The sequence below is a fragment of the Mesoplodon densirostris genome, chromosome 2 (assembly GCF_025265405.1).
Source record: "Mesoplodon densirostris isolate mMesDen1 chromosome 2, mMesDen1 primary haplotype, whole genome shotgun sequence".
Lineage (NCBI taxonomy): Eukaryota > Metazoa > Chordata > Mammalia > Artiodactyla > Ziphiidae > Mesoplodon > Mesoplodon densirostris.
Window position 1 is genome coordinate 145,110,581 of NC_082662.1, and position 143,326 is coordinate 145,253,906.

General features: G+C 46.1%; 4 protein-coding genes and 1 pseudogene across 4 annotated transcripts in view; 3 read left to right on the forward strand and 2 right to left on the reverse strand.

The window, feature by feature from the left end:
• CHIT1 (chitinase 1) overlaps positions 1-5,030 on the forward strand; it is a 6,893-nt gene extending 1,863 nt beyond the window's left edge. The window contains 6 exon segments of the mRNA XM_060078434.1: positions 1,493-1,662; positions 1,664-1,698; positions 2,275-2,331; positions 3,702-3,867; positions 4,078-4,202; positions 4,850-5,030. Of these exon segments, the coding sequence (XP_059934417.1) occupies positions 1,493-1,662; positions 1,664-1,698; positions 2,275-2,331; positions 3,702-3,867; positions 4,078-4,202; positions 4,850-5,030 (734 nt within the window).
• Positions 5,031-36,479: 31,449 nt separating this feature from the next.
• On the forward strand, positions 36,480-46,830 carry CHI3L1 (chitinase 3 like 1). Its single transcript, XM_060078445.1, has 12 exons — positions 36,480-36,522; positions 36,722-36,751; positions 37,687-37,888; positions 38,409-38,465; positions 39,221-39,371; positions 40,108-40,229; positions 41,299-41,421; positions 42,012-42,195; positions 42,753-42,869; positions 43,068-43,229; positions 46,262-46,284; positions 46,644-46,830. Exons 1-12 carry the CDS (start codon positions 36,498-36,500, stop codon positions 46,828-46,830), a joined length of 1,383 nt encoding a protein of 460 aa, XP_059934428.1. The 5' UTR covers positions 36,480-36,497.
• A 19-nt stretch (positions 46,831-46,849) lies between these two features.
• On the forward strand, positions 46,850-54,836 carry MYBPH (myosin binding protein H). The gene is made up of 10 exons (XM_060078454.1): positions 46,850-47,051; positions 47,159-47,293; positions 48,045-48,212; positions 50,622-50,710; positions 51,090-51,285; positions 51,469-51,608; positions 52,224-52,383; positions 53,621-53,757; positions 53,906-54,092; positions 54,814-54,836. The coding sequence occupies exons 1-10, from the start codon at positions 46,850-46,852 to the stop codon at positions 54,834-54,836; spliced, it is 1,437 nt and encodes a 478-aa protein (XP_059934437.1).
• A 1,138-nt stretch (positions 54,837-55,974) lies between these two features.
• Positions 55,975-88,695, reverse strand: ADORA1 (adenosine A1 receptor). The gene is made up of 2 exons (XM_060088466.1): positions 88,355-88,695; positions 55,975-57,595 (listed from the first exon to the last, which is right to left on the reverse strand). Exons 1-2 carry the CDS (start codon positions 88,693-88,695, stop codon positions 56,956-56,958), a joined length of 981 nt encoding a protein of 326 aa, XP_059944449.1. The 3' UTR covers positions 55,975-56,955.
• A 39,521-nt stretch (positions 88,696-128,216) lies between these two features.
• LOC132483210 (annexin A2-like) lies at positions 128,217-129,176 on the reverse strand (annotated as a pseudogene).
• Between the last annotated feature and the right edge of the window lie 14,150 nt (positions 129,177-143,326).

Here is a 143,326-nt window from a genome sequence, read left to right on the forward strand (position 1 = left end):
AGATTTCCTCAAAAGCTTTAATCCAAGCTACTTCTGGGCATATGGTGTGCTATGGTATGGGATGGTATATATTTATAATAATAGAATTTTGTGTGGGCTAAGGGTTAATGTATGCAAACCATTTAGAATAGAGCTTACTTTCTGCCAGCACTGTTCTGAGTGTTTCACATACATTAACTCTTCATTCACACAATAGTCCTTAAGATAGGAACAGTCATCATTCCCATTTTATGAAGGAGAAAGCTGAAGGATCTGGCTAAAAAGTTGCAGTGTTGGGATTTCAACCCAGGCATGAAATTCCAAAGTCCTTGCTGTTAACCACCAGACTTGGTTGCCTCTATAGTACAAATATTCATGTGCAATATTCAATATGCTATGGCAGGATATGATACAAAATAAAAAATGCCCCCTGGCTCCTTTCTAGATGGTCCCAGAGATGTGTTCGCTGGGTTAATCCCCTGCTTCCTTCTTTTGCTTTGGGGAGTTCACCAAGCCTCCTTCTATGTCACTCAGGCAATGCCCCAGTCCCATCGGCAAACTTCACTCCCGGGTGACCTCTAGTTAGGGCCAGTGACTACCCAAGAGCTTTGACTCCTCCTTCTGAGAGCCATCCATGGGCCCAGGGGTGTCTCAGCCAGCCCTTCCTGCTCTGGGTTCCTACACACCCTCCTATAGCCACTTTGCACTGCTCCCCCTCCTCATCCTCTCACTGGCCACATGGGGGCTGGAGGAGGGTGCAGAGAGACCCTGTCTGTGCAAAAGGAAATCCTAGGGTCTAGACCATGACCACAGACAGGCTCCAGTCCAAACTCATCATTCTGCCAAGTCCCTGGCATAAAATGTTGGCGTGTACCAACCACACAATCATAGTCTGCAAGGCTGGAAGAGCCCTCAGAGACCACACTGTCATTTTCAGATGGGGACCCCTAAGCCAAGGCTAAAGAGAAGATCGGCCCAAAGTACACTTCTGGCAGCTGCAGGGATGAAGATGAGCATCTTTGCGTGCTGGTGTTCTGGTCAGCTTTGCACAGTGCTGCCCTCGGTGGGACCCATCACTGCTAGACAAGTCCCCATCTGGGAGGAGAGGCCCTACACACAAAGCCATTCTACAGGGTATGGGGATGACAGAAACAAGCTGCCTTTTCCTAGAGAAAATATTCTCTTTGTTAGAACCTTGTCAGTGATATTAAACCAATTCTCTACAAGGGATAATAGTATATAAATGCAAACCTCTTTAAAGCAAGACTAAAGAAACATAAACCCAGGCCTGTAACTGGGGCCTCCTCTCTGCCACTTTATATATTTGTATTTTAATTAACATTCTGAAGTATTCCAAGCTGTGATTTGAAAGTTCTGCCTCCCTGCCTCCAGCAGATGAAGGGCCATGTTTAACGTCTTCTGGCATGACATAAGTTCTGCCTCTGGGCAGAGGGTGCCAGTCCGTAGCTGGCCCTTCTGATTGCCATTTCTTTTCTTTGCCCCAACTGGCCAGGCTCTGAGGCAAAACTGGTCTGCTACTTCACTAACTGGGCCCAGTACAGACAGGGGGCTGCTCGCTTCTTGCCCAAGGATGTGGACCCCAAGCTGTGCACCCACCTCATATATGCCTTTGCTGGCATGACCAATCACCAGCTCAGCTCCATAGCGTGGAATGATGAGACACTCACTCTACAAGGAATTCAACAGCTCGAAGAAGATGTGAGCTGCAGTGGAGGAGGTGGGGATGGGAGGTGGAGAAGACAGGCGCCTCCTCTCAAAGGCAGAAACCTTCTCCATTACTGCAGTCTGGCTGCAGACCTGTGGCTTTGGGCAAGTCTCATCACTTCTCTGGGCTTTCCCATGCTTATGTGGAAGAGGTGGGGGTAGATAGTGACTCCTTAAGTGCCCTTCCAGCTTAGGTCTAAGTAGAATCTGGACTGTAAAACTGTTTCCCTCCACTGGGAATGAGTGCCCTTCTATCTCCTAAAATCTATCTATCCTTCAGCTCAAGTGTTATCACTACCTTAATACAGCCTCTCTGAAGATCAGTCCTGATCTCTTGCTTTCCGAATTCCTTGAGTGTACGGCTCCCCAGCCAGATAAGAGGTCCTCAAAGGCAGGCATGTGTCTTTTCTTTCCCAATCTAGAGCTTCCCTGGTAGAGAATCTGAACATAGGGATTTATATATCCCCTACCTCACCCCACCAGCCCTGCCAGGCTCCTTGCTTCCTTGTTAGTGAGGTGAGCCCCAGGACCTGGCTGGGTAAATTCTGGCGTTTCTCTTGTCTTTCCCAGGAATCCCAAGCTGAAGACGCTGCTGGCCACTGGGGGCTGGAACTTCGGCACTCAGAAGTGAGTTGTCTGTGGGCACCAATGTGGCAGGGCCCCTAGTGGGGAACTGGCTCACTGGCCAGAGAGACCCCCAATCGGGGAATCAGCCAGGCAGAGGTGTAGCCAGGGTGAGGGGGAGTGGGAGAGAAGAGTGGACTCTGGGGGCCGACTTTCCTTCTGACTTCTTGGTACCTCCTCAGGAGGCAGTGGAGTGGGCTTAGCTCCAGGCCATTATACATCCAATCTTGCTTTAAATGCAGCACAGAGAGTCTGACCTCTTTCCAGGCCTCAGTCTCTTCCTCCATGAAATGTGCACAGGGAGGGTCTCAACTAATCCCAGACAACATATAGTGTCTCTATTTTCTGAGCTCTGGAACAGTATGTCTGAGAATTTTTGTTCCCCTTCTGGGTGTCAAAGACAGTCTGTGAAATTGAGCTTGGATGCCAGAATATTGACATTTCCAGGACATTTTTGATATTTATGGAGATAACAGATTGGTATATTTGGAACCACACTTTTCCTAGAAAGTCCTAACTATAAAGTCCCCAAAATTCGAAACCAGTCTTTCTAATACTTTTTTGGTTCATGAGCCCTTTTGAGAACTTGATGAAATTTATGACTCCCCTTCCCAAAACACTGCTTATACATAGATTTTTCACTGAAATTCAGGATTCTTAGCCTGGGGTTCCCAGGCACACAAACCCCACTTAAGAACTGATGCTATTAGCTAATTTAAAAAATAAATTAAAATAGAAACGGTCTATAAAACTCAAGACCCCCAAGAAGTCCAGGGACTTCTTGAGAAAGTAAGATGTGGGGAGGTTGGTCTTGGGGCACCTCAGGAATTGTAAAGAACTGTGGGCTAGTAATAGTAATAACAATAGCACAAAGCACTCTACAGATGTGAGTTAGAAGAATAGTAACCATGTTAACCTGCCAGGGATGTAGAAGAGCAGGCCCCCAAGATTACCCAGGTCTTCACTAACCTGCTGTGCTTCTCTTCCTCTTCATCTTAGAAACTGATTCCTCTTCTTTTGTCAATCTCCATGCTGGGTCGACAGCCAGCTCTGATTCGGGTTAGAACAAATCCCTGGGCAGGGGTGTGGCAGTAAGCTTCTGGAGGGAATTTTGGGAAGCAGAGGTCCTAGTGAGTCAGTGTGCCCTTGGTGATGTCATTGTTTGGGGGCACTTCTACATTGTCCCTTTCCCTTAGCCAGGCCCATAACCCACCTGCAAATATCCCGGCAGCCTCTGAAGCAGCCCTTCCGGTGCCCTTCTGGCCTAGACAGCCGAGCACCAATATCCTGAGTAGTTTCTCACTTGCCTCTGAGGGAGCACGACCCACTGTCCTGTGTAAGACAGGCCCACACTGCCCTTTATCAACCCACAGGTTCATGGATATGGTGGCTATAGCCAATAACCGACAGACCTTTGTCAACTCAGCCATTAGGTTTCTGTGCAAATATGGCGTTGATGGTCTCGACCTTGACTGGGAGTACACAGGAAGCCCGGGGAGCCCTCCATCAGATAAGCAGTGCTTCATAGCCCTGGTGCAGGTACAGCTGGGTGAGATAGGGAAGACCCAGTTGGCCAGGGGGCCACATAGGTGCTGCTCTGCCCCCAGGCTCAGCTGCTTCATGTGTCTGCATAGCACAGACCAGCCCTGTGGTCAGTTTTCAGGCTTCTGTGTGGGAACATCTGCTTGGGGCTCACAGGGCTGCCTGTTCCCTGCCTGTGTGTTCACAGGACCTGAGCTGCCCCTGCAGGACCTGGCCAATGCCTTTCAGCAGGAAGCCCAGGCCTCAGGGAAGGCACACCTCCTGCCGAGCACAGCTGTCCCAGCAGGACCACACTGCACAAAAGCTGGATACGAGGGGGACAAAATTGCTCTGTGAGTCTCAGGCAGATGGCATGGAACTATGTGTTCTCTGCGGGAGAAAGAGACCAAGGGTAGGCTGAGCTTCCCCCAGAATGGAGCAGGGGCTCACCCGCACCACCAGCAGACCCAAGGAGGCTTTCCTTACCACATCTGCTACTCCATCACTCCGGAGCCCCTCTCTTTGGAGCCTTGCCCTTTTTCTTAAGAACTCAGTCTTAAAGTGAAATATCCCTGGGGAAGGAAAGAGGGAAGCACTTAGCATCTCCAAGAGAATGAGTTCCCACCCCAGGCCTACTGAATAAGAGCCTGTACCTGAAGGAGATTCCCAGGTGATTTATGTGCACAACTAAAGTTTGAGAAATGCTAAGCTAGATTTCCCTTCAAAATAGCAAAATAGCAAGAGGTGTCCTTGAGTGGACTCTGTCCTGAGGATGCTGAAGACGTGAGCTGCCAAGAATGAGAATGGCCTGGATGACGGGGGGCGACCGGAGGTGCTTCCTACGCTGCTGTGTCTCCCAGAGCAAGAAGGGAGCCCGCCCCCACCATGCAGGTCTCTCCCCAGGTCACACACTGCGTGAGAGGGGAGGGAGGAGCAAGGAAGGGGGAGGGCTCCACCCTGCGCACTAGCCCCTCACTCTTTCTTCCCACGCCTCATGCAGGAACCTGGAGTTCCTCAGCTTCATGGCCTATGACTTCCATGGCTCTTGGGAGAAGAACACAGGGCATAACCACCCCCCCCCCCACCACGAGAGACAGGGAGAGAGCGGGGCCGTGGCCGAATTCAATGTGGTAGGTGGGAGGACGCCCCTGGCACAGGCCCTTTCCGGTAGCCCCTTTTGAGCCTCGAAGAACCAAATGGAAGGGAAAAGCAGGATACCAAGCAGGGCGTGGAAAAGCCAGGATATTTTTGTTTCTTTTTTGTTTGTTTGTTTTATTTTCCTGTTCCATGCCACTGCTGCGGAGAAACCTCACTTCTGTGTAGCATCTCGGCTGATATTAGACACAGCAAACCAATCTAGTTTGGGGACACATCAAACAAACCAGTGACTAATTGGGAGACTGTCTTTGAGCTCGTTTCCAGCCAAAATTACTTCTGCTCCCTTCATACACCCTCAGCCCCATTTCCTTCAAGATAATGGGTAGCTTTTGCTCCTTGGCACTGAATGTCCTTCTGGAAGGTGTTTTCTGGAAAGAGGTGAGCACTTTCCCAAGTTGATAACATCTCAGGACAGAACCACCCCTACGCCACCCCAGCCCCGGAAAAGGGAAGACTTCGTTGTAGACTGGGGTGGGTGGAGTTTTCCTGCCCAGATCTTCCTCATTCAGTAGGCTAGACATTTTTTTTACAAACCCATTCTAATTTTAAAAGTCAAGATTGACCGTATCATTTCTCCTTCTTAACAAACAGCAATAACAAAAAGCCCTAAATTAAAATGTCTGTTAATTTTGGGGAGCCCACATCTTTGTGTGTCAGCTGTGTGGAACATCTAGGACTTCCATGGCTCTTTCACAAATAAAGTGCACTTCTTCAGGCACTTGAGCCGAGCGTCTAGACCTCACATTGCGCCTGGCTCCTCCACCCTCATCTGGGAAACTGTGTGGGTCCCAGGAGAAGCCAGCCCAGTCAAGTGGGGAGACATACAAAGACACTCAGCTGAGAGGTGAGGGGGTTGAACTCCCACTGGCACAGTGCTCTCCAAGCTATGTGCCCTGGGGGAAGGGAGGCCTTTATCCTCCTACAAAGAGGCCTTCTACTCTCCGTACTATGTGCCCTCCATGTTGCTTCTGGCCAGAGGGGTGACTTTTCCAAATTTGCACAAAAATGCCACAGAATTTAGCAGGGTGTTCTGACCTCTGCCCTCAGAAAGTTCCAGTCTGATCAAAGATAAGTCATATGGACCAGCAAAAAGAAATACAAGTAAATCAATACAGTGAAAATACCTGAGTGCTAAGAGGTTGCAGGGTAATTAGAAAACCTGGACTCAAACAAGGTGGCTTCTTGAGGAAAGTGAACCTACATCCTGGTTTGAGGGAAGAGTCTTCATTATTTGTTTATTCCACAGAGTTATATCGGGTACCTCCTCATGTCACAGGCCTGGGGGTGTCATGTCAAGTAATACACGATGGGGGAAGGTCTCGTGCAGAGGCGGTGAAGAAGCCCTGTGCTCATTTGTTCTTTCTATTTGTGCATCTTAGTGTCAAGCATTGTTCTAGGCACTGGGGATAGAGAGGTAAATAAAATTCCCTGCTCTTGTACTGAGGGTGAAACAACAGTGATGGTAATGATCGCAATCATAGCTCCCCTTTATTGCACTATGTTAGACTTATACATGCATTATATCTTTTAATTCTCACAATGCCCTTAGTGACAAATATTTTTTATCATTTCCATTTTATATTGGTTTCCTCTTGTTCTGCTCTTCCTGGGCTGCCTATTTTACTTGAAAAATAAATCTTTGGTTTGCACCCCACTGCCCCCAGATGTGGTGACTTACAGAGGCTCTCTAAGCACTCTGTTAGTTCAAAAACTACCCTGAGGAAGGTAGGCAACCAAGAGGGGAGGGTGACATAAGGCATGACTAGGTCAGAGCCAGGTGAGAAGGCGGTCCATTCAGGGTGTCACGCTCTGCACCAGGTCTCGCCTTGAAGACTCCACTTTCCAGTGGGCAGCTTCCAGGGCACAGATGATCACATCTGGGGTATGGCCCTGGATCTGACACATTCTTCATTGGCTCAGAACCCCTTGGAGAGAGAACTTTTCCTGGTGACCTCCATTCAGGTGTTATTCCCAAGATGCTCACTAGATGGCAGCAGAGAAGAGTTTTTCCCTGCCTTAAGGGCTCTGAGAATCCAGACCCCCTGCTACTAAGCGCTCATTTGACAGATGAGGCAGGGATACTTATTACCCTCCTTTAAGAGGTATTTAAACTGAAGACCTATTCTAACCCAGTTCTGAGACCAAAACCAAGGCATAAATGGGCGTATATGGGCCCGAAGGGCATGCACATAGAGTATCCTGGACAAATAGAGTAATCCAAATAGTCCTTGAAGCTTTGAGTTGAATCTTGGTCAATCTGAAGAAAATCTGCACATAATCTAATGGTCCAGCTTGCCATGCACTCATCCAAAGCTGGCTTTTTGGGTGGGACTCAGGCAGCTGGGGATGGGGACAGGTGGGGAGAGAGATGAGCTGGCCCTTCGCATGAGTACAAGCAGCACCAGATCCCTCTTGCAGCGACTTCCCCTCTACACCCTGCCTGTCCTCAAGCCTTTTGAAATCTCCTCTTCTTCAGTCCCGAGCACAGGTCTGCTTTTGCCCATGTTCCTTCCTCTGAGGTCTCAGCTGAGACCTGTCTCTGCTCAGAATGGCGTCTAGGATGGAAGTCTCCTTATGGAGAGGGCTGTGGGAGGCTTAGCACCAGACAGTGGCAGAACTGACTTCCGGCCCCACCACCTACTAGCTGTGTGACTTTAGACAAAGAAATGGAGCCTCAGTGTCCTCATCCAGCAGCTGGGGACAGCTTCCTCCTGTCAGGGTGGGTGAGGATTAGGGGAAGTAAGTACGTGTTAGCTGGGTCCAACGTGATCAGCCACTTCTCACTAGCCTTCTCACTGGGCTCTCTGCTTCCTGTACCTCTCTCATCCAGTGCAACCTCCACACTGTGACCAGCTGGATCTCTCTAAATGAGGAATCTAACCCTGTCATTTCCCATGCCTAAGAACTACCAACAGCTTCCTCCCGCCTAAAGAATAAAGTCTCTGGGCTTCCCTGGTGGCGCAGTGGTTGGGAGTCCGCCTGCCGATGCAGGGGACACGGGTTCGTGCCCCGGTCCGGAAGGATCCCACATGCCACGGAGCAGCTGGGCCCGTGAGCCATGGCCGCTGGGCCTGCACGTCCAGAGCCTGTGCTCCGCAGCGGGAGAAGCTACAGCGGTGAGAGGCCCACATACCGCAAAAAAAGAAAAAAAAAGGAAAAAAAAAAAAGAATAAAGTCTCTGTCATCAGCACAGTGTCAAGACACTTTATCAAGGCCCAGTCTCTTCTGCTCTCATTCCTATCATCTAACCCCAGTTCAGTTGCCAGGTACCCCAGCTGTTGTTAATAACCTCAGCCACGTCAGCTTCTCATGTGTGACCCCTAGATGTCCACCTTCACTCTTATGAGTTTTGAGCCACTGTCCCAAAGCAAATACTATTGTGTACTTTAAACAAGACTGTCTCCCTTTACCCACCTGTCTGCCCTACCCACCCACCTCCAACTTTATAACCTAGGTGACGTACCCTTGTATGGAGTAGGCCTTTGAAGTCAAGTGCAAATATTGCCTGGATTGTTAAGTTTGCTTCACATTGAGCAATATAGTTTGTAAAGGAATTTTGGGTCACTTATGCTTTAGTGGCTTAGTCCATGAATGTCTGGCCACTCTCTCTAACAGCAATGACCGCTTTCAGCCCCCTAGAGGAGAAGTTCCTCTGGTCTTCTCTCTGAGCAGACTCAGAGCATTCACCACCATGTCAAATATACCTGCTGGAACACCAGGCAAATCCTCAACCCCCACCCCACCCCAGGACCCAGCTCACCTGGTGGGCCCACAGTCCCCTGCTCTGACATCATGCACTTCTTAATGTACCACACCTTACCTGGAGCCATGGGAACTGAAGCACTATTGTCTTTATTTTGTTTCAATTATGAAATCTACCACATGGGCCAAAGAGTGTTTAAAAAAATACGTATGTTCAGTATCTCCCAGGAATCCATCACGGGAGTAAGGAAACAACACTACCAACAACTTTGAAGTTACTCATGTGCCCCTCCCTAGTTCCCACACCCTTCTAGCTAGACTTTGGTTAGTCATTCCCTCTTTTTTCTTATAGTCTTACCAACCGTGTGTATGTTGCTAAACAAGATATTATTTAGTCTAGTCTGTTTTGAAACTTAAATAAATAGAAACATACTGTGTGGTACCTTCTGTGGCCCACTTCTTATGCTCCACAGAGCTGTAACCCACTCATCTTCACTGCTGTGTAGTATTCCATCATATGACTATACCACAATTTATACATTCTGCTATTAATAGGCATTTGGGTTGTTTCCAGCTTTTGGTTAATATGGACAATATTGCTATGAACACTCTTGAGCATGACTGTTGGTAAGTATGTGTAGAATTTGTCCAAGAGTGGACTTGATAGGATGTGGGGCATATGCAGATTCAGTTTTACTAGGTGCAGGCAAATATTTTTCCAAAGTGGTCGTACAGGTTTTCCCTCCCATGGCAAAGTTCACACTGCATTCCATCCCCACCTTTACTACACTATACTTTATACCAATCCAAGAGGTGCAAAATGGTATCTCATTATGGTTTAAACTTGCATTTCCATAATTACTCATTATTTTAGCATCTTTTCCTGTGTCATAAGCTATTTGTGTTCTTTTGTGAATAGAATGAGTGTGCCTCGCCCATTTTTCTGTTGGGTTGTTTGTCTCTTTCTTATTGAAATGTAGGAGTTCTTTACATATTCTGAACACAAATCCTTTGATAGTTACAAGTTTGGTTATATTTTCTCCTAGTTTGAGGTTTGGCTTTTCATTCTTTTTAGGTGTTGTTTAAAGTAATCTTATACCCTTTATTGTTTGTGCTTCCTGTGTCTTGTTTAAGAAATCTTTCTTTAGTCTGAGGTCAGAAAGATATTTTCCTATTTTTCATTTAAAATTTTTATAGTTTTTTTCTTTACGTCTTTAATCCTTCTGAAACTGACATTTGAGTATGCTGGGAGGTAGGATCCAAAATAATTTTTTTTCCATTTGGATAACCAGTTGTCCCAGAACCATTTATTGCATAATCTATCATTTTCATTTTGATACTAATAAATCAGGTTTCTATCTATGCATGGGTATCTTTCCCTGCCTTGATCTATTTTTTTACCCCTGCCACAGTAACTCACAGACCTAATTACTAAAGCTTTACAATATGTCTTGGTATATGGGAGGGTAAATCCTTCTATTATGCTTTCTGTTTCAGGAATGTCTTGGGTATTCTTAGCTCTTACTTTTCCATGTACATGTTAGAATCCCTTTGCCAAGTTCCATTAAAAATTCTGTTTAGGGCTTCCCTGGTGGCGCAGTGGTTGAGAATCTGCCTGCTAATGCAGGGGACACGGGTTCGAGCCCTGGTCTGGGAAGATCCCACATGTCGCGGAGCAACTAGGCCCGTGAGCCACAACTACTGAGCCTGTGCATCTGGAGCCTGTACTCCACAACAAGAGAGGCCACGATAGTGAGAGGCCCGCGCACCGCGATGAAGAGTGGCCCCCACTTGCCACAACTGGAGAAAGCCCTTGCACAGAAACGAAGAACCAACACAGCAAAAATAAATAAACTAATTTAAAAAAAAAAAAAATTCTGTTTAGGTTTTGACAAGAACTGCATTGAATATATAGGTCAATTTGGGGAGAATTGACATTTTTATGATATTGAGTTTCCCATTCTAAAAACATGGTATATCTCTTTATGTAGTTATTTCTTCTAAAACATATCTTAATAAAATTTTGTAATTTTCTTCTTAAAGATCTCATACATCTCTTATGATACTTATTCCTAGATTTTAAATTTTTGATAAATTTTATCCTTTTTAAAAATTAAATTTTTTCACTAATTATTGCTAGTGTATAATAATGTCATTGATGTTTGGATATCAGTGTTGTACCCAGAAACTTTCCCAACCCTTTTATTAATTTCAGTGATTATTCTGCAGAAAGTTCTATGTAGACAATCATATCATCTCCATTAATGTTTTGTTTCTTACATTCCAAACCTTATGACTTTTTTTTCTTGTCGACTGTCCAGTACAGTGGTGAATAAAAACAGTGGCAGTGGGCATCTTTATCTTGTTTCTGGCCAGAAAGGAGATGTTTGCAACATTCATCCTTAAGTATGCTATTTATTGTAGGGTTCTCTTAGATGCCTTTTATAAGACAAAGGGAGTTTCCTTCTATTCTTAGTTTGCTGAGAGTTTTCAAGAGAAGGTCTGTGATGCAAAATAAATGAGTCATCAGCATGAAATGTACAGTGTCAATAACTATGTAGTATCTTTGTATGGTGAAATATCATAACTAAACTTACCATGGTGATCATTTTGAAATGTATGGAAATATCGAATCACTATGTCATATAACAGGAACTAACTTAGTGTTGTAAGTCAATTATACTTCAAAAACACACAAACAAACCCACAGAAAAAGAGATCCGATTTGTGGTTATCAGAGGCAGGGATGGGGGAAGAGGGATTTGGATGAAGCCAGTCAAAAGGTATAATCTTCCAATTATAAGATAAATAAGTACTGGGGATGTAATGAACAACATAATACATATAATTAACACTGCTGAATGTTATATATGAAAGTTAAGAGACTAAATCCTGAGTTCTTATCACAAGCAAAGTATTTTTTCTATTTCTTTTATTTTATATCTATATGAGATGATGGATATTCACTAAACTTACTATGATAATCATTTCATGATGTAAGTCAAATCATTATGTTGTACACCTTAAACTTATACGGTGCTGTATATCAATTATATCTTGCAAAACTGGAAGAAAAAAAGCTAAGGAATAAAGCTGAAACATTGTAAAGCTCTAGAAAATAAAAGAAGGGCTGTGAATTTTGTCAAATGGTTTCTATTTATAGTAACTTTTTGTTTTTATTCTGTTAACAAAGTAAATTATAGTCATCAATTTTCCCCTGTGAAATTCATCTTGCATTCCTAGGTTAAATCCAACTGAGTCATGATAGATTACTGCTTTTGTACATTGCTGGATCTGGTTAATATTGTGTCTCATGTTTTTGCACTTATATATTAATGAGTAAGATGGGCCTGCACGTTTTCTTTCTTACATTCTAGGATGTCCTTGCCATCCCTTGCTGCCTTCCAGGCTTATAATAAACTGATTTGGGGTACCAAGGTTTTGCTAACCTTATAAAATGAGTTGGGGAGGCTCCCTCTTTCTACTCTCTGAAAGAGTTGTATCGAAGGACTTATCTGTTTGTTTTTCTTTTTTTTTTTTTAATTAATTAATTTATTTATTTTGGGCTGTGTTGGGTCTTTGTTGCTGCGCACGGGCTTTTCTCTAGTTGCGGCGAGTGGGGGCTACTTTTCATTGCGGTGCACAAGTTTCTCATTGCGGTGACTTCTCTTTGCGGAGCATGGGCTCTAGGCGCATGGGCTTCAGTAGTTGTGGCTCACGGGCTCTAGAACGCAGGCTCCATAGTTGTGGTCCATGGGCTTAGCTGCTCCACAGCATGTAGGATCTTCCCGGACCAGGGCTCGAACCCGTGTCCCCTGCATTGGCAGGCAGATTCTTTCTTTTTGCGGTATGCGGGCCTCTCACTGTTGTGGCCTCTCCCGTTGCGGAGCACAGGCTCCGGATGCGCAGGCCCAGCGGCCATGGCTCACGGGCCCAGCCGCTCCGCGGCATATGGGATCCTCCCAGACCGGGGCACAAACCCGTATCCCCTGCATCGGCAGGCGGACTCTTAACCACTGCGCCACCAGGGAGGCCCAGGCAGGCAGATTCTTAACCACTGTGCCCCCAGGGAAGTCCCTTATCTGTTTCTTGAATGTTTGGGAGCAGTTCCTAGGAATGCTGCCTTGGCCCCATGCTTTTGTTGAGGATGATTTGTAACTGCTGATTCAATGTCTCTTTGTGGTTACAGGACCATTGCATTTTCTAATTTTCCTTGAGTAGATTGAGGGCTGAAACTTTTTATTCCTCCCTAGGCCAAAGATTCTCCCCTTCCTCCCCAGTGGATATAAGGGCTATAGCTGGTGGCACTAGAGCGTGCTTTTTTTTAACTCAGAACTCAGCATCTTTGTGCTCCTGGGTAGAGCCCTTATTTGAGATAAAAGTCAGGGAGGTTGCTGGTTCTCTCTTCTTCCCATCTGTCCCTCCCAAGTGGCCCGGAGAGGGTTGAGTCAGGCTATAAACCCACAATTTTCTCAGAGGCCACTGGAGTGGACTCAGATTTTTGAAGGTCTCACGGACAGTTATGAACCTCCTGAAAATGTTGTTCATCTAGAGGCACCATCCTTATATCCTCCCACTAAGGGAGTTCTCAGATACCCCCAAGGATGTCCAGGCTCAATGAACCAGCCTCCTCCATGCCTCTCTGCCTCCTTCCTCTGCCCGGATCCCCACCCCCATCCCACAAGGCAAAAGCCTCAGAATGCCACTCTCCCTGCATTGTAAGGCTCTCACCTGGGAGATACATGCATTTCCCTTGACTCTAGGTCCTGCTATCACTGAGTTTGGGGGAAACTGGAAGGGATCATGGCTGAGGGGGCAGTGCCAAAATGGAGAAGGATGGCAAAGCATTTTAGATGGAGCTGCCTCTGAGAGGTTGGTGGAGGGTATATCAGGAGTGGGGAGCTGCTAAAGGATCCCTGGGCACCACCTGCCATGTCATGATGTCCGGGCAGCTACTTTTTTGGGGGGAGGGGTGGTACGTGGGCCTCTCACTGCTGTGGCCTCTCCCGTTGCAGAGCACAGGCTCTGGACGCACAGGCTCAGCGGCCATGGCTCATGGGCCCAGCTGTCGCCCAGGCCAATAGGAAACTGACAATGCCAGGCAGCCAGGATCCCAGGCTTAGCTGAGGATACCCTCTTAGTCCTCCCACCCCCTCAGCCCCTTCATTTCTTGGCGACCACACTCCAAGAAAGGACACTGAAAGGGCAACCTGAGAAGGCGAGGCATCTGGAGGAAAAGAGCAGAAGGACTCAGTGCCCATAACTTCCATCATCACTACAGCTTGCCCTTGGCCTTCCTCTGAAGCAGCACAGCTGGGGTACTGAGGAGCCAGACCAGTCTAAACCAGCCCAGAGCACAGGCCCTTGGTCTTGTTTTTCCTAAGCTCCTTCCTAGCATTAAATTTGAGAGCCTTGTGCTGTAGCAATAGATCACATGACCTTATTTGGACCCCTGTAAGGATGGAAACCTCCACCCCATTCATTTTGAAAGTTAGCTCTCAATTTGCCATATATGGCTTTTCTGTGTCCATGGTTAAGTCTTGGGCTGCCTTCCAGTGTACAACCCAATGCTCCTTCACTCAGCCCTGCCCCACAGAAAGGCAGACTTCGAATATGAAGGGCTCAGACCCTGTAACATGAGCCAGGGCAGGACTTGAAGTTAGACATCTGGGACCCAATAAAGTCAACGTACAGAGAGGTTGTCACCCTATCCTATTCCTACCACCATCACCCAGACCCAAAAGTGACTTGATAAGGAAGAAAGTATACTAGGCTTTTACCTCTGCCTCCCTGTGTGGCCTTGGGCAAGTTGCTTCTTATCCTGAGTCCTCAGCTTCCTGCCGTACGGTGGGTGGGTTGGATTTACTGGCCACAGCCAGCCACAACCAACCACTGAACACCTCTTCCCAGGAAACAGGAAGGCAAGGGAGGGCCAGAGCCTCCCCTTGGCTTAAGTATTGCCCCTTCACTCTGCTCTCCCAACTGAAAGGCCCCTTTTAATATAAATCTTTTTTTTTTTCCTCCTTTTTTGCGGTACGCGGGCCTCTCACTGTTGTGGCCACTCCCGTTGTGGAGCACAGGCTCCAGACATGCAGGCTCAGCGGCCATGGCTCACAGGCCCAGTCGCTCCGCGGTATGTGGGATCTTCCTGGACCGGGGCACGAACCCGTGTCCCCTGCATTGGCAGGCGGACTCTCAACCACTGCGCCACCAGGGAAGCCCTTAATATAAATCTTGAGCTGAATGTTGGGGGCTTGCTCTGCGGCTCTCTCTCTCACACACACACACACACACACACACACACACACACACACGCGTGCGCACAGGGAACTTGTGCTTTCTTAGCTAAGCAAAGGGAGTTGCAACACTGGGATGGAGAATCTTACATTACCCTTCATGCCACAGTGTGTCTTTACACATTTCTCAGGGCCTCCATCTCCACTAGCAGACCTCAGTCAGGCCTTCCTTGCCCTCTCATCTGTCCACATCTGCAGGAGCAGCCACAGAGCGAAAGCCAGCCGGCAGCTGAGCGTGATGTTCTGGCTGTGTTCCAGAGCATCCTTGGAGTGATTCAGAGGTCACTGGCCTTTGGAGGGCATCCAGATCTCCACTCCCCAGGGGTGGAGAGATCTCTTAGCACACCAGGCCTCAAATGCCTTGAAACAATCTCTTTCCAATCCTTTAATCCAGTAGGTTGGAGCCATTTTCTATTAAGAGACAGTGACCTCAGTGGAAAAAAACAACAACCAAGGGTCATATAATCATATAAAATTACTTAATTGAGGTGTGGATGCTGCTGCTGCGTTTTAACTTAGAGGAGGTGCATGAGCATTAAACACACCTGATTGTAAAAGGAAGACAAAACTATACAGAATAAGCAATATTTGAAAATATGTCTTTAAACCAAATTTTGGGCAGTTGTGATATGACTTGAAATAATGTGAAGGAGAGCAAAAGTAAGAAATTTGTGATGGGAGAAAAGAAAGAAAGATAAAAAGATAAGAAAAAAGGTGAAGGAGAGAGAAAAGTCAGGGAGAAAGAAAGAGATGAAATTAGGAGAGAGGGAGGAAGGCTCATTAGGACAACTGCTAACTTGTCACTCTCTGGGCTTCATGCTCCTGGTCATCCCTAACCTTGTAATGCTTGTTTTTAAGTTATTATGTGGATTATAGGTTACCACTTATACAGAGTCAACATGATAGGTGCTTATTTCTATTATATCATTTAATCCTCGCAAGAGCTCTAAAAATGAGATATTTTACAAATGAAGAAACTAAGACCCAGAAAAGATGCCCAACTTCACACACCACTAATAATTAGAATCAGAACTCAAATTCGTACTTTGTTCTAAACTTCTACATGCCACGCCATCTCTTATTGGCTATCTCACCATTGCCTCCCTACTGAACATTGTTCACCATGACCCAGTCACTCTTTCTTTCCTTCCATTCCTTGCGCCCATTAAACTCATTCCATCTCTCTCCCCACCTGCCCCAACCTCAAAGCTTTGTGTTTCCCCCTTCACAGACTGCTCATACCCAGACCTTTCCATGGCCACCTGTGCTCACCCTTCAGGTCTTTCCTTAAGTGTCACTTCTTCAGAGAACCCTTTCTATCACTTCCCAGTCACACTATCATATCACTCTCACTTATTTATTTTTATCATGGCACTTACCACTACTTGATGTTTTCTTTGCTTGTCATCTGTCTTTCTGGGCTAGAACAGAATCTCCACATGAGCAAGAACTTATCAGTTTTCTTAGTATATCTCCAGCATCTAACACTATTTCTGGCACATAGTAGATGCTTAATAATTGTTTGTTGAATGAATGTATGGGTGAATGAATGGATGGATGGATGAACAAACTGCTCTCTATCCCTTTATGGACTCTGTTCTTAGCATAGAGGTGCATTTTTCCCAGAGAACCAATAAAATCAAGTCCTAGGTTGCATTTTCCACGTCAGTTTAGGTTCCCCGCTACAACTTTAATCAAAACTCATCCATTCCACAAGCCTGTCCAAGCTCTTTGCTGAGACTGTGGATGGAGATAAATGAGATTTGGACCCCAGACTCAAAGCTTGATCTCCTGGAGTTTATAGAGTCTAGAAGGGGCAATAAGCATGCCCATGAAGTATTATAGTTCAAGATTAAATGAGCCATAAGTAGTGAAAAAGGAACAAACTAAACATGTTCAAAGGAAGAAGAAATCTTTGGTTGGGTGATTTTGGTGAGGGCTTTAACAGATAGAGGTGCCAGCACTGAGACTGAGCCTTGAATGTGGGTTCAGACCTTCCTCAGTCTCAGAGGCAGAGCATTACCCAGGCAAGGACTGAGTGCCAGGATCCCCAGGGCACGTCCAGACGGACTGATCATGGCACACAGGAAGGAGGCAGCATGAGACAAGGACGGAAGGAGAGGTTGGGGCCAGATTGTGCAGGTTCATGGACTGAACCATAGCCATGGGAGAATTAGCCACGGGGGCACCTTGACCCAGGCAGCAAAGTGAACAAGTGCAGCCCAGCCCTCTGCACTCAGCAGGAGATGGGAGGAGGGAGGGTGGTCAGTGGAGGGTCCTCAGCTGCACTCATGAGGGGGCTGACCTGGCTTCTCTCTGAGAAATTCAGTGAGACAGATTTCTCTCTTTTCTTCAAACAGTACGAAAAACAAGCTGGTCAACACACATGATTTCTCAACAGCAGGAAATTAAGCAACAGTTTTTGAGACAACCTCCTGCCTTGATAGAAGGCAAGGCTCCAGGCTGTGGTCATTTTGCTCTGAAGTTAATCCTGTTTTTGAAAACAGTTCTCCTCCTAAGAGTGCTAGCCTGTCTGGGAAGGGGTGGAGACCTGGCGGACTGGAGACGGGGATGGAAACAAAGAACGGGCAGGGCTCTGTGGTGTTGGCATGGACAGTGGGCATTCTGGTGGAGGAAGACCAGGGCGTGGAGGGTGGAAGAGAGGTGAAGCTGGGTTCAAGGAGACTCAAGGAGTCTCAAGGGAGGTCTACCAGATCTGGAATATTTCCAAGCCTCTGCATCCTTTGTCTTCATCTTCTGGGGGCCCATGCCCGCTCCCATAGACTCGGCCATACCTCCAGTTTCAGAGACCTGAGACCAACAGCCCCTTCTCCTGGGTTCATCTCTAAACTACTTTACCACGTTGTACTGGAGCTACCAGCTCATACACTTTCTCCTACACACTGCGAGCTCCTTGAGGACAAGGGCCTTGTCCTACTCCCCTGGTGTGCCCAGCATCTGTGGCATATGCAGCCAAGCCTGTAGGCTTGATAAATGTTTGGTTGAATGAAATAGTTGCAGCGGCACCTTCTTGGTTTCCTCCACCTCCACCTGATCTCTAAATGTCAGTATCCCTCAGGGTTTGAGCAGGGACCTTCTGCCCTTCTATCCCTAGATGATCTCATCCATTCCCATGGCTTTAAATAGCGCCTTTATGCTAATGACTCCATACTTATACTGGGGAGCTCCAGTCCCAGGGTCCCCTCTGAGCTCCAGACACGTATATCCACAAGCCTTCTTGCTATCTCCACTCAGATGAAGTGTAAACAGCTTATCTTTACTATGCCTGAAATAGAACCCCTTACTCTAAAACCTATCCTTACCCCAAGTGTTCCTCTCTTTAAAAAATTACCACAATCCTCTCTAAGTTGCTAAAAGTAGAAGCCCAGTGTGGTTCCTGATTCTTCCTTTTCCCGCATCCCTTTACAGCAGTAAGTTTGTTACTTTTCCTCCAATAAATGTCTAGAATCTGCCCACTTATCTCCATCTCCATCCTCATCAGCCTGGTCCAGGCCACTGTATCTCTTGCCTGGACCTCTTTAATAGCTATTTATGTTCTCACCTCTTCCCACTCAATATCTATTCTCTACAGAGCAGCAAGAGTGACTTTTTAAAACAAAAATCCTATCATGTACCTCCTTGCTTAAACATTCAGTGGCATCTGATTGCACATAGAGCAAAACCTCCTTGGTTTACAAGGGCCCCCTGACTCAGACCTTCTTCTCTCTCCACTGGGCCCCCTGCCTCTCTCCCCCTTGGTTCAGTCTACTCTAGCCACACTGGCCTTCTCTTACGTTTTTTTTTTTAATGCCCAAAGCTGTTTCTCACCTCTGGGACTTTGCATATGGTGTTCTCTACCTAGATCACTTTCCCACTTCTTGGCATGTCTAACTTCCTATCCCTCAGATTTCACCTTAAGCTCACCTCCCCAGAGAGGCTTCCCTGGCCATCCAAACTAAAGTAAGTCCCTCCACCCTCTCGTCACTGCCCCCGCCCCCAGCTTAGCCCAGGGTTTGGTCCCTAACAGGGACTCAGCAGGTACTTCCTGAAAGGATGGATAGCTGCAGCCCTGGGTCCCAGCTCCTGTGAGTTCTTTTCTTCCTCCTTCCACACCATCAGGGATTCAGCACCCTCCCCTCATTTTTACACTTTCTCAAAACTGCCCACACAAGCACCGTACTGTGGGGTTTCTTTCTTCTCCAAATTTAGCTGCATCATTGGACAAAGACTCCTTTGTGACCTGCTTCCTTGCTGTCACCTTCCATTTCAGGTTTAGAAGCTAGTCACTGCAGGGGAAGGGTGGAGAGAATGGAAAATCACCAACAGGCAGAGTCCAGGGCCTGACGCAGCTCCTGTGGACATGGTGGTGCTCTATAGTTAGCTCCTGACTGACCTTCTTGGCGAGATCTTTCCAGTTTCTAGGACAGTCCCGATTCCCACCATTCTGTTCTAGCGTCTGACTACGTACCATGATTTTTCTTACCATATGGTTGCTCTACCCTTCTCTTCCTGCTCTTTCTTTCTTAAATCACCCCCACACTCAATAGTTCAAAGGTCATGGTCTAGTTCAAGCCCTTGAGCTCTGCCACATAAAATCTGTGTGACTTTGGGCAAATTACTTATCCTCTTCAAGCCTCAGTTTGCTCACCTGTAAAATAGGATAAGAACAATACCTCCATTCCAGGAACTGCCAAAGCGGTGACTAGCATAATACGCGTCAAGCATTTGGAACCCATAAAAAGTGCCCTCTTCCCCCTCAGGTGGATAAATGGTGTAACAGACTCTTAGGCTCTAGTGAACAATTTAGTGTTTTAACCAAATAGTGTACACATGAAACTGATATGGTATTGGATGACTGGTACATTGGATGGTACATTGGATGACTGGTACATTTCTGTGGCCTGAATGGTGAGCCCGGTCACACCTGTAGGGCAGGAGCTTGGTCTCCGTGAGGAGGGAAGGGAAGAGGAGTTGGCTTGGGACTAAGGGCTGCACTTAAGTGGGGAAAGGGCAAATCTTTATTGGAAATCAGAGCTCATAAGACTGATCTTAGGCAGACAGGAGAGGGTCACCCATCTTTTGGGCCTGGTTCTCTTGGTCCCAGCTTGGGAGCAGGGGTGCATCCCTGAAAATGGGTTGTGAGATGGCCCCCTTCCTGTGGGGTCAGGGCGAAAGCATAGCTGGGAGGTCTGCTCCTCTGGTATCCATCTCTCAGTGTGCACTTCCCTTTGATACCCTGGAACCTTCCCTAAAGTCTTATTTGAATGCCGTGGCTCAGAGTCAGCTCTGCAGAGGGAAGGTGTGCCACCTCCTGGGCTAGAGTATTTATTAAGGGACAACCAGTGTCCCCAAGGTCACATTGGTGATAGTCTCTCAAGGGGAAGGTGCATCTTGGTGAATCCTAGGGACGGAGTAGGGATCACGTGGTCCAGTTGCCCCTCCCATGTATGAATTCTTCTTCCAGTGCCAACTCGGGCAGTCCTGCCTGAAGTTTTTTTTTATTAAGGGAGCCGAAATGTCCCTTTCAACATTCCCGAGGTATTCATTTCACACTGTGAGGGTTTCACCTTCCCAAGGCCGCCAGTTTGCAGGAGAACTTTCACTTTCAGGAATGGCCTCACAGTCCCTGAGCTCAGGTCTGCTATAAGCTATGCCTGGTGAAACAAAACTGAAGTCTGGGCTCTAGGGCAGGCTCTGCCACAGCAGCTGAATGAGCTGGAAATGTCACGTACTCTCAGCTTCCTTGTTGCCAGATGGAGAAAACAACCTCTGTGTTCGTTTCCTACTGCTTCTGTAACAAATTACCACGAACTTTAGTGGTTTAAGACAACACATATTTATTGTCTTACAGTTCTGGAGGTAAGAAATCCAAAATAAGGTTTATGGGGCTAAAATCAAGGTGTCAGCAGGGTTGCATTTCTTCTAGAGGCTCCAGGGTGGAATCCATTTTCTTGCCTTTTTCAACTTCAAGAAGACACCTGCATTCCTTGGCCTGTGATCCCTTCCTCCATCTTCAAAGCTGATCACTCCAACCTCTGCTTCCATCATCACATCCCCTTTTCTGTGTCTGAAGGACTCTTGTGATTATATCAGACCCACCCAGATAATCCAGAGTAATCTCCCCATCTCAAGATTCTTGACTTAGACACATCTTCAAAGCCATTATTTTCATGTAAGGTACTGTATTCTCAGGTTTAAGAATCAGGATGTGGGTAACTTTGGGAAACCAGTATTCTGTCTACTGTAATCTTCTTACTATATAAGCTGTTCTTTTCAAACCTCATCCATTTCCCAGGCTCCAGAAGCTTCTTATCTCATCTCAGTTCAAAAGGCCTGACTTAAGATTCCCTAAGAATGGAGGATCTGTAGATTCTTCTAGTTGCCTGTTTTAGTGTTGAAAGCCCTGAAAGGAATCGTCTCTGGTTATGGTATAAGAGATCCATGTAGCTCTGACCAAGTGCTCCACAAATTCAGTATTTAGTGGCAGAGCCACAGAAACATTTCAACTGCAGAAGATGGAAATTCTATGGAAGAGCCAGAAATTAAGGTAGGGAGTGGAGAAGGAAGGTAACTAGCATCTGCTGAGCATCTACTATGCACCCATCCCTTACATACAAATCTCTCATTTAATCCTGGGGAGAAATTGAGCCTCAAACGTAAGGAGGTGGCAGAACTGAATGAGAGTGAAAGGGTTCTTTCTGAATCTTCCTCAGCACAGCGTGGGGTTGGGGGGTCACTAGAGCCCTGGTTTTATATTTTACCAGCATTTCTTTTCTCTTGGCATTATAAGCAATCCCAATGAGAGGACCATTGGTTATGGTGAAAATGCCTATATTTAGACAGGTTAGAGCTACACATTTGTAAATGAGAATTAGAGCTTACAGAGGAGAGAGAGGAACATTAACTCCTACTTACCTCTGGATATTCAAATGGAGAGGAAATGGGGGAGAATGCCCTACTGGATGGGAGATTAAGATTTTCACCTGGACAGGAAAGGAGGCCCAGCAAAGAATCACTAAAACCACCTCTGTATTCACTTTGTTGATGAGTGCAAAATATCCCTCAAAGCAGTGGCTTGAAATGACCACCATTATCATCCAAAGACATTTGTCAGAGACTTTGGTCCTCGAGCTAAAGAGATCTGTTGAGAGTCATAACCCTGCACAGGTACGGCAGTGAAGTCCGGCAGATGCTGACACAATCCCTGCCCTCAGATCTGAGATGGAAAGGAGGAGAGAGCCCTACCTTCAGGGAGAGCCATGTGTGGCATTTGGGAAAGAGACAGCCTCTTCCCTTAGAGAGTTCCCAGTCTGAGAGGAAAGCTATAACCCACAGGCACTAAACACACCACTACAGAGGCAAATGTTCCCAAACCCACATGGTTCAATGGTTGTAAAGCCAGAGACAGAGGAAGGAGCCATTAGATGTGAGCTTGGTTTAAGAGGGAAGGTTCTAGGAGGACATGAGTCTGGAATCAGGGAGAGGAAAACTGAAGTAGGGGGTTGGCACCAGAGTACTGAAGTTGGGAGAGGAGCTTACCATCTGAGAGGCCTGTAAAGGCAAGAGAGGCGAGAGCTAGCCAGTTGAGGCCTTGGATGGGGAATTGCCTGGATCAACTGGATCTCTTCCCAGGCCACTTCTCAGAGAACACACCCCCACAGGGAGCCACTGCTCCCTTACAGAGGACACCCTCACACCCCCAGCATGGCCATCCCATCTCTACAGGGAGAAATGGTGCCTGGGTCACTTCCCATCCAGTCTACTTACCCAGAAACTGATTTCAGGTCAGCCAAGGAGACCTAGTACAACCACCTGTCCATTATCTTCATGTGGCTTCTCCAGAGAGACCATGGTTTTCATGATCCTATGAGGGACCATCAACAGCAAACAAATGTGTTGAGCACTGAAGAAACGAAAGTTGACGCTTCCCTGTGTCCAAAATGACTAAACACTCATATGCCAGGAAAAGGGGAAAAACAAACCAACAGCGTTGGCCTAACAGGTTCAGGTCCCCCAAATAATAAGCCTTGAATATTCCTCAGAAACTTGGACTCCCTAACAAAAACAATTTGATCCCTGAGTTTTGCTATGCTGAAATGTGAGGATATGATGTGGATATGATGATTATGTAAGAAAGTTGCTGTTTTCCACCATGAGTAAACTAATATAAACATGGTCATCCTGGCCATTAAAAATGTTTTCCTTTAAATACTTGTGCTTTTTATTTGGCCAGCCAGTTGTCTGAAGACCAATTCATTCACAGATTTCACAAGTGAGTGTTTTCTTCCCTTTTCTAAATGCTTTGGTCTCTGGTCCTCCTTTGAGGAGGACCTCCTCTGGTCCTCCTTTAAGTCTCTGGTCCAACTTATTCCTAGAGGTTCCACCAATGATGCCAACAGACACATGGAACCTACAGAGTCCCTAGTCACCCTCCCCTGACACCTCTGGGGACTCTCATTTGAGGTGATGGAACTAAAGCTGATTCTTAGCCAATTTGCTTCTGGCTCTGATGGAGAGAGCAAGTTGTCCCCACACTAGTGGCAGCAGGAATGGTCCATGACCTGGCCCTTAAGTGATTTCTGTCAGGGAGCAATAGATGGTGTTTCTGGAATCTGATTCCCTGGTAGTCTTTTGGGGGAAAATATGTTTTTCTGAGGATTCTAATATTTCCTGGCATTTGAGAATACAGAATTGAAAAAGGGATTTTTTTTTTTTTTTTTTTTTTTTTTGGTTTTGGTGGTTCTATGACTATTGATAGAATTGTCTGTGTTGATGTGTTTCATGTTGGTGCCAATGGGGATTCTGTTAACTCAGAGCCTCCTTCCTCATCCCAAAGTTCTGGCTTTTAAAGTGTTTAACTCATTATGGTCCCAATAGCTACTACAGTTACAAAGGTGAAATTCCTGTACCTAAGATGAAAGGAAACAAATCAGCTTTCTTTAATTTCTCTAAAAAAATTAAACGATTCAAAAATTAAAGTCTCTTCAGAAACTTGTATACAAGGTTAAAAAAGGGATGTGGACATTAGAAGAGGGAGAGCTTAGCCTGCTGAATTCAGAAGGAAATCCCCAAATTACTCAGGTTTTCAACAGTGATACTTCCCCCGCCAGAAGAATTAATGGTGCTTAATTATATGTTTTAATGGATCACCTTTTAGGTTTTTCTTAGGTGATCCTTTTAGTTCTTCCAACTTGTATAAGAGTTGATAAAATTATCTACTTTATAAATATGAAAAAATTTTGAGCAAACAAATTGATATAGTTAAACTTCTGGAGGGAGTTAATAAATCAGATTATAAGGTTTTATTTTTAAGTTATTTATTTATTTATTGGCTGTGTTGTGTCTTCATTGCTGCACGCAGGCTTCCTCTAGTTGTGGCGAGTGGGGGCTACTCTTCCTTGTGGTGTGCAGACTTCTCATTGCGGTGGCTTCTCTTGCTGTGGAGCACCGGCTCTAGGGGTGCAGGCTTCAGTAGTTGCAGCACGCAGCCTCAGTAGTTGTGGCACACGGGCTCAGTAATTGTGGCGCACGGGCTTAGATGCTCCACAGCATGTAGGATCTTCCCGGACCAGGGATACAATCCACGTCCCCTGCATTGGCAGGCAGATTCCTAACTACTGTGCCCCCAGGGAAGCCCCAATTATAAGGTTTTAAAATCTAGTGGAGCAAGCTCATGTTGCAAACGTCTTTTTTCTAAAAACAATACTATCATATCAAGCACTTACACAAATGTAAAGAATCCAAAGATTTCTAAAATATTTTCTACTTGCATGCTTTAAATCTGTTGACCCTTTCAGATTTGTTTTTTCCCCTAAAACTGTAATTCAGGGGGAAAAGGAAAAAAAAAAAGGGTTTTGACTCTGGGTTTAATTAATGACCTTTGTTTCTAGGTTACAAAATAAGAAGCAAAAGTATTACTGTTAAATAAGGTGAATGTTTTAACATCTAATATATAATTGTATAAGAAGAAAAATCTGTATAGTATTCTCATCAAGATCATTCTTTGGAAAAATTAAACTGGTTTAATAATTTTGGCTTAAAACACCTCTATGCCTTCTCCCTGCTTTTACTACCATTTAAAAACAATGCAGGCACAGTATTCTAGTTTGTAACTCTTGGGATTATTTTCTCGTGAAAAATCCAGTTATTTTGGCTTGCCTAAATTTCCTCTACTGTTTTTTCTGGTCATATAAACTAACATCAATTTATTTAAGATTATAAAATTGCAAAATAAAGAATCCAGCTAAATAGATGATAATAAGTAATATCTTTGTAATAGGAGATTATTTTATGTAATGCTAAAAGATCACATAGACTTGATGTGCCAACTTAAATTGTAATTTCCAGACCCTTAGTTAACTTTATGACCTTAAACTAATACTGTATTAATTTGAATTAGTAATAATCTCTGGATACTCAAACAACAAATTTAAAAATACTCCTACTGTTATTTAATGCATCCCAACATAGCCAACAGTAACAGGTTGGAAGCTTATGTAAATGCCTTTGGGTTATGTTAATGTACTCATTGAGTTTTTAAGAAAAGTACAAAATGTCTGGGCCAGTAGGGAGATGTCTATGCAAGATAATGGATGTGTTTTTGTTTATCAAGGGGAAAAAAAAGAATAACTTTATCTTAAACTGAAAATGTTCTTGCTGTGTCAAAACATAAAAGAAGATAAAAGAGACAAATCTGAGGTTGTGTCATAAGCTTAGATGGTCTGAGGGGAAGTAAACTTTATTTTCTTGTGTTTAAATAGCTAATAATGAGTTTGAAAAGCATAATTATATATGTTAAATTTTTAAATGCAGTTAGACCAATGTTAATTAATTTACTCATTAGTATTGTGTTCTTTACTGAGATTTTTCTGCCCATTTATATAATCAATTTAACCTATTCCAAAACAACAGAAGTCTCTTTTTATCATTAATATATTCTGTTAATATTAATTCTCTGTTCTTTTGGCATGTTTTTACATTTTAACAAGGATTCCTTCTTTTTGAAAAAGTTAATATTTCTAATAATTATTACTACCTATATCTGAGTGCTTTAAAAAAACATTGTCTATTTCTTGCCTTTAAATACTTCGATGTAAGTTCATATCTTGTATCCTCTGACAACTCTTTCGAATTTTATCTTGCCCAAATTCAGGCCACTTATTCAGAACCATAAAACTGTTAGGATGTCTTTTTTACCAGACTATTTATGGGTTTTATTAGATGGCCATGGGTAACATATGAATTTATTTTTTACCTTATAAAAGGTGAGATACGAAAAATAATTAGTTATATTTGACATTCTCCAGATGATTGATTAGCTCAACACAGTTGTTAGAGCCATCCTTTTCACTCCTGCTTATCAAAAAGAAACATTCAGCTTTTTAGGGTTAAGTATTTATAAGTAAAATGTATTAATGTAACCATTTCAGTGATTCCATTAAAAACAATCATACTCACATTTCACTTTGAAAAGAAACATTCTGATGTTCATGTACAAAAACTGACACAATAATTGCCAACACATCTATTTATTTTAGGTTTTGTCCCTAAGTTTAAATATCCTTGTCAACTGGTGACATTCTTACTTTATGGCATAAAATAAAGGCCCTGGAGATTTGCTAGTATCCTCACTCTCTCACACAAATTGATTGCATATTATACTTGAATTAAAAAAGCTCTACATTCCAACAATCTGTTGATTAACCAGAACCATTTAATCTTCTTATTACAGATGATAGTTAATTAATCATAATTACAGATTATTTTTCCTTGCATCTACTAAAGGCCCCTGCTACAAGCTAAAGATCAGGAATTCAGTCTTCTGAAAGAAATAACAAAGGAACATCAATAAAAAAAACTGAACCAGGTACTCTGTTTAAAAAAAATTAATTATTTATTTTATTTATTTTTGGCTGCGTCGGGTCTTAATTGTGCCATGCAGGATCTTCACTGAGGCATGCAAGACCTTGCCGTACGCAGGCTCTTCGTTGCGGTGCGCAGTCTTCTCTCTAGCTGTGGCATACAGGCTCCAGGGCAAGTGGGCTCTGTAGTTGTGGCGCACGGGTTCAAGGGCCCGTGGGCTCTCTAGTTGAGGCTCCAAGCTCAGCAGTTTTGGCGCACGGGCTTAGCTGCCGCGCAGCGTGTGGAAACTTAGTTCCCTGACCAGGGATCAAACCTGCGTCCCCTGCACTGTAAGGAGGATTCTTTACCACTGGACCACCAGGGAAGTCCCTGAACCTGGTACTCTTGACTTGGATGTGATAGGATACACTCATGGGTACAGGCCTCCCTAAATAAGTGGACATCATTACCATGGATCTGTTAGACTGAACCAAGTGACTGAGTCAGAATTCCTAGAGTGGTTTTGGTCTAGATTTGAACAAGGGTCAGCAAACTATGGCTTTGGGACAAATCCAACTAGCTGTCTGATTTTGTAAATAACGTTTTATTGGAACACAGCCATGCTCATTGAGTCACTATTATCTATGGCTGCTTTCCTACTATGACAGCAGGATTGAGTGGTTGCAAACAGAGTATGCAACTGACCTAAATGCATACAACTTTGTAGAAGTAGACTACCTAACCCCAGATCAATAAAATAAAAATTAATTACCTACAGCTAAGTGGACTAAATGAACTGATTTCATATGATTAACATTTATATTAATTGACATAAGAAATAAAAAACCTTTCTTTTTTAATATATTTCTTACCCTCCACTTAGAATATACCTAAAATTTTTTAAATAATATATTTTATTTAACCCAATATATCCATAATATCAACATTTCAACATGTAATCAATGTAAAAAATATTAGAGATATTTTACACTTTAAATTCTCTATCTTCAATTTTATTTTAAACACAGTGTTTATTTTTATACTTACAGCCCATCGAATCACGTTTTTTTTAACATTAAAATTAATTAATTAATTTATTTATTTATTTATTTTGGGCTGCGTTGGGTCTTCATTGCTGCGTGCGGGCTTTTCTCTAGTTGCGGAGAGCAGGGGCTACTCTTCGTTGAGGTGCACGGGATTCTCATTGCAGTGGCTTCTCTTGTTGCGGAGCATGGGCTCTAGGAGCACGGAGTTCAGTAGTTGTGGCACACAGGCTCAGTAGTTTTGGCTTGCAGGCTCTAGAGCGCAGGCTCAGTACTTGTGGTGCACAGGCATGTGGGATCTTCCTGGTCCAGGACTCGCACCTGTGTCTCCTGCATCGGCAGGCGGATTCTTAACCACTGGGCCACCAGGGAAGCCCTGAATCACATTTTGAATGTCATTTTGTCCCAATTGAACTTTTAAATTTCAAAAGGAAAAAAATATTCCATGAGTGATCCTAATATAGATTATAAGTTAATGTATCATTAGGACAATTTAAAAAGAACAGTTTTGTAAATTGTAATGACATGTATTGATTGGACTTGTCTACAGAACAATGATAACACAGGTTAAATAATATGGAAAGTGCCTTTACTAAGTTCCTCTACTTTTTTTTCCCTTTTCTTTTGATGTCTTTTTTTTTAACATCTTTATTGGAGTATAATTGCTTTAAAATGTTGTGTTAGTTTCTGCTGTATAACAAAGTGAATCAGCTATATGTATACATATATCTCCATATTCCCTCCCTCTTGCTTCTCCCTCCCACCCCCCCATCCCACCCCTCTAGGTGGTCACAAAGCACCAAGGTGATCTCCCTGTGTTATGCAGCTCTTTTGAACTACCTATCTATTTTACATTTGGTAGTGTATATATGTCAATTCTACTCTTTCACTTCATCCCAGCTTACCCTTCCCCCTGCCCGTGTCCTCAATCCATTCTCTATGTCTGCATCTTTATTCTTGTCCTGCCCCTAGATTCTTCAGAACCATTTTTTTCTTTTTTTAGACTCCATATATATGTGCTAGCATAAGATATTTGTTTTTCTCTTTCTGACTTACTTCAGACTGTATGACAGATCTAGATACATCCACCTCACTACAAATAACTCAATTTTGTTTCTTTTTATGGCTGAGTAATATTCCATTGTATATACGTGCCACAGCTTCTTTATCCATTCATCTGTCAATGGACACTTAGGTTGCTTCCATGTCCTGGCTATTGTAAATAGTGCTGCATTGAACATCGTGGTACATGACTCTTTTTGAATTATGGTTTTCTCAGGGTATATGCCCAGGAGTGGGATTGCTGGGTCATATGGTAGTTCTATTTGTAGTTTTTTAAGGAACCTCCATACTGTTCTCCATAGTGGCTGTATCAATTTACATTTCCACTAACAGGGCAAGAGGGGTCCCTTTTCTCCACACCCTCTCCAGCATTTATTCCTTCTAGAGAATTTCTAGATTCCTTCTAGAGAATTTTTAATTTCATTTATTGTAACGTTCATCATTGTTTGTTTGCTCTTTAGTTCTTCTAGGTCCTTGTTAAACGTTTCTTGTATTTTCTCCATTCTATTTCCAAGATTCTGGATCATCTTTACTATCATTACTCTGAATTCTTTTTCAAGTAGACTGCCTATTTCCTCCTCATTTGTTTGGTCTGGTGGGTTTTTACCTTGCTCCTTCATCTCCTTCATATTTCTCTGTCTTCTCATTTTGTTTAACCTACTGTGCTTGGGGTCTCCTTTTCGCAGGCTGCAGGTTCATAGCTCCTGCTTTTTTTGGTGTCTTGCCCCAGTGGGTGAGGTTGAACCAGTGGCTTGTTCAAGCTTCCTGGTGGGAGGGACTGGTGCCTGTGTTCTTTTGGGTGGAGCTGGATCTTGTGTTTCTGGTGGGCAGGACCATGTCCGGTGTTGTGTTTTGGGGTGTTTGTGAACTTAGTATGATTTTAGGCAGCCTCTCTGGTAATGGGTAAGGTTGTGTTCCTGTCTTACTAGTTTTTTGGCATGGGGTGTCCAGCACTGGAGCTTGCTGGCCATTGGGTGGAGTTGGGTCTTAGCATTGAGATGGGGATCTCTGGGAGATCTCTCACTGACTGATAGTACACGGGGCTGGGAGGTCGCTGGTGGCCCAATGTCCTGAACTCAGCTCTCCCACCTCAGAGGCTCAGGCCTGACACCAGGCCAGAACACCAAGACCCTGTCAGCCACATGGCTCAGAAGAAAAGGGAAAAAAAAAAGAAAGAAAAAATTTTAAAATTAAAAAAAAATAAACTTAAAAAAATCATTAACATAAAAATAATAATTTTTTAAAAAAGAGAGAGCAACCAAACCAATAAACAAATCCACAAGTGATAACAAGCACTAAAAACTAAACTAAGATAAACATAAAAATCAGAAACAAACCAGTTGCAGACAGCAAACTTCAAGTCTACAGTTGCTCCCAAAGTCCACCGCCTCAATTTTGGGAACATTTGTTGTCTCTTCAGTTATTTCACAGATGCAGGGTACATCAAGTTGATTGTGGGGATTTAATCCACTGCTCCTGAGGCTGCTGGGAGAGATTGCCCTTTCTCTTCTTTGTTCGATCAGCTCCTGGGGTTCAGCTATGGTTTTGGCCCCGGCTATGGTGTAGGTCGCCTGAGGGCATCTGTTCCCCACCCAGACAGGAGGGGGTTAAAGCAGCAGCTGATTAGGGGGATCTTGCTCACTCAGGCCAGGGGGAGGGAGGGGTACGGTAGTCATAATTGGAATGTGGGGCGAGCCTGTGGTGGCATAGGCGGGTGTGACATTGCAACAGCCTGAGGCATGGCATGTGTTCTCCCAGGAAAGTTGTCTCTGGATCACAGGACCCTGGCAGTGGTGTGCTGCACAGGCTCCTGGGGTGGTGTGGATAGTGACCTGTGTTTGCACACAAGATTCTTGGTGGCAGCGGTAGCAGCCTTAGCATTTCATGCCCATCTCTGGGGTCGGAGTTGACAGCCGTGGCAGGTGCCTGTCTCTGGAGGTCATTTAGGCGGTGCTCTGCCTTCTGTGGGCAGATGGGGAAGGAATCCCCTCTCCTCACGCACCTCGAAACAATAGTCTCTTGCCTCTTCGGCAGTTCCAGACTTTTTCCTGGACTCCATCTCAGCTAGCTGTGGTGCACTAGCCCCCTTCAGGCTGTGTTCACGCAGCCAACCCCAGTCCTCCCCCTGGGATATGAACTCCGAAGCCTGAGCCTCAGCTCCCAGCCCCCACCCGCCCCGGCAGGTGAGCAGACAAGCCTCTCGGGCTGGTGAGTGCTGGTCGGCACAGATCCTCTGTGCAGGCATCTCTCCGCTTTGCCCTCCGCACCCCTGTTGCTGCGCTCTCTTCCGTGGCTCCAAAGCTTCTCTCCCACCCACCTCCCATCCCTACCAGTGAAGGGGCTTCCTAGTGTGTGGCAACTTTTCCTCTTTCACAGCTCCCTCCAAAGGTGCAAATCCCGTCCCTATTCTTTTGCCTCTGCTTTTTCTTTGTTCTTTTGCCCTTACCCAGGTACATGGGGATTTTCTTGCCTTTTGGGAAGTCTGAGGTCTTCTGCCAACATTCAGTAGGTGTTCTGTAGGAGTTGTTCCACTTGTAGATGCATTTTTGATGTATTTGTGGGGAGGAAGGTGATCTCCACATCTTCCTCCTCCACCATCTTGAAGGTCCCCCCCAGTTCCTATACTTTTTATGGCCTAATTCCCTATTTTATAAGTTTGAGGCAATGGAACCAAATGGATGTACCTTATTTACCTCTAGAGTGATTCAGTACTTATGGTCATGTAGATTATTTATATAGGTTCAATAAGAATCTGTCCTTTTTCTTACCAGAATATAATTGAATATTCACTATGCCAAAAATTCCACTTAATTAGGTGTTATAAGCCCTTTATTAAGGAACAAAGCCTACATTTTACATGTGAGAATGACATCTATGAAGTCCTCCCAGGAAAATTTCTCTGGGATGGTTTTATGACTTATGAAATTCCAGCCTTACAGGAAGTAAAAATTTCATTTCCTGGCAGGCATATTAACAAATATGGGAATCTTAGAGAAAATAGTGCTAATAAGGATGGTAAAATTTCTTCTGACACATAAGTTATTCCCAGCCCTAGGAGTTTTACAAGCCTCCAGACAGAAGTTCACTGTCAAGCCTCAACATCATGCAGCTCTAATTCTGTTAGGCACCCAAAAAGGAAGTGTTTATATGTTACATCAACTCCTCTTGTTATGCCTGTGGAAATAAATTTTAGTCAAATAAAACAAAATATCAATTTAAGACCACTGAGTCAGAAAACTCTTAATCGGCTTAAGTTTTCTCAAAGGCAAGAATTTGCCCACAGGAAAAGAAAAGCTGCAGAAGCAAAAACTGACACTTTGTTCTGCTTCATTCATGACTGAGTACCACTGGGGGGTGGGGTGGGGACATTCTACATCTGGAGATAATCCAAAAACAGCAGGCTATCGTGACTGGCTCAGGACTCCAAAATAATAAACTCTGACTATTTCTCATAAATAGGGACTCTGGCAAAACAATTTTCTCCTTGATTTTTACTCTGCTAACAAGTGAAGATAAACTGTGAATATGATGGACGTGTTAGAAAGCTGCTGATTTCTACCATGAATATTGCAGCCTTGGTCATCTTTTTTTCCCTTTAAATACTTGTTGTGATCTGTATATGACAAACCAATCTTTCTCTCTGAACTTGGACTCCCTTTTACCTTTTGCAGTAAATTGTTTTATTTGTCCAAATGTTTCTGTCTCTGAGTCTTTGAAGGCATTTACTATGTGCTGACACTAACAAACACCATGCTGGAGCTGAGGATTTGGAAATGAATTTGGAGGAAGATACCTGCCTGTAAATAAAGAACTTCCCCTCAAATATTTCGCGGGATGTTAACACCACCTTCATTTGCTCTGACACTCCATGCAAAAGGAACGGATCCTCAAAACAGTTACGCCTAAGAGGCCACCCCTGGGATCCAGAAAGTTGTCCTCTGAGGTGGTTCCGTCTACCCACAGCATCCTGATCCAGCCTCATCTGTGCCTCTCTTGCCCTACTTCATGCTTCAGCCACTCCTGAATCCTCCCAGGTCTTGGAACATGGCAGCCTCTTTCCACCCCAGGCTTCTTCTGTTTCTCCTGCCTCACATGTTTTTGCCAAGCTAATACCTGATCCTTCACAATTCAGCTGAAACATCATTTCCCAAGGAAGAGTTCCCTGACCACCTGTATGTAGCCTTTTATAAACTCTCCTAACCCTCAGAATTGCCTTGTTGAACTTTTCACAGTTGTAATAAATTATTTATGTGATCCTTTGTTTAATGTCCACATTCTTTGCCAGACCATGTACTTCATGAGGACAGGCACTGATTCTCTGTTTTCACTCACCTTTCTGCCCTCACCACCTCCCACGGTGCAAGGCAATTGTGCATGCTCAGTAAGCATTGGTTGAATGAGTAAACGAATGATAAGAGCAGCGTGGGGGCTTAGAACAATTGGACCAGGGAAAAATTGTCAGGATGTTTGTTTTGCGATTTCATCCTACCTCCTGAGTTGGTTATTCACAAGGTGACAAGAACTATTGAAAGAGATGAAATTTCGAGAATTTCAGGTTCCAAACAAAATAGAAGAGTTTGGAGTTATATACCATCTTGAGATCATTCATTTTTTCAGCCGTTCAATAAATACTTTACTAAGCATCTACTATGTGTCAAGCACTAGGGATGGACACAAAGGTGAATAAAACAGACACAGTCCTTGCCTTTACTGAGTTTATAATCTAGTGAGGGAGGCAGACATTAATGACATCCACACCGACACACGAGATGTAAAATTATAACCGAGTCATATGCTAGGAGGAGAGGTACAAAGTACACTGACAGCCCCAGTAGGGGTTTTCCCTCACTAGGGAGTCTGCCTTTTCCAAAGGTGCCTGCTGAGCTGCAATCTGAAGGATGAGTAGGTATGTTTAATTAAGAATATGCAGAGTATGACCTGCTGAATAAGGATGCACAAACCATACACACAGGGTGGGCAGGTAGCTCCCTCACTGTCTGAGCTTCCACTTTGGGGAAATGAAAACCCCAGGGCTGTTTTGATTGAAGGCACAGTTTCAACACACTCACACAAAGAAAGTAAAGTGACAAGATTTATTACTTACAGATTCCAGAAACAGAGGAGGGAGGTGTGCATTGAGCTGGGGGCGGGGGCAGTCCTCTCTCCGGGGTCACAAGCCAGCAGGAGACAGAGAGTAAGCACCTTTTACTTATAAGGTGGTTGGGGAGCACCACTAACTTTTCGAGGGCTCAACTTTAAGTGCTTATTTTAAAAGGTGTCCTGGGAAATGCAAAGCAGGACCTTGTGGCTGGAATCCTAAACTCAGGTCCTTATCTAAATGTCCAGACTCGGGGTATGAGCAGAGTTATACTGTAAAATGCCTAGGCAGCAACTCAAAATAGCTGCCTCTTCACAGGAAGTGATGCAAACATTGAAGTTCATGCTGCTTGACGTGCCATGAATAAGTCCTTTGTCTCTGACCTAGGGTTCTTGTGTCTTCTGCCAGAATCCATGAGATTCTGTCTATCGCATTAGCTTGCAAGTAGTGTAAAGTCTCAGGCCCTTCATAGTTCTTGACAGGCTAGTAGATGACATATACAAAGGCACTATGGTGGGAAAGAGTGGAGTAAATATAAGAAAGAAGGCATGAATGGATGAGTTATAGGGAGTGAAGGTGGCATGGCCTGAGGTGAAGCTGGGAGGTGATGTGCCATGGGACCCTTGGCCAGTCCTGCTGGGGCAGGCCAAGGGGATGTCTTGGCTGTTTGTTATGACAATGCCACCTTCATGCAGAACATGTGGAACTAATAAACTGGGTTTGGGGGAACAGAGGACAAGGCTTGGGCTAATCTGTGCCTATAAAGTAATTTTTAACAAAGGAGGAGAGTGAACTTGGGTGTTTTCTTAACATCCTGCACCCTGTTATGAACATTTTTACATGCCTACTACTTTGTAATACTTCTATTAGAGATCAGAGGAAGTCCACTTCCCAGTGCCCTAAACAAACAAGGGAAAGTTATCATGGACTATCATTGCTGCCAATCATCTAGCATACAAAAGAAGGCTAGTTGCCTTAAGAGGGTGCAGCCATGACCCTTTAGTATTTGTGAGTATGACTCTGGACAAACTGCTTTCTGACGATTTCTCTTAATAAAGAGATGTTTCCGTTTACAGGGACAGGAAGGAAGAGAAGGGGGACAGAGGGAGAGACCTCACCAAGAGCGGGCTGTGAAATCAGTGTGGCTAACATCGGATTATTACCTAATATGATTGTAAAAATAAAGGTATCTGTTCAGAAGCCCTCTGTCCTATTCTGGCAATTGGAGTTCTGAACTTTTCACTCCCTGCCTGTTAATTAATTTATAGCCTGCAAAGAATGGAGTTGTCCAGGATCTTTGGCCACAAAAAGAATCCACAAACAGGGAACAAATTATGAAGAACCTTGTTAAGAAGTTTTGTTCTTATCTGAAGAGTGATAAGAAATCACTGAGGGGGCTTCCCTGGTGGTGCAGTGGTTGAGAGTCCGCCTGCCGAAGCAGGGGACACGGGTTCGTGCCCTGGTCCGGGAAGATCCCACATGCCGCGGAGTGGCTGGGCCCGTGAGCCATGGCCACTGAGCCTGCACGTCCGGAGCCTGTGCTCCGCAACGGGAGAGGCCACAACAGTGAGAGGCCCGCGTACCGAAATCACTGAGGGATCTAGAAAGGGATGGCATCATTACACTTAAGTTTCAACAGAGAGGAGCCGAGAGTGTGGAGATTATTGATCTTCTGAGATTATCTGCTCCTGGGGGAAATCAAGAGTTCCCTGAGTTTTTACTCCTCGGTACTTTGCTGCAGCCCCAGGCTTGCCAGATTCATACTCATTTTAACAGGCATTTCAAAAAGGAAGCAAAACAGCACCAGATCTCAGAGCATTCTCAGCAATTTCCCACTCCTCTCCAGCTTTTCTTTTAAATAATCAGCACAGGCCAGCTGTGGGAAACAGCTTGGAGAGGGGGAGAGTGGGTCAGGCAGGGTGCTGCTGGGCTCAGGTAAAGAATGAATAACAGCCTTTTTTGGGGTACTGCTGGTTACAGAACTCAGTTGTGCCCAGTTTCAACCTGGCCAAGGGCCCGGACAGAGGGCTGGAGAGGCAAAAGTAGAGGCTGCCAGAAAAGCCCAGAAACTTCCGGCTTTTGGAGAAAAGTGAGTGGGAGGCTGAGTTACTGGCCACAGGAGCCGCCAGATCATCCACCTGATGGCTTTTCTGCTGGAAGGTGCCTCAGGAAGACCTGGCCCAAGTTTTCAGAACTCTCCAGGGTTTCTCAATCCACCTCAGGCGGCCCGCAGTGCTCCTCCTCCCCCACTTTCCAGCCTGCTAGTTCCTTCACTGACACACAGCTCAGTTCCTGGACATGAGATGGTTTGGGGTGCGGGGGAGTGGAGTGGGACAGGTATAAGATGAAGTTGGAGGCCTAGGGAAGCGTCCTGTCTAGGCAGCTGGGCACCAGGAGCCTGAGGGCAAAGGAAGAGGCCACGCCGTGTCCCCCTCTGCTGCAGCCAGGATGGGTCTGAGGGTGGCTCAGACAGGTCTCTGGGTTGGCCGCAGAGCCGCTCCACAGAGCGGCTGGCCTCCTACCTGCTGTGGGAGGGGTAGCAGAGTCGGCAGGGAGAGAGAGGAGGAGGCTGGTGTGAGGAGGCCCTTGATTCCTTTATGGTGAGGGGTGCAGGGAGCAGGGGGAAGAGCAGGAGGTACTTGCAGGGTGTCTCACCCTGGATTTCCCTTCAGGTTTTGTGGTCCTGGTGTTGCTCCAGAGCTGTAAGTAACCCCTTTTAAGTCATGGGAAGTGGGGGTGTGGTGAGTGCTGTGTGGAAGGGACCTTGCCACTAAGGTAGCGCTTCTCCAGTTTCTTCTGTGATTCAAATGGTTCAGAAGTATTAGCATTTGTTAAACCAAGGTGATGAGTGTATAGGTGTTTACTATACTATTCTCTACTTTTCTGTATATTTAAAATTTTTGAAAATTAAAAACTTTCAATGGCTCAGGTTCAATGAAGGCTTCAACTAATCGCTTACTGGGAACCACTAACAGGAGACCAGTAGCAGCATGGATGAGTGATGTCCACTGTTATTCCTCCACAGTCAAGAGGGCAGAAAAGGCCTACTTTGCAGCAGGAAAAATTAGAATGAGCGGGGAGGAGGAACTTCCTGGTCCATTGGGATATTGTGCCCCAGCTGGGGGGATGGACTGAAGGGGCCTGAAGACTGCCATTCTGGGTGGGTTACAAGTTAGGGGCACTCCCACAGGAAGGCAGAGAAGAGATGGGCCAGAGCCTCTCAGGTCAAGGACTCCACTGAAGGTCCTGCAAGACTCTCGCCTGAAGGCCAGGGTCTTCTGATATGGCTGTCTGGGGCTGGGTCCCTCCTCTCCTTCAACGTCGCTGCCTCCAGGAAGCCTTCTTTACTTGTACCAAGTCCCATTTCATCTTTATTCATCAGCACCCCCCACCCCGACCCCATACAGTGTTCTGTTCTTAGTCTGCAGTATATTTATCTACTATATTTGATCTTTTCTAAGCATTTTCAAAATAGACCTTATTTTCATCAGAGAACTCCCCTGAGCCAGCCCTTTCCATTTAGAATTCTAACTTTGCTCACAATTCTGCCCATCAACCCCGCCCCCCAAAACCCCATTAGTGCTCAGCTCAGGGCTCAGCCAGAGGGTCCCTGGCTCAATCTTGGCCTTCTCCTCAGGTGCTGCATACAAGCTGATCTGCTACTACACCAGCTGGTCCCAGTACCGGGAGGGTGATGGGAGCTGCTTCCCAGACGCCATCGATCCCTTCCTCTGTACCCACATCATCTACAGCTTTGCCAACATAAGCAACAATGAGATCGACACCTGGGAATGGAATGATGGGACGCTCTATGACAGACTGAACACACTCAAGAACAGGTTGGGCCACTGGCTGGCCAGGGAAGGAGGAAGATGGAGGGTTAGCAGGGCTGGTCTCAGGGTAGAGTACTCCTGCTCAGGAGGATGGGCGAGGTCCCCAGTACTCACCTCTGGGTGGAGAATTGGAGGGCCTTGGCTTAAGTGGGAAGAAGTGATGAGGGCAGGTGTCAGGGTGTAGAAGAAGACTGTAGAAGAAGTCACAGCTGAGCTCCCCTGGGAAAGGGAACCCTCTCCATCCTCTGAGGGTGCCTCTCCACAGAGAAAGTGTTCATGACTCTATTTTGCCATACCCTGGCTTCCCCACTGAGGGAACAAATATGGGCAACATACCTCAGAGTAACTGCCACAAATGCTTAGAAAGTCTTAGAATACTTAATCTCAGGGTTGGAAGGACCTCAGAGGCCTGGTTCAGCCTCCCACCCAAAGCTGGAAGCCTGATGCAGCCTCCTAAACATGGGGCCACCCCATGTCACAGCAACTTCACTCAACCCCTGCCCTCCTGCCTCCCTGTGCCCCACAGGAATCCCAACCTGAAGACCCTTCTATCTGTTGGAGGATGGAACTTTGGTTCTCAAAGGCAGGATGACTCATCCCCCAGAGGTTGATGGAATAGGAGGAGGCATAGGTTTCTCCTCATCCACTGGATGGGGGTCACAGGGACCCCAGACTGGTCAGGCACAGGGGCCTGAATGGTTGTCAGGAGCCTGCCTCATGTGCAACCATGAAATCAGAGCGCAGAGAGGGAAAGGAACTTGTCAAGAGTCACACAGTAAGGTGGCAGCCAATGTTCTTTTTACTACTTCTCAGACATGAAAACAAAGGAATTTGGGGCGGCGAGGGATACTGTCCTAAGGGCTGGAAGGAGAGAGATGAAATGAATGGGAAATTTGGGAGTGGAGACCCTGTGAAGACATCCTGGAGTGGGTAGAATTGGAGGAGACTTTCAAAAGGGGGCAAAGATGGCCATAGCAGCTCTCATTTACTGAGCTGTTACTATGTGTCAGGCATCCTATCCAACCATTATCACATGTAATCCTCATAATAGCACTGTGAGATGTTATATTTATGCCCATTTTACAGATGAGGAAACTGGGGCTCAGGTTATAACCTGCTCAAAGTGGCTTGGCTAGTAGGTGATAGAGCCAGGGATATCTGGCTCTAAAGCACATGGTCTTTCGAAGATAATTGGAGGTGGGTCCTGTCCCAACCATGCCCTCCTAGAGCTGTGTGGGTTCAGACTCCCAGCTCCACAAGCCCCAGAGACCCTTCCAGAGGGCTAAGTCACCCAGCGTATTGGTACTGAGCCCTCTACTGGGGTGATTTTGGTTCTAGATTTTCCAAAATAGCCTCCAACACCTGGAGTCACAGAACTTTCATCAAGTCGGTGCCACCATTTCTGCGGACCCATGGCTTTGATGGACTGGACCTAGCCTGGCTCTACCCTGGGCGGAGAGACAAGCAGCATCTCACCACTCTGGTCAAGGTGCTGGTTGGATCAGGGAAAAGGGCAGGGAGGTAGGGAGCTTCAGGGAGTGGGGAGGGCAGAAGCTGTCTTCAGAGATATTCTCCTGAGGCAGGCAAAGGGGGACTGAGGCCTCTTTGCTGCAGGGTCCTGAGATCTGGACCAGGGATAAGACAAACAAGCCTGTGTCCTGAGATCTTACACAGCAAGGAAGACATCTTTTGACCACAGTGGGAGGTAGGGTGGGGTTCTGAGGCAGAGGTCACTAAGCGGAGCACCCCTTCCTCACTGCCTCTATTCATTCTCAAACTGACACTGCCCACTCCCCAGCATGCACTGCATCAGAGGTACTCAGTTCCCCCAGGGGAAGAGTGATCATTTAAACAAATTGTTCACGGTACCATATAAATCACTTTAATTTTGTGTTCTCATTTATAAGCTTGAACAAAGCACAGACCAACAGGCAAATATCTTCCAGCATCATCTGTGGACCAAGTGGGATCATTCTCTATTCTCAGGGTCCCTCCAGGACGGAGAATAATTGAGTGTTGATGAGTATGCATGGGGTGTTGGGATGAGATTGGTACAAACCGTTTTTTAGGAAAAGGATGGGTGAGTCCGAGGATGAGACCCCTTTATCGTTCCCACTGAGCTCCAGTCAGGTTGGAGATTACAGCAGACAGCGAAGGCCAATGACATGCTCAGAGATCTTTGGTCTCAAGGCTTGCTGTCACTCACCTGCCTCGCTGCCCACCAGGAAACGAAGGCTGAGTTTGCAAGAGGAGCCCAGGCAGGAGCAGAGCGACTCCTGCTCAGCACAGCAGTGTCTGCTGGGAAGATTGCCATTGACAGAGGCTCTGACATCGCCCAGATATCCCGGTGAATCTCCTTCCTGATGCACTCTGCCCTAGCACTCCATGTACAATCGGAAGACTGGGCTTTTAGTCCCAGTTTCTCCAAAGATGTGTGACCTTGAGCAAGTCACTTCCCCTCTGTGTGCCTCAGCCTCCCCGTCTGTCAGACGGGGCATAACAATCCCTATCCGTCCTTTTCATTTGGGGTATTGTGCTGCTCCGTTGAGAAAGTCGTTATGAATGTATGTATTTGTGGAAAAGGAAGTAGGGAAAGTTATACAAACCAGCCAGTCACTAGTCTCTGGAGGGGCAAGGCAGCAGTAATGATACCTTTCATTTCTAGGCTGCTGGGGAGTCCTCAAGGTGCTGTCACATGCAGGTGACCCCCTCCCTTTCCTGTTCACCCTGCCCCTCCTCCTCACCCTGCCTCCTCATGCGTGAGAATGAGCAGTCCCCAGCCAAGCAGGCTGATCTCTCGGTGGAACAAAGGCATGGGTCTTAGGAAACCCAAGAGTAAGAGACAAAGGCTCTTTGCTTTGACTTTAGAATCTTCTTTAGGGTCTTAGGGAGTGTAGACGTGGTGCTTTAATTGATCACTTAGAGGGTGGGAATGAGGTGGCTCTCAACCATTTGCCCCAAACACCTGAAACTCATGTTCATGCAATCCATCTGCAGACCCCCCACCTTTGTGTGTGGAAACCTTACACCCCACCAGGAGGAATCATAGGTTCAGGCCATCCTTTGGTCCTGCTCTCTCCCGACAAGGCTAGCTGTTGATGCCACTTGTAATCTGCTTTCTCAAAGATGAATGTGGCTGGAGTGGAGGGGGTGACGTGTGTTGGAGGCCAGCTCCCAATTGTGTGCTGGGGGAAGATTGGAAGAACCCCATTCTTGCCTTGAATGCTCCTGTGGGACCCTGAGCCCACTTCCCAGTGTGGCACAAGGGAGGTGGTCCAGCAACCTAGAGAGGGGGTCACTGGGTTCTACTGGGTTTTGGGTTAATGGCTTTTCTCTTGGCTGCCTGTTTCTCCAGCTCACATCCTGCTAGGGTGGTGCACTTTTTTTCGCCTTGCCCTGCATCCACTCTTCCACAGACACCTGGACTTCATCAGCCTTTTGACCCACGACTTTCATGCAGCGTGGTGCCAGACCATAGCACATCACAGCCCCCTATTCCGAGGCCAGGAAGATACAAGTTCTGACAGATTCAGCAATGCTGTGAGTGTCCCAAAGGAGGGAGGGCTGAGAGGGGACCAGAGACATGCCACTTGCCAGAACTCAGACACCAACCTCTCCACACCTCAGTAATCCTGCAAGGGAGGGGTTATAGGGCCCACTTCACAGATGAGGAAACTGAGGCCCAAAGTTTATGCATTCTCCATAGCTCTGGCAACTGGGGAGGTGATACTTCCATAAAGAATCAGAACATCTCCTGATGGGCCTGTAGGGTGGACCTAGAGAAGGCAGAGGGCAGATTGAAGAGAGCACAAAGAGGGCTGGGGGCTGAGAGGGTAAGAGTCTAGTCTAGACCTGCCATTGTTTGCTGTGTAACCTGGGCCAATCACCAGATTTCTGCAACTATCGAACAGTAATAATCCCTTCCTATACCTAAGAGGATTTTTTTTCAAGACTGAAATTACACAATGCTTTTTAGACTGACATTATAGGTTCCCAGAAGGAAGGGAATTCCAGACGCATCTAGACCTGGAACTCCACCTTTCAAGGCAGCAGTGGGAACTGCACAACCTTTCCCCTCCTAGACCACCAGCATCTAACTGCTCAAACTGTCCTGCCCTACCCACCCACGGGACTACGCTGTGAGCTGTGTGTTGAGGCTGGGGGCCCAGGCCAATAAGCTGGTGATGGGTATCCCCACTTTTGGGAGGAGCTTCACCCTGGCCTCTTCCAAGACAGATGTGGGAGCCCCGACCTCAGGGCCAGGAATACCAGGCCGGTTCACCAAGGAGAAAGGGACCCTCGCCTACTATGAGGTATGAGCTGGGGAGAAGGTAAGATTTCCCAGGGCACCCGCAGCCCCGGGGAAGGTGAGCCTCCCATCCCACCCACACTTTACTCCTTTGGAAATTAAAAAAAATGTTCCAGTAGACCTAGCACTCTGGAGAAGAGGGAGGAGGAGGTCAGGCACATCCTGTCTGCACCCACTCTGGCCACCAAGTTGGGGCCTTCCCTCTAGCCCAGGAAAAAGCAATGGCCAAGAGGTAGGTTCTTTTGTTTCGGTCCATCCTCTGCTGCTCTGTGCTGCCTTGGGCCGGTCCTCAGTGTCAAAGCACTACTTCCCACATCCCTGTTTAAGATGCAGGAAGCTAATCAGAGCCCCCATAATGCCCTCAGGTTACAGCAGCTACAGAATCCTGGGATCTTTGCATCTGTTTTAAGTAAAGTTGTGTGAAGCCTGCAGTCTCTAGGGGAAGATGTAGCCTGCAGGAAGAAGCAAGGGGCTGAGAGATTTGGGCAGTGGTTTCCCCCTGGTGACCTGCAAAGTCTCAGCACAGCTGCCCACACCACCCCTGCCCTGTTCTCTGCTCATATCTGTGACTTCCTCCGCGGAGCCACGGTCCATAGACTCCTTGGTCAGCAGGTCCCCTACGCCACTAAGGGCAACCAGTGGGTGGGGTATGACGACCAGGAGAGCGTCAAAAACAAGGTATGTACCTAAGGCCACACTCCAAGTTGAAGCGGGGAGGGAAGCCCCCTGCACTGAGGGTGGGGCTTGGCTACAGAGGTGTTTTGGGTCTCAGGTGTCTGCTTTTCTCTCCCATGGGGAGGTGTCCAGATAGCATGCCCCCCATAAGCACCCTGGCCCAGGGAACCCAGCCCTGTCTGCTCTGGGGCTCCCTGCCAGGTGCGGTACCTGAGGAACAGGCAGCTGGCTGGCGCCATGGTGTGGGCCCTGGACTTGGATGACTTTCAGGGCACCTTCTGCAGACAGAATCTGCACTTCCCTCTCACCAGTGCCATCAAGGATGCGCTTGCTGAGGTGTCGCCTTCGGTCCTTGGGCACACAGTGGGGCAGAGATCGCTTGGCTCTAACTGGCTAGGAGCCTGATCACCTGCCCTGCTGGGTCCCCTGTTGAGCTTCAGTCTCCCTTCCTTGGACCCATGTGGAGGGCCACAGCTCTGCCATCTGAGCTCAGCTCTGGTGGACAGGCAGGTAGGGATGGGGCTGTGGGACCAACACAGTGTAAGACACAAGGTCAGCACATAGCTTCTGATTAAGGAGAATGCTCAACAACTCCAAGCCCCACACAAGGAGATTTCTTCAACTCCCTTGCCCCCAGGCCTCTATGCCTAAGGACACCATTTTGGCAAGCTCTACCCCTGCAGAGTGAAATATCTTACAAGAAGCAGCAACCACACTAACTATATCCTCTGCCAAGCCCAACTTGAACCTTTACTCAGGAACATAATCATGTCCCCATTCCACTTCCCTTTCCTGATTCTGCAGCTGCTCCATAAAGCACTGGGGCTCACCAGTTATTAGCACTTGCTTCAGTCTATCTTTGCGGTCCCACTGGACCCACGGGGCTCACCTCTCCCATCTCTTCTGGATTCCTCTCTCTCAGGCCTGGTAGTCCTGAGCTGCAGAAAAGGAGACCAGCCTGTCCTCTGCCGGGCCCCAGGAAGTCCCCCAAAGAGGCAAGCATCACCAGACCCATTAGTCATGGACTTAGCCCAAGAGGGCTGATGGGCTTCCAGATCTTAAACTCATTGTCGTCCAGACTTCTCGATACAGTTCCTTGTTGAAAGAAGCCTTTTCTGTTTCCAGGAGCTAGCAGGAACTAGGAAGGAAACCCTTGAACACCAACCCTTCATCTCCTCTCACCTCGGGGAGGTGTAGGAGCCAACACAGGGTCAGGTTAGAGAGACCCCGACCTTGGACTCTCAGGGCTAGAAGGAGACACCTATGTTATCTCGCACACCCTCCCTCCGTCCCAGGCCTAGAGTCTCTACAGGACTTGAGAGCTAGCCTTCCAACCTCCCCCCACACTCTCGGTGACCAGTTGCTCATTACCTTAGAGGAACCCTTTCCATTGCTGGACTGAAATCAGTCAGGTGTCCTAGGGCTGTAACCCAGCCCTCTGTCTCTCCCCTCTCAGGACATAGCCCTCAGCCCATGCAGAGATCCAGACTCCTCAGCTCAGCCTGGGACACGAGGTGGGGGCCAGATGGGACGGGATGGGTCAAACGGGATGAGCTCAGATCAGCCAGCCTTCCAGCCTTTATGAAGTAGAGAGGTTCTCAGCAGTTTCTGTGAACTCCCAGAGCCCCAAACATGCCTTGTATCTAGAGAGAGTTCAGCTGCATGCTCCAAAACCAAAGAGAATTTATTTGTGGATTCCCTGATGTTTGGATTATCTGTGACTTGGCCTAGTGGTTTGTGACACTGGTTTGAGGTGTGGGGAAGAAAAGACCTATCGGCCTCCCTGAAATCTGAACCAGCTGGAGCGGGGCAGATGCAACTGATCCCAAGGTCACCGCCAAGCTAAAGGAAAAGAGAGTGAGAGCTTGGCCAGAGCTTCAGGGTGTACCTGGCATTTCACTGCTGGCCAGTGGGCCAAGCATTTCCTAATCCCTGCCCACTGCCTACCCTACCACACAGGGGTCTTTAAAAGCCAGGGGCTGTGAGTCCTCCAGGGAAGTCAACCCCCACCCTGCCTCCCCTGGCCACCCTTCCCCCATCCTGAGACAGTCTCTGGAGGGCTGACTCAGGGTCCTGCAGAGTTAGTCACATTCACTTATAGCTGCAGAGTCAGAGGCCAGGGATAGAGATCGGGTCTCCAGTCCTGGAGGACTGCCCAGCAGGACACTGAGTCACCCGGCAGAGGGCACGGGCACCCAAGCGGGGCAGGATCTGGAGGCTCCCCAGGCCCTCCACTGCCTCTCCCCAAAAAGGACAGCCACTGGTGAGAGGTGGCCACTCTCCTGTGCCCCCAAGCCCCGGGGCAGGGGGAGAGCATGCATGCCACTGAGGGCCCTACATAAATTACATGTGTATTGATTTTTAAGTTATGGGATATATCATACAAGCTAAAGAGTACATAAAATGTATTTGTTTAATTTAAAGGATTCCTATATAGTGAAAGCCTGTGTAACCACCACCCAGGACAGGAAATGAGGCCTCATTAGTGCCCATGAAACTCCACAGTCACATACATCCCTGTCCCTCTGCCCAGAGGCAGGCACTATCCTGACCTTCCCTGCCTTCTTTTGTGGTCTCACCAGCTAGAGACGCCCCTTGAAGAAGAGAGCTGGTGCTCCCGGTGCTTGAATTGAATATGAAAGGGGTCTTGTCGCTCTCTGTGCCTGGCTCCTTTGCTCCCCGTTATGTCTGTTAGATCAACCATGTAGCTGAAGTTTGCTCATTTTATTCCATGTTTGGTTTAGAGGGGCACACACATGTCACAGTTATTTATGCATTCCCCTGTTGAGGGAGAGCTGTGTTCTCCAGATTTGGTGTTACAGACAATGCTGCCGTGAACGTTTGCATGGCTGTCTCCTGGGGCACAGGTGTGAGAGTTTCTGGCGGTGTGACTGCCGGGTCATAGAATTTGCACATTTTCAATCTGACTAGATACTGTCTCACTTTCTCCAAAGAGATTGCTCCCATCTACACTCCCACCAGCAGTGAGAGTTCTCGTTACTTCCCCTCCTCCCTGACACACGTTATTTTCAGGCTTATTAAATCATTCCCGATCTTACTGTTTTATTGGATGAATGACACAATGACTAGCAATTTGGTTGTACCTGCCTCATTTCCTCGTGGCATGCAGATGTCCTGCTTCGAAGAGTACAAGTCTCAGAGTGCTGTCCTCCTCCAAGATCTCTTCCAGACCTGTCTTATGACTTGATTTTACCCCCAAGGGCTAGGGGACTGTCATAGTGCTCTCTGTAACAGATGGGGAACCTGAGGTCCAGAGCAGGGATTGGAGAGGCTGGGTAACCAGGGGCCTTAGACTCCCTTCCTTGGGTCCCATTGCTAGAAGACCTTCCACCAATCAGGCCCACCTTGGGCATCCCAATTCCCTCCCTCTCTAGGCCCTCAACCTCATACAGCACAAGTGAGAATTCCCAGGGAACGTGAGGACCAGGGGAGTGTGGGACCCCAGGGACAAAGCTGGGAGTGCTCCCAAGAGAAGGCTGTTTCAGGCTGTCTGGACCCCAGCACCCAAGCTGAGAAGCCCTGGGCACAAGTGGTCCCCCAGAGGCCAAACACACAGAGCCTGATCTGGGTTCATTCTCTAGATGGAAGCTCTTGTTCCCATTGCCCTGACCCCTGGCACAGGCTCCTGGCAATGTCCCATCTCACCGATCTGTACCCTCCTCCCATCTGGGCACCAGAACTCTGCCTGCTGAGATCCAATCGGGGCGATGGACGAGGCCGCGCACTCCTCAGGGGACCCTTGCCGTCCTCTGCCAGAGCTATTCCTGGCTTCAGCGCCTCCCCACGCACCCCCCCAGTCCCCCTGCCTGACCTGACCCCACAGCTGGGAATCATTTGCTTGGGGGTGGGGCAGCCCCCTGACTATATAAGCCTGGACCTAGGTGTCCCAGGCACCCTGGAATCACAGACCCTCCAGTGCTGCTCCCTGCGCTCTCCAGCCTGACCCTCCAGCAACCCTTGCAATGAGAGGAAAAGCCACCTGTGAAGCCCTTGCCTGTGGTCCGGAGGAGACTGCCTCTGAGTCTGCAAATGTGCCCACCACAGAGCCCTCTGGAGAAGTGGCAGCACCCAAGTCTACCGGGGAAGAGCAGGCTCCCAAGCCACAGGAGCCTGCCCCTGAGGCACCTGCCCCCGCAACCTCTAAACCCGCACCTCCAAGTGAAGGTGACAAGAGGCGGGGCAGGTGGAGGAGGGAGGCAGCCTTGGCGGAGAGTGCTGCGGGCAGAGCTTTTGGCTACGAACCTCTTTATCTCCCCCTGCTTCTCCCTCAGATGTCCCCAGTGCCCCGCTGCTGCTGGCTGTGGAGGACGTGAGAGAGAGCTCGGTGACTGTGAGCTGGGAACCCCCGGAGAGGCTAGGGAAGCTGGGGCTCCAGGGCTATGTTCTGGAACTCCGCCGAGAGGGAGGTGAGCTATGGGCTAAGCCCTGCATACACCCAGGGGAGGTGGGCTTAGAGGGCAGCAGGGACAAGCCCCCAGACTCTGCAGTTGGGTCAGTCCAAGGGGAGATACAGAAGGAGGGAGAGGAAGCAGTCCGCTCAAGCCACTCACATACAGCTTCTTGCTCCACCAACGCACCTCTGAAAGCAGGAGGATGTCCAAACGGCCTTAGGAGGCCCCCTGTCCTCCAGCTCCAGGAAGCCTCTGAGTAACAGAGATAAAAGGGTAGGCGACAGTGGGGCACTCCTCTGTGAGAAGGAAGGAGGTGCTAAGTCTCAGAGGACTTTCCTTGGGGAGGGCAAGCAGGAGGTGGACAGCAAAAGAAGCTGAGGGGGAGGGTAAGTTGTAAGAGACAGTGAGGAGAAATAGGGGATGGGCGGCTCTGGCCAAATTCCTCATGCCAGCATCCTGTTATCCACCTCCGTGGCAGTCAAGTTCAGCCTGGCCTCTGCCTTCGCCCCTACCTTGCTGTGTGATTTGGCAAATGTGTCCAACCCTCTCTGGGCTCCGGCAAACCCATCTCTGGCCACCACTCAAGGGTTCTAACATCAGGTGTCTTTGATGCCATTTGACAACAAGAAGTCAGGGAGGCAAAGGGAAAATAAGTCCCAGAAAGGGAGGTCAGCTTCCTCAGATCATCAGCGAGAAGGGAAGCCCCACTGAGAAGGGTGCCCACAGCCATGGAGCCAGGACCTTGCACTCTCTTCATTTCTCTCAGCCTTGGAGTGGGTGCCTGTGAATTCCCGGCCCATGATGGTGACCCAGCAGACCGTGCGGAACCTGGCTGTAGGTGACAAGTTCTTCGTACGTGTGGCTGCAGTGAGCTCGGCAGGGGCTGGCCCACCAGCAGTGCTGGACGAGCCTGTCCACATCCAAAAGATCATTGGTAAATCCTGCTCCCCAGCCCTTCCCAGGCACCTTATCTAATGGATGGAGAAACTGAGGCCAATGGGTAGAGCGAACAGGGCAGTCATTTCCCCCCATCCCACACTCACGTGCACAAGCCACCTGCTATCGCCATTCTGCCTTAAGAAAGTCCCAGGTTCCTCGGCAGCAAGGGGCCTGTAGAGGTCAAAGAGGCCATTTCCCTGAGTGGCCCAGCCCCCAAGCTTCCTGATCTCCAGAAGTGAGAGCTCAAGCTCCCCAGGTCACCTGCCTCAGAGTCCCAATGTTTAGAGTCATTACATTCTTCCTAGCTAACTTAATTCCTTCAGCGGCCATGGAAGTTCATTTTCTGCTCATTTCATGTGGCCTGGGTTCCAGACAGGAGTCTTTGCTTGCCTCTTGCTGCACCACGTCCCTAGGGGGAAGAAGATTAATGCCCTGCAAAAGGCTGGTGAAGGTTTCTCCATCCCCAGAGGCCAGTGCTGCACTGGGAACCTGGGAGGCCAGCTGCTGTCCCCTTGCTAGATTTCTATTTGTAGGGTGCATTAGCCTCAAGTCCTCCCAGGACTGATTAGGTTTCAGTCTGTTAATGGCAGTGAGTCATTTGGTCTGATCCAAGGTCTCTGGGGACAGCCCAGAGCCCCAGGGTGACAAGAGACATAGGCCAGCAGGTGGCCTGAGGCCTTCTCCACCTTTCTCCTTGTTCCCCCCTCCTCATCTTGACCCCATAATTCTGGACAAGGCCTCCAGACAGAGGGGGTTTCATGGCCACAGAAGGGGGTCAAGTCTGGACTCAAGGAAATACTTTTCAACTCTAAGGTCTGAGAGATGTGGGAACCAGGGGGTTGGGAGTGTAGAATTGTAGACTGTCACGGCTTGTCCAGCCAAGCCAAGCAGGTCCAAAGGCACCCAGGACTCCCTTGAGGTCACCTAGCCTATTAGTGGCAGTCCCAGAACCTGACTCCCACGCAGGACAGTTCATGTCTTACCAGGCAGCAGGGAGTCTTTTTCTGGTGGTTTTCAAAACCAGAGGACTTTCCCCTCCTTTGAGCCTGGGTGAGACATGGTCCCAGGTGGCAGCTCAATATGGACTCATTGCTTCTAGCCTGGGGGTGCCAGGACGCCCTCCTTGTTGGTGAGTGGGGTTGGTGGGCATCCTGGACCTTTCCTCAGGACCCAGGGATCTCAGACTCTGAGAGCCTGCAGGGGCCAGGGGCCTCTCCTTCAAGGCCTAACCCTGAAGGAGGCAGCTAGACTCAGAGCACCCTCTACTCCATTAAAATTCCTCTGGCAGGAGAGAAGGGGATTTCCTGGAGAGAAGAGGGGAGGAAGCTGTGAACAAACAGGGAGCAGCCAGCTAGGCCCCCCTCATGGGCAGCGCAGGGTGGGGACCCTGTCCAGAATCCTCAGCTGCTCAGCTGTCCCTCCTCAGCCACCTGGAGCTGCCAAGCATTCCTGGCCCCCTGCAGCTGCCCCTGGAACATTCCACGCCTGATGCTCCCAGGGCCAAGTGCCTGCACAGCTAATCCTCAGAGACGCAGTGTTCCTTCTGTCTCCTCCCTCTCTGCCCTGCGTGCCACTGACCAACTGCTGCCACCTGTTTGCCACTGAGGAGCCTCAGCCGCCACCACCCCTACTCCCGCCCAGGGGGATGGTGGCAGGGGGTGTTGCAGCATCCCTTGGAATGCCCAACAGCTTCAGTGGTTGCACCTGATTAGGTGATAGTCAGGAAGGTGGTTCTCTACCGTAGCGTGGGGCTGAAGTAAAGTGTCAGGAAGGACTTCCCCACCGCAGACTGAAAGGTAGTGGCAGGAGTAAGGGAGAAGGAAGGGGGTAGGTCTGCTCTGGCTTCATTTAAAAAGGGAAAGATCCCAATCCTCCCATATGGCTTGGGGACAGAGCAGTGGGCAAATGGGCCTCACAGGGGCTTCTCTGAAGGCCTGAGCTGTTCAAAGCAGAAAGGCAAGAGGGACTGGGAGGACAGTGTTGCCCCCCTTCCAGGGAATGCAGGCCCACAGGCGCAGCACACGCCGACCACCAGGGGGAGCCAGGAAGCCAGCTGGGGCCCATCTGGAGCCCAGGAATACCAGAGCTGCAGGGCAAATCCCAGCCTGGCAGGGTCAGGGCACCAAGGGAGTGCCCGGGATGCCTACTAGTTCACACCGTGGAGGCCCTGCCCTCCTGGAACCTCCTGGCTCTCAAGTCCCCAAGGGCCTCAGGGGATTTGGGTCCCTGGATCTGGGGCGTGAGCTTTGCCCTGTCCACAAGGAAGCAGCCTCAGAGCACACTCAGGAGACCTCCTGCCCAGCCAGCAGCCTTCTCCAGTTGTCCCCTGCCCCTGCCACAGAAGCCCCCAATCAGCAGCCCCCCCCCCCCGCTGTGCTAAGCCTAGCCTCTCGCTTTAATGCAGAGGCCCCCAAGATCCGCGTTCCCCGCCACCTTCGTCAGACCTATGTCCGTCAGGTGGGAGAGATGATTAACCTGCAAATCCCCTTCCAGGTGAGTATGCCTCCTGCCCAGGATAAGAGCTCGGGTGAAATAAGGGCCCCCGTCTGAGGTGTATTAGAGGAGCCCAGGAAATGTCAGGATCCCCGTGGAGGTCTGCCTGAGACCCACGCACCAAGATGGCCTCACCCTCCCTCTGTTGTACACATGACTCAGCTGTGATTCTCCAGCCGGTGAACAGGACAGGTGGCCCCGGGACTGGCTGGACATCCGGAGAATGAGGCTCTAGGCAGCACCTGTGGCTCTAGCCTCTGCTGCCCCTGCTCGGAAGGGCCAATGGGGCTAGCTCCCCTGGCACAGGGATCCCTGGAGCTGAGTGGGTGTGGGGGTGCTGGCGCCTTCTGCGCTCACCTTGAGGGCTCCTCCCTCCCAGGGGAATCCCAAGCCTCAGGCTTCGTGGACCCACAACGGTCACGCCCTGGACAGCCAGCGGGTGAATGTGCACACCGGGGACCAGGACTCCATCCTCTTCATCCGCTCAGCCCAGCGCTCCGACTCAGGCTGCTATGAACTCACTGTACAGCTGGAAGGCCTGGAGGCCAAGGCAGCCGTCGACATCCTGGTGATCGGTATGGGGCCAGGGGAGGCAGGGCTGACTTGCTGGGGACCCAGAGACCTCACCTCCTGCCCCAGAACTGATGGCCAATGGGGTCAGGCCAAGAGAGAGTGATGCGAGCCAGATCTTGGGTTGGGGGGATTTTGCAGCAAGCCCAGCCCTCCCCCTCACTCTCTCTCACACTCTGGTCCTACAGAGAACCCTGGACCCCCCAGCAGCATCAGGCTACTGGATGTCTGGGGCTGCAACGCTGCCCTCGAGTGGACACCACCCCAGGACACAGGCAACACAGAGCTCCTGGGCTACACAGTGCAGAAGGCAGACAAAAAGACAGGGGTGAGGCCTGCTAGAGCAGAGTACGGGGAAGAGGAAGGTCTGACTGGGGTTGGGTTTGGGGGGGAAGAAGTGGCCTAGGTGTCTGGGAAGGCCTGTCCACTAAGAGTCCACGGACTGAAGAGCTCTGGTCTGCCTACCACTAACCTGACTCCCTGTGTGGCTTTTGGCAAATCTCTTTCATCTCTGGGTTTCAGTTTCCTCCTGAAGACTGCAAGGGTGGCTCTCGGAGGCCCTTCAAGCTCTAGAGCTTCTGGAAATGTAATGTGCATATGAATTACCTGGGAATCTTGCTAAAATGCAGATCTTAATTCAGTGGGTCTGGGGTGGGGACTGAGATCCTGAACGTCTATGAAGTTCTCAGGTGATTCTTACTTTGCAGGACCTCGGGCCACACTTTGACCAGTAAAGTTCTAGAATTCTCTGAGGACCCCAGCAAGGTCACATTCTCCCAGGGGTTCCTTCTCCCAATTTAAAGTCCCTCAGACCCAAAGCTGGATGTTTCAGCCTCCCAGGGCTGGGGTGTGGAACAAGCCCCTCTGAGGAAGAGGCCACAGGGGGAGCAGGGAGGGGGAGGGTAGGGGGGAGGTGAGGATGACAGGCCCAGGGTCCTTGCAGCAATGGTTCACAGTACTGGAACGCTACCACCCGACGACCTGCGCCATCTCAGACCTCATCGTGGGTAACTCTTACTCCTTCCGAGTCTTCTCGGAAAACCGGTGTGGACTCAGTGCCTCGGCGGCCGTCACCAAGGAGCTCGCCCACATCCAGAAGACAGGTGGGTCTGGGTCCAAGACCGGAAACCAAGCTAGGTCTTGCCATGCTGACCCTTCTCCCTGTCTCTGACTTTTCCTTGGTGTGTCAGCACCCCTCCCAGTGTGCTTCTCATGGGTGCCCACTTGCCAGAGCTTTTGCTGCCCTCTCCACACCCACTCCACAGCTACCCACACGCACACATTCACACGGCGTGACTGTAAAGAAATGGATATGGTTGACTGATTATAACAAACACATCAGAGCAAACCCATGCAAATGAGAAGCACCCCTTGGGAGGCTGTGCACTTATTCTAAAGATGCCGTATGGCTGCCAACATCATAGCAGTCATTGGGTCTCCTGTGCAGTGTCCCAAGGGAGCTACTCTGAAGGGCAATGTGTGTGGGTAGGTAGACTGGTGAGTCTGCTAAAAGCAAACTCCGGACCCTAATATAACACCACATAGATGGACAAGAGAGATATGGTTATTTACTGTCTCTATACAGTCACATGGTCCTCTTGCGTCAAATGTGAAATTCCAAGCCCTTTCTCCCGGTCACCCTGTGTGCTCCAAGGCCCTCCCCCGTACCGTCTGTGCGGGCTGCAGAAAGCACACACTAGCCTGAACTGCACAGAATTAGGAAGACATTTTCGTTTAAAAGAAGAAAGCCAGTCGAGTCTCCAAAGACAAACAGAAATGAAATGTAGAATCCCTGGGTTTTTAGTCTCCACCTTCAGCCAAGATCATCTCATCTGTTTGGTTTTGCTGCCCACTCCCCTCTCTCTTCCCCTCTGTGACTCACCCAGCTGTAGTTTCGGCTTTCCTCTGCCTCTTTGAGACATTCTGCCTCTAAGCTCCTGCATGTTGGCTGTGCCTGGCTTCCCAAAGACCCCAGGGGCCTAGGGTCCTGCCATGGGGTTCCAGAGGAGGAGGCAGGGATGAAATGGATTGTCTCCCACCCTTAATTTTCCTCCAGACCACCAGCTCTCTGCTCAGAGAGCCGTGGTCATCATGTGACCTTCCATTGCTTAAGCTGCAAACTCACTACGTGATATTGGGCAAGTCCCTCATCTATGAAGGGTCATAGTTTTCCATCTGTCAACTGGGGATGACAAATTTATCCTTGCAAAGGAATGCTGTGTAGACTAAATGGGATACCTAAGTGTAAGCTGTAGTGATTTTAAGAAAATGGATGAGGTCAGTCTTAAGAGGTCTCCTCCTGTAACCTCAAATTCACCCTACTTTCTCCCTCAAAACCAGATATTGTGGCCAAACCTAAAAGTTTTGTTGAGCGAGACTTCTCAGAAGCCCCCTCGTTCACCCAGCCCCTGGCTGACCACACCTCCACCCCTGGCTACAGCACGCAGCTCTTCTGCAGTGTCCGAGCATCACCCAAGGTGAGGGGCAGGGCCCTGTTGTGCCCTGGGCAGGGGCACTGGTGTTGAAGAATCTTCCCAGGCATCTTTCCCTAAGCGGAGGGTGGCCTTCGAGAGCCTCATCCTGGCCCACAGACTTCCCAGCTCTCCTCTGACCTTGCTTCCCCAGCCCAGGATCATCTGGATGAAAAACAACATGGACATCCGGGGTGACCCCAAATACCGCGCCCTCTCTGAGCAAGGTGTCTGCACCCTGGAGATCCGGAAACCCAGCCCCTTCGATTCCGGGGTCTACACCTGCAAGGCCGTCAATGTGCTGGGGGAGGCGTCTGTGGACTGCCGGCTGGAGGTCAAAGGTGAGGGCTTGAGAGGGGTCACTCCTTAGGAGCCCTCCAACGGATGGGAGACCAGGAGAAGCCACCTCTTCTCCTGCTGGACTAGACGAGGCTGAGCGCTGAAAATCAAGGCAAGACGGGTAGTGAAAATCGAGGTCAGGCTGTCAGAAGGGCTTTCCAAGAGGGAGGATGGCTTAATGTGGGCAAAGGAGGCGGTAGAGTCTGCCTCGTAGACAGATGGATCACTGGGGTGAGGGCATGAGACTCACTCACCCCCCCCCCTCACCTCCCACTCGGGTCCCCAGCAGACACCCACCCCCTCCCTGAGCTCTAACCTTCAAATTTCTCCCAGCCTCAGCCACACACTGAAGAGCCACTGGTGGAGGCTGTGATGAAGAGGAAGGTAAATGGCTGCATGCATTCCATCTGCTGCCTCTGGGGGTGGAGGCCAGGAGCAGGGGTGGGAGTGAGAAGGGAAGCGGGCAGCCAGCTCTGAGCACAAATCTGCAGTCACAGGCAACGAACACGCACAGTCCTGGGGGTGTTCCACAGATGCTACAGGGCAGGGTGACACTGGTGAGGCCTGGAAGGGATGGGCAGTCAGTGGAAGGGATTCAGTGGATGGTCAGAGGACAGGATCTAGTCCTGGCTCTGAAAGACCTTAGGCCAGGGCATGCCCTTGGACCTGTTTTCTCAGTCAGGAAAGTAGGGGCAACATCCGTGCCCTGACTGCCCTCCCCAGGTGGTTCTGAGGCCCTGGACTAGTGAGGATGTATCCTGGAGCTGCAGTGGGCAGAGCTGAGACCTGGGCTTTGGGCCCAAGGGCCTAAGGGGAAGGAGGCCTGGGAAAGGAAGAGGGGTACTGCTTCGTACTCCCCATATCACCCCTTCAGCCGGGCACGTATAGCCCAGCTCTGCCTAACAGCAGGAGCTCATGAAACATGTTCTCTGCTAGGTGCTGCGGGCCTGAGGGTTCAGGGCAGCCAGGCCCAGAATCAAGCTCCACGGAGGCCAGAGGTCCCCATCTCCATAGTGATGACTGATGGCTTTGCTCCTTGGTACCTGCCTAGCAGGCCCCAGGCCAGGCTTCCTGGATATGAGGGGCCCTGGAAAGTGCAAAGATTGGAGCGCTTCTGCAGGGAGTTGTACACTGCGCGAGAAGCACTTGAATAAAGGTGTGTGGTGATACAGTGTAGGGGCCTCTGTGACAATGAGCATCATCATGATGGGGGCGGCACTGCGTCACCATGAAGGGGGTGTTGAATGTGTCACCATGAGGGGGTCTCCACCTCTGACACCATGAGGAAGGTGCCAGTGGGAGGGGGCTCGCAGTGTCACGGGGTTTTTCCAGATTTTTTAGGATCTCCTTTCACATGCAGAGTTTGCTACCCTAAGAGGATAACTATAGGAACAGACACACCCTTCTTTGGAACCCTCCTTGATCCAAATGCCTCCAAGTCCCCCCTTCCTTCACCTCTCCCCACACCCCACCATTGCGTTTTCTGTGTTGAGGTTGTTTGTTGCCCTCAGACAGTGGTGGGGTACGTTCTCCATGAGGGTTCACAGTCTTTTATTAGTCAAGTGGCCCGCCCTGGGAGTCAGGGGATATCCCACCTCTGAGAGCAGGAAAGGGCCTGGAATCATGTCTGGAGTTGCTATTCACACTTAGAACCTGGCCCCTCATTCTTCTGTATAAGGAGCTTTGGGCTTGGCCAGGAGTGGACCCTTCCCCAAGGGTTTAGTCTAAAGGCCTAGACTCTGCAACAGAGCCTCAAAGCCCATGAACACTGTGCTAAGTGTCAGGGGTACTGAGGGTACCTAAATTCTGGTAAGACCTTCCTGCCCATACACCCAGGAGGGTAGTCTCCTCTGGCCTGACCACCCTGTCACACTTCATCCCAGCGTGACCACAGCAGCCCACTTTCCCTTCCTCATCCACTCCCCAGGCAGGCAGAATGCTCCCAAGAGCTGGCATGTCTGGGGTTCTCCTCTCCATCTGGCTCAGAAGCAACAGAGATGGGTGTCACCTAGGAGGGCACATGCCCATCACCGAGAGCTGGTGGCCCAGAGGACAGGCAGTTACACTCCAAGTCTCCTACATGGGAGGCTCAGGGCAAGAATTGAGGGCTCAACACTGTCTCCCAGTGGCTGTTTGAGGCCCACACCTACCATTCCACATTAGCTCCCGAGAGCTTGGAGCCCCCACTCAGGTCCAAGGGCTAGTGGAGAATAAAGCAAATACTGGAAATTATTTCTGGACTCGCTCTTTCGGCCTCTCCCAAGTATAACCCTGGAATCCCCAGGGCAAATAGAGCAGGCACCCTGGCATGCAGCATGGCCAGGAGCACAGGGTTCTGGGAGGTGGGGACTGAGGCTCCTTGCTTCCTGCCTGTCAGTGGCTCTGGCCACCTTCTGCTACAGAACAGGAGAGAAAACAAGGCCAGGACATCTAGTTTCTCTCCTTCCCTCCATCTTGGCGGGGATATTCTCCTCTCCTTAAACTTGGTCCCAGGGCTGCACCACTACCACCTAAGACAAGCAGACTCCCCTCCCTTCCCGCCATGGGAGCTGAGCTTGCCCTCCCGGCCCACAGGGCCCCGTGGCAGTCTCAGTGTCCCCAAGCCCCACTCAGCCTGATGTGCTGGGCTGCCTGTGGGCTGGTCAGGCAGGTGGGGAGGCTCAAGCCACTTTCCTCCTCCCCTCAGGGTACCTCGTTCTTTCCCCATGGACTGCCCTCCCAAAACTCCTCCAGGACCTCGAGGGGCAGGGCACTCCCAGCCCAAAGGCCAGTAGGGAAGAGTCAGGGAGACAAGGGAGACAGTAGGGAGGTGAGGACTGGGCTGAGATGCCCCAGGTGTGCGCAGCTGGGGGCAGGAGGTGGAGTCTAGTCATCGGGCCTCTCTTCTGGAGGGTCCTCCTCAATGGGGGGTGCAGGTTGGCAGCGGAAGTGGTCGTTCCAAATCTTAAGGAAGGTAACCCGAAACTTCTGGATGCGGAAGGCATAGACGATGGGATTCATGGCCGAGTTGCCATGTGTGAGGAAGATGGCGACGTACATGAGGAGCCTCGGCTTATGGCAGGTAGGGCAGAAGAGGGTGACGCAGTTCAGGACGTGGAGGGGCAGCCAGCTGAGGGCGAAGAGGAAGAGGATGAGGGCCAGCGACTTGGCGATCTTCAGCTCCTTCCCATAGTACTTCTGCGGGTCGCCAGAGGAGGCCGACACCTTCTTGTTGAGCTGCTTGCGGATCAAGTAGAAGACCTCCAGGTAGATGAGGACCATGAGCAGCAGTGGGGGCAGCACCCAGACAAAGAAGTTGAAGTAGACCATATACTCCATGCTGATGACCTTCTCAAACTGGCACTCGATCACGGGCTCACCTACACTGCCATTAGCCACCCAGGCCCGCTCCACTGCATTCAGGTTGTTCCAGCCGAACATAGGTGTCAAACCCACCACAAAGGAGAGAATCCAGCAGCCAACGATGGCCACCACAGCCCTTCGGGTAGTCACCACTGTCTTGTACCTGGGGGAGAGGAGGGCAGAGTATGAGGTCCCCTCCTCAGTTCACCCAGCCCCTGGGGGTCTCTAAGAGGAGGCCCCTGCTCAGCCAGGGCCCAGTGAGTGGGGAGGCACATGTCTTTGGCTAGAGAGTCAAGTCTTTGGGATCTAAAATTTAGGCCAGAACTTGCAATGCACTGGTTCATGTCTACTGCTGAGGGTGGGAGAAAACAGAGAAGAAAATAACAGATGAATTCCTTTAGGAGTTTCACTAAAATTACCAAAGTAAAGATTGCTCACATGTGCTTGGCGCACCCCCACTGGTGACCTTATCATTGCTTCGTGACAGTTCCCATGGGGTAGAAAAGCACCAGCAGAATGAGTGCCCATTTGACAGCTGAGAAAACTGAGGTTCAGAGTAGTCATGTGTTCTGCCCAAGACCACATGGAGGGTGGCAGCGCTGTGCTTCCTAACTGACCACAACAGCAAGGTGATTAACAAACCACCCCTCCCCCTGGGCCAGCTGACACACTATCATAAAAAGCCTTCCCCACCCCCTCCTTTTGGCTGTGTCCCATCTCTGCCAGTGCCCCCATCTCCCACCTCCATCCTTACCTCGCCTCCCCTTTCAGTCATGTACAGTGCTTATCTCCTGAGGGGTTGATCTCAAGAACCAGCTCTCCACCCCCAAGCTAATTGGGAATTATTCTCAGGAAAGAAAACTGATTTTCATTGAGGACTACATGCAAGGGACTCCGATTTATGCATGCATACATGGGTGTATCCATTCATTTTTGCATGCTTTCTGTGCCAGGCACTGGTCTCTGTGCTAGGAGTAAGATTAAGAATCCCTACCTCTATGCAGCTCACATTTTGGGTGAAGAAATAGATAACACAAAAGTAAGGAAATAAATAAACAAGACAACTAGAGGTGGTGATATGTCCTTTGAAGGAAATAAGCAGGACGATGTCAAGGGGCAGAGCTACCAACCTTTTTCATGCCATGACATACACAGATGATGAAAACATTTGGATGACACAGAAAATGGATGAGGCTGACCATGGGCCGTGACTCTTCCCCCACCCCTGCCCCCAGGGTTGAGGGGATGCCCCTCCGAGGAGGGGGGGCTCCCCACTTCCCTTTAAACCAATCCAGCCAGCAGCCAGCATGTCCTGTGCCCACACACTGGCCTTGGAGCTAGTGCCAAGGGCTGAGGCCCGCCCAGCTCTGTGCTGAGGAGCTGGCTCAGCCCAGCAGCTTGCCCAGTTGTTATTTTCCAATGTAGCTTCTGAGATGCATGGAGTGCCCTCCTGAGCATGTGAACGGCTACTGAGACCCACGGGTGTGAAGGCGGAGGCCTCCCTCTGACTACGTTTTTTTCTGTCCCGTGCCTGCGGAATCTGAGGCATTCTCCTTCACAGCAATGATTCTTAAGGTCCCTCTCACCCTGGACCAAAGCCTACTGCTCCTTGAAGGCTTTCCAGGAGTGGGAAGGGGAATGATGTGAGGGATGGGAGAAACTGGACCCCACCCCCACCCCATCTAGAAAGCAAGCACTAGATAAGCAACCTCGTTTCTAATCTCATCATTCCAGTGGGGAAACTGAGGCCCCTAGATGACTCCAGCACCTTAAGTGTGGTGCCCCATCCCCTACTCTGTAGTCATAGGGTCCTTGTGTCCCCAAAGCTCCAAGGGGCCTTGAAATCTGTCCAGTTTGCTTCTGCCTTCCTGAAGTTTTCTTAGATCTAATCCTTGCTCTCTTGCTGTAACTAAAGCCTATTTCCACCTCTTGAATCCCCAGCAGGATAGCCAGCCTGGTGCATACTTTGGAGTCAGAGATCCATATCTGGGCCCCAGGTCTGCAACTTACTAGGTCAGCTCTTCCCCTGTAAAGTGAGACTGTGGGACCCACTTCAGATGAGCTAACATATGTGAAATGCTCTGTAAGCACGCCACCAACATTCCTGTGCCTGAGCTCCTAATCCTCCAAGCCCCTGAAAACACACGCACCTGAGAAACCCTGCTATCTCTAGATGCTCAGCAAACACAGCCTAATGGCTCTGTAAACATCTGGCTCAAGGTTTGTTTCTGATGAGCTTAAAGTGCTTCCCACATGTCCTATAGTGAAAGAAGCTCTGGGCAAGTCCATGGGGTGAGACTAAAGGAGTGCAGGTCATTCTATCAACAGAGAAAAAAAGGCTAAGGTACTCTGCTACAGCTGTCACAGGCAGGGGGCAGGTCCCCGTGGGGAGCCTCAGCAGAGCCCAATGGAGCTGCAGCTGCAGAAGGAAGGATGTAGGCCAGGCACCCCCTATCACAGCCCATCACAGCTATGATTTACATCATATTGATCTTTTACAAAGCCCTTTTACATTCATGTCCCAGGTAATCCCCGTAACCACCCTGTGAGGGGAGTACAGCGCAGAATGGAATCCCCATTTTACAGATTAGGAACTCGAGGTCCAGAAATGGGCAACGACTTGCCCACATCTCCTGACTCCAAGACCAGCTCTCCTCAGGGCACCAGGCTGACTGTGGGTTGTTTAGATGTGGATGACTGGCAGATTGGGAACATCCCTTTCCTACAAGCTTTAAAATGGGAATGGCTAGACCCTATTCAAAGATGGTACCACCCAGAGAAAGGGGGGTAGACAAGGTGACCTCTGGTATTGCCGTCCAGCCTGAGGACTAGGGGAGGAGGTATCTCGCCCAGGACCCACATCTGGGCAGTGATGACCCTCCAAGAGAGGAGGTGAATTCTGACAGTGTCCCAGGTGACAAGAGGAGGAGGTAACTTCTAGCTAGAGAGGTGCCCGCCTTTTCTCTTCCCCTCACCCTTCCCAACTGCCTGGAGCCCCAGGGTTAAAGCTTTCCTGGGGCTCCTCCGGGCCAGGTCCCAGCAGACCTTGCAGCTTAGGGTATCAGTTCTCATCTGTTTTTCTTGCTATTTTCTCCGTGGTGGGAAAGGGCAGGACCCAGGACCTTGGCTGAGGTAGGGCAGGCTCTCACAGGCAGGGCTGCCTCTCAGAGCTGGGAGAAAAGCTTACCTCTCCCTACACGTGGGAAAGAGAAGCAGAGGCTGCAAGTCCTAGGGTGCACGTGGGGTGGGGCGTGCTGAATGCGCCACAAACACTTGTCCCACCAAGTCATGGTCCAAGGCCTCATAACCCCCAACTTTATAGACAGCCCTGTGAGAGCTAGCCAGAGAGATGGCTGCCCTCAGGAGTGTGCAGTCTCAGACAGACAAAGGGGAAGCAACAGAATGGAGGCACTGGAACACCAAGTGGAGCCCTGTCCACAGGCAAGCAGGGCAGGCAGCTCCTTAAAGATGTCGTTGAAGAAACCAGGGAGGGCCCTGCCCCCTCCTGTAGCTCCCACATAGTGCATAAATAAAACGCCCCATTGGTGAGATGTTCCTTTGGGTTAAGAATCGCCCTCTCTGTGTGTTATTTTTAAAGCCAAGATAACACTGACTCCATAGTATGAATTACTTTATTTGTCAGTATCTTCTTATTGATGATGAGAAAAATGAAAAAACTGGGTACCTAGAGTAGTTGGGGTGGCAGAGACTCCAAGAGGAAAAGGGAGAGCTTAAGGAAAGAGGCAGAAGAGTCTCCTGTTGCCAAGAGCTGGCCTAGCTGAACAGACAAGTATTTCATAATATAGCTGCTGCAAGAATAAGTGAGTGTGGTTTAGAGGTCAAAGTTAGGGAAGGAGGGCTACGAATCCTGTACCCAAATAGGGCAAGGCAGAGGAAGCCTCTGCTACTCCCCTGGACACCCTGGCAGGGCTGCCATAGGAGAGGAGGAGGTCCTGGAGGCTAAGGGAGGGGGGATGTTCAAAAATAATAGTTAACTGATGGACAGTAATAATAACAATGCTAATAAAAGCTAACATTTATTGATGCTTTTCATGTGCTGGCACCCACTTAATAGACAGCCCTGTGACTTAGGCATTATTATGATGATTATTCTCATTTTCTAATCGCAGTTACTGAGATTCAGATTATGAAGCATGTCCGAGGTCACTCAGGGAGTAAGGGGTAGAGATGGAATTTCTAAGACTGAGATTTGTCCTAGTCCAAAGCCCACGAAGGACCTCAGCTCTGCCGCTTTGGGAAGATGGAGGACAAGGGGGGCTCAGAGGGTGGAGGTCCAGGACAGAAGGAGGGAGTCATGGTGGACCCCCGCTGCTTCAGGTAACCCCCTGGACTGGGCAGCTCTGAAGATGGCAGCAGGCCTGCCTGGGGGCCTCCCTCCCGCCTCCAAGTTCAACCTCTTTGTAGCCCTCAGACTGGTCTGTTCATGATCTGCTCAGCTGTTTAGTCGTCAGTGCCGGGGCAAGTAGGCAGCTGAGGCACCCTCCCTTTTCATTCATTAAACAGATATTCACGGAGGGCTTTTAGGTGCCAGGTTACAAGTGCCGGGTTCGGGGATATCGAAGAGAACAGGCTTTCAGGAAAGTAACATTCTAGAGGCAGGGGATAAACCAATAAACAGATCGTTTGAGACGTACCAAGGGAAATAAATAGGACACCCTGAGAGCGAGTGGCTGGGCATGGAGTGCTGCTGACTTAGGTTTTGTACGTGCTCAGGACAGCCTCTCTGGGGAGGAGACACTGAGCCGAGAGAGACATGATCACCAAGGGCAGCCAGGCATGAGGTACCAGCAGGCAAAGTCCTGAGGCCCGAGTGGCTCAGGGAGCAGCTAGTGGGGGCTTCCCGAGAGTGAAGGCAAGGGCCAGGGCGGGGCAGTCACAGATGTGGTCTGGGACGGCCACCTGGGCTGGGCAGGTCACACAAAAGGTTCCAAGGTTTTATTCTTGGGCAGGGAAAGCCATTGTAAGCAAAGGAGTAATATCCAGTTTCTGTTTTTAAAAGATACTTCGGGCTGCGGTGTGGAGAGTGTGTTGTGTGCAGCAGGGAAAGCAAGAACACGACGGGGAGCGTATTTCAGCCATCCAGGCAAGAGGCGAGGTGGTGAGCTCTCGTGGGTGGCAGTGGGGAGTGGGGAGGAGTGAGTGCCTGGCTGTCAGATGTGTTTGGGAACAGAGCCAACAGGACCTGTTGCTGAGTTTGGATGTCCAGGTGAGAGAAAGCATCATCAGGATGACTCTCATGTTTTGATCCCGTCCACTGAAGGGAGGATGGGGCCATTCCCTGACCCTGACCCTGACCCCTCTCTGGCCAGGGGCCCTTCCCCTACTGCCAATCCTGTTGCACTCACTCAGGAAGTCCAGACCCCACTGCTGGACACTTCTTTGTGTGCACCTCCCACCTGGGGCCTTTGCACTTCCTGCTCACCTCCCTGAGAGGGCTGGGAAGGCTCCTTCCCCCACATCCAGATCTCAGCTTAGATGTCACCTCCTCAGAGGAGATTCCCTGACCACCCTGCAAAAGAAGCCCGTCACTCTGTAGCCTTCTGCCGTTTTTAATTCTCTTGATAGAGCTTATCACTTCTTGACTCTCTGAATCCATTCATCTACCCCCACGACTGCTTCCTCTCTCGATTAGATATAGATATAAATACATAGGTGTTTAGGAATTTATTATCTATTTCTCTCCAGTGGAATGTAACTCCATTAGGACAGAGATTCATTTTGCAATTTCACCAACTGCGTTCCCAGTACCTAGAAAAGTGCTCAATAATTATTTGTTGAATGAATGAGTAACTAGACGTAAAAATGGATACATGAATCCATATATCCATTTATTCAAACACTTATGATTTATTCAATGGCAAATACATTTTATTCAATGATAAATAAATAAATGATAAATAAATAAAAATGATAAATTAAAAAAACTATTCAATCATTCATGATTAATTGAGGACCTACCATGTGAGTACGTCAGGGAACCACAGATAAGGATTAAATGGTAGGTGCTCAGTTAGAGACAGTCAGATTAGAAAGGCATAGCTGAAGTCTTAGAAGCAATTACAGTGCCCTGGATGAAAAAAATCTTTCCCCTGGGCATGCGGCTGGGTAGGGGAATGGAGCATGTCTGCCTCTTTCTGCAACGTGCAGTTTGGATAGTCTGGGACCGAATCCTCCATCTTCCCTTCCCACTTTCTTGCTTGTGAGAAGGAGCGATATTCCACAGCTCTGGTGACCTCCTTCCCTACCTCCCTCCTTATCATTGATCTCAGCTAGCTGTAACTGGAAACTTGGATCTCAAGACCAGGGAAGTAAGGCTTTAGGACTATAAACCACTTCCTTCAGAGAAATTCTCCCTCTCAAAGGAAACAGGAAACCGGATACAATCAAAGGCACTGAGCGTACTCCAGGGGCCAAATATTTAACATTAACATTCCCCGGGGGAGTCTGGATCAGGGACCCTGGGGAGGGACTTGGATGTCTGGGTCCTAATAATCCTGCCTTGAATCTTGCTTGCTTCAGGACCTGTGGCATCACCCACCAACTCTAAATATCAGTGTCACTGATCCCCAAAAGGGGGATCCATTGGACACCCTCAAGGCGAGTTTGCAGAGCTATAGAGAGCGGGCCCAGACACTGAACTCCTTGAAAGAACAGAGCTGGATAAATTAGTTAGGCTAGTAGTGTAATGGGCCTTGGAAATAACTCCTGGTCACGTTCTGAGGACAAACAACTCAACAGCCTGGTGGGAAAAACAATTATGTCTACGTATGTGACCCAGTAGCGTCCTCTATTCTGAACGTCCTCTATTCTCCCTGCTTCAGATTCAGAGCCCCTTCCTTGAATCTGGGAGTGAGCAGAAAAAACATAGCCCCCGACCTAAAGGAATTCTCCATCTGATGGGGAAGGTATAGCTCCTGAGCAGAGGGAGTGCCCAGTCTGATGGGAGAGCAGCCCAGGCTAAATAAAACATACAAGGCGCCAAAGTTCCTGGCGTCAACCCCAGACTCTAAGGTGGCACAGGTAACTGACATCGCAAGTTCTACCTCAGGCCTGTGTGCCTGTGACAAAGCCCCTCTCCTCTCTGGTTGCATCCTCTCATCCTTACAAAGAGGGGCTGGGATTTGTTCAGTGCACCTGATCCAGAGGAGGCTGCAGGGGGTAGTGTAGGGAGGGAGGTTCTCAGGTTTGGGGAAGGCATATTTTCAAAGTATACTTGCCTACAATCCCCAACCCTTTCCCGCAGTCCGGGGCATATCAGGATGTCCCCACACAGGCACTGGGAGGCCCAGGGACTGCACTTTGACACAATCCCCTATCGGTAATTTTGAGATGCAGCCACCTCCGCCCCGGCCCCAGTCCTCTAACTCCTGAGACCGGTGCAGCCTCACATCCGAGTGACAGGGTGGTCTTCAGGGAGGAGGGTGCCTGACCTGAACTGTAAACTCAGGACAACTGGACCCAGACCTCAGCATTCCTGGCCATTTCCTGCTCTGAGATTTGATTCTCTCCAGCTCTTGGGGGTAAGGCCAGGATGGTGAAAGTACCAAGGCCAAATTACCCCACCTGCTGTGGGAGACTTTCTTTTTTTTTCTTTTTTTTTTGCGGTACGCGGGCCTCTCACTGTTGTGGCCTCTCCCGTTGCAGAGCACAGGCTCCGGACGCACAGGCCCAGCAGCCATGGCCCACGGGCCCAGCCGCTCCACGGCATGTGGGATCCTCCCGGACCGGGGCACGAACCCGTGTCCCCTGCATCGGCAGGCGGACTCTCAACCACTGCCCCACCAGGGAAGCCCTGTGGGAGACTTTCTGACTCATTCGGCAGTATGGTAAAAAATTATCCTGTCTGCATATGGATTTAATGACCTATGAGTGGCTGGCGCAGTGAGGCCTTACTGGGATGACCGCTGTGGTAAAGGGGGTCAAATCTCTTTTCCAACTAAGTGGAAAGACCTGACATTATAGGAAAAGGGAACTGATTGAATCATTCCCCACCAGCCCCTCTGGTCTTTGCAGACAACGGTCCCTTTTAAGAGGTGGCAGGGAATCCTGCAGCCTGGCTGGCACATCAAGAGGGTGAGGGCAGGAGGGAGCTGGAAATGTGCAGAGCTCCCCAGGCTTGAGAGAGCAGGGGGCCCACACTGCCCATCAAGGTGCCTGCAAGGACAGCAAGGACATGAGGACCCCCAAAGCAGGGCAGTCCTCCCTTGGAGCACCTCACTGTGGTGGGAACCAGGAGACCTCGGTTCTGGTCCAGGCTTTGTTGGGAGGGAATGAGCTGGCCTTGGGTGAAACTCCTCTCCTTTGGGGGCATCTCTATCCTCATCTGGATAACGTAGGACTGAATGAGATGTTTCCCAAGCTCTGGCAGGTCCAGTTCCCCTCTTCTGAAATGTGTCAGATCATCTTATACAAAGAGGTGAGCTGGGCACCAGTGGAGGGAAGGAACACCGAAAACCAGTTTGGGGATGGGGAGCCCTGGGGCCGTAGTTGAGAGGCACACACAACTCCCCAGAAGGGAGTCCCCCCGCTAAGGATTTCATGCTCCAGCTATGTGCCCCGTGGAGAGGAAGATGGGGAGCAACATGGAATGGAAAGAGAAATAAATATTTGTTGTGAGTGAATGAATGAAGGAATGAATGAAGAGTGCTGCAGAGCCAGATCTGAGTTCAAGCTGTGGCCCTACCAGTTAACAGCTTGTGGCCTCAACCAAGTAAAGATTCCTTGAGCCTTGCTTTTGTCCTCAGCATAATGGCACAAGAAGACTTGCTTGGCAGGCTCACTGTGACCATGAGGCCCCTCTGTGAATAGTGGCAACTGGTGCCTACTGTTATAACCACGCCTCTCCCAAGGATGTCCCCGACTCCCCCAGAAAATACAGTCAGCTCCTGAAGAGATACAAAACAGGTGGCAGTGACACAGACAAAAAGTTATTTGGTTCACTTTGGAAAGACTGGTCACGTGGCTTTAGTATCTATTGTGCACTCAGCTCTCCTACCTAACTCAACCTTGGTACAGAATGAGTCTGTGTTCCCTGATCTGTCTGCCTAGCATCTGAGTCTTGGGTGGGGAGCAGGTAGGGATGTGGGAGCTTGCTGAGCCCAGCACAAACCCCACACAGGGCCCTGGAGAAGCCACACTTCCTGGCTAAGCGCAGTGAAGCTCTCCTGAGTGAGTGGCCAGTGTAGAGACTGGAGACGGGGGAGGCAGACTCAGGGGGAGCTCATGATGCCCCTCCTTCCCCCTCCCTTCTGCATATCTCCTGGCCTATCTGGAATCACAGAGTACTCAACATCTGCCTGAAGGCCTGTTTCCCTCAAGGGACCATGATCCAACTCTGGCCAGAGAGACAATATACAGATTCCAGAGCAGCCCAAAGGCAGTGGTCCACTGAGAGCCAGACAGCAGACCCAGTGCCCTAGTGCCCAGAGCCTGGAGTCACAGGGGCTGGCCTGGGGGACAGGGATGCTCGCCCTGAGGAGGCAACTGCTCTCATAGGGCTTGGGTTCTTTCTCTGCTTTAGCTGCCTGGGCCTTCAGGACTCCCTAAAGTCCATAGCATCTAGCCCTCTATTCTAGAAAAGATGCCACAGATGGCAGGATGTGGGAGGACAGAGAGGACAGGGAGACTTTTGTCCTGTTTCCAAAGAAAGATCCCACCTTCACCCTCAGGCCTCCCTCCATTTCACTGCTTGTACTTTTACATCAGAAGGTCTTACCCAGGGGCTTCCCTGGTGGCGCAGTGGTTAGGAGTCCGCCTGCCGATGCAGGGACAGGGGTTCGTGCCCCGGTCCGGGAGGATCCCACATGCCGCGGAACGGCTGGGCCCGTGAGCCATGGCCGCTGAGCCTGTGCGTCCGGAGCCTGTGCTCCGCAACGGGAGAGGCCACAACAGTGAGAGGCCCACGTACCACAAAAAAAAAGAGAAAGAAAGTCCTACCCAGGATCTAACTTCAGTCCCTCTTGCTGCACCACCACCCAAGACAGTCCTGCTCTTGGGACCTGGAAGAAGTTGCAGTCATATTCTCCCAGGTCCTGGACTTTCTCCCCACTTCACATCCAGGTTGGTGGAATTTGGAGCCCAGATAACAGTGGTAAGAACCCCAGCACCCAGCAGTTTCCCATCATCCCTCCCTGGTGCCTCTTGTTGCTTTCTTTGTCTTACGTCCCAACACATGCCTATTCACTGAGCCCCACAGTGTGCAGGAACATTTACATGAAGCTGCAGGCCAGGCCCAATCTAGGAACCAGTGCAGCCACTCAGGCAGCAGCACGCAGCAGAGTTTCGCAACAGCTATCAGCCCTGTGGAGCCCTGCCCCGCTCTGCCCCTCAACGCCCTGCATGTGCTCCAGGTTTTCCTCCTCTTTTCTGCCCCAGCCCCAGAGATGGGCTGGGGATAAGGAGGATCCTGATGCAGTGGAAGGTGGGGAAGCACCCAGTCTTGCCCAGGTAGATACAGGCTGGGCACAGAGTCCCCTGCCCAGGACAGCATGCAGCAGGATCCCCTGAATCAAGGTGGGAGCTGATGCCCTCCTCTTCCCCATGTGGGACAATCAGTAAAATTATGTGTTTCCTCCCTGAGCATATAACTGCAAGTCCCCCGAGAGCAGGAGTCAGGTCTGGTTCAATGTTGTATTCCTAGCACCCACTATGGTATCTGGTACATAGTAAGGCACACAATAATATTTTTAGAAAGGAAAATAGATTCATATAAAATGCTCAATTAAAACCAGAGAAGGCGGAAAAGAGAAGGTAGGGGAGAAACAAACAACAGACCCAGTGAATAGAAAAGTTACCAACATGGTAAACATTAATCCAATGATATCAATAACCACTTTAAATGTGAATAAAGTAGGAAGGAGGGTAAGAGGAAGCCACTTTGAAGCTTTTTGCTTCTCTCCACAACATCCCTCCTGGCAGGTAGAAGACCCTGCACCCAGCCCACCCAGATGAGGGACCTTCCATAGAATCCTTGAGATTTCCATTCCAAGTTTCTGTCCCAGTCACCCAGTGACTTTCCATTATAAGTCATCCAGCTCAATACATTAAGCCACTTAATTAGGTGGTTCTAACTACAAGACCAGCCCTTCCCCTCACAGCTGTCCCTGGGTGGAAGTAGGGAACAGTCTGTTCTCAGGGAGCTGCCCTACACCCCTGTGATTTGCGCCAGGATAATGGAGCAGCATGGAGCCGCTGGCAGCATCCCAGAGCAGGGGCCTGGCAAGGCAGCTTCTCTGAGCATTGATCAATGATCATATTTTCAGTCCCTTCTGCCACTCTGCAAAGCCCAAGAAATCACTCACATCCCGCCATGACCCTCGCTGCGGGAATCTCACATTATGATGTATGTGGGAGAGGAGGAAGCTTATTATATCGAAGCCTTTCTTTTCCATCCACCATTCACAAAAATTTCAAAGTGCTGTGCTCAGAGCCACAAAAAAGAAAATGCAGATCGCTGACAATAATGGGCCTTGGGGACTCAACCGGGCAAGAATCAGGTAGGACAGGCACTGCAGGCACAGGGTGGGGACACCAAAGTGGTGTCCCTCACCCAGCTGATATGAATACCAACAATATGGGCCAATTGGAAGGTCCAACTCTAGGGTGCCCAACTTTCAAATCCCACAAAGGCCTGACCACCCAAAACTCTCCCTCCCTGACCTCCATAGTTGGTACCCACTATCTCCAACAGAGTTACACCAGTGGGACAAGGAAGCAAAAGGCTCAAGATAACAAAACACTGGCAGGCGTGTGACAGGCGTTAGAGGGCCTGGGTTCTAATCAGACTCAAACTTGTGTTCGCAGGTTACATCACCTTTCAGAATCTTAGCTTCCTCATCTAAAATGGAGCTGATATCTGCCTAGCCCACCTCCCAGCGTTCCTATAGTAACCACTTGGCATTGAGCTTTACATACAGTCTCTCCTTTCCTCTTTCCACAATCATCTTAGGAGGAAGGCAGCGTCTCCACAGATGAGAAGACTGGGTAACTCCCTCAGGGTCACAGAGCTGGTGGTCAGAATTGGAACTGCAACTCAGGTCAGCTGCCTCCCAAACCAGGGTTTTGTGTTTCACACAATAATATCCCCATGAGGCTTGAGGACTTTGAGAATAAGGACTATCGTCTTATGTTCCCCAGTATCCCCTATCGTCCAAGCTTCTCAGACTGCAGTGTGGGTGAGAAGCAAGGCCCAATGGCATTCAGCCTAACGCTGGCCCAGAAGTAACCCTCCCCACCCTTGTTTGGGGAGAAGCCTGTCTGAGGAGCCCAGAAAAAGGAAAGGCATTGTTTTGGACCCTGCAGGAAACAGGAATTCAAATCCCTGCCAGGTCCCTTGCAAACCACCTGTGTGACTTGTTTCTGTTAATGGACAGCCACCTCCACCATATGGAGAGAGGAAAGGCAGGGAGCCAGGGTGGGAGAAGGGAAGGCAAGAGGCTCCCCACCACAGCGAAATGATAGTGGGGCACACAGCTCTCCTCACAAAGCATTTCAGCTTGCCTGATAGACAGGGCAGATTTTGTTGTTGCCATTTTACAGAGGCCCAAGAAGGTTCAGTGAGTGCCCAAGGCCATAGCTTGGCTGATTAGTGTCTGAGCTGAGACTGAACCCAGGTTCCTCTGAACCTGGCCCAGTGCTCTTTGAGGGATGCATGCTACCTGTGGGTGGCAGAGAAGGTCTCCTGGAATTCCTCACAACACTCAGCCCTAGGATCCAGCCCAGGGTCGGCTGGGCTGCCTCTCTAGCCCACCTCCTCCATTCTCACTTCCATGGACCTCATGGGATTATTTCTGCTGCCGTGATGTTAGCAACACCTCCTGATTTAGCTTCCCTGCACTTGTGATCGAGGTAGCTGTGCAAATGAGCACATGCAGGCCCTAGAACCTGAGAGAAAGCAGGCAGGGCCTAAAGGAAACCAGATGGCAGGTCAGGCCAGGCCTGTGCCCACTAGCAGCCTCTGTCCCAGAAGTCTCAGCCCTCTTAGCTCGGCCTGTGCCAATTTCTCTTAACTGCAAAATCTTGTGTTCTGCCTCCATCTTAGCCTAGAGGCTCTCTGAGGACAGGGGCTGTGGTTCCCCACAGTCTGGAAATCCCTGAGGGGAGTGGCTGGGTTAGTGGGTATATCACAAGCAGCATTCACCTTGGTATCTGGCAAGCTGGTTCAAATCCCAGTTTTGCTAATTACTAGCTAGATAACTATTTTCCAGTTCCTTTACCTCCCTGGGTCTCCTATTTCTTTATTTGTAAAAATGGTGTTGATACCAGCCTTGCAAGGCTAAATAAAATTAAATATGCTACCAAAGAAGGCACTCATCACTGTCCCTGACATTGAGGGGACACTCAGCATGCAGGCACTCCCTCTGCCCCAAGACCACATGTCTCCTTCCTCAGGATCCTCTCATGTCAGGCAGCCCCTGGACTCATGGAGGAGCTTGAAGCAGAGAGGGAGGTGCCCCAGGCACTGGACCCAGAACAGTGACAGGGCACACCTCACCTGTGTATATGGCTCTATGCACCTCCGAGCCGTGCCACGGCCACTCCCCCAGGTGGAGCTCACCAACAGTAGGCCGTGGCATGCATGTAAAGGAACCTCTCAAGCCACAGTGGAGGGTCGCTGTGTTAACTGTCCGCCCCAACCACGACAGAGACCGAGAGACACACGTGTGCATGCTGCTATCCATCCAGCGTCTTCCCTCCCATGAAACAGCAGGAAAGGGGAAGAACAAGCCCCTGTGATACTGGAGAGAGACGGTGGGTTTACATTACTTTCACATGTAATCCCCTCAACAATCCAATGAGGAAGATGTCATTATTTCCATTTTACACATGTAAAACAGGCTCAGAGAGTTTGGGCAAGATCACAGAACAAGTAAGTAGCAGAGTCAGGACTGGGAGACCAACATTGCCAGCCTGACGCCTAAGGCACTCAGAGTTCTGTGCGTCTCAGCATCGCTTCTTTCCTTAGACTCAGCACACACACTGCGTGCTGGATCCTTGCAGCAACCCTGAGAAGTCAGGCAGGGACCGTGAGTCCCCTTTGCTGAAGAAGATGCAGCGCCGGAGAAGTGAGGTGGCTTGTCCAAATGGGTACAGCGGCAGACTGAGTTGCAGCCTCTGAGTTCCCGGCTCCGGGTCTCTCTCTGTACTGGGTGAATTGGGGGATCAAGTCTCCCTGGTTTGGGAGGGGGTTCCTCTGTCCTTGATTCTCCTCCCAAGTGTTTCCCTTGAACATTTTTTTCTTCAAACCTTGACAGTAGACCGAGCTCAGACTCAGGCCATGTTCTGACAGGAAGACTGCGGCCTAGAGAATGGCCCCTCCTTGCCTGTGTGGACTTCAGCAGTGGGAGGTGACAACCGCTCCTGTGCAGACCCCTTGAGGCCCTGGAGCTGCGCGTCATGGAGGAGTTAAAGCCCAGCAGTCGCCCGCACATCCAGTCACTGTGAGTTCCCTCCCCACCAGGCCCAAGGCGCCCGCCCACCTCGTGTGGTCAGGGAGTTGCTGGTGTGGAGCCTCCACTCCACTGAGTACTGGAGATGCACAACCGTCTCCCAGCAGCCAGGAGAGCTGTTTACAGCTCGAGCAGGTGGTAGACAGTGTGGCGCGACACCCGAGGGGGGAGAGGGAAGAGGTTTTCTCTTTAAACATCGGCTCCAAAGACAAACTCAGCCCCTCTGCCAGACGTGCGGCAGCACCCACTTCCTGATCCTCCTCACTTCCCGGTGGCAGTTGTGTCTGTCTCTCGAGTCTCTGCTCCACGCATGTACCCATAGGCCGGCAGCCAACATTAGCTCCTTCTGCCACCTCAGTGCCAGGCAGTCAGGCCAGCTCTTGGGCGGTACTCTGCAGGCCAGAGGACAGCTTGAGGTGGGGGTTTGGGAGCCTCCACACACACACCCAGAACCAACTCATCCCTGAACAATGCAGCCATTTTCCTCTTCTGAGAGCACTCCTTTATAGACAACTCTCTGCAATAGGGATAAGGAATTGTGCCCATTCTATAGGTGTGGAAACTGAGACCCAAAGACGTAAGTGATTTACCCAAAATCACCCAGCAGTAAGGGTGGAGTCAAGACTCAAATGCAGGTCTTTTCATTCATCCATTCAATTGTTCATTCAACAATTCCAGTTACACTTAGATGTTGTGTGACTAATAATAAGTTGTTTAATCTCTCTGAGCCTCAGCTTCCTCAGAAAATGTGGAAAATAGGAAAATATTATTACTATTATACTATTAGTGCCTCTTCATAAAATTGTACAAGGATTTAAATAAGAGAATCCATATAAAGTATTTAGTAAAGGCCTAGCAAATATTAGGTGTTCAAGAGTCACTTGCTACTATTACCATTCATTTATTGGTCAGGCATTGGATACCAAAAAATGGGCAGAAACTATGCTGGACACTGTGAAGGAGAGTTGAAGAGGCTTGGACCCCACCCTCACAGGCCAGTGAAGGTTACCTCGGTGCAATCTGACAAGGGCTGTGTTACCGGGGAGCATAGGGAGCTGTAAACACACCAAAACAAGGAAGGCTTCCGGGAGGAGGTGTCATCTGAGTTGACTATTAAAGAATGAGTAGGAATTAGAAAAGAAAAGGGAACAGATTTCTGAGGGGTGTGTGTGTGTGTGTGTGTGTGTGTGTGTGTGTGTGTGTGTGTGTGTTTAAGACATGGTCTTAGATGTTAAACATCCTTCTTTCATCCTTCTCCTCAACTCCAAGGCCTGGACAGGTTAAGATGTAACTGGCTAGGAGGCAGGGAAGGTGAGTTTTGAGCACAGGTAAAAGGTGGGGTGGGGTTGAGCATCCTAGGCTAGGGGAGTAACCTTGGCCCTGTGTGCTTGTGTGTGTGGGCCAGGCCTGCTCAGGCCTCCTGCTGCATGGCAGCTGGTAAATTGTCAGTCTTGCCCAAGAGACTGTGGGTCTGTGCCATTGAGGGCAGGACTTGTGTTGTCAGAAAACATTTCTTAACTTGAACATATAAACTGTGTTCCTACGTCCAGGAAGATTAATGGTGGCGGTAGGGCACGAGGATTGGGTGGGGCACAAACAGGAAAGAGATTAGCCTTGTTGGGACTCTTCCCTAGGCCTTGAATTAGGGATTGGGATGGGCGGGGGCAGGGGTGAGCAAGCAGAATTGAATGAAAGGTCTGGAAACCCAGGATATAATTTTTTTTTTTTTTTTTTTTTGCCGTGCGCGGGCCTCTCACTGTTGTGGCCACTCCCGTTGCGGAGCACAGGCTCCGGATGCACAGGCTCAGCAGCCATGACTCACGGGCCCAGCCGCTCCGTGGCATGTGGGATCTTCCCAGACCGGGGCACGAACCCGTGTCCCCTGCATCGGCAGGCGGACTCTCAACCACTGCGCCACCAGGGAAGCCCCAGGATATAATTTTTTGACCTTTAAAAATAAAAAGCTATAGCTCCGTACCCACACACACACACACACACCCCACTAAGAGCCTGAAGCCACCGTGGCCTCCTGTCATGATTACAGGTGATGATGGCAGAGGGAAGGCGTCATGCCTTCACACCCCTCTCTGGCTTGCTGGCTGCTCCCAGACTGTCAGCCCCTGAGCCTGACACAGCCACTGAGTGGTTTCTGCGTCTCTCCCCAGCCCTTGCTGGGCCATCTGAGAATGGCAGACCCAGGAGCCCATAATGTGGGGTAGGGGGTGTTGTATTTACTCTGCAGAGGATGGGCCACCATGGCAGGTGTGTCTGGTGAGCACAGCGAGTCCCGAAACACACTGAATGTCTTCCTCCCCAGAGAGGATTTACGGAGCTGCCAGCCCCCAGCGGAGCCCTTGCTTCGGCTCCCTCAGAGGCCAACCGTCCAGGAAGGGCTGGACGAGGCCTTGGGAAGACAAGCAGAGCTTAGAAGGGACTATTCACACCCTTTCCTCATAGAAACAGGAGCACGGGGACCAACAGGAGTTGAGCTGGGGGTCAGGAGGCCAGAATACTACCCCGTAACTTGCCAGGTAAGCTTGAGCGAGACCCTTTACTCCTCTCATCTCCTGGGGAGGTTTTAATGAAATAACTCTTCATTCTCCAGTACCTGCGTTTGCCCTCTGTGGGTGAATGTAAAATATCCAACTAACTTCTTCTCTACCTGGCTACTCAATCTACCCCACTAAGGCTTCCTTCCCCCCACAGACACTGATTCAGCCACCTACTAAGTGCCAGCCAGGCATGTGTTGTTAGGTACTGAAATACAATGAGCGAGGCAAGTGGTATGTGAGAACCAAGTTTGGATTATTTAACAATAGTAACAGCCCCCATTTACTGAGTGCCTACTGTGTGCCAGCCCCTTAATGTATCTCATCCCTAAGCCTCATTACAACCTTTAGAGGAAGTTTTAAGAAGCCTGTTTTGCAGAAGAGGAAATGGAAGCTCAGAAAGGTTAGGCAACTACTCCAAGATGACACAGTTCCAAGTACCTGAACTTTCTGTCTGGGGAGACGGCTCTTCCCCTTTCATTCGACTCGTGTACCTCCATAAAGCAGGGGGAGAGAGATGTGTCTCTGAAAAGGTGATCATTAAAAATATCTGGGGTAAAATAAGTCATGGGAATGTAATATACAGCATAGGGAATATAGTCAATAATAGTGTAATAACTTTGTATGGTGACAGACAATAACCAGACTTATCCTGGTGATTATTTCGTAATGTATAAAAATATGAAAACACTATGTTGTACAACTGAAACTAATATTGTAAGTCAATTATACCTCAAGAAAAAAATGAAAAAAAAATCTGGGGTAGAGGGGCTTTTTTTCAACAGACCTTTCCCTCTGGTGCCCGCAAGAGAATCCCCGCCTGGTACATTCCATTCCAGCTGGGTGGGTGTGCATCAGAGCTCTTGGTTCCGTTGGGCTAGAACAAAAGGGCTAAGAAGTAGCTCTTGCTCTGCTGTAGTCTCGGCCCCTGCTCTCCCGGGGTGGGAAGCAGAGGATTGGAAGCCTGTGGACTCTGAGAGCAGGCTGCATGGTGAGAGCTGCAAGGTCTGGCCCTCAGGTTGTGCCCCAGCCTCACCAACTGCACTGCAAAGCTTTCTCTGCTACACAAGGCAAAAGATAGTTTCTGCACAGAAGAGCTGACAGTGCTCCACTAAGCAGTCCAGAGCGACAGAGACCCTGTCCCTGTGTGCCCTATGCCAGCCTTGGGGCTCCCCCAGCCCTCCTGCTCTGCCCATCAGGGCGAGGCTGGAGCCGATACTTGATAACTGCCTGCTTATTGATTGACCATCTTCTCTGCTGCATTAGCTGAAACTGGGCCACCCAGTGCCCAATATAGCAGCTGTGAGAGGACCCTGCTGAGGAACTGGGGAGGAACGACCACTGTGCAGGGAATTAACACAATCCCCAGTGCCAGGCCACTAGTGGGTTCCAGCGAGGAGGGTGGGAAATGAGGCTGTGGAGGCACAGAGTATCTAGGGAGAGTGACCACCTGACTGAGGATGGGTAGAGACTTGGGGGGCCTTAGCTATCACAGAAGCTACTGGGTCTCATTCTGAATAAAGCCTGGCAAGAAGGACGAACCCCCAACTCTGCTGTCGCCTTCTGGAAGCTTTAGGGAGCCCAAAGCCACATGTGCTTATTGCTGTGGTTTCAGCCTAAGAAAGCCAAAAGCCTCCTGAGAAGTGAGGTGGGAACAGTAGATGGAGCAGCTGGAGGCACCCAGGAAACTTGCTGGATATTTGAAGGACTCCTTCTTTGGTGCTGTATGAGGCAAAAGGGGGCCCATCTGTTGGACCACATGAAGGCTGGGGAATGAGCAAGAGAGAGACCACTAGTGGACCCGCCATTATATCACTACCACTTGAGTACCTACTAGGATCTGAATCTTCTCCCCATTCCTCCCTTCCCCACCCTTCCCTATCTCCAGAAATGGCACCCCATCCACCCCGTGGCGTCAGCCTTAATCCTGGGGAGTCATACTTGATCCTTCTCCCACTCTGTACATCCAGTCCATCACCAGTTGGTTCTAACTCTAACATGGAATAAAACCTATTTGATTGTGATATATTATCCTTTCTATGTGTCACTGGATTTGATTTGCTAATGTTTGGTTAGGGACTTGACATTTTAAAAATGTAATCTGGAATACGTCATTCCCTGCTTAAAGCACTCAAAGGCTTCACTGTGTACCTAGGATCCTATCCAAACTCTTGACCATGAACCACATGGCCTATAAGGCCCTACCTTAGTCCTTGGGCCCCGTGAGGGCTGGACTGACACAGGGTTTAGAGAAGCCAACAAGGGCCAGGCACAGTCAATTCCAGGATGGCTTCCTTCCTCAAATACTTCTCAAGCTGTAATTGTAGCTACCTCCTTGTTTATCTGTGTCTTGGCTCTCTCCCAGATAGTCTCTAAATTTCATGAGAGCAGGGACCAGGACTGACTTCTTGGCCATGATAAGATACCAAATGCCTGGCATGGAGTCTGGTGCTTCTGAATTAGTGAAGGAGTGAACTCGCTGCCTCCTCCATGCCTGGACCTGTGCATCTGGACACTCAAACTTATCACCATGAACTTCAGGTGGGCCCTTAATGCTGCCTCCAACTATACTAGACTTTCTGAATCTAGTCTTTCTCCTACTTCCTAAAGAATTATTTCACACTTGCTACTCTCTCCATCACCTCTTCCCTCTCAGCTGATGACCTCGCTTCCCACTTCACTAAGAAAACCGAAACACTCCAAAGAGAACGTCACCTACCAGCACCCACATACTCTGCCTTTCTGCCTCTTAGATGTTCTCCAGGCTCCTCTAAAGCCAATCCCTCTGTGTTTGCCCTAAGTCCCAGCCCTGCTTGCCTAAACAATCCAGAAATTCTATCCTTTGCCCTATCATTAGTTTTGCACTCTCTACTAGATGGTCTCGGTCAGTACACAGACATACTAATGTCCCTTCTTCGCAAACAACAAAGCAAAATGCCTTGTTTCCACTTGTCCTGACAGCTCTTGCCCCACGCCTTTATGCTCTGCAACAAAATACCTCAGAAGAGTAATCTACGCCAGCTGTTTTCAATTCCATTCCTCTTCTCTCCTGAGCCCTCTCCAACTAGACTTTCTGCTCCTACTACTCTATTAACATTGCTCTTGCTAAATCCAATGGTAATTCTCAGTCCTTATCTCACTTGACCCATTGGCAGCACTTGACAGCCAATCTCTTGCTCCTCCTTCAAATACTCTCTACTTGGCTTCTAGGACACCACACCTGGGGCTCTGGGTTTCTTCCTATATCTGTAGCTCTCCTTAAGTCCCTTTTGCTGGTGCTTCATCATCTCCCCAAACCCTCAAGCTCAGTCCTTGGTCCTCTCCTCTGCTTTCTTAAGCTTTTAAAAAAATTTTTATACAATTTTGAAAGGTTACTTTCCATTTACAATTATTACAAAATATTGGCTATATTCCCCATGCTGTACAATACACCTTTAAGCTTATCTTACACCCACTCCCCCACCCCTATATTGCCCCCACCCCTCCCACCCCCCGCACTGGTAACCACTGGTTTGTTCTCTATATCTGTGAGTCTGCTTCTTTTTTGTTACATTCACTACTTTGTTGTGTTTTTTAGATTCTACATATAAGTGATATCATACAGTACTTGTATTTCTCTGACTTATTTCACTCAGCATAACGTCCTCCAAATCCATCTATGTTGCTGCAAATGGCAAAATTTTGTTCTTTTTTATGGCTGAGTAGTATTCCATTGTATATATATACCACATCTTCTTTATTCATTCATCTGTTGATGGACACTTAGGTTGTTTCCATATCTTGGCAATTGTAAATAATGCTGCTATGAACATTGGGGCACATGTATCTTTTCGAATTAGTGTCTTCGTTTTCTTCAGATATATACCCAACAGTGGAATTGCAGGATCATATGGTAGTTCTAGTTTTAGTTTTTTGAGAAACCTCCACACCGTTTTCCACAGTGGCTACACCAACTTACCTTCCCACCAACAGTGTAGGAGGGTTCCCTTTTCTTCACATCCTTTCTAACATTTGTTATGTGTGTTCTTTCTGTTGACAGCCATTCTGACAGGGTGAGTTGATATCTCATTGTGGTTTTGATTTGTATTTTCCCTGTTGATTCTTTTTATGTGTCTTTTGGCCATCTGCATTTCCTCTTTGGAAAAATGTCTATTCAGTTCTTCTGCCCACTTTCTAATCAGGGTTTTTTTTTTTATGCTGACTTGTGTGAGCTGTTTACATATGTTGGCTCTTAATCCCTTATTGGTCATATCATTTGCAAATATTTTCTCCCATTCAGTAGGTTGTCTTTTTGTTTTGTTGATGGTTTCCTTTGCCATGCAAAAGATTTTAAGTTTAATTAGGTCCCACTGGTTTATTTTTGTTTTCATTTCCATTACTCTAGGAGATGGATCCAAAAAAATATTGCTGCGATTTATGTCAGAGTGTTCTGCCTATGTTTTTCCTCTAGGAGTTTTATAATATCCAGTCTTACATTTACATTTTTAATCCATTTTGACTTTATTTTTGTATATGGTGTTAGAGAATGTTGTAATTTCATTCTTTTACGTGTAGCTGTCCAGTTTTCCCAGCACCACTTATTGAAGAGACTGTCTTTTCTCCATTGTATATTCTTGCCTACTTTGTCGTAGATTAATTGACCATAAGTGCATGGGTTTATTTCTGGGCTCTCTATCCTGTTCCATCGATCTATGTGACTGTTTTTGTGCCAGTACCATACTCTTTTGATTATTGTAGCTTTGTAGTACAGACTGAAGTCAAGGAGTGTGATCCCTCCAGCTCTGTTCTTCTTTCTCAAGATTGTTTTGGCTATTCTGGGTCTTTTGTGTTTCCATACAAATTTTAAAATTATTTGGGGGCTTCCCTGGTGGTGCAGTGGTTGAGAGTCCGCCTGCCGATGCAGGGGACATGGGTTCTTGCCCCGGTCCGGGAAGATCCCACATGCCACGGAGTGGCTGGGCCCATGAGCCATGGCCGCTGAGCCTGCGCGTCCAGAGCCTGTGCTCCACAACGGGAGAGGCCACAACAGTGAGAGGTCCGCGTACAGCAAAAAAAAAAAAAAAAAAAAAAAAAAAAAAATTGACCTAGTTCTGTGAAAAGTGCCATCATTATTTTGACAGGGGTTTCACTGAATCTGTAGATTGCCTTGGGTAGTATGGTCATTTAAACAATATTGATTCTTCCAATCCAAGAACATGGTATATCCTTCCATCTGTGTGTGTCATCTTCAAATTCTTTCATCAGTGTCTTACAGTTTTCAGAGTACAGATCTTTTGCCTTTTAGGTAGGTTTATCCCCAGGTATTGTATTCTTTTGGATGCGATGGTAAATGGGATTGTTTCCTTAATTTCTCTTTCTGATACTTCACTGTTAGTGTATAGCAATGCAACGGATTTCTGTATTACTTTTGTATCTTGCAACTTTACCAAATTCATTGATGAGCTCTAGTAGTTTTCTGGTGGTGTCTTTAGGATTTTCTATGTATAGTATCATATCATCTTCATCCTCTTTTTTTTTTTTTTTTTTGCGGTATACGGACCTCTCACTGTTGTGGCCTCCCCCGTTGTGGAGCACAGGCTCCGGACGCGCAGGCTCCGGACGCGCAGGCTCAGCGGCCATGGCTCACGGGCCCAGCCGCTCCGCGGCATATGGGATCCTCCCAGACCGGGGCACGAACCCGTATCCCCTGCATCGGCAGGCGGACTCTCAACCACTTGCGCCACCAGGGAGACCCTCATCCTCTTCTTTATTTCTACTTTCTCTCTTGGGAATCTCATCCAGCCTCATGTATTTAAACACCATCTACATGCCAATGGCTGTCACATTTACATCCCCAGCCCAGACCTTTCTCCTGAACTCCATCCTTGTATATCCATCCAACTGCCTGCTCAACATTCCACTGAGGTATTTAATAGATACACCAAACTCAACGTGTCTAAATCTGAACTCCTTTTATTGATCCCAAAACTTGTATCACCTGCAGCCTTTCCCACCTCAGATAATGTGCACTCTATATTTCCAGTTGCTTAGAACTAAAAGTTTGGTCATACTTGACTCTTCTTTCTCTTACACCCCACATCCAATCCATAAGAAAAAAATTTTTTTCTTCCAAATACATCCAGAATTTAAAAATCGTGGCATATTCATTCAATGGAATTCTAACAGCAATGAGAAAAAACAAAACAAAACAAAAACAAACAAGCAAAACCTACTATTTTGCTCAATAGTATGGATGAATCTCAGACATAATTTTAAGCTTCAGAAGCCAGACAGAAAAGAGTATATACTACTCAATTTCCCTTTATAAAAGTTCAAGAACAGGCAAAATAAATCTATAGGGATAAAGGTCAAAATAGTGGTTACCTTTTGGAAAGTACCTTTGGAAAGCACCTTTTTTGGTGCTGAAAATATTCCAAATATTGATCTGGGTGGTGGTTACATAGATACACCCATATGCCAAAAATTTATTGAGCTATACACTTAGACTTATGTACTGTATGAATATTTTACCTCAGTAAAAAGTATATAAAAAGTTAAAATTTGAAAATGCACATCCAGAATTAGTCACTTCTTACCACCTCCTCTGCTTCCTATCATTCTGATTCAAGCCACTTCCCTCTTCTCTTGCCTGAATTACTGCTGTAGCTCCTAACTAGTCCCCTGCTTGCCCCTACAGCATATTCTCAACACAGCAGTCAGAGTGAGCCTTTAAAACCTAAGTCATATCATGTCAATTCCTTGCTCTAAACCTGCGATGGCTCCCCATCTCCCTCAGAGTAAAAGCCAATGTCCTTCCAGTAGCCTCCAAGCCAGCAGCTTATTATCTTTCCAGCCTTATCTCCAACCACTCTCCCCCTTTATCCCAGCCACACAGACCTCCTTGCTACCACTTGGGTACGTTCCTTCCCTAGGAACTTTGCTCTAATTATTTCCTCTGTGTGGAATGTTCTCCCAGTATCTGCATGGCAGAGTTCCTCACCCCCAAGATTGTGCTCAAATGGCACCTTCTCAAGGAAGCCACACTCACCACCCCATTTGAAATTGCAAACCTTTCTCCCCACCCCCATCTTAGCATTCCTGATCCCATTTGCCCTGCTTTTTTTTTTTTTTACCTTCTAACACTCTACATATTAGGTGTTATGTTTATTATTTAGCGTCTGTCCACCAACCCATTAGCATGCAGCCTCCATGAAGATCTTTGTTTAGTTAATGAATGTATCCCAAGTATCCATAACAATGCCTGGCACATAGGAGGCACTCAATAAGTATTGCTGAATGAATGAATGAACAGATTTCTCTATATTAGGGCCCTGTATGGAGACAAATCAGGGTGACCAGTTGTCTTCCTCTTCCAAAGAACAGAGAAGTTCTGAAAGCAGGTGGCAGGAAGACAGTCCCAAAGGCCCTCTCCACCATGACCAGGGCTGCAGAGAGTGGGTGTGGAGTTGGGTCCAGATGCCCAGCCCAAGCACTGCAAGATGTCAGGGGCTGATTTCCAGCTCTCCAGCCACCCCCACTCCCACCAAAGCAGGTTGGGAGTTTCTACTCGGCCACCTTGGTCTGTGGGAATCCACAATCTCAACAGTGTCTAAGCACCCCCAGACAGAGATAGAGGCCAGACCAGCCTGCCCATCTCTGTATCCCCAGGCCCCACAAAGTACCCAGTAAATGGTCAGTACTCAAAATATGTTTATGAAATAGATAAATGGATATCACCAGCTCCCTAACTGAACAGCTCTCTGCAATCCTGCTAAGGAAAAAACTTCCAGGGTGAGGAGGACTGCAGGATAAGATGCCTGATCACCTTTATCTTTTGGGTCAGGGAAGCCCTTTGCCAGCTGCCCCTGTCTCCCTGCCCACCCCCAAGCCAGTATTTCCAAGGGGACATGAATGCCAAGGCCCACCTACACGCCTCCCCTTTGTATCCCAGCCCACCATCAACTGCCAGCCTTTTCTTTGTTCTACAGGTATATAGCCAGGTATCCTCCTTCCTCTCTGTTCTGTGACCATCCTGCCAAATGAGGCCAACCAGGAAGTACCATACTCCAAGCCCTCTATTCTAGGGACTGCTCTCCTCACTAAGATGCAAAGAAACAGGATGCCCAGGCCTCAGGGAATAGAGACTAGGCAATGTGGACTAGACTTGGGGCCCAGACAGTCCTGCCCTACCTAGCCCAGAAGGGCAAATGAGCAGAGAAATGCCAGGTGCACCTCTGGGGGGTTGCAGTTTTGGTGAAACTGGGCAGGAGGAGCAGGGAGAGTTGGAGGAAAGGGAGTTGGGAAATATTTAACCTTATAAGAAAATCCTTACAGACAGAAGCTGTGCCATCTATTAGGAGGCAAAACCCAAAGTTCTAGGCTTGGCTCTGATCCTACAAACAATGTGAATTGTGGGTATCACTGTAGTGTTATTTGTAAAAATTAAAAATCAGTAACAATCTAGTCAAAATTATAAAAATGAGTCATATAAAATATAAAAGTCATATAAAATATGATAATCATTTATTCAAAAAAACGTTTATAGCATGGCTACTCTGTGCCAGGCATGGGGGTTTCATAGGTATGTGAGCAGATGTGGTCCTGGCCCTTTTGGTGCTTACCAAGCCCAGAAAAACTACCTGGGCCAGGAGAGATGGGGAAGGAAAAATAGATCCACCCGGAGTAACTAACAGAGGAAATGAAACTGGTCTAGTTGGGGAGGGGGTCAGAGAAGGCCTCCCTAAGAAGGGGCTGTTTTAGCTAAGACCTAAAAGATGAATAAAAAGACAATCCAATATTATACCATTATAAAAACCCTTAGAAATTATTCTTTATTGACATGGGGGAAATGCTTATAATGTAACATTAAGTGTATAAAATAGGATATAAAAACCATAGATGCACTCAACTATCTATCTATCTACCTATGTGGGAAAATTTTCTGGAACACCAGAAATTTAACAGTAGTGATCTGCAGGTGGAAGAACTACTGGTTATTTTGTCATCTTTATTCTTTTCTATATTTCTCAAATTTTTAACAATAAACATGGATTGCTTTTATGCTTGGAAATAAATATCAAATATCAAACACAACACAGCCTCCAAGGCTCTGCCCCATGACCTCTGGGTAGAGGGGTTCTTCAGAAAGTATCCTGGCCATTCCCTTGCTTCCAAGCAGCACTCCTAAAGCACTCGGAGGCTTCCTAGATGCCATTCCAATGTCAGCTGGGAGAAGCTTTCACCACTGATACTAATCTGGATTGCCCAGAGTGCTCTTTAGCATAATCTACCTGAAGGCTATCCCTAGTTCAAACAAAGAAATTACCTTTTTAATCACAAAGTTGACATCCTTCCATCACTTTCCCCCTCTAAGCCCACCACTAATTTGCTGACTTAAACTGTGGAGGCTGAAATTTCTCTGTTCTATTCCTTGCAGGTAAGCCTTTTACGTCAAAGGCTGGGGAGCAAGAGTCAGAAGTAGGAGGAGAAAAGAGCCTGTGGCTGAGTGACCTTGAACATGCTGGAACTCTGGGCCTCTGTTTCCTCTTCTCCAAATGTGAGGGGGCTTGCTATCACTCCTCTTCTATCTCAGCCACTCTAGGCCAATGACTAATCCATCCGTACAGGAGCTAGAGATGGCCTACCTCTGCTGAAAGCAGATGGCACCACTAGAGAGCAACTGTTCTGGGACCCTGAGACCACAGGTGGTCGCCTGCTGCGGTGCAAGCACAGGAGGCACTTTAGTTGTCCAGAAAAGCCCAGGCTAGCTGGGGGGTGGGGGGAGAGGGCTAAATTGATGCCTAAAAGCTAACATACCTTAAAATCTACCAGATTTCTTTCCCAGAGCTCTGGTCCAGCAGTCTGGCCTCCCCCACACTCTGCTGTATTCCCTGGTCAGCAGCCCAGTTGAGCAGGCCTCCAGCTGTGGACAGAGGCAGGGCTGCCAGGGGCTCAACTGCCCACTGGAGTGAAGGTGAGGAGGGAGGGAGAGGCACCAAGCATGGGCTGGAGCAGAGTGCAGCGGCCATGGCAAAAATCGGAGGGGGAAAAAATCACCCCCGCTGACAGCCGTGAGGAAACTGCTCCATAAATCCTATAGCTTCTCGAGGCTGATTGAAAACACATATGGGCTCACTGGTTAAAGACATCTCTGGTAGACAGACCTGGATTCAAATCCTGTCTTGGCTCCTGATAAGATGTTTGGGAAAATTACTGAACTTTCCTGAGCTTTAGACCTCAGTGTATCTATAGACTTGTCTGGAGTGGGGATAACAGTAACCTCTACCAGCAAGAAACTATGAGCATTAAATGAGATAAAGCATATAAAAAATATAGCACTGTGCCTAGCTCATAAGTACTAGGAGCTAAAAAACACAACACAATCTTCCCAGGATTTCAACACAGTATTGGCAGGAGTCATGGTCATGAAGAACTATGGAAAGTTAGAGCTGAAAGGAACCTCAGAGACCTCGAATCCAGAATCCAGTCCCTTCATTTAACAGACGGTGGCAGGGGGTGTGGTGGCAGAGAGGAGGCTCAGGGATTGAATAACTTATCCAAGAAGGTTGCACAGCTGGTTTGTGACAGCAAGGTTCAAACTCATGTATTTCTGACTCCCAAATACCCATCACCCCTTCACCCCACACCAACCCATCTGGTCACAGACAGACCTTGCTTAGGTCTCCTTCCTGCAGAGAGGGCTGTGGTGGTCAGGGAGTGGCACTCCTCCCCATAACAAGCCCCCTGGAGTAGGTATCAAGTTGGCACAGAGTGCCCCCAAGAAAACCCAGGGATTCCCTAGAAGTAGGAGCTGAGGGGAATGGGGTGTCCATTACCAAGCATGTGGAGGTGCCAGGCAAATAACCTGTAAAATATATGTAAATAACCACAGGTTATTGATGCATCAACAATTTAAGCTTTTTTTTTTTTTTTGTAACTGGATCACACTACACCACGTGAACCTTTTTTTTCTCTTGGCTTTCTGCCAAGTGGAAGGAAATAAAATTTGTGGTTGACTGACCAAACCATGCCTTGCTTGGTGAGGGGCCCAGCTGACTCCTGTCATTGAATGCCCCATACATGCCTCACCAATGCTTGGGCAGTATTGCTCCCTGGTTCCCAGGTCACATCTACCTCTGACTGGCTTGTCAGGGCAGGGAGCCAGGCACCTGGGGACCTCCAGCAGAAAGGTGTTCTCCCAGACCCAGCAGCCTGCTGACTCCAGCTGCCCAGAGGGCAGCAGTGCAAGCTGTTCCTCCTGCGGGGGGACCTGGAGTGACCCGTCCCCTCAGCCCAGCCTCCAGGATCCCAGCTTTGGAAGCCAGGCCCAGCAGCCTTTCTCTAACTCAGGAGAAAGACTCCTCTCTCAGGCACTACTGGAGTGTGGCTCTGAAGGAACCACCTGAGCTGATAAGGGCAGCTGTGGTCAGGGCCCTGAGGTAGAATGCTGGGAAGATACAGGCCACAGCACGATGGTTAGAGGTTAGACCCCTGGAAGGCCTGCCTGAGGCTCAACCACGTGAGCTCTGAAAACTTATCCAATTCAATCAACATTTACTGAGTGTCTGCTATGCGCCAGACACTATGCTAGGCATTCTGGAGAATTTGTACAAACGAACAAAATGCGGTCACTGTCCAGGTCGCTGCACTTGAGGCATGACAATCTAGCAAGGGAGAAAAACATGTATAAATATAACTTAACAGTACTTTGACACCTCCCTGGAAACGTGGTGTGTCTTGTGTGCCCATGTGTGTGTGCATGTGTATAAGGGCACGTGTGTTGTTATGTAAAAGCATCAGTGTGGGGGGGTGGGGGCGCAGGGCTTGCCTATTCAGGCCCACTTTGAGCCATATGTTAACAATGATAATAAAACTACAAAATAAACCTACCACTTATGGCTTGCATATAACGCCAGGTGCATTATACAGTACCACGTACTTTATATGTAGGAGTTTATTATATTCTTTCAATCATCCTAGGAAGAAGGTACTGTTATTAATGTCTCCTTTTATTGACGTGGAAGTTAAAACTGAAGGAGGTTAATAAGTGACTTTCTCAAGGTCATACAGCTAGGAATTCATAGCAAGGATTTGAACCCAGGCCTGTATTCTTAGCCTCTATGCATACCTCTGCCTTGGCCCTCCAACGATAGCTCCTAAAGACCCCCAGCTCTTCAAGGCTGGAGCAAGGAGCAACAGAAGCTGTCTTCTGGAAGAATGAGCCTGCAATTCTGCCAGCACAGCCATTCCCATCCCCACAGGACAAGGAGGGCACAGTCTGTGGGCCCGTAACCTCTGTTACATCACGGCCAGGCCTTTGGTTTGCCTTGGCACCCACTCAGTAGACCAGATTTCTTAAGCAGCCTTCCTATATTCACGTATCTGCATGACTTTCCTAATGTGGCAACACCTTGTTATAATCACCAGGCTCAGAGGCCCAGCCCACGCTAACGGGTTGAAATCAGGTTCATTGGTATAGCTCAGCCACAACCTGGGGCTAATGGCAGCATGAAGGCCCCTCAGCGGCTGAGCTTACAGGGTTTCTGGGCTGCCTTCCCTGTCTTCCCTTCTCTCCTGAGCAGCAGTCTTCACCTCAACTTCCCTGGGAAACTTGGAGGTTGTGAAGGAGGTAAACAGGGCAGAAGCACTGCCATCAGGGGGCTGGGACTCTGGGGGAATCAGGAAGGAAGGCGAGCAGTGGAATCAAGGCTCTGCTTCCAGTCAGCTTCAGGAGGTTCTCTGGATGTTTCCCCTTTACCAGCTCCTACTTCACCTCCCTTATAGGATCACGATGAAAAGAGGAAAAACGTGATGCATTATAAAATCTTTGAAAAATTAAATGTGTACAAATGTAATGCAAACAGGAGAAACATGGGTGGCTAGGCCTGCCTGGGCAAGTTGTCAGGTGAGGCCAGAGGCTCCACGTCCCAGGTATGGAAGCTACTCCAGGGACAACAGGTGCCGAAGACGTCTAGAACTCCGCAGTAGAAAGGGAATCTACTGGTGAGAAGATTTAAAGAGGGGGCAAGCACGCCTCACAAGAATGTCCCAGTGAGGCCAGCACTGGCTGTGTGCCCAGGCATTTGCTGGCACTTGGTGGCCCAGGCACTGCCTGGTAACAAGATTATGGCCTGGCAGGCCCAGGGAAAGAGCCCCAATGTGGACCGGACACCTGCATGACAGGACTGCCACTATTAGGTCACCCACCCTGGTGCTGCCTGGACACAGCATAAGCACCTCTGCTGTGACCGGAAAGACAACATGGTTTTGCAACACAACAGGACTATTAAGAACCTGCCTCCTCCTGCCTGCAACAGAGATCCCGTAAGTGGGAGTTGGGCAGAGGTAATCAGATTGTCTGGGCTCCACAGGACAGCCCTGGGGCATGGAGCTGGCTAGCACAGGGTATCTGCAGAACAAGAAAGAGCATCCTCAGGAAGCTTTCCCAGGTCTGGTTAGAGAAGCAGCACTCCTGTCCGTGGTGTGCCACCCTAAGCCCACCCTAGCAATCTGCTCTGCCCTTTCCACTTCCCTCAAACTGGTGGAGATCAGCTCATTCCCAACCAGGGCTCACTGTCCACCCCGCAGCCGCCCACCCCCCACCCCCCGCCACCCCCCAGGCCAGGCTGAACAGGCAGCCTCAGGTTCCCTGGCCGGGTCAGGAGAACAGCAGAGCTTCAGCTCTGGGGTCCTGAGCACTGCCAGGTTCACATTCCTCCAGCCACCCAGCCCCCTCCTGCTTCAACTTCAGTTCAGCCTGATACTGCCGGGCAGAGGAGAGGGAGGCAGAGGGAGGGCTGGGGCACAATGGCCCAGAGAATATCCAGCTTACTTGGGGTCTTATGCTCTACCTTTTATCCTCTCTAGATGGCCCTCAAGCCACCCAGCATGGGGCACAGCAGGTACCTTCAGCTGCTCTGGACTCACCTGAGCGGGATCTTGACACGGAGGTAGCGGTCGACAGCAATTGCCAGCAGGGCCAAGATGGAGCTCTGAGTGAGGATGAGGACAGGGCAGGCGACCATGAGGCAGGTGTGGAAGTAGGTCTGTGGCCCAATGTTGATGAGGATGGCAAGTGGGATGACCAGAGCGCCCACTGCCACATCAGCCACTGCCAGTGACACGATGAAGCAGAAGGTGGCATCCCGCAGTGCCGGGTTCACCTTCACTGCCCAGATCACCAGCACGTTCCCAGGCACGGAGACCAGGGCGATGAGCACCTCGATGCCAATATATGCGGTCTGGAAGGCCGAGATGGAGGGCGGCATGGTGGGCACAGGCTGGGCACATCAGCAGACAGGCACCAAGGGGCAGGAGGCAAGCACCTGTGGTCACGGAAGCCTGGGGTGGGAAGGCCTGCCTGGGAGGGGGAGGGGAACCCAGGCAGCTCTGGAAGTCCAGCTGCCCTTTGGAGATGTGCCCCACTTGGCACATCTAGTGCCTGCCCAATCTGGTGGGGTACCCTGACACTTTCTCTGCCGAATCTTTGTCCCCTCCCCTTATCAATCCCAGAGGATCCATTCGACAACAGAAAATAGCAGCACTCACTCCTCCACTGGCTATTTTATCAGGTGTGAGGCAGTTCCCAGCACACACTCACCCCACAGGGGTGCCCCGTGCCTGGCTCTGCCTACCCGTGCCCACAGAACAGGAGGCAGGGAGCTCACCATCCTGTCTGCTGGTGGCCAGGGAGTCCCAGAGCCTGTGCCCAAAGTTCCGGGCACCTGGTGCCGCTCAGGGCTTGAGGCCGTGCCAGGCAGGGCTGGGCTCTCAGCACCGCGCGCAGCAGCTCACGATCCTCCAGGCTCCCGCCGCAGAGCTCCTAGCCGGGCCTTTCAGGCAATCACATGGTACGGCAGAGGCTCAGCCCGGACGCTTTTAAAGAGGTAGCGCCCCTGTTTCGCACCTGGGACTGGCAGGCGTGGGTCTGGAGGACTGAGCCCAGCACCAAGCCAGGGTGCGGCGTCCCCTTTCCCCAGCTTGCAGCGCACACATGCCCTGCGCCCACCCACCAGAGGGGCACTGCTGGCTCCTGCTTCCTAGCAGTCCCCGGTCCCGGTCTGGCTCTGTCAGGGACCCTCGCACACACCCTGCCCCAAGGGGGCATTCTAGTCGCCTCTCTCAACCCTTTCCTGCATCCCCACTGGAGATGACCCGGAGGCGAACTGAGGTACAGACTTACCCAAGGTGACCAAAGCTGGCAGAGCTCCTAGCCACCTGAACGGTTCTGTCCAAGCGCCCTCCCAGCTCCGCGCCTTGGGCAGCCTCTTGCTCCAGGGATGCCTGAAGAATCCAGGGCCAGCCTGTCAGGTCCAGAGGGATGGCAGCTGTCTGGGACTCGACTCGGGCACCCGGCGCCTCCCTCGCCCACGGCGCCGGAGCTGAGTGGCAGTCGGGCTCCGCACAACCGGAGGGGGTGGGGGCGGCGGCGGCACCGCGGGGCCCCTCCCTCCTGGCCCTCTGTCTCCTCCCCCATCCCCTCCTCTAAACAAAGGCAGTGATTCTGGGTGAGAAAAGCTGGGAACTGTGAACTTGTCGTGGGGTTTGATGTGTGAATCCCGTCTCAAGAGTGGACAGCGGTGCAGCCTCCCTGTGTTCACTCTCCCTCTCTTCTCACATGTGGGGTGTCAGCGATCCCTCCACCGGCCACAGCAAGGCATCTCACCTGCAAGACTCCAGGATGCCCCCCTTCTCCATTTCCCCCAACAGTCAGTTGGAAGTCCTGGCACACTCCCGGACCCCTCAATCCTGAAACCCCGCTTTCCCATGAAATCAGCCCCTGCATATTCCAGCACGCATTGCTTTGCAGGCTCTATCCTGAGTAGTTATGTTCCTTTCTCCTCTATCTAGTAATTTCCTTTTTACAGAAGAGGGCACTGAGGCCTCAATCCTGAAACCCCGCTTTCCCATGAAATCAGCCCCTGCATATTCCAGCACGCATTGCTTTGCAGGCTCTATCCTGAGTAGTTATGTTCCTTTCTCCTCTATCTAGTAATTTCCTTTTTACAGAAGAGGGCACTGAGGCTCAGCGAAGTGACCTAGCTTCACAAGGTCTACATCAGTGTCACCTCCTCTTGTGCCCCTTTTCTTTCCTCCTTCTCCCTCTTCATAGCACAGAACCTAAGCCATAGGTATCCAGTCCATTTTCCACATGTTATTGATGAAAAAGCAGACCCAGGGAAGGAAGGGACTTTCATAAGTTCCCACAGCAAATCCTAACAGAACCAGAGTAAGAAACCATGCTCCTGACTCCCAGTACAGGGCTCTCCACCACTGTGCTCCATTCTGATCCCACTCTTGGCTGTCTCCTGCCACAGTTTCAGTTTAGGTGGGCCACTGGTATTGCCTAAGGACCACCCCATGGCAGATGCTCACTCAGACCAGGTGCCTTACAAAGATCCCGACTTGAGAAATCCTTGTTCATGGATATTGGGAAAGAGCTCTATGAGGGCGAAGAGAGCCAGGCTGGGAGACCCCAATGCCACCTGGCCACACCCCAGTCACTGAGGTCACTGCATTCTTGTTGGGTTTCAGGATGTCAAGAGAGGAGTTCTGCTGAGAGGAGGGTGCCAACTAAAACTGCCACTTGTCATCTGCCTCTACAAGGGTTAGGTCACTAGCCACTGCAGTCACTGATCTTCAGCACAGGAGCTCAGGGCAGAGATCAGGAACGAGGCACTCTAATGAGTTTTAGATTGTAATACTTGAATCATGACTAAGTGTTAAAATGAAACTATGAGATCTCTGGTTGTATCTGTCTATATGTCTATGTTGGCATATATGTCTTTACCTTTGGATGGTATTAGCTCTACTTAATTGGCTTAAAGGAAATTAAGTGCTTATATATATTTCTCAGAAAAGAAACTTGCCAGAATGAATTTTGTGTTCATGTGAACTGGGAAATATTCAGTATTAAAATAATACCTGGTATTAAAGTTAAAGTTTGTAGATTTAATTAATATAGATATGTCTTTAGAGTCATCAACATTAAGTGTAATACTTTTATTGTATCAATACCTAGATTTCATAGAAGTCAAATAAGATCTTATTATATCTGTTGCAAACTTGTCAGCAAGAAAAATAACTTGGTATGATGAAATTTTTATAAGTAAATTAAATGTAAGTGAGATAAGAGCTTTTGGGTGAACTCTTTAGAAGTGATTATATTTTAAGAATGTCTACTTAAAAATAATCTCTCCAGATATTCGGTAACTTAAAAGTTTAGAGTTGTGCTAAGTTAAGTTAAATGATAGAAGTTTATTGAATAGCTAAGTCATTCCCAAATAAAATAGGATACTGAAACATTAATTACTGAACATTGGCTTCCTTTTACAGAGAAACTAAAGGTATTGAGGATTATTAATAAATGTATTTGGTGCCACACTGAGACATTTTCTACAAAAAAGCACATTTTTTAGAAGTTATTATTGGTATTTATGTTTTCCAATCTACAGAATGCTGATGTAGAAGACAGTTCTCAATTGCTTACTTTTTCGTTCTCACTAGAAATTAAGGTGTTTAAGAGTTGAGGATTCTGGGCTTCCCTGGTGGTGCAGTGGTTGAGAGTCCGCCTGCCGATGCAGGGGACACGGGTTCATGCACTGGTCCGGGAAGATCCCACGTGCCGCGGAGCGGCTGGGCCCGTGAGCCATGGCCACTGAGCCTGCGCATCCGGAGCCTGTGCTCCGCAACGGGAGAGGCCACAACAGTGAGAGGCCCGCGTACTGCAAAAAAAAAAAAAAAAAAAGAGTTGAGGATTCTAATTTAAATACGTCATTAAAGCTACTTGAAATAATAAAGGAAACATTTCAGTATGCAGCAAGAAAGTAGGATGTGTATTTTCAGTAAAGGAAGGTATGAGGAATGGAATTGCATTTCACTAAGGGAAAAGTAATTTTGTCCTAGAGCTGGTTGTTGCTGGATGGAGAAAATAAGGGACAAACTAATATGGGTACAGAAAGTGATGGAAGGTTTGTGGGAAAGGAACCGTGAGAAGAGTTTTGTGCATGGTCAGGATTGGCTAAATTTAGAATAACTTTAATCGAGTAAATAAATTTTAAAAGTAAATTGGTGCAAAACTTGAATTTGGTTTTTCTCTCTGTAAAGAGGACAAAGTTTTCTTAAAATGTCGATTTGCTTTTGATAACAGATTTTAAGTTTCTTTACATTTTCAGTGATTTGTTCTGTATTTGTCTTTGAAATCTTTTATTGTCACTTTGGTTAAGTGAATAAGTATTATTTCACAATGACCTATGATCCTATTTGACCAAGTGTTTTAAAAACTTTCTGTTATTTTTTGACAAACTTCCCAAATCAAATTCTAATCAAGTTTCTTTGACCTCTAGCTAACTTTGGGATGCTTTAAGGGGCCCTAAAACATCCCAAAGAAAGATATTAAACTAATTAGGTTCATTTAGTATGTTAATTACATGGGAAGCATTGTCAAATGGGTAATAAATCTTCTTAGGTTATATTGTATGGGTAAATGTTTTTAATCTAGATATTCTAGAAATTATATGGAATTTCTAAAACTATGGTGTATCCTGGTAAAATGTTATCAGTCATATTTCTAGTTATTATCTTAAAATGTTGTATGTCACAGCAGTAACCAAGTTTCTTTGTCAATGACATTGTATCAGGTCTTTAACTGTGCCTTCTTAAGTCTTTGTCATTCATAGACAGTTATTGTTTTACACTTATGCCTGAAAAAATACTTCCTCTTCAAGAAGACTCATAGCAAGAACTTTCTGACAAGTTACAGCAAAGCCAAGTGTTAAAAAAGCCTGTATGACCAATTATATGAGTCATTAGACCAAGTTTATTGAAAGCAGACTTATTTTGCAAACAAATTAGTCAACTTGGCTGTATTTGGTAGAAATGAAGGTAATTTTAGAGAGAAAAAGATTATGTTTCAGTGGATTTTAAATTCTAAATTTGTTAATTGTATTCACTGCCTAAGACTCACTTCACATGTAGCTCTTTGCTGTTATGTTATATTATTGTAAAGTTTAATTGAATTATCAAAAAACACTCTAAGTTTTCTTCTGAAGCTTATCTCAGTAATCTATCTTTGGATGAAGATCAGATGCCCCATGACCTGAAACCAGGGTAGTATACATACTGGAAAAGACATAATTTAAAAGATTATCTCCAACCTAGATGGAAGGACCCTTATCAAGTACTCTTAAGTAGCTTGTGCACAGCAAAACTGAAGAGAATTGACTCTTGGATTAGTATACCCTCTTAGAAAGGGCTCCTGCGCTGAACCAGCCTATAGAGAGGACTCCAGACCTTAAAATCACCTTAAAACAATGTTCAAGCAGAGAAGAAACTACCAGACTAGGATAAGAGGAAGACAACATCTGAAGTAGAGAGCTGACCCAAGATGCTGGACCAGGACTCTATACCAATTACTTTGATAATTGCTCACACCTTTGCTTATGAACCAACTATATATCACAATCTTATGCAGAGTTAAAGTTCATCCAATTGTTAGGTTTATGGTCAATTACCTATATCCAGTATTTCTGGGTTACATTGGTGGAACTCTGACCATAAATATGAATTTTCTTCTAAAGTTACTCAAGCTCAGTCAGAGCAACAATTAAAATTTCACCCAAGGAATATAACCTCCCTCAGTTGTGGGATGGATTTATATGGCTAACACCAGGCTATAATCGTTTAAGTTTAAGGTCCCCCTTAAGTTGGGATCCATATTAAGGATAACCAGCATAATAACACTAGGAAATTGGGTTGGGTACCTTATGAATAAAACCAACATATAATTTCCCTTAAGGATAGGTACAGAATTGACTGAGATGACTGGGGATACACTGGGGTGCACCTAATGGAAGTTCTTGGCATTTGTATTTTGCCTGATTTACAAAATTGTTGTTTCTTGCATTACCAAATGTATGACTGAGCCTCTGATAAAATGATGACTAAGCAACTTGAAGCAGTTGACCAATCACATAGTTCTATATGAACGATTGTAGTAGTGTAACTCTAAATATGGAAAAAAGCAACAATAAGGAATCATTTCCTGGACTGTAACAGACTAGTAAGACAGGTGGTCCAGAGACGTTTGGCTACCATTAATAAGGTCTAGTCCAGTAATAGCACATTGAAAGCAGCAGGATACAAAATTAGCGCACAGAAATCTCTTGCATTCCTATACACTAATGATGAAAAATCTGAAAGAGAAATTAAGGAAACACTCCCATTTACCACTGCAACAAAAAGAATAAAATACCTAGGAATAAACCTACCTAAGGAGACAAAAGACGTGTATACAGAAAACTATAAAACACTGATGAAAGAAATTAAAGATGATATAAACAGATGGAGACATATACCATGTTCTTGGATTGGAAGAATCAACATTGTGAAAATGACTCTACTACACAAAGCAATCTACAGATTCAATGCAATCCTTATCAAACTACCACTGGCATTTTCCACAGAACTAGAGCAAAAAAAATCACAATTTGTATGGAAACACAAAAGATCCCGAATAGCCAAAGCAATCTTGAGAAAGAAAAACAGAGCTGGAGGAATCAGGCTCCCTGACAGACTTCAGACTATACTACAAAGCTACAGTAATCAAGACAGTATGGTACTGGCAAAAAACAGAAATATAGATCAATGGAACAGGATAGAAAGCTCAGAGATAAACCCAAGCACATATGGTCACCTTATTTTTGATAAAGGAGGCAAGAATATACAATGGAGAAAAGACAGCCTCTTCAATAAGTGGCACTGGGAAACTGGACAGCTACATGTAAAAGAATGAAATTAGAACAATCTCTAACACCATACACAAAAATAAACTCAAAATGGATTAAAGACCTAAATGTAAGGTCAGACACTATAAAACTCTTAGAGGAAAACATTGGCAGAACACTCTATGACATAAATCACAGCAAGATCCTTTTTGACCCACCTCCTAGAGAAATGGAAATAAAAATAAACAAATAGGACCTAATGAAGCTTAAAAGCTTTTGCACAGCAAAGGAAACCATAAACAAGACCAAAAGACAACCCTCAGAATGGGAGAAAATATTTGCAAATGAAGCAACTGACAAAGGATTAATCTCCAAAATTTACAAGCAGCTCATGCAGCTCAATATCAAAAAAGAACAAACAACCCAATCCAAAAACGGGCAGAAGGCCTAAATAGACAATACTCCAAAGAAGATATACAGATTGCCAACAAACACATGAAAGAATACTCAACATCATTTATCAGTAAAGAAATGCAAATCAAAACTACAGTGAGGGCTTCCCTGGTGGCACAGTGGTTGAGAGTCTGCCTGCCAATGCAGGGGACACGGGTTCGAGCCCTGGTCTGGGAAGATCCCACAGGCCACGGAGCAACTAGGCCCGTGAGCCACAACTACTGAGCCTGTGCGTCTGGAGCTTGTGCTCCGCAACAAGAGAGGCTGCGACAGTGAGAGGCCCGCACACCGCAATGAAGAGTGGCCCCCGCTCGCCGCAACTAGAGAAAGCCCTCGCACAGAAACAGAGACCCGACACAGCCAAAATAAATAAATAAAATTAAAAAAAAAACTACAATGAGATATCACCTCACACCAGTCAGAATGGCCATCATCAAAAAATCTACAAACAATAAACACTGGAGAGGTGTGGAGAAAAGGGAACCCTCTTGCACTGTTGGTGGGAATGTAAATTGATACAGCCACTATGGAGAACAGTATGGATGTTCCTTAAAAAACTAAAAATAGAACTACCATACGACCCAGCAATCCCACTACTGGGCATATAGCCTGAGAAAACCATAATTCAAAAAGAGTCATGTACCACAATGTTCATTGCAGCTCTATTTACAATAGCCAGGAAATGGAAGCAACCTAAGTATCCACTGACAGATGAATGGAAAAAGAAGATGTGGCACATATATACAATGGAATATTAGCCATAAATAAAAATGAAATTGAGTTATTTGTAGTCAGGTAGATGGACCTAGAGTCTGTCATACAGAGTGAAGTAAGTCAGAAAGAGAAAAACAAATACCGTATGCTAACACATGTATATGGAATCTAAAAAAAAAAAAGGTCATGAAGAACCTAGGGGCAGGATGGGAATAAAAACGCAGACTTACTAGAGAATGGACTTGAGGACATGGGGAGGGGAAAGGGTAAGCTGGGACGAAGTGAGAGAGTGGCATGGACATATATACACTACCAAATGTAAAACAGATAGCTAGTGGGAAGCAGCTGCATAGCACAGGGAGATCAGCTCGGTGCTTTGTGACCACCTAGAGGGGTGGGATAGGGAGGGTGGGAGGGAAGCGCAAGAGGGAGGAGATATGGGGATATATGTTTATGTATAGCTGATTCACTTTGTTATAAAGCAGAAACTAACACACCATTGTAAAGCAATTATACTCCAATAAAGATGTAAAGAAAAAAAATAGCACATTGAGTGGTCTATCAACGAAATCCTCACTTGACCTAGGAATGAGCATTCCTAGCAACATGGAACAAAATGGTCATAAAATGCCTCCCAAACTATGGTCGAATTTAGGACCATGAGGGGTCCCTGCCAGCTAAAAATTGTCATTTGCCATCTGCCTCTACAAAAATTAAGTCACTAGTCACTGCAGTCTCTGACCTTCACCCAGAAGTTCAGGGCAGAGATCAGGAATGAGGAACTCTGTGTTCTGGGAAAAATTGGAAGAATAGGCCTTCAGATAGTTATTTCAGGAGAATATTGTATGAGCCCAATTTCTTGTATTTTCTCATGTCTAGAAAAGCAATAAAATCATCAATGGAGGCATTTGCTCTTTATGACTAACAGCAACCCTCTGCCAAAATGTGTGCTTGATTGCACGTATCTCCCTTCACCAAAATCACATATATACTGACCTCTCCCACACTTCTTTGGGGCAGTTCCTCAGAGCTATCTGAGAAGCTGTCTCCAGGCTATGGTCCTCCTTTTCCCCCAAATAAAACTTAATGCACAAGTCTCATGTTGTTCATTTTTTTCAGTCAACAAGGGTGAACACACAGCTTCTGCTGGGAGTCTGTGCTGAGTCACAGTGAGGACTGGGGTGGGGCTTGAACCTGAGTAGCTGGGAGGAAAAGGGTAAGGGTGGGTTGACTCTTCCTGGGGGAGGAGGAAGCCCAGCATGGGGAAAGCTAACTTCCATTTCTACCTTCAGGTGGAGAAAAGAATCAATGCCTCAAATAGCAAAATTGCAATCTTTCCCTAGAGCCTAGCTGGAGAAACTGGGACATGTCAACTCTCCTTCCCCCGTTCCCCTCTACTTCCCCTACGGATTTCCTCCACACTCCCGATGGCATCCTGAAGGTCTGCTTATTCCCCATGTCATGTGAACATACAAGGCTTGTGTCCATGCCCCTGCCTCTCAGCCCTTTACTTGGCCCAAATTCTTTTTGGTTCAAGGCTTTCTCTTAATTTTCACTTAGCTTCCTAATTTTCACTCATCTAGCTGTCATAAAAACCTGCAGAGACCCAGGCAGGCCTGGCTTGGGGCAAGGGGTGTATGATTGGGTCACCCTATCTAAACTTCAGCAGCAGCTTCAGCTCTGGAGACAACAGAGATCCCCTGCCACACACACACACACACACACACACACACACACACACACACACACACACACTCCCACCCCCAATCTTCTCACCTCACCATGGATTGTTGACATGTAGTAGATACATTTGCATAATACCTGTAGGTAATGTGTTTGTTCCTCAGTTCTGGGTAAAATAAACCAAAACAGTTTTCCCTTCTCCCCTCCCTCCCTCCTTCCCTCCCTCCCTCCACCCCCTGCCTGTTTCCAGGGTCAGGTCTTCTGGGGGATTGGACTGTCCTCTTTGAGAACAGAGCTGATTCAGTCAGAGTCCGTCCTGGAGAGCTGCTCTGGGAAAAGCACACCATCTCCTCAGAGTCTTCTGGGCGGGAGAGGGTGGGGATGTTAGTGGTAAACACAGTGCTCCTGGGCATCAGGTCCCTTTGGTGCAGTGAAAAGACCACTTGATTGAGAGTCAGAAGAGCTAGAAGCTGGCTTCTGGACCATACTCTGCCACTCACTGGCTACATGGCCCCAGACAAGTTATTTTTCCTCTCCTGGCTTCAGTTTATCCATCAGTCATCTCAGACAATTGACATCTATCATCCTGTCCTGCTCTGACAGCCGGTAAGTCTGTTCCAAGGTGGAAAAAATGCCAAGATGGAGCCCTTGGGCACTTGACTTTTCCATCTAGAAACTTCTAAGTCCAGGCTACCGCATGTAGGACAGATTCCAGGGCTGAGAGGAGGGGAGGTTTGTGGTGGGGGAAGTAGAGAAAGGGGTCAGAGGTCTATAGTGGGCAGAGGATGATGTGGAGAGGTGTAGGCAGAACAGGTGGAACAAAGGTGTCTGGAACTTACACTGAGCCAAAAACTCCGGCTTTCACAGTATGTCCAGGACACCCTGACTAGATGACCCTCCCCATGGCCAGGGTCCACTTATGCTCTGGAGACATGTGACCTCCATGCTTTCACCTGCCTTGAACAGCACAGCCTTGGTTTCCTCATCCATAAAACTGACGTAGGAAAACCACTCCATAGCATGGTTTTGAGGGTTTAATGAGCTGACTTATGGAGTGTCTAGCACAGATATTTGATCAACAAGGCAAGTAGGCAGCGCCAAGCAGGGGGAGTACTGGGGGTGGAAAGAGTAGAAGAGTGAAAAATTCTGGAATCTTCTCTGTGCAGCCAGTCATGCTAAAGTCCCACAGGTACCAGGTTTGGGTGTCCTTAAAGGTACCCAGTGAAAAGCTTCTATTTAGCATGTGGCTCTGGGAGCAAGATAACAACACAGAGGGTCTAAAGACCCCCAGGGCCTTGTCCTCACCCCCACCCCCCACCCCTTTACCACTTTGTCCTGCTTCTGTCCTCCCAAGGCCCCTGCCCTGGGTTTCTCCACTGACCCTTCACACCTACAGTCTCTGCACTGGGGGAAAGGGTGGATAGGGGAGAGGGAGGGCTGATATGGAAGCAACTCCTAAGGGGCAGCCCTGTATGTCTTCCTTCCTTGAGTTCTCCAAACTGGGCTAGACACCCCAAGTCAGGAAGGGGCCTGCCCATGGAGGCTGAAGCTATCCCAGTCACCCCTCAGGACACCAGCAGGGAAGGGGGGTGTCAAGGCTTGGCTCAGCTCCGGGTGGGTAAATGAGGTTTTAGGATTCTCCCCTTCCCAACAGCAGGAGGTTATTTTGGTCCTTGCCTTATTTTTCAGCATTGTTCTGGGCAGCATGTGTACGAGGAGAAGGAGGAAGAGGAGCAGGGCTGGGAAACGACAGGCAGTTTGGAAGGAAAAGATTTCTGGATGGTAGGGAAGCCCCTGGCCTTTCTCCAGTGGGGCCCACCCCAAGCCAAGTCTGCCTCTGCAGCGGCTTCCCTGAAGTTCCCTTCCTCTCCTTTTCTCCTCTACCCTTCCCGCTTCAGATGTGGAATCTAAGTCTCTCTGCCTCCTTCTCCCTCCCTCATCCTCTCTCCCTTCTCCAGGATCAGAGGCTCCTATGGGGGAGTTGCTGGGTCTGTAGGAATCAGTGTCGACTCAGGCTGAATATTCCCTGTGGATCAGTGTGTTTGTGAGGTCAGTGGGGCGTGGGACAAGTCAGGGCCAGTTAGTCCAAGTCTCTCCAGACAGCACGGAACTGTTCCTAAATCCTGAAGATGTCACTTTCATTTCTTCTTAAACTCATTGTTCGTTCATTCATTAATCCATTCACTTATTCTATTCAACAGACATTTATTGAACCCCTTTGGTTGTATCAGACAGTGAGCTGAGCACTGGGGATATAGAGATTAGAAAACCTCCCAGTCAGGTGGGGAACTGAAGGCATAAACGACCCCGAAACACAGTCCCTCTTGTGAGGATTGGGGAAGATTTTTTCTACTTCGAACCTCAGTCTTTCTACCCCCACTGAGGAGTATTTCTTCCTGTTAAATTTCAGCAGGCATGGAAAAGAGCTCATGCCAGTGCTAGAAGGATCGCTATGATACGATAAACAGAGAATCCCCTCAGGGCTTGGCAAAGGAGCCTCCAAAGGCTGGGAAGGAGGGTCAGGTTTTAGGGGTTCATAGAGCTGCGCCTGTTTTAGCTGTTTTTTGTTTGTTTGTTTTGTTTTTTTTGTTGGGGGTAGGAGTTAATTAATTAATTTTTTTGCTGTGTTGGGTCTTCGTTTCTGTGCAAGGGCTTTCTCTAGTTGTGGCAAGTGGGGGCCACTCTTCATTGCGGTGCGCAGGCCTCTCACTATCGTGGCCTCTCGTTTCGGAGCACAGGCTCCAGACGCGCAGGCTCAGTAGTTGTGGCTCACGGGTCTAGTTGCTCCGTGGCATGTGGGATCCTCCCAGACCAGGGCTCGAACCCGTGTCCCCTGCATTAGCAGGCAGATTCTCAACCACTGCGCCACCAGGGAAGCCCTGTTTTAGCTGTTTTGACTTATATGACATATGGGTTGCTAGTATAAGATTTTATTAGCCATGTAACTTAAAAAAAATTTGAAAATCTGAGCTTCAACTCAACCTGTCCATTGTATAGATAAGAGACCTGAGACTCAGAAAGGCAACAACCTTGTCCCAACCCATCCATGAGTTGGGGGGCAGAGCCTGGTGCCTGGGGAGATGTCTGGAGGTGAACCATGCTCAGAGAATCCCTCAAGCACCAGCGCTTCAAACTCAGAACTTGGTTGAGTGAGGGTTTTGGCTTTCACACCCTCCCCATCTCACATGGGAGGGAGGCAGGCTGTGAACATACACAGGTGGACACACATTTCTACAATAATTAATCCCCCTCACAGTTGCACAGTAGCTTAGTGTTCACACAAACACACATTATGCCTCACATAACAGCATCTCATTTAATGCTCACCACACACCTGGGAAATAACAAAGGAGATGTTATTAGACCCCAATCATAGATGAGGAAACCAAGGCTGAGGGTAGTTAAAGGAGAGCCATGCAGCAGAGATGAGACTGACCCAGATATGATGTGCTTTACTCAGGGAGGTGTGTGTGAGGGTCAGGGGGTGATTAGAACCACTGAACCAATTGGTCTGCGAGGGGTTTCTGGAGGAGGAGAACCTCCAGCAGCCCCATCCATTCATTTACTTGCTCAGGTGGTTTTTATTACGGACCTCCTATGAAGATGACACTATTCTAAGGGGCCATCCAAGAGCTCAAAGCTCGGGGGCTTGGAGTGTCAAGTCTGCTCCGGGGTGTGTTCTGAGTGCCATAGACAAAAGAGAGAGCATGTGGGGCCAGCAAGGGCTGATAGAGACCTTGGAAGATGGGGAAGATGCCCTGTTTTTGTGCAGAGGGGCTGGTGGCATGGAGGAGAGTGTTCTGGGCAGACAGCAAGAGCAAACAGCCTGAGCAAGAGAGGTATGTTTTGGGCAAGGCCAGGGGCTTGGCGAGAGCATTGGCCTCCAACTAGGCTGATGGGTGATAGTGAGAGGTTACGTTTCTGAAAGCTTCCCAGGGGAGGCTGAGAAGACTGCAGTGGGCGGTAAAGAGGTAAAGCTGGAAAAGGCCTCGGTGCCTGTCCAGGCTCCACACTTCAGCCCTGAGTGAACCCCCGCAATTCACCACACCTCTCTGAGCCTCAGTTCTCTTACCCATAAAGGAGGGACAATCACATTACCTATTTTGTTTATTTGAAAGTGTTTTTCAGGTTGTAAATCACTAGGCAGATATCACGGTCTATTCTATTGGTGACAGAAAGACTGTAGATTTTTGAGCAGGAGACTGAAGGATCTGAAAGAGGCTTTGGAAGGATCATTCTGTGACTCTGCAGAGTGAGGTGGAAGAGGGAGAGGGTAAAAGCAGGGAGACCTGTCAGAGGTAACAGCAGTCTTGGTCAAAGAAGTTTAAAAGCCAAACATAAGGGTTTCCCTGGTGGCGCAGTGGTTGAGAGTCCGCCTGCCAATGCAGGGGACATGGGTTCGTGCCCCGGTCCGGGAAGATCCCACATGCCGCAGAGCGGCTGGGCCCGTGAGCTATGGCTGCTGGGCCTGTGCGTCCGGAGCCTGTGCTCTGCAACGGGAGGGGCCGCGGCAGTGAGAGGCCCACGTACTGCAAAAAAAAAAAAAAAAAAAAAAAACACAGGCTGGCAATCCTGCACTCCAGCAATATTTACCATAGCCAACACTTGGAAGCAACGAAAATGTCCATCAACAGAGGAATGCACAAAGAAGAAGTGGTCCATGTACACAATGGAATATGACTCCAATAAAAAAAAAAAGAGCCAAACATAAGAGGAAGCAGTGGGAACAGAGGAGATGAGCAAGAGAGATGTCACATAGGATTCCCGGGCTCCTTGGCCAGTCAAGCAGAACAGCCAGGCAAAGATCACTCTTGGATTTCAAGCTTGAACTCCTGGGGAAATGCTGAGACCTATAGGGAGATAGGGAGCAGCAGAAGCTGGTTGTGGGGACTGGAGAAGGATGGGAAGTCCACTCCTGGACAGGTTGGTGGGATGTGCCTCTGGTGACATCCAGGCGCAGGGTCCAGCAGGCTTGTGGAAATGGCCAAGGGGACAACTGGAACTCCCCTTGATGTCTGGTTCATCTCAATTGTGTTCTGGGAGAGATGAGATCACTCAGGGAGAGGATGTAGAAGAGAAGTTGGAAAGAAGCAGGGCTGTGCCCAGAGCACCAGGGAGGGAGAGCAGCCAAAGTGGGGAGCAGGCTAGCAGGTATTTCAGGAAGAAGGGTCCTGGGCAGGGGGTTCAGGGCTGGAGAGCAGCTGTGAATGATACGAGGGGGAAGTGGTAAGATTTTGTGACAAGAAGGGGGAAGAGTTGGGTAGAAGTGCCATCTCACAGGTTAACACTGGAGCAGGCAGGAAAAGGTGGGGGTGTGGGTGCAGATGAGGCTTTGAAAGGGTTTGGCAGGGAAGAGAATAAAAGATGGACTGGTAGCTGCAAGGGAGCGGGGTCAAAAAGAGGTTGGTTTTAGATGGGGAGAACTGAGCATGCTCACAGCCTGAGGGAGGGACGCAGTGGCAAGGAAGAGATGAATCAGAGAGAAGAGAGACTGAGAAGAGATCCTACTTGTCAAGGTCCTAAGTGGTTAATGACGGCTGCTGGGCACAGAGTTTTGGATACTCAGAAACTTGGAAGTACTAGTGCTCCAAGCCCCTCTCCCCTGCCCCCACTGAATCTTGAGGGGAGGCTCCCAGGTCTCCTGTCCCAACCTAGTCTCTCCGAAAAGCCCCTCCACTCCCCTGCCCCCACCCACACCCGACACGAAGCCAGCAGTTTGCCGTACCATGTTGCACATCAGTTAAAGAGCCAGCCTTCTCTGGGCATCAGCTCTTCTTCATCTGGGCCCATGGCCCAGCCCCCACTCCTGACCCCAGCCCACAGGGTACTTGCTATGAATTTCTTGGCTTCTCTGGCCCTTGACGGCAGCCAAAAGGGCGCCTCTGGGCAATCCATCTGCCACCCCACCACAGGCTGGAAGACCTGGAGTTGACTACCATTAGAGCTCACACCTCCCGGCACAGCCCACCCCATTCTGGCCAGAATATTCGTGCCCAGTTTCCTGGACTCCTCAAACATCACCTCCAAGGGTGCAAGGCAAGGATTCTCTGCTTCCCCTTCCCTCATTGGGCAGAAGGAAAAATCAAGGCTAGGGAATTATGTGACTTCTGTTGGAGATTAGGCAGACTGGTATCCGGACTCCCTAATGCCTCCCTTATACCTTCTCACTCATCAAACAGTGCCCTTGCCCCTCAAGAAAGGAATATGCCCACTACTTTCTGTATGTTCTGAAAAGGAGAAGAAGGCCGTGAAGACTGGGGGAAAAGGGAAGGAAGGACAAAAGTAGCGTTGCCAGATTAAATTCGGAACCAGTTAAAATTTTTTAACAGACTTATTGAGATATAATTTACATAACATAAAGTTCTCCCGTATGAAGTGTACAATTCAATGGTTTTTAGTATATTTACAGAATTGTGCAACCATTACTATAATTTAATTTTAGAACATTTTTCTCACTCCCCAAAAAACCTTACACCCATTAGCAGTCATTTCCCATCCTCTCCCCACCCCTACCCAGCTCCAGGCAAATACTTTTTTTTTTTTTGCGGTACGCAGGTCTCTCGCTGTTGTGGCCTCTCCCGTTGCAGAGCACAGGCTCTGGACGCGCAGGCTCAGCGGCCATGGCTCACGGGCCCAGCCGCTCCGCGGCATGTGGGATCTTCCCGAACCGGGGCACAAACCAATGTCCCCTGCATCGGCAGGCGGACTCTCAACCACTGCGTCACCAGGGAAGCCCCAGGCAAATACTAATCTACTCTGGTCTCTATGGATTTTCCTGTTCTAGACATTTCATATAAATGGAACAAAACAATATATGGACTTTGTTACTGGCTTCTTTCACTCAGCATAACGTTTTCAAAGTTCATCTATATTGTCCCATGTGTCAGTGTTTCATTCCTTTTTATGGCTGAATGATATGCTGTTGCGTGGATATCCCACATTTTGTTTATCCATTCTTCGGTTGATGTATGTTTGGGTTGTTTCCACTTTCAGACTATTATGAATAATGCTGCTATGAACATTCATGTACTGATACAAGTTTTTGTGTGAACCTATATTTTCGTATTAAGTGTATATAGACAGAAGTAGAAGTAGAACCATGTGCCTGACACTTTCTCACATTTATTTCATATACCATCATGCTGCCTGTTGGGAAGCTAGTGCCCTTTAACAGATTAAAACACTGAGGCTCAGAGGGAGGCCTGAAAGCACCAAATGCTAGAGCTGAAATATGAACCCAGTCCAGGGTTCTTTCCAAAACAGCACAATGAGCCCCTCTCAGAGAGTCTGCAGCCCACTCAAGGGAATAAAACAAATGAACTTTGAAAAGCAACATAATGTGAACACTCACCTCATCACTCTGAACTCCTTATCAAGTGCTTTGTGGACTGTGGCCCGGCGTAAGGGCTTAGACTGAAGCCAGAATCTTCTTGGAAGGAGTAAGGTAGAAAGCTAGCCAGTGGAATGGCCACTCTCCTCCAATGGGACCCCGGGAGCCTGCCAGGGAGCCCACCACACACAGGTTTTCATAGTGATTTGTCCAACTGAAGCCCTGCCCAGGAGGGATGGAGCCAGGAGTCAAAGCACTAGGCAGTCATCCCATCACACTGAGGAGACAACATTCCTGGGAAACAGTTCTGGGAAAAGAATGGACAGGAGACCTTTATTCTGGCTTCAGCTCATTCTCTCAGCCCCAGTCTTGTCCTGGCCCTAATTCCCTGATCTTAAGCAGAACTCTTAATATTCCATTCACATCTGCCTTGCCCCTCTGCCCTGAGCCTAAGACCCTTTCACCAAAGAGCACTGGGAGTGCAAAAAGACTCTGCGCTAAGTATATTTTCCTGAAGTCAGGATGGATGGAGAGGTAGGCTGTGGCCTGGGCTCCCCAGCCCCTCTGTGAGCCCACCCCAAAGTCCCAAATTCCAGGCCATGAGAACAAACAGGAGCTTGCCAGAGGTGTCCATCTATACCTAAGAGCCATCCACTCCATCCAGCTGATCAGATGGAGTGGGAGACACAGAAGAGCTCTCCAGGTGCTGGACTTTTCTATTTCAACCATTGTCCCTGGCCCAAGGGTTGGGGGGATTCCATCTAAGGCTTAAAATCACTCCTGGTACATAGTAGAGCTCAAGAAGCATTTATTGAATGCTGAATTTTCAGAATAATATAGTACAAGACTACAACAACAAGAAGTCTAGCAATGCTTTCTTGTTTATTTAGAACTCATTTAACTCACAGCATTGCTGGTGAAGTCAGTATAATTATTTTCCCTTTTTCCAGAGCAGGAAACTGTGGTGCAGGGAGGTGTGTGGATATGCTCAGAGAAGGGATCCAGAGCCAGAAGAAGCCACTCAGCTCAGGGTTATTGCCTGGGGCTCAGGGTCCCCCTGCTGGCTGCCGGAAGACTGGGTATGGTGTGAGGATCTTGGAAGGGCCGGCTTCCACTCCAGCAGCAGAGGCTCCCTCCCTGGGCCGGCTCTGGGCTTGGTTCCTGAGGCTGGGAGGAGGCTCAAGGCTAGGGGGACCATCAGATGCACTGTGAAAGGCTTCAGGTGGGATGCTGCAGGGTAGAATGGACAAGACCTGTGGGAGACAGACAGAGCTCATGCTCCCTAACCTTTCTAGGCTTTTCCCATCTCCTCTGGAGAGCCCACCCAGAGGGAATGCATAGACTGCTCTCCTGACACCCAATCCAAAGTACTTTGTTCCCCTTTTTTCTAGGCAAAGCCTTCTAAACCAGCCCAAAGCAATGGGATGGCTCCTATTTAGAGAAATCTCTAGAGAAGAGGATTTTCCAGCTTCCTTTACTTTTCACCGCACCTCATCTAGCAGCTCTCAGTTCTGACAGTGAGAAAGGCTAGCTTAGACCCATCCACCTCTTGTTCCTTCTGGAGATGTGGGTCTGCTGGCTTTCCGCTGGATATTTTGTTAATTCAATCCTCCTCAAGGATTCTGAGTTTGGTCTGTAGTGACAAACAAACTTGGCATCAAAACTCACTTCTGTCCCTTCTTAGTGTCTGACTTTGAGCACATAACCAAGAAACCTCATTTTTCTCACTTCTAAAATGGGCTTAACTTTCATAATGGGTTGTTGGGAATATTCAGTGATATATCATAAAATCAATAGCACTGTGCATATAGCGTGTTCAGTAATTGTTATTAATAATCATTATTATTTTCGTAGTTCTTTTACTTCTCTTACTCTGTCACTTAACTAAAGAGGAGTGGGATGAGGGGTACAGTAGGCAGGTAGGAGTTCTGGACAGAAAAGTGTGGCGCATCCTGACATGTGCTTGAAATGTCCCCAACCTGGTCATCTCCTTTTGCTCCTACCCTTGTCTGCAAAGGGAGGGGTGACAGCTGCTCCCCCCACCACCACACCTGCCCAGGACCTGACCCAGCCAAAGAACTGGCACAGCTGCTGGAACAGCACAAATGCCTTGGATTTAGGGCTAGGTAGAGGACAGCTGAGGATGGGGGACGAGGGTGAAGGGCCAGATAAGGAACACTCTTCTCTCTCATTATGTCTACTTACCCGGCAGCTTCCTAAGCCTTTCAGGTCAGCCTGGGACCTCTGACCTCATGCCTGCTCCACCCTGGGGGTTGGACAGGAGGTGCTCCCCCTCTTTCCCTCCTTTGTCTTCTGCCCTCTCATGCCTCCTCCCCCATGGCTGAACCCGCCCACCCCACCCCCATGCTCCTGCTCCCTCCCCCACCCATGTGCTGCCCAGCTGTCACTGGCCCTGAGCTGGGCACTCTGCCTGCCTGTACCACTCATGAATTGCCACTATTCACACTCTGGCTCCAGGGTCTCCACCTGTTCCCCTTGGTCTGCACAGCAGGACAGTGTGGCCTCATCTGTTGTCTTCCATCCAGGACCCAGTGCAAGAGACTAAACTTAAAAATTCCCAACTTCCACCTGCCAGGACTGGGGTAGGGAGGACTGGCTGAGAGGCAGAGTCTGAGTTAGGGGCACCCTCATCTCCTGGAAGACCAGGCCTGGCTCTTCCCTGTCCCCGACCCACCAGCACTGACTGAAACAAGCTGCAGTGCAGTGTGAAGGAAAAGCAAGAAGCCCACTCTTCCCAAAAGGACATTTGCATATTTCATAACGTTCTCTTATTACATTTCATCTATTTGTGGCCAGGGCCTGAATCAGGGGCTGGTCAGTGTACAATGTAAACAGAAAGAGACACAGTGGCAACATTTTTAAAATTAATGTCTTATTATACAAGCAATATGTGAATACACTTTCCTTGACTGGGAAAATGAAACCATTGCAGTTCAGGCTCACATTTCCTTTGATCAATCCTCTAAATCCAGACCATTTCCCCTAAACACAGAGGTGGCCACTGTTACCAGCTTGTCTATATATTTGCATAATATATCCATAGAAAATATATAATTCTATCATGTGGGTTTGGGTTTTGCTGTTATTTTTTACATAAATTGTAAACTACAAATATTTTGCAACTAAATTCACTAAAAAGTTCTTATCTAAGTCAGTACATATAGATTTACAGCAATCTCTTTAAATGCTACATGATATTCCTAGCATAGACACATCACAGTTTATTTAGCCATCTCCCTATTGATAGACATCAGGTTCTGTCATTTTCTCCCATTATAAACATTGTGTTCTGTCACATGCTTGAGGCTTCTCCAACCTGGTCCTGCCTGGTCCTATGTTCCTACCCCTGTGAAGAGGGAAATTTATCATTTATACTGTTTTAAGGGTGCAGAAATGGCAAAAGTGTCCTTAGGAGCATTTAATAACAAATTTTTAGTAATTTAAAAAATCCTGGGTCCTATTAAGATGATCTCTACATCCACCTGAGGACAAATTACTGCTCTAGGAAAGAGAGTGCACCCAGTGAGGTAGAAGGAGATGCAAAAGAGAGTGAAGAGAGTAGAAGATGAAAGAAAAGTGAACAGAAAAGAGCAAGAAAGAGAAAGATGTAAAAGGACATGTATATGACAGCGCTCTCTGCAACAGGATAAAACTGGAAATGTCTAGCGGAAAAGAAACAGTTAAGTAAAATTTGTCATATCCATTCACCAGAATATTATGTAGCCATTAAAATGATAATTATGAAGACTATGTAGGAGTATGAAAAATGCTTCTGATATTAAGTTAAAGAGTAGAGTACAAAATTAAAACTGCATTATGATGGCAACCATGAAAAATGATGGGAAGGGAATATAGGCAAATAAAACAATTTGATTTGTTGTAGTAGCAGAATTGTGGGTATACTATTATTATTGCTTACTTACATTAATATTGTCATAATATTGTTTTGCAATATATGATTAATGTTAAAGTTAAATAGCAACAGGAAGAAGGAGGGAAAGGAAAATGAATAAAAAGAAAAAGGAGAAGAAGAAAGGGAGGGGAGAAGGGCATGGAAGAAGAAATGAGAGAGGAGAAGAGAGATGACAAGAGAGGGATTGGAGTAAAGCCCATGTTTTGAGGGCTGGGCCATCTTTAGCAGCCACGTCAGCCGTAGTATGGACTCAGGCTCTTCTTCCAGGCTCTTTGGACTGAAAACAGTTTTCACTGTACACAGAAGATGTTCACCTCCCACCCTCTTCCCTTTAGTATTTTTTAAAGCCTATTAAGGAGTTACGGATACCAAGCTCAGGATTTCAAGAAACTCAGATTCTAGTGGCTAGAGAGAGACAGGGGCATAGATGTGTGAGCAAACAATTACAGCCAATCAACAAAAGCTCAAATAGAGGTCTAAAACTCTGTAGGTGGAGGCCGTAGGGTCGCAGAAGGCTTCATGAGCAAGGGACATTTGAGCTGCGTTTCAAAAACTGGGCAGGAGATTATCAGACAGAGAAAGGGGGGTAGCATCCTAACATCCTAGGCAGAAGGCACAAGTGTAAAGGCACCAGGGCCTAAACACACCCACACAAACACACACACACACCACATATACTATCATTTAGTATGGCTAAACATAGGATTCAGGAGGAACAGAGGCAAGAGATGTGACCTTGAACTTATCCTAAGGGCAATGAGAAGGATTAAAGCATTTAATCAGAGCAATAGCACACTCTAATTTGTGCTTTAGAGAGATGACTGTTGAGGCAGTGAGGAAAGTGGGTGGTAGTAGGGCAAAGTGGAGAGAAGGAACGTAAATTAGGAGGTTATTGTAGGAGTTCGATAAGAAAGAGTAAGACCCTAAACTGGGGCAATTAATGGCATAAGGGTAGAGGGATTAACTCAAGAAATCTTTATGTAGAAATAATAGAACTTTATTCATTAACTCATTTAGTGAACAACTTTTGAGCGCCTCCTATGGCATTGGGTAGTCAGTGATCAAAGACAGTGTCTGTCTTAAGAGGGGAAGATAGGCAGAGAGACAGCTGGTTACAGATCAGTGTGAAAAGTGCTATGATAGAGATAAGCCAGTGAGGGAGAGGCCTTGAGAGATCAGGAATAAATGGGATATGGGAAGGGAGGGAGGAGGGGTCTAGGATGACTTCCAGGTTTCCACCTCAGATGTTGAGTGGAGAGTTGAGCCACTGGTGAGGTGCACAGGGTAAGTGTGTGTCTGGAGGCACATGGTCGTTTTGATTTGCGTCTCTCAACTCTTCCTTTGCCACCACCCCATTGAGAAAGGCCAAATGTGGTTTAGGGAGCCTGTTGTTGCCTTCCCAGTTGGAAGAATTGCATGGAAAACACCTAGTATATTTCCTGGCACATAGTAAGTGCTCAATAAATGTTAAATAAAGAAAACTAGTAAAAAGTGCAGAAACTTAAAGCAAGATTCATACTTACCATGCTGCCTTTCTCCATAAAACCGTTGAGGGATGTGTGGCCCACTGGCCCTGAAAAGCAGTCCACCAGAGACTTTTGACAGAACCTCAGCCTCCCAAGAAGAGGTTGTTAAAGAGAGTACGGATATAAACATGCAAAAACTGAGCTCACTGTTGGTAGATTGGGCTCCCACAAAGAAAAGGATAGATGCGGCAGAGGGCTCTCGGCAGTTTATTCCCATCAAAAGGCATCTGCATTGCATCATTTGTTTGAAGAATATGTACTGTGAACTTTGCAAACCACCTCATTGCATGATACCATGTAGGAAGTCACCAAAGTTGTGAATTTTCTTTGTTCTTGTGCTTTTACTATTGTCGCTTTACTGAAATTTTAGAAAAAGATGAAGCAGAGTATGGAGACCTTGTTTATGTTGATGCTGTTGGGTAGTAAAGTCATGGAAAACTTGTTGAAAGATTTACTGAACTGCTTCTTCACCACAGGGAATTAAAAGTCTTTGAGGGACCCAACTCATCAGACCTCAGGCAGCTCGTGTCTTCCAGATGTGACAAGACTTGTAAACACTCTAATCTTGAAAGTGAAACACTGCTGATGCATTGGATGGAGGAAGTGCTCATGTTGAGCTTAAGCCGGACATGTGGACTAAGTGACTGACCACTAGAACCTGCTTTTATTTCTTATTGCTTCACTACATTAAGTGCAATGAAATCACCAACAGTGAAGAAATGCAGTGCTGTTTGATGGACATAAAGTCCCTTTTTAAGAGAAATTCTCAGATTTTGGTAAGTATGAATCTTGCTTTAAGTTTTATATATTTTTTACCTTTTTGAAATTAACATGTATTGAGTGCTTATATGCTCCAGGGACTAGTCTAGGTGTTTTACATGTACTCATTCATTCCAGCCTCACAACAAACCTAAGAGGTAGTTTCTAGCATTATTCTCATTTCACAAATATTAACAGTGAGGTTAAGAAGAAAGACTTTTAAGTGGGGGAGCCTGGACTCTACCCTGGCAGTCTGACTTCTGTGCTCTTAACCACTCTGTGTAAACTTGAAGATGTGTCTAATCACCAAGCATCAGCCCTAACAGTGGGGCTTCATTTCCAAGGAACTGATTATAGTGAAATTGAATTATGTTCACCAAGAAGACTCAATTTTCCTAGAATTTTAGAAAGCACTGGATAAATCCCAGAGTCTAAAATATCCTGCTCTGTGGTCTAGCTCTGGGCAACACTTGGGTCCATTTTCTTTTTCTCATGAAACCACTGAGGGCAGTGCTGAGAAACATCACTAGTGAGTAAATCTGGAGACTGTGTTGAGAGGTGCCCTGATGCAGCACCCTCCACAACTCCATTTGTTTAAATTCCTGTCCTCATGGACTTCATCAATGCTCTCAAAATCAACCCACATCTAGCATAGGCCTATAAGAGTGCACTGTTGTATAAATTATGTTAATCTAACTGCTTTTATACTGCTTTTGTGTTGTTGTTAAAAATCCATAAGTTTGTTCAGCCAGCTTCACTATTGTTATTAATTTTTAAGTTATGGACTTCATGTTCTGAGGTATAGCATCGTACGTTGTTTTTTTTAAATTTTTATTGTAGTATAGTTGCTTTACAATGTTGTGTTAATTTCTACTGTACAACAAAGTGAATCAGCTACACGTATACATATATCCCCTCTTCTTTGGATTTCCTTCCCATTTAGGTCACCACAGAGCACTGAGTAGAGTTTCCTGTGCTATACAGTAGGTTCTCAGTTACCTATTTTATACATAGTATCAATAGTGTATATATGTCAATCTCAATCTCCCAATTCATCCCACCACCACCCCTTTCCCCCTTGGCATCCATATGTTTGTTCTCTACGTCTGTGTCTCTATTTCTGCTTTGTAAATAAGATTGTTTATACCAATTTTTTCAGATTCCACATATATGTGCTAATATACAATACTTCTTTTTCTCTTTCTGACTTACTTCACTCTGTATGACAGTCTCTAGGTCCATCCACATCTCTACAAATGACCCAATTTCATTCCTTTTTATGACTCAGTAATACTCCATTGTATATATGTACCACATCTTCTTTATCCATTCCTCTGTTGATGGACATTTAGATTGTTTCCATGTCATGGCTATTGTAAAGGGTGCTGCAATGAACATTGGGGTGCATGTGTCTTTTTGAATTATGGTTTTTCCTGGGTATATGCCCAGTAGTGGGATTGCTGGATCACATGGTAGTTCTAGTTTTTTAAGGAACCTACATACTGTTCTCCATAGTGGCTACATACTGTTCTCCATAGTGGCTACATACTGCTCTCCATAGTAGCTGTATCAATTTACATTACCACCAACAGTGCAAGAGGGTTCCCTTTTCTCCACACCCTCTCCAGCATTTATTGTGTGTAGAAGGTTTGATGATGGCCATTCGGACCAGTGTGAGGTGATACCTCATTGTAGTTTTGATTTGCATTTCTCTAATAATTAGCGATGTTGAATACCTTTTCATATTTTTTTTTTTGCCAACTGTATGTCTTCTTTGCAGAAGTGTCTATTTAGGTCTTCTGCCCATTTTTTTTGATTGGGTTGCTTGTTTTTTTTTGCTATTGAGCTGCATGAGCTGCTTGTATATTTTGGAGATTAATCCTTTGTCAGTTGCTTCATATTTTCTCCCATTCTGAGGGCTTTTTGTCTTGTTTATGGTTTCCTTTGCTGTGCAAAAGCTTTTAGTTTAACTAGGTCCCATTTGTTTATTTTTGTTTTTATTCTCATTACTCTAGGAGGGGGGGTCAAAAAAGATATTGCTCAAAAAAGATCAGATTTATGTCAAAGAGTGTTCTGCTTATGTTTTCCTCTAAGAGTTTTATAGTGTCTGGCCTTACATTTAGGTCTTTAATGTATTTTGAGTTTATTTTTGTGTATGGTGTTAGGGAGTGTTCTAATTTCTTTCTTTTACATGTAGCTGTCCAGTTTTCCCAGCACCACTTATTGAAGAGGCTCTCTTTGCTCCATTGTATATTCAGGCTTCCTTTGTCATAGATTAGGTGGCCATAGGTGCATGGGTTTATCTCTGAACTTTCTATCCTGTTCCATTTATCTACCTTTCTGTTTTTGTGCTATTACCATACTGTCTTGATTACTGTAGCTTTGTAGTATAGTCTGAAGTCAGGGAGCCTGCTTCCTCTGGCTCTGTTTTTATTTCTCAAGATTGCTTTGGCTATTCAGGGTCTTTTGTGTTTCCATAAAAATTGTAAAATTTGTTGTTCTAGTTCTGTGAAAAATGCCATTGGTAATTTTATAGTGATTGCCTTGAATCTGTAGATTGCTTTGGATAGTGTAGTTATTTTCACAGTATTGATTCTTCCAATCCAAGAACATGGTATAGCTCTTCACCTGTTGGTGTAGTCTTTGATTTCTTTCATCAATATCTTATAGTTTTCTGCATACAGGCCTTTGCCTCCTTATGTAGGTTTATTCCTAGGTATTTTATTCCTTTTTGTTGCAATGGGAAATGGGATTGTTTCCTTAATTTCTCCTTCTGATCTTTTGTTGTTAATGTATAGGAATGCAAGAGATTTCTGTGTATTAACAGTGTATCCTGTGACTTTATTAAATTTGTTGATTAGCTCTAGTAGTTGTCTGGTGGAATCTTTAGGATTTTCTATGTATAGTATCATATCATCTGCAAACAGTGACAGTTTTACTTCTTCACTGCCAATTTGGATTCCTTTTATTTCTTTTTCTTCTCTGATTGCGATGGTTAGGACTTCCAAAACTATGTTGAATAATAGTGGTGATAGTGGGCACCCTTGTCTTGTTCCTGATTTTAGAGGAAATGCTTTCAGCTTTTCACCATTGAGAATGATGTTGGCTGTGGGTTTGTCATATATGGCCTTTATTATGTTGAGGTAGGTTCCCTCTATGCCCACTTTCTGGAGAGTTTTTATCATAAATTGGTGTTGAATTTTGTCAAACACTTTTTCTGCATCTATTGAGATGATCATATGGATTTTATTCTTCAGTTTGTTAATATGGTGTATTACATTGATTGATTTGCATATATTGAAGAAGCCTTGCATCTCTGGGATAAATCCCACTTGATCATGGTGTATGATCCTTTTAATGTGTTGCTGGATTTGGTTTGCTAGTATTTTGTTGAGGATTTTTCCGTCTATGTTCATCAGTGATATTGGTCTGTAATTTTCTTTTTTTGTAATATCTTTATTTGGTTTTGGTATCAGGGTGATGGTGGCCTCGCTAGAATGAGTTTGGGAGTGTTCCTCAATTATTTGGACAAGTTTGAGAAGGATAGGTGTTAGCTCTTCTCTGAATGTTTGATAGAATTTGCCTGTGAAGCCATCTGGCCCTGGACTTTTGTTTGGTGGAAGATTTTAAATCACAGTTTCAATTTCATTACTTGTGATTGGTCTATTCATACTTTCTGTTTCTTCCTGGTTCAGTCTTGGAAGGTTATATCCTTCTAAGAATTTTTCCACTTTTTCTAGGTTGTTCATTTTGTTGACATATAGTTGCTTGTAGTAATCTCTTATGACCCTTTGTATTTCTGTGGTGTCCATTGTAACTTTTCCTTTTTCCTTTCTCCTTTTATTGATTTGAAGCCTCTCTCTTTTTTTCTTGATGAGTCTGGCTAAAGTTTTATCAATTTTGTTTATCTTCTCAAAGAACTTTTCTTTTCTGTATGTGGGCCTCTCACTGTTGTGGCCTCTCCTGTTGTGGAGCACAGGCTCTGGACACGCAGGCTTAGCAGCCATGGCTCACGGGTCCAGCCACTCCGTGACATGTGGGATCTTCCCGGACCGGGGCACGAACCCTTGTCCCCTGCATCGGCAGGTGGACTCTCAACCACTGTGCCACCAGGGAAGCCCAGAACCAGCTTTTAATTTCATTGATCTTTGCTATTGTTTTCTTCATCTCTATTTCATTTGTTTCTTCTCTTCTTTATGATTTTTATTCTTCTGCTAACTTTGGGTTTTGTTTCTTCTTCTTTCTCTAGTTTCTTTAGGTGTAAGGATAGGTTGTTATTTGAGATTTTTCTTGTTTCTTGAGGTAGGATTGTATTGCTATAAACTTCCCTCTTAGAACTGCTTTTGCTGCATCCCCTAGGTTTTGGATTGTCATGTTATTTGTCATTTGTGTCTAGGTATTTTTTGATTTCCTCTTTGATTTCTTCAGTGATCCATTGATTATTTAATAACATGTTTATCCTCCATGTGTTTGTGTTATGAATAGCTTTTATTATGTTGAGATATGTTCCCTCTATACCCACTTTGGTAAGGGTTTTTATCATGAATGGATGTTGAATTTTGTCAAATCCTTTTTCTGCGTCTGTTGAGATGATCATGTGGTTTTTGTCTTTTCTTTTGTTGAAGTGGTATATCACATTGATTGATTTGTGTATGTTGAACCATCCTTGTGAACTTGGGATGAATCCCACTTGGTCACGGTATATGATCATTTTTATGTGTTGTTGGATTCAGCTTGCTGATATTTTATTGAGAATTTTTGCATCTATATTCATCAAAGATATCGGCCTGTAATTTTTTTGGTAGTATCTTTGTCTAGTTTTGGTGTCAGCGTGATAGCTGAGTTTGAGTTTGGAAGACTTTGAGAAAGATTAGTATAAGTTCTTCTTTGTGTGTTTGGTAGAATTCCCCTGTGAAGCCATCCGGTCCTGGACTTTTGTTTGTAAGGAGTTTTTAAATTACAGGTTCTATTTCATTTCTAGTGGTTGGTCTGTTCAAATTATCTATTTCTTCCTGATTCAGTCTGGTGGGCTGTATGTTTCTAGAAAGTTGTCCATTTCTTCTAGGCTGTCGAATTTGTTGGCATATAATTATTCATAATATTGTCTTATGGTGTTTTGTATTTCTACAGTATAAGTTGATATTTCTCCATTTTCATTTCTCATTTTGTTTATTTGTGTTCTCTGTCTTTTCTTCTTGGTGAGCCTAGCCAGAGGTTTGTCAATTTTTTCTACTCTTTCAAAGAACCAGCTCTTGGTTTTATTGATTTTTTCTATTTTTTCTTGAATCTCTATTTTATATATTTCCTCTCTTATCTTTATTATTTCCTTCATTCTGCTGACTTTAAGTTTTGTTTATTTTTCTTTCTCTAATTCTTTTAGGTGGTAGGTTAGGTTGTTTATTTGAGATTTTTCTTGTTTTTTGAGGAAGGCCTGTATCTCTATGAACTTCCCTTTAATACCTGCTTTTGCTGCATCCCATAGATTTTTATGGCTGTGCTTTCATTGTCATTTGTCTCAAGGTATTTTTTAATTTCCTTTTTGCTTTCCTCATTGACACATTGGTTTTTTAGTAGCATGTTATTTAGTCTCCAAGTAATCATTTTTGTTCTCATTTCTTTTTCTATGATTGATTTCTAGTTTCATGCCATTGTGGTCAGAAGAGATGCTTGAAATAATTTCTATACTCTTAAATTTGTTGAGGTTTGTTTTATGCTCTAGTATGTGGTCAATCCTAGATAATGCTCCATGTGCACTTGAAAAGAATGTGTATTCTGCTTTTTTTTTGATGTAATGTCCTGAAAATATCAATTAAGTCTAACTTTTCTATTGTATCATATAGGATCTCTGTTGCCTTACTGATTTTCTGTCTCAAAGATCTGTCCATTGAAGTAAGTGGGGTGTTATATCTCCTACTATTACTGTATTCCTGTCATTTTCTTCTTTTATGTCTGTTAGTATTTTCTTAATGTAATTGGGTACTCCTACATTAGGTACGTATATGTTGATGCGTGTAAAATCCTCTTTTTGTAATGATCCTTTTATCAATATATAGTGTCCTTCTTTATTTATGGCCTTTGTTTTAAAGTCTATTTTGTCTAAAATGTGTATTGTGAACCCTGCTTTCTTGTCATTTCTATTTCCATGAAATATCTTTTTATATCCCCTCACTTTCGATCTATGTGTCTCCTTTTCCCTAAAGTGGGTCTCTTATAGGCAGCATATTGTAGGCTCTTGTTTTTCTTTCCACTCTGCCAGTCCATGTCTTTTGATTAGAGTACTTAATCTGTTGATATTTAAGGTAATTATTGATAAACATGTATTTATTGCCATTTTATTTAATTAATTTATTTATTTAACATCTTTATTGGAGTGTAATTGCTTTACAATGTTGTGTTAGTTTCTACTTTATAACAAAGTGAATCAGTTATACATATATATATGTTCCCATATCTCTTCCCTCTTGCGTTTCCCTCCCTCCCACCCTCCCTATCCCACCCCTCTAGGTGATCACAAAGCACTACGCGGCTGCTTCCCACTAGCTGTCTATTTTACGTTTGGTAGTGTATATATGTCCATGCCACTCTCTCACTTTGTCACAGCTTACCATTCCCCCTCCCTATATCCTCAGGTCCATTCTCTAGTAGGTCTGTGTCTTTATTCCCATCTTGCCCCTAGGTTCTTCATGACCTTTTTTTTTTCTCCTTAGATTCCATATATATGTGTGTTAGCATACAGTATTTGTTTTTCTCTTTCTGACTTACTTCACTCTGTATGACACACTCTAGGTCCATCCATGTCACTACAAATAACTCAACTGCATTTCATTTTATGGCTGAGTAATATCCTTGTATATATGTGCCACATCTTCCTTATCCATTCGTCCGATGACGGACACAGGTTGCTTCCACCTCCTTGCTATTGTAAATAGAGCTGCAATGAACATTTTGGTACATGACTCTTTTTGAATTATGGTTTTCCCAGGGTATATGCCCAGTAGTGGAATTGCTGGGTCGTATGGTAGTTCTATTTTTAGTTTTTTAAGGAACCTCCATACTGTTTTCCATAGTGGCTGTATCAATTTACATTCCCACCAGCAGTGCAACAGTGTTCCCTTTTCTCCACACCTTCTCCAGCATTTATTGTTTCTAGATTTTTTGATGATGGCCATTCTGACCGGTGTGAGATGGTATCTCAATGTAGTTTTGATTTGCATTGCTCTAATGATTAATGATGTTGAGCATTCTTTCATGTGTTTGTTGGCAATCTGTATATCTTCTTTGGAGCAATGTCTATTTAGGTCTTCTGCCCATTTTGGATTGGGTTGTTTGTTTTTTGCTATTGAGCTGCATGAGCTGCTTGTAAATTTTGGAGATTAATCCTTTGTCAATTGCTTCATTTGCAAATATTTTCTCCCATTCTGAGGGTTGTCTTTTGGTCTTGTTTTTGGTTTCCTTTGCTGTGCAAAAGCCTTGAGGTTTCATTAGGTCCCATTTGTTTATTTTTGTTTTTATTTCCATTTCTCTAGGAGGTGGGTCAAAAAGGATCTTGCTGTGATTTATGTCATAGAGTGTTCTGCCTATGTCTTCCTCTAAGAGTTTGATAGTTTCTGGCCTTACATTTAGGTCTTTAATCCATTTTGAGCTTATTTTTGTGTATGGTGTTAGGGATTGTTCTAATTTCATACTTTTACATGTACCTGTCCAGTTTTCCCAGCACCACTTACTGAAGAGGCTGTCTTTTCTCCATTGTATATTCTTGCCTCCTTTATCAAAGATAAGGTGACCATATGTGTGTGGGTTTATCTCTGGGCTTTCTCTCCTGTTCCATTGATCTATATTTCTGTTTTTGTGCCTGTACCATACTGTCTTGATTACTGTAGCTTTGTAGCATAGTCCGAAGTCAGGGAGCCTGATTTCTCCAGCTCTGTTTTGAATTCTCAAGATTGCTTTGGCTATTCGGGGTCTTTTGTCTTTCCATACAAATTGTGAAATTTTTTGTTCAGGTTCTCTAAAAAATGCCAGTGGTAGTTTGATAGGGATTGCATTGAATCTGTATGTTGCTTTGGGTAGTATTTTCACAATGTTGATTCTTCCAATCCAAGAACATGGTATATCTCTTCATCTATTTGTATCATCTTTGATTTCTTTCATCAGTGTCTTATAATTTTCTGCATACAGGTCTTTTGTCTCCTTAGGTAGGTTTATTCCTAGATATTTTATTCTTTTTGTTGCAATGGTAAATGGGAGTGTTTCCTTGATTTCATTTTCAGATTTTTCATCATTAGTGTATAGGAATGCCAGAGATTTCTGTGCATTAATTTTGTATCCTGCTATTTACCAAATTCACTGATTAGCTCTAGTAGTTTTCTTGTTGCATCTTTGGGATTCTCTATGTATAGTATCATGTCATCTGCAAACAGTGACACCTTTACTTCTTTTCCAATTTGGATTCCTTTTATTTCTTTTTCTTCTCTGATTGTTGTGGCTAAAACTTACAAAACTATGTTGAATAAGAGTAGTGAGAGTGGGCAGCCTTGTCTTGTTCCTGATCTTAGTGGAAATGGTTTCAGTTTTTCACCATTGAGGAAGATGTTGGCTGTGGGTTTATCATATATGGCCTTTATTATGTTGAGGAAAGTTCCCTGTATGCCTACTTTCTGCAGGGTTTTTATCATAAATGGGTGTTGAATTTTGTCAAAAGCTTTCTCTGCATCTATTGAGATAATCATATGGTTTTTCTCCTTCAATTTGTTAATATGGTGTATCATGTTGATTGATCTGCATATACTGAAGAATCCTTGCATTCCTGGAATACACCCCACTTGATCATGGTGTATGATCCTTTTAATGTGCTGTTGGATTCTGTTTGCTAGTATTTTGTTGAGGATTTTTGCATGTATGTTCATCAGTGATATTGGCCTGTAGTTTTCTTTCTTTGTGACATCTTTGTCTGGTTTTAGTATCAGGGTGATGGTGGCCTCGTAGAATGAGTTTGGGAGTGTTCCTCCCTCTGCTATATTTTGGAAGAGTTTGAGAAGGATAGGTGTTAGCTATTCTCTAAATGTTTCATAGAATTCACCTGTGAAGCCATCTGGTCCTGGGCTTTTGTTTGTTGGAAGATTTTTAGTCACAGTTTCAATTTCAGTGCTTGTGATTGGTCTGTTCATATTTTCTATTTCTTCCTGATTCAGTCTTGGCAGGTTGTGCATTTCTAAGAATTCGTCCAGTTCTTCCAGGTTGTCCATTTTATTGGCATAGAGTTGCTTGTAGTAATCTCTCCTGATCTTTTGTATTTCTGCAGTGTCAGTTGTTACTTCTCCTTTTTCATTTCTAATTCTATTGATTTGAGTCTTCTCCCTTTTTTTCTTGATGAGTCTGGCTAATGGTTTATCAATTTTGTTTATCTTCTCAAAGAACCAGCTTTTAGGTTTATTGATCTTTGCTATCATTTCCTTCATTTCTTTTTCATTTATTTCTGATCTGATCTTTATGATTTCTTTCATTCTGCTAACTTTGGGTTTTTTTTGTTCTTTTTCTCTAATTGCTTTAGGTGCAAGGTTAGGTTGTTTATTCGAGATGTTTCCTGTTTCTTAAGGTAGGATTGTATTGCTATAAACTTCCCTGTTAAAATTGCTTTTGCTGCATCCCATAGGTTTTGTGTCATCGTGTCTCCATTGCCATTTGTTTCTAGGTATTTTTTTATTTCCTCTTTGATTTCTTCAGTGATCACTTCGTTATTAAGTAGTGTATTGTTTAGACTCCATGGTTTTGTACTTTTTACAGATCTTTTCCTGTAATTGATATCTAGTCTCATAGCATTGTGGTCAGGAAAGATACTTGATACAATTTCAATTTTCTTAAATTTACCAAGGCTTGATTTGTGACCCAAGATATGATCTATCCTGGAGAATGTTCCATGAGCACTTGAGAAAAATCTGTATTCTGTTGTTTTTGGATCGTATGTCCTATAAATATCAATTAAGTCCATCTTGCTTAATGTATCATTTAAAGCTTGTGTTTCCTTGTTTATTTTCATTTTGGATGATCTGTCCATTGGTGAAAGTGGGGTGTTAAAGTCCCCTGCTATGAATGTGTTACTGTGGATTTCCCCTCTTATGGCTGTTAGTATTTGCCTTATGTATTGAGGTGCTCCTATGTTGGGTGCATAAATATTTACAATTGTTACATCTTCTCCTTGGATTGATCCCTTGATCATTATGTAGTGTCCTTCTTTTTCTCTTGTAATAGTCTTTATTTTGAAGTCTATTTTGTCTGATATGAGAATTGCTACTCCAGCTTTCTTTTTTTTTTCTTTTTTTTTCAGCTTCCTTTGATTTCCATTTGCATAGAATATCTTTTTCCATCCCCTCACTTTCAGTCTGTATGTGTCCCTAGGTCTCAAGTGGGTCTCTTGTAGACAGCATATATTTGGGTCTTGTTTTTGTATCCATTCAGCCAGTCTGTGTCTTTTGGTGGGAGCATTTAATCCATTTACATTTAAGGTAATTATCGATATGTATGTTCCTATTCCCATTTTCTTAATTGTTTTGGGTTTGTTATTGTAGGTCTTTTCCTTCTCTTATGTTTCTTGCCTAAAGAATTTCCTTTAGCATTTGTTGTATGAATGCTTTGGTGGTGCTGAACTCTCTCAGCTTTTGCTTCTCTGTAAAGGTTTTAATTTCTCCATCAAACCTGAATGAGATCCTTGCTGGGTAGAGTAATCTTGGTTGTAGGTTTTTCTCCTTCATCACTTTAAATATGCCCTGCCACTCCCTTCTGGCTTTCAGTTTCTGCTGAAAGATTAGCTGTTAACCTTATGGGGATTCCCTTGTGTGTTATTAGTTGTTTTTCCCTTGTTGCTTTTAATATCTTTTCTTTTTATTTAATTTTTGACAGTTTAATATGTGTCTTGGCGTGCTTCTCCTTGGATTTATCCTGTATGGGACTCTCTGTGCTTCCTGGAGTTGACTAACAATTTCTTTTCCCATATTAAGGAAGTTTTCAACTATAATCTATTCAAATATTTTCTCAGTCCCTTTCTTTTTCTCTTCTTCTTCTGGGACCCCTATAATTCAAATGTTGGTGCATTTAATGTTGTCCCAGAGGTCTCTGAGACTGTCCTCAGTTCTTTTCATTCTTTTTTCTTTATTCTGCTCTGCAGTAGTTATTTCCACTATTTTATCTTCCAGGTCACTTATCCATTCTTCTGCCTCAGTTATTCTGCTATTGATCCCTTCTAGAGTATTTTTAATTTCATTTATTGTGTTCTTCATCATTGTTTGTTTCCTCTTTAGTTCTTCTATGAACTTGTTAAATGTTTCTTGCATTTTCTCTATTCTATTTCCAAGATTTTGGATCATCTTTATTATGATTATGCTGAATTCTTTTTCAGGTAGACTGCCTATTTCCTCTTCATTTGTTAGGTCTGGTGGGTTTTTATCTTGCTCCTTCATCTGCTGTGTGTTTCTCTGTCTTCTCATTTTGCTTTTCTTACTGTGTTTGGGGTCTCCTTTTTGCAGGCTGCAGCTTCGTGGTTCTTGTTGTTTTTGGTGTCTGTCCCCAGTGGCTAAAGTTGGTTCAGTGGGTTGTGTAGGCTTCCTGGTGGGGGGGGATTAGTGCCTGTGTTCTGGTGGATGAGGCTGGATCTTGTCTTTCTGGTGGGCAGGTCCATGTCTGGTGGTGTTTTGTGGTGTCTTGTGGTGGCTGTGGCCTTATTATGATTTTAGGCAGCCTCTCTGCTAATGGATGGGGTTGTGCTCCTGTCTTGCTAGTTGTTTGGCATAGGGTGTCCAGCACTGTAGCTTGCTGGTCGTTGAGTGAAGCTGGGTGTAGGTGTTGAGATGGAGATCTCTGGGAGATTTTCGCTGTTTGATATCACGTGGAGCTGGGAGATCTCTTGTGGACCAGTGTCCTGAAGTTGGTTCTCCCACTTCAGAGGCACAGCACTGACTCCTGGCTGCAGCACCAAGAGCCTTTCATCCACACAGCTCAGAATAAAAGGGAGAAAATGTAGAAAGAAAGAAAGAAAGAAAGAGGATAAAATAAGATAAAGTAAAGTTATTAAAATAAAAAATAATTATTAAGAAAAAAAATTTTAAGAAAAAAAACACAAAAAACAAACAAAAAACAGATGGACAGAACCCTAGGACAAATGGTGAAAGCAAAGCTATACAGACAGAATCTCACACAGGAGCATACACACTCACAAAAAGAGGAAAAGGGCAAAAAATAATATATCTTGCTCTCAAAGTCCACCTCCTCAATTTGGGATGATTCGTTGTCTATTCAGGTATTCCACCAATGCAGGGTACATCAAGTTGATTGTGGAGATTTAATCCACTGCTTCTGAGGCTGCTGGGAGAGATTTCCCTTTCTCTTCTTTGTTCGCACAGCTCCCGGGGTTCAGCTTTGGATTTGGCCCCGACTGCGTGTAGGTCACGGAGGGCGTCTGTTCTTCACTCAGACAGGATGAGGTTAAAGGAGCAGCTGATTCAGGGGCTCTGGCTCACTCAGGCCGGGGGGAGGGAGGGTACAGATGTGGGGCGAGCCTACGGCAGCAGAGGCCAGCATGACGTTGCACCAGTCTGAGGCGCACCGTGCGTTCTCCCGGGGAGGTTGTCCCTGTATCACTGGACTCTGGCAGTGGCGGGCTGCACAGGCTCCTGGGAGGGGAGGTGTGGATAGTGACCTGTGTTCACACACAGGCTTCTTGCTGGCGGCAGCAGTGGCCTTAGCATCTCATGCCCATTTCTGGGGTCTGCGCTGATAGCTGTGGCTTGTGCCCATCTTTGGAGTTCCTTTAAGCGGGGCTCTTAATCCCCTCTCCTTGCACACCAGGAAACAAAGAGGGAAGAAAAAGTCTCCTGCCTCTTCGGCAGGTCCAGACTTTTTCCCGGACTCCATCCCGGCTAGCCGTGGTGCACTACCCCCTTCAGGCTGTGTTCACGCCACCAGTCCTCTCCCTGCGATCCGACCGAAGCCCGAGCCTCAGCTCCCAGCCCCGCCCGCCCTGGCGGGTGAGCAGACAAGTCTCTCGGGCTGGTGAGTGCCGGTCAGCACCGATCCTGTGTGCGGGAATCTCTCCGCTTAGCCCTCCGCACCCCTGTTGCTGTGCTCTCCTTCACGGCTCCGAAGCTTCCCCCCTCCACCACCTGCAGTGTCCGCCCGCGAAGAGGCTCCTAGTGTGTGGAAACCTTTCCTCCTTCACAGCTCCCACCCACTGGTGCAGGTCCCGTCCCTATTCTTTTGTCTCTGCTTATTCTTTTTTCTTTTGCCCTACCCAGGTACGTGGGCAGTTTCTTGCCTTTTGGGAGGTGTGAGGTCTTCTGCCAGTGTTCAGTGGGTGTTCTGTAGGAGTTGTTCCACGTGTAGATGTATTTCTAATGTATCTGTGGGGAGGAAGGTGATCTCCGCGTCTTACTCTTTCACCACCTTCCCCCTCTCTTGCGGTACACGGGCCTCTCACTGTTGTGGCCTCTCCCATTGTGGAGCACAGGCTCCGGACGTGCAGGCTCAGCGGCCATGGCTCACAGGCCCAGCTTCTCCGCGGCATGTGGGATCTTCCCAGAATGGGACACGAACCCGTATTCCCTGCATTGGCAGGCAGACTCTCAACCACTGCGTCACCAGGGAAGCCCTTCCCCCTCTCTTTATTGCCATTTTAAACCTTGTTTTCCTGTTGATTCTATGTTTCTCCTTTGTTCCTTTCTTTTTCTTTTTGTGGTTTGATGATTTCCTTTTATTTTATGTTTGTGTTCTTTTTCTTTTTTGTGAATCTATTTTATGTTTTTGATTTGTGATTACCCTTTTTTTCAAGTATGTTAACTCCTTCCTATATCTGCTTCCTTTAGACTGATAGTTATGTAGGCTCAAACACATTCTAAAAAAATAAGAAGAAGAAGAATCTACATTTTTTACTTTCCTCCCCCACACTTTATGATTTTGATGTCCTTTTTTACATCTTCATGTTTATCATTTTGCTGTTCCTTGTGTTTATCATTGTTTTCACAGATGGATTTTTTCCCCCTTTTTGATCTCTATACTGGCTTATTTAAGTGATTTACTTTCCAATTGTGATTTCCTATTTCTTCTTGCTTCTTTTCTGTTTAGAGAAGACCTTTCACTATTTCTTGTAGGATAGGTTTAGTATTGCTGTATTCTTTTAGTTTTTGCTTGTCTGAGAAATTCTTTATCTCTCCTTCTATTCTAAATGATAATCTTGCTGGGTAGAGTACTCTAGGTTGCAGATTATTCCCTTTCAAAACTTGTTAAATTTTGTCATTTTGAGTATAATGTGTCTTGGTGTAGGTCTCTTGGGGTTCATCTTGTTTGGGACCCTCTGTGCTTCTTGTATCTGGATATCTGTTTGCTTCTTTAGGTTTGGGAAATTTTCAGCCATAATTTCTTCAAGTACATTTGTAATCCCCTTTTCTCTTTCTTCTCCTTCTGGAAATCCCTATTATGTGTAGATTGGCTTGTTATATTATCCCATAGGTCTCATATATGGCTTTCATATTTCTTCATTTGTCTTTCTGTCTGCTGTTCTGATTGGGTGACTTCCATTATTCTATCTTCCAAAGCACTTCTTCATTCTTCTGCATTATTCATTCTGCTATTCATTGCCTTTAGTTCAGCTTTTGTCTCAGCAAATGAATTTTCTAATTTTTCTTGCCTCCTCCTTACATTTTCTCGTTCCTTTTTACGGTACTCTGCATTTCTGTTGATAGCCTTTCTAAATTGTCAGTGTTTTCATTACCTCTTTTTGACTCGGTGTCTATTAGGCTGAAGAGGTCTGTTTCATTGTTTGTTCCTTCAGGGATATTCTCTTGGTATTTTAAGTGGGAGTGGTTTCTCTGCTTCTTCATTTTACTTCTGTTTCCCTTACTCTGTGAGTTTAGGAGAAACAGTTATCTACTGTAGTCTTGGAAGGCTAGATATATGTGGGAGCATCCCTGTGTAACTTGTGTGTGTTTAATATTTTTGGCATGAGAGCTGCTTTTAGTTTGGATGCCTTCCACCTCTTTCCTCAGCATGTCCTGGCTGTTATCCCCTTGATAGGGGGTGTGCAGATGCGGTGGCTCATGCATACTCCCAGGGGCTGCAACAGCAGGGGGAGCAATTGACTCTTGCTCATGGGTCTCTCAGCAGTGGCAGCAGTCTGAGCACACTCCCTGGGCCCGTGACAGGGTGGGTACAGTGATTGGCACTCACTCCCAATTCTCTCGGAAGTGGCAGGGACCCACACCCACCTCTGAAGCCCATGATGGCAGTGGGGGCTCACGCCCACCCCCAGAGCTTGTATAGGCTGTCCTGTTACCTGAGAGCCTGAATGGGGAAAGAATTTCCTATGTGGTCCCACCCCTCTCCTTGCACACCCCCCAACAATGGTGCCTTGCCACTCTGGCTGGCTCAGGCTTCTTCTGCATATACCCTCAGCGGCAGCCAGCCCCTGCTCCAGCCCCTTCAGGCTGTCTCCACGCAGCCAATCCCAGTTCTTTCCCCAAGTCCACCTCTGAAGCCCAAGCTTTAGCACCCAGCCCCCAACCACACCGGGGACAAGTGTCTCAGGCTGGGGAGTGCACAGTGGTGGTATCGACCATCTGTGAAGGTCTCTCTCTGTTTTGCCTTCCACAAACCGGTTGTCATACTCTCCTCCAAGGCTCCAAAGTTCCCCCTCTATCCTGGCTGGTCTCCCCGCCAGTGAGGGGACTCTCCAGGATGTGGGAACATTTCTTCTTCCATGGCTCCCTCCCAGGGGCACAGGCCCTATTCCAATTCCTTTCTCTCTCTCTCTTTTTCTTTATTCTTTTGTCATACCTGGTTACATGGAGATTTTCTTGCCCTTTCAGAAGTCTGAGGTCTTCTGCCTGTGTTCAGTAGATATTCTATGAGAACTGTTCCACACAGAGATGTATTTTTGATGTATTTGTGGGAGGAGGTGAGCTCCACGACCTACTCCTCCACCATATTGATCCCCCTTCTGTTTTATTTTCTAATATAAGCATTCAAGATGATAATTTTCCCCTAAAGTACCACTTTAATTGTATTTCACAAGTTTGACATGTAGTGTTTTGTCTCTAAGCCTTTCTAAATAATTTTAATTTCAATTATAATTACTCTTTAATCCATGAGTTATTTAATGTTTTTAGATCTCTTTCTTTCATGGATGTTATTTTCACTAAGTTTAATAAGTCTAGGAATAGACTTATTTTTTCTTTAGCACATTAAGAATATTGTTGTATTGTTCTCTAGCTTTCTCTATTGATGAAAAAAGGAGTCAGTGTAATTGTCATTTACTTGAAGGTTATATATCTTTTCTCTCTGACTGCTTTTATATCTTTTCTTTTCTCTTAATTTTTAATTTTTAAAATAAAAATTTATTTTATCATCTATTTATGACAAGGTACATGAAAGGCAAAGTGTTTCACATCATAGATTGCACTTCCAACTCCTTGGAATATTCATTTCTTTGGCTGAAAGAGAGACTAGACAGGAAAGGCAGGCAATGCTTAGGCAACTAAAATAAGGTTGGGGCAAGGGGAACAATACTAACATCATCCTCACAGGGAATGGGCACAAGGGGGCTGTTAGTAGCAAGCTGATTTTCTAGAACTGTTAGCTGCAAGCATAGGAGCACTACTTCTGGACATTCACACTGTCTCAGGCTTCAGTCATCCCCACCACACAGGTACAGAGCACTTTCTGGTAATCACTCTTGGTGTCTTGCTGGATGTAGTAGTACAGCAATTTGGAGACCATGATTCTAATCAACACCTTATAATGAGTCCCCTTGCCTTTCATGGAGTCGTATACAGCAAAATGCAGGGGCTTATTATGAATACACTAGGCCAGGTTCAGGAAAGCATTTTTCTGGTCTCCTTTGACCTCTTTCTTGACACTCTTTAACATGTTATAAGGTCCATAATTCTTGTACCTTTCAAATACTTTCTGGAGGTGACACACACTCCACTTGATCATGATGCTGATCCATTTGAGAACCTCAATTCCTCCCCTCTTCTCTTTAGTACAATAGAGATCCAAGGCATCTTGGTCAATCAAAACAAAATCAATGACAGAGCCATCCTCTCCTCTTCTACCCTTTGCAGGGGCAACCATCCGCCTGCAGAAGTCACCAGATATGTCAGAAACAATGTCCTTCTCCAGATCAGTCTTATACACTTCCTTGTAGACTGTTAATTTCCTGTAGCTTCTGGCTGGTCCTTGAGCAAATGGTCTCAATGAGGCAGTCCTTATCAAACCCCAGCCCCTACATGGAGGCTTTCAGTCCAGAAGCATAATACTGAGCATGTGTTTTCAATGGGCCTCAAATCACCATCTTCAGGTGACTGGACAAGGCTGACTTCAGTGTTGATGCAAGTTCCTTTTTGGTCTTTCTCTGGTAGGCAATATCCTGTCTCTGTTCATTGCTGCATTTGGTCAAGATGTTGATGATGGTAACTTCATCTATACCTTTGGTCCTGATGGCTGTTTCAATGTTCAAAGCATTCTACTCAGCATCAGAGTTGTAGGCTTTGACTGACCTGTATGTACTTGAGGGTGTAGTGTAATCACCCTTCAGGCTGGGCTTGTACAGAATTTCATAAGCAGTAGACATTTTGACAGAAGCTGGGCCAAGTACAAAGAAAAGTACCAAGAGCTATGAGTGTTCCCATATGTGGACCTTTTTTTTTTTTAATTTTAGACATTCTGAAAGTTTCACTATGATGTGTTATAGGTGTGGATTACTTTTTATTTAAACTGCTTGTGATTACCTGGGCTTCCCAATTTTGTCAGTTATCTGTTCTTCAGTTCTGAGAAACTTTTAGCCATCAACCCTTCAAATACTGCCTCTTTTTTGTCTCATGTCTTTTAGAATTCCAATACAATCTTTCTTGCCTTCTTTTTATCTCTTTGTCTCTCTGAACTTCATTCTGCACAAGTTCTTTAGATCTGTCTTCCAATACAGTAATTCTCACTTCAGCTTTGTCTAAGCTGCTGTTAAACCTGTCCACTTCATTTTTTAAACATTTTTTACATTGAGAATATGTAACACAACTCAGAAAAGTACAAAAATATAAATGTATAGCTTAACAATTAATTATGAAACAAATACCAAATAATCACCCTATAAATGGAACATTATCAATAGTCCAGAAGTCCCTTGTGTCTCTGTTTCTGATCCCCAACCACTACTTCTTCTGCCAGAGATAATCATCACTGTGACTTTAATCATTTCTTTGCTTTTCTTTATAGTTTACCAGCTATATCAATTTTTGTTTGTTTTAATTAACGCTCTGTATTATGTGTCTTGCATCTTTTATTCAACATAATATTTAAAAATTAACCCATGTTTGTACCTGTGGTTCACTAACTTTCCCTGCTGGGAGGTAGTATAGCTCATGAGAATATTATAATTTTTTATTCTATTTTTGAAGAATATTTGGATTAGTTCTTTCCCCTTTTTGTGGAGACTATTTTCAACAATGCTGCTATGAACATCACTGTATATGTATATTGAAACACATGTGCATAAATTTCTTAAGACTATGTACTAGGAGTGGAATTTTTGGGTCACAGGTTATGTATACCTTTAATTTTACTAGATAATTCCAAGCTATTTTTCAAAATGTTTGTTCCACTGAAATTTTTATTTCAATTGTTTTACTTAATTCATTTTTAGAAATTTTATTTCATTCTTCAAGTCTGCTTGATAATATATTCCCTTGCTCTTTATGCATATTTTAAATTTCTTCTTTTATTTTCCTTAAGTTTATACTTATTATATATGTTTTTTTCAGATGATTCCAAAATAGAAGCTTTGTAGGCATGATTCTGCTATCTCAGCGTTTCTCAGCATTAGCACTATTGACATCTTGAGCCAGATAAGTCTTTATTGTAAGAGGCTGTCCTGCATATTAGAGGATGTTTGACAGCATCCCTGACCTCTACACACTAGATGCCAAGAGCACACACATTCCCCTCCCAATTGCGACAACCAAAAATATCTCCTGGAGGGCAAAATTGCCCCAGCTTGTGAACAACTATATGCCCGCTACTTTTTCCCTTATGGGACCTCACTCATGGTGTCTTGTTTCCTTGTGTTTTGTGAGTTTTTAAGGTAAGCTCATGTTTCTTAAACCTGTATCAGTGGGAATTCTCTGATGCCTAGATTGAAATGTTTTACTTTGGGACTGTTTTCCATTTGCTACTGCCAGGCATCTGAGGATGCTGCCAGCTCAGGATCACACAAAAAAATAAATATTTGGATGTAGGTTTTTTGAACCATCAAGATACTGTGAATTTTGGGCAGCAAATCTGCACAAGGTCTAGCTGGTAGTTACTAATTCTCAAGAGAGATGTTTTTCTCCCTTCTATTCAGTGCCAGGTTTAAGGCAGGTGGGTAGAGCACAGACTTATTTTTAATTCACCCTTATGATGAATTGTAGCCTTTGGGTTCCAGGTTTATGGGATTATACTGGGAGTGTGGACTCCTGTTAGACTTTTTACATTTGACAAGTCCTCCATGCCTTGCAAGATTTGTGAAAATTGAAACTCATTATAAATGCTGAAATTAGTACAGGCTTATATTTCTGGTTTTTATGTGATGTTAAGGCTTCTGAATTTACCTGTAATTTTTTCCCAGTCTATTGATGCATTTAAAAATAGTTTTTAATTATTTTGTCCAGCATTTTTAGGTTTCCTTAGTAAAAGGATCAATCACTAAAGTACTAGGCTGGATTTCACCAAGATGGTGGAGGAGTAGGAGAATGTGGAGTTCATCTCTCTCCACAAATGCATCAAGAATACATCTGCAGATGGAACAATTCTCACAGAACACCGACTGAACACTAGCAGAAGACCTTAGACACTGGAAAGGACAAGAAAGATCCCTGCATAACTGGGTAGGACAAAAGAAAGAAGGGAAAAAGAAGAGGAGAGGAAATGGGATGGGATCTGTACCCCTGGGGGGGAACTGAAGCAGAGAAGTGGTTCCCTCATTCAGGGAAGCCTCCTCACCAATGAGGAAATCAGTTGGGACAGAAGGGGAATATCTGTGGCTGTCAGAGGAGGGTGAAATGGCCAGTCTGTGGCAGACAGGACAGAGTGAGACTGACACAGACAGTCCGTGATGCAGCCTTGCAAGGCCCAGACTGGGACATGTGTCCACTGGTGCACAGTGGGGCTGAGAGCTTGAACTTGGGGACTAGAGAGAAAACCCAAGGGGAGAAAGGCTGTTGGCTGTGAGGAGACAGCCTGAGGAGATGGGAGGGGGAAATCTACAACTGGAAATGCTTGTGGAAGAAACCCAGACTGCCATAGAAGCAAGGCGCCACTGTTGAGTGGCTGCCTGACGATAGGAAAGTCTTCCACTAGGGCCAGATCTCTCACGCCCATGGCCGCCAGCTTTTCTGCATACCTGCTGCCACCGGAAACCCTATGACACAGGCAGTCATGCAACCTCCATGCCCTGTCCTCACCAGGGCAGACCAGAGTGTTCCAGGGAAGCCTTGGGAGCAGACTCCTATGGATGGCCCACATGCAGAGGTGGAGCTAAAACCACAGCTGAGACCCAGGGGCAGGGCAACTAAGGAAGAGGAATGAAAGACAGGAATAAAGACACAGACCTACTGGAGAATGGACTTGAGGATATGGGGAGGGGGAAGGGTAAGCTGTGACAAAGTGAAAGAGTGGCATGGACATATATACACTACCAAACGTAAGGTAGATAGCTAGTGGGAAGCAGCCGCATAGCACAGGGAGATCAGCTCAGTGCTTTGTGACCGCCTGGAGGGGTGGGATAGGGAGGGTGGGAGGGAGACGCAAAAGGGAGGGGATATGGGAACATATGCATATGTATAACTGATTAAATTTGTTATAGAGCAAAAAATAAAAAAATAAAATAAAATAAAATCTTTCTGTGACGCTGCACAAACTGCAGTTTAAAACCCCACAATCAGCTTGGTAAACCCTGCATCTATGGAATATCTGAATGGACGAGTGTTCCCACAACTGAAACCAGTCTAGCTCTAGCAGCTATGGATTTTGGGGATTAGTACCTGTGGAAGTTGGGCCACGTCAGAGTCTGAGATGCATCCATAGTGCCCACAGAGGGACTAGAGACATACCTAGAGGTTTTTGAGGGCCTCCTGGGGAGGTGGAGGTTAGCAGTGACTCATAGTTCGGGCAAGGACAGCTGCAACACCAGAAAAATGTAATTTTTACTATTTTTTTATGCTTTGTTCTGTTCTGCTGTTGTTTTTTAAAATTATTATTTGTTTTTATTTAGTTTAAAAAAATTTTTTTTTATATTTCTATTTCTATGTTACCTCTTTGGTGTTCTGTGTATTTTCCTTGTTTTCTTCTTTCCTTTGTTCTATTTTCTTTTTATCTTTTTTTCCCGTCTTCTATGTGTTATCTTTTTAAATCCTTTTTTATCACTTTTGAGTGTTTGTTTTGTTTTCTTTCCTTTTTCCTTCAGTTTGCATCCTGCTTTTTTTTATGTTTTGTTTTTAATTGTTTGATTTCATTTTGGGGTACTTTTGTTTGTCTGGTTATTCTCTTGTATTTTGTTTTCTCTGTTTTTGTTTATATTTCTTGTTTTGTATGTGTGTGTTTTTTTGGTTTTGTTCGGTTTTGCTTTTACCATTTATCTGGGGTTTTGTTTGTTTGCTTGTTTGTTTTTAATTATTGTTGATGCTGTTTGCTTGTTTTTGCTTTGCTATTTGTCTTGGGTTTTGTTTATCTGTTTATTTTCATCCTGACCTTTTTCTCTTCTTTTTTCTTTTCTTTTTTCCCCCTTTTTAACCAAGATGTGTGGTTTGCAGGGTTTTGGTTCCCAGGCCGGGGGTTGGGCCTGAGACTTGGGTGGGAGTGCCGAGTCCAGGAAACTGGAAAGCCAGAGAATTCCCAGCCCGAGGGAATCCCAGAGGTCTCCATCTCAACTCCAATACCCGGCTCCACCCAAATGCCTGCAGGCACCAGTGCTGAACGCTTACACCAAACAAGCAAGACAGGAACACAAACCCACCCATCAGCAGACAGGCTGCCTAAAGGCACACAAAGCCCAAAACACCCCAAAACATACCACCTGATGGGGCCCTGCCCATCAGAGGGACAAGATGCAACTCCACCCACTGGAAGGCAGGCACAAGTTCCTCCCACCAGGAAGCTTACACAAGCGACTGGACCAACCACACCCACTGGGGTCAGACACCAGAAGCAAGAGTAACTACAACCCGAGCCTTATCCACCAGAGGGCAGACAGCAGAAGCAAGAACTACAATCCTGCAGCCTATGGAACAAAAACCACATTCACAGAAAGATAAACAAGATGAAAAAGCAGAGAGCTATGTACCAGATGACGGAACAAGATAAAACCCCAGAAAAACAACTAAATGAAGTGGAGATATGCAACCTTCCAGAAAAAGAATTCAGAATAATGATAGTGAAGATGATCCAGGACCTCAGATAAACAATGGAGGCAAAGATCGAGAAGATGTAAGAAATGTTTAACAAAGACCTAGAAGAATGAAAGAACAAACAAAAAGAGATGAACAATACAATAACTGAAATGAAAAATACACCAGAAGGAATCAAGAGCAGAATAACTGAGGCAGAAGAACAGATAAGTGACCTGGAAGACAGAATGGTGGAATTCACTGCTGCAGAACAAAGAAAAAAGAATGAAAAGAAATGAAGACAGCCTAAGAGACCTCTGGGACAACATTAAATGCAGCAACATTTGCATTATAGGGGTCCCAGAAGGAGAAGAGAGAGAGAAAGGACCAGAGTAAATATTTGAAGAGATTATACTTGAAAACTTCCCTGACATGGGAAAGGAAATAGCCACCAAAGTCCAGGAAGCACAGAGAGTCCAGTACAGGATAAACCCAAGGAGAAACACGCTGAGACACATAGTAATCAAATTGGAAAAAATTAAAGACAAAAATTATTAAAAGCAGCAAGGGAAAAATGACAAATAACATACAAGGGAACTCCCATAAGGTTAAGCTGATTTCTCAGTAGAAACTCTATAAGCCAGAAGGGAGTGGCATGATATACGTAAAGTGATGAAAGGGAAGAACCTACAACCAAGATTACTCTACCTGGCAAGGATCTCATTCAGATTCGATGGAGAAATCAAAAGCTTTACAGACAATCAAAACCTAAGAGAATTCAGTGCCATCGAACCAGCTCTACAACAAATGCTAAAGGAACTACTGTAAGTGGGAAACACAAGAGAAGAATTAAGTACCTGCAAAAACAAACCCAAACAATTGAGAAAATGGTCATAGGAACATATGTATTGATAATTACCTTAAATGTGAATGGATTAAATGCTCCAACCAAAAGACACAGGCTTGCTGAATGGATACAGAAACAAGACCCATCTATATGCTATCTACAAGAGACCCACTTCAGACCTAGGGACACATACAGACTGAAAGTGAGGGGATGGAAAAAGATATTCCATGCAAATGGAAATCAAAAGAAAGCTGGAGTAGCAATACTCATATCAGATAAAATAGACTTTAAAATAAAGAATGTTACAAGAGACAAGGAAGGACACTACATAATGATCAAGGGATCAATCCAAGGAGAAGATATAACAATTACAAATATATATGCACCCAACATAGGAGCACCTCAATACGTAAGGCAACTGCTAACAGCTATAAAAGAGGAAATCGACAGTAACACAATAATAGTGGGGGATTTTAACACCTCACTTACACCAATGGACAGATCATCCAAACTGAAAATAAATTAGGAAACAGAAGCTTTAAATGACACAATAGACCAGATAGATTTAATTGATATTTATAGGACATTCCATCCAAAAACAGCAGATTACACTTTCTTCTCAAGTATGCACGGAACACTCTCCAGGATAGATCACATCTTGGGTCACAAATCAAGCCTCAGTAAAGTTAAGAAAATTGAACTCATATCAAGCATCTTTTCTGACTACAACACTATGAGATTAGAAATCAATTATAGGGAAGAAAATGTAAAAAACACAAACACATGGAGGCTAAACAATACACTACTAAATAACCAAGAGATAACTGAAGAAATCAAGGAGGAAATCAGAAAATACCTAGAGACAAATGACAATGAAAATACGATGATCCAAAACCTACGGGGTGCAGCAAAAACAGTTCTAAGAGGGAAGTTTATAGCTATACAAGCCTACCTCAAGAAACAAGAAAAATCTCAAATAAACAGTCTAACCTAACACCTAAAGGAACTAGAGAAAGAAGAACAAACAAAACCCAAAGTTAGGAGAAGGAAACAAATCATAATGATCAGAGCAGAAATAAATGAAATAGAAACAAAGAAAACAATAGCAAAGATCAATAAAACTAAAAGCTGGTTCTTTGAGAAGATAAACAAAATTGGTAAACCATTAGCCAGACTCATCAAGAAAAAGAGGGAGAGGACTCAAATCAATAAAATTAGAAATGAAAAAGGAGAAGTTACAAAAGACACCGCAGAAATACAAAGCATCCTAAGAGACTACTACATGCAGCTCTATGCCAATAAAATGGACAACCTGGAAGAAATGGACAAACGCTTAGAAAGGTATAACCTTTCAAGACTGAATCAGGAAGAAATAGAAAATATGAACAGACCAATCACAAGCAGTGAAATTGAAACTGTGATTCAAAATATTCCAACAAACAAAAGTCCAGGGCCAGATGGCTTCACAGTTGACTTCTATCAAACATTCAGAGAAGAGCTAATACCTATCCTTCTCAAATTCCTCCAAATAATTGCAGAGGGAGGAACACTCCCAAACTCATTCTAGGAGACCACCATCACCCTGATACCAAAACCAGACAAAGATATTACAAAAAAAAGAAAATTACAGGCCAATATCACTGATGAACATAGACGGAAAATCCTCAACAAAATACTAGCAAACCAAATCCAACAACACAGTAAAATGATAATACACCGTGGTCAAGTGGGATTTATCCCAGAGATGCAAGGATTCCTCAATATATGCAAATCAATCAATGTGATACACCATATTAACAAACTGAAGAATAAAATCCATATGATCATCTCAATAGATGCAGAAAAAGTGTTTGACAAAATTCAACACCAATTTATGATAAAAACTCTCCAGAAAGTGGGCATAGAGGGAACCTACCTCAACATAATAAAGGCCATATATGACAAACCCACAGCCAACATCATTCTCAATGGTGAAAAACTGAAAGCATTTCCTCTAAGATCAGGAACAAGACAAGGATGTCCACTCTTGCCACTTATATTCAACAGAATTTTGGAAGTCCTAGCTAACAACTATCAGTGAAGAAAAAGTAATAAAAGATATCTAAATTGGAAAAGAAGATATAAAACTGTCACTGTTTGCAGATGATATGATACTGTACATAAAAATTCTAAATATGTTACCAGATCAAACTGCCCCTGGCATTTTTCACAGAACTAGAACAAAAAATTTCACAATTTTTTTGGAAACACAAAAGAACCTGAATAGCCAAACCAATCTTGAGAAAGAAAAATGGAGGAGGAATCAGGCTCCCTGACTTCAGAATATACTACAAAGCTACAGTAATCAAGACAGTATGGTACTGGCACAAAAACAGAAATATAGATCAATGGAACAGGATATAAAGTCCAGAGATAAACCCATGTACATATGGTCACCTTATCTTTGATAAAGGAGGGAAGAATATACAGTGGAGAACAGACAGCCTCTTCAATAAGTGGTGCTGGGAAAACTGGAGAGCTACATGTAAAAGTATGAAATTAGAACAATCCCTAACACCATACACAAAAATAAACCCAAAATGGATTAAAGACCTAAATGTAAGGCCAGACACTATCAAACTCTTAGAGGAAAACATAGGCAGAACACTCTATGACATAAATAACAGCAAGATCCTTTTTGACCCACCTCCAAGAGAAATGGAAATAAAAACAAAAATAAACAAATGGGACCTAATGAAACCTCAAGCCTTTTGCACAGCAAAGGAAACCATAAACAAGACCAAAAGACAACCCTCAGAATGGGAGAAAATATTTGCAAATGAAGCAACTGACAAAGGATTAATCTCCAAAATTTACAAGCAGCTCATGCAGCTCAATAACAAAAAAACAAACAACCCAATCCAAAAATGGGCAGAAGACCTAAATAGACATTGCTCCAAAGAAGATATACAGATTGCCAACAAACACATGAAAGAATGCTCAACATCATCAATCACTAGAGAAATGCGAATCAAAACTACAATGAGGGTTTCCCTGGTGGTGCAGTGGTTGAGAGTCCGCCTGCTGATGCAGGGAACACGGGCTCGTGCCTCGGTCCGGGAAGATCCCACATGCCGCGGAGCGGCTGGGCCCGTGAGCTATGGCCGTTGAGGCTGCGCGTCTCTGCAACGGGAGAGGCCACAACAGTGACAGGCCTGCGTACCGAAAAAAAAAAAGAAACAACTACAATGAGATATCATGTCACACCAGTCAGAATGGCCATCATCAAAAAATCTAGAAACAATAAATGCTGGAGAGAGTGTGGAGATACGGGAACACTCTTGCACTGTTGGTGGGAATGTAAATTGATAGAGCCACTATGCAGAACAGTATGGAGGTTCCTTAAAAAACTAAAAATAGAACTATCATACGACCTAGCAATCCCACTACTGGGTATATACCCTGAGAAAACCATAATTCAAAAAGAGTCATGTGGGGCTTCCCTGGTGGCGCGGTGGTTGGGAGTCCGCCTGCCAATGCAGGGGACGTGGGTTCGTGCCCCGGTCCGGGAGGATCTCACGTGCCACGGAGTGGCTGAGCCTGTGAGCCATGGCCACTGGGCCTGCGCATCTAGAGCCTGTGCTCTGCAGTGGGAGAGGCCACAGCTTTGAGAGGCCCACATAGCGCAAGAAAAAAAAAAAGAGTCGTGTACCAAAATGTTCATTGCAGCTCTATTTACAATAGCCAGGATGTGGAACCAACCTAAGTGTCCATCAACAGATGAATGGATAAAGGAGATGTGGCACATATATACAATGGAATAGTAGTCAGCCATAAAAAGAAACGAAATTGAGTTATTTGTAGTGATGTGGATGGACCTAGAGTCTGTCATACAGAGTGAAGTAAGTCAGAAAGAGAAAAACAAATGCCATATGCTAACACATATATACAGAATCTAAGAAAAAAAAAATGGTCATGAAGAACCTAGGGGCAAGACGGGAATAAAGACACAGACCTACTACAGCATGGACTTGAGGATATGGGGAGGGGGATGGGTAAGCTGTAATAAAGTGAGAGAGTGGCATGGACATATATACACTTCCAAATGTAAAATAGATAGCTAGTGGGAAGCAGCCGCATAGCACAGGGAGATCAGCTCGGTGCTTTGTGACCACCTAGAGGCATGGGATTGGGAGGGTGGGAGGGAGGGCGATGCAAGAGGGAAGAGGTATGGGAACATAGGTATATGTATAACTGATTCACTTTGTTATAAAGCAGAAACCAAAACACCATTGTAAAGCAATTATACTCCAATAAAGATGTGAAAAAAACATACAACAACAAACAAACAAACAAAGATGTTACCAGAAAACTACTAGAGCTCATCAATGAATTTGGTAAAGTCTCAGGATACAAAATTAATTCACAGAAATCTCTTGCATTCCTATATACTAACAACGAAAGATCAGAAAGAGATTAAGGAAACAATCCCATTTACCATCGTATCAAAAAGAATAAAATACTTAGGAATAAACCTACCTAAGGAGGCAAAAGTCCTGTACTCAGAAAACTGTAAGGTACTGATGAAAGAAAGCAAAGATGACACAAATAGATGGAGAGATATACCACATTCTTGGACTGGAAGAATCAATATAATGAAAAAACTATACTGCCGAAAGCAATCTACAGATTCAATGCAATCCCTATCAAGTTGCCAAGGGCATTTTTCACGGAATTAGAACAAAATATTTTACCTTTTGTATGGAAACACAAAAGACCCCGAATAGTGAAAACAATCTTGAGAAAGAAGAATGAAGCTGGAGGAATCAGGCTCCCTCACTTCAGACTATACTACAGAGCTGTAGTAATCAAAACAGTATGCTACTGGCACAAAAATAGAAATATAGATCAATGGTACAGGATAGAAAGTTCAGAGATAAACCCATGCACCTATGACCACCTAGTATATGACAAAGGAGGCAAGAATATACAGTGGAGCAAAGACATCCTCTTCAATAAGTGGTGCTGGGAAAACTGGACTGCGGCATGTAAAAGAATAAAATTAGAACACTCCCTAACACCATACACAAAAATAAACTCAAAATGTATTAAAGACCTAAATGTGAGGCTGGATAGTATAAAACTCTTAGAGGAAAAGATAGGCAGAACACTCTTTGACATAAATCACAGGAATATCTTTTTCAATCCACCACTAGAGTAATGAAAATAAAAACAAAAATAAAGAAAAGGGATCTAATTAAACTTAAAAGCTTTTGCACAGCCAAGAAAACCATAGACAAAATGAAAAGACAGCCCTCAGAATGGGAGACAGCATATGCAAATGAAGCAATTGACAAGGATTAATTTCCAATACACACAAACAGTTTATGTAGCTCAGTGTCAAAAAAACGAACAACCCAATAAAAAATGGGTGGAAAACCTAAATAGACTTTTCACCAAAGAAGACATACAGATGGCCAACAGGCACATGAAAAGATGCTTAACATCACTAATTATTAGAGAAATGCCAATCAAAACTACAAAAGTATCACCTTACACCAGTCAGAATGGCCATCATGATAAATCTACAAACAATAAATGCTAGAGAGGGTGTGGAGAAAAAGGAACCTTCCTACACTGTTGGTGTAAATGTAAATTGGTAGAGCCACTATGCAGAACAGTATGGCGGTTCCTTACAAAACTAAAACTAGAACTACCATATGACCCAGCAATCCTACTCCTAGGCATATATCCAGAAAGAAACATAATTCGAAAGGATGCATGCACCTCGATGTTCATTGCAGAACTATTTACAATAGCCTAGACATGAAAGCAACATAAATGCCCATCGACAGAGGAATGGATAAGAAGATGTGGTTCATATATACAATGCAATATTACTCAGCCATAAAAAGGAACAAAACAGTGCCATTTGCAGAGACATGGATGGAACTAGAGACTGTCATACAGAGTGAAGTAAGCCCAAAGGGAAAAATAAATATTGTATAATATCGTTTATATGTGGAATCTAGAAAAATGGTACAGATTAACTTATTTTCAAAGCACAAGTAGAGTCACAGATGTAGAGAACAACTTATGGTTACCAAGGCAGGGAAAGGGGGTGGGACGAATAGACAGATGGGGATTGACATATATATCTATGTAAAATAGATAATTAATGAGAATCTACTGTATAGTACAAGGAACTCTACTCAGTGCCCTGTGGTGACCTGAATGGGAAGAAAATCTAAAAAAGAGTGGAGATACATATACGTACATCTGATTCACTTTGCTGCACAGCAGAAACTAATACAACATTGTAAATCAACTATACTCCAATAAAAAATTAAAATAAAATAAAATAAAAGTTATTTATGACAAACCCACAGCCAATATCACACTCAACAGTAAAAACCTGAAAGCCCTCCTGCTAAAATCTAGAACAAGACAGTGATGCCCACTCTCACCACTTGTTTTCAACTTAGTATTGGAAGTCCTAGCCACAGCCAACAGACAAGAAAAAGAAATAAAATGTATCAAAATTGGAAGGAAAGAGGTAAAATTGTCATTATATGCAGGTGACATGATACTATATATAGAAAACCCTAAAGATTCCACACAAAACTACTAGAATTAATCAATGAATTCAGGAAGGTAGCAGGATACGAGATTAACATGCAGAAATCAGTTCCATTTCTTTACAGTAACAGTGAAATATCAGAAAGAGAATGAAAAAAAAAACCTTTTAAAATTGCACTAAAAAAAATACTTAGGAATAAACCTGACCAAGGAGGTAAAAGAGTTATATGCTGAGAACTGTAAAACATTAATAAAGGAAACTAAAGATGATTCAAAGAAATGGAAAGATATTCTGTGCTCTTGGATTGGAAAAATTAATATTGTTTAAATGTCCATACTAGCCAAAGCATTATACAGATTTAATGTGATCCCTATCAAATTACCCATGACATTTTTCACAGAACTAGAAAAAATAATCCTGAAATTTATATAGAACCACAGGAGACCCAGAATTGCTAAAGCAATCCTGAGGAAAAAGAACAAAGCATAACCCTCCCAGACTTCAGACAATACTACAAAGTTACAGTAATCAAAACAGTGTGGTATTGGCACTAAAACAGATATACAGATCAGAAGAACAGGATAGAGAGCTTAGAAATAAACCCACACACCTATGGATAATTAATCTTTGACAAAATAGGCAAGAATATACAATAAGGAAAAGACAGTATCTACAGCAAGTCATGCTGGGAAAGCTGGACAGTTGCATGTAAATTAATGAACACACCCTCACACCACACACAAAATGGCTTAAAGACTTAAACATAAGATAAGACACCATAAAACTCCTAGAAGAGAACTTAGGCAAAACATTCTCTTATATAAATTGTACCAATGTTTTCTTAGGTCAGTCTCCCAAGGCAATAGAAATAAAAACAAAAATACACAAATGGGACCTAATCAAATTTACAAGCTTTTGCACAGCCAAGGAAACCATAAACAAAACAAAAAGATGAGATACAGAATGAGAGAAAACATTTGCAAACAATGCAATTGACAAGGGCTTAATTTCCAAAATGTACAGACAACTCATACAACTCAACAAAAACAAAAAAACAAACAACCCAATTGAAAAATGAGCCGAAGACCTAAATAGACATTTCTCCAAACAAGACATACAGATGGCCAATAGGCACATGAAAAGATGCTCAACATTGCTAATGTTTAGAGAAACGCAAATCAAAACTACAATGAGGTATCACCTCATACCAGTCAAAATGGCCATTATTAAAAAGTCTACAAATAACAAATGCTAGAGAGGGTGTGGAGATAAGTAGTAGTATTGCCACCTACACCATTGGTGGCAATGTAAGTTGGTACAGCCACTATGGAAAACAGTATGGAAGTTCCTCAGAAAACTAAAAGTAGATTCACTAAATGATCCAGCAATCCCACTCCTGGGTATATATCCAGACGAACCTATAATTTGAAAAGATACATGCACTATTCACAATAGCCAAGACATGGAAACAACCTAAATGTCCATCAATAGATGAATGGATAATGAAGATGTGGTACATGTATATGAGTGAATACTACTCAGCCATGAAAAAGAACGAAATAATGCCATTTGCAGTAACATGGATGCAAGTAGAGGTTAATCATACTAAGTGAAGTAAGTCAAAAAGAGAAAGACAAATACCATATGATATCACTTATATGTGGAATCTAAAATATGACATAAATGAACTTATCTCCAAAGCAGAATCAGATTTACAGACATAGACAACAGACTTGTGGTTGCCAAGGGGGTGGGATGGAGGAGGGCTGGACTGGGAGTTTGGGGTTAGTAGATGTAAACAATTACATATAGAATAGATGGACAGCAAGTTCCTACCGTATAGCACAGGGAACTACATTCAATGTCCTTGGATAAACCATAATGGAAAAGAGTATAAAAAAGAACCTATATATGTATATATTAGTCACTGCTGTACAGCAGAAATTAACACAACATTATAAATCAACTGCACT

Excerpts from the sequence above, each read along its gene's own strand:
- CHI3L1 (XM_060078445.1), top strand. The coding sequence starts at position 36,498 with ATGGGTCTGAGGGTGGCTCAGACAG. Across the intron at positions 36,523-36,721 it reads TCTGAGGGTGGCTCAGACAG|GTTTTGTGGTCCTGGTGTTG; the intron begins GTCTCTGGGTTG and ends ATTTCCCTTCAG. Across the intron at positions 38,466-39,220 it reads TGGAACTTTGGTTCTCAAAG|ATTTTCCAAAATAGCCTCCA; the intron begins GCAGGATGACTC and ends TTTTGGTTCTAG.
- MYBPH (XM_060078454.1), top strand. The coding sequence starts at position 46,850 with ATGAGAGGAAAAGCCACCTGTGAAGCCCTTGCCTGTGGTCCGGAGGAG. Across the intron at positions 51,609-52,223 it reads AGGCAGACAAAAAGACAGGG|CAATGGTTCACAGTACTGGA; the intron begins GTGAGGCCTGCT and ends GGGTCCTTGCAG. Across the intron at positions 52,384-53,620 it reads CGCCCACATCCAGAAGACAG|ATATTGTGGCCAAACCTAAA; the intron begins GTGGGTCTGGGT and ends CCTCAAAACCAG.
- ADORA1 (XM_060088466.1), bottom strand. The coding sequence starts at position 88,695 with ATGCCGCCCTCCATCTCGGCCTTCCAGACCGCATATATTGGCATCGAG. Across the intron at positions 57,596-88,354 it reads CGTGTCAAGATCCCGCTCAG|GTACAAGACAGTGGTGACTA; the intron begins GTGAGTCCAGAG and ends CCTCTCCCCCAG.